Below are 144,179 nucleotides of genomic sequence, written 5' to 3'. Positions count from 1 at the left end.
ATTGAGCTGAGGTGCTGTCTATTTTCTCTTTTGCAAGGTAGTCTTGGAACCATAGCTTCAGAAGGCTCTGATATCTCCTAAGTACTCTGGCCTTGTGTCGATAGACTTTGTCAGGTCGAAAATTTAGTTCAGAGGTAGCTAGTGTTTGCTTCACTTTCGCTGCTGGCGAGACGAAGAAGAGCCAGACAGGTTTCACCCGTTCCACTGTTCCGACATTCACCAGTTAGATTACGTTCATTCAACTATCCCGGGCACCTACCCCTATCGTGGCTCAGCCTCCGACAAACCTGGAGGAATTATTACTCCATTTGCAACAAACAGTTGACTCCCTCCAGGATGACGCGGCCGGTCATTATAACTAGGCTATAGCAACAACAACCGCAGCCAACAGCGGCCTCTGCATCACATGTACCCACCGGAGCTATCCCTATGCCCGGTACCACAGCTAATGCTGCCACTGCTCAAGATCTGCAAACCGAGGGTGTTTCGATTTTCCCAGTCCAAGCAGAACCCATCCCAGCACAAATTTCCAGAGCCCCGGCATATCAAACCGAGACACCTTTCGAATTCGAGGTTGATCCAACAGCGCTTAAAGTCAACAAGCTGGAAAAACTGTTCAAAAAGGCACAGGAGGTCAACTCTATTCCAGACATAGAGGATGGGCACACCGAATCAGCAGTTACTTTACCGAAGCGGTTCAAGATGCTGTATATTGACCGCTTCGATGGCTCTGGAGATCCAATGGTGCATTTGCGTCTGTTTTCTAATATCCTACGACCAATGGGTTTGACCCGTGTACAGAAGTTGTCACTATTCAGCCGAACCATGTCTGGAATAGCTGCCATCTAGTATGCTAAATTGGAGGACTCTAAACAAAGCTGGCAGGAGTTAGCCAAATCCTTCATTGCCCAATATTCCTATAACATGCACATCGAGGTCACAACTAGTGATCTTGAGGCAACGCGTCAGGAACTGAAGGAGGGCTTTTCAAAGTTTGTTATTCGATGGAGGGCAAAGGAGGCTATGATGGCAAGTAGGCCTCCATAGAAAGAGCAAGTTCATATAATTGTTAGAAATCTACACGGAAGGCTATGGCAAAAAATGATAGTCCTCCCACTGTTCAACTTTAACGACCTCCATGAAATTGGGGTTCAAATTGAGGATGCCATCAAGCAAGGGATTATTGTGGAGAGTAATGAGCCTATCATGAAGAATGTTGTTCGCAGTTCCAATGGTAGCACAGCTACGAAATGCTCAGAAGTAAACAATGTCACCAATCCCATCAAAAACCTTTTTCCTGATAATAGCCAAAAACCAACCACTTTAACTCGGCCCCTGTAGCTAGGCTTTTCGTGCTCCTTTCGGAAGATGAATAGCCCTTACAATTCGGACTCCACTTGTGGGTTTTGAATCTAATTTTACAAGTGCAATGTGAAACACAAAAAGAGTCCAAATCTGGCAATTTCTTTTGGAAAAAGGATGTTTTGAATCAAATGCCAAAAATAGACTGCTTTGCCAGATATCAGAGTCGCCATCTAAATATTTTGGGAAATTTAGGAAACCCGTGACTCGTGCCAAAGGCCATTAGTCCATCATCATCAAAGTGTTTTGGTTCAGGAACTTAGGTACGAGAGAGGGGAAGGTCATTTTAATTGAGCACCCCACTCATCCGATCAAAGATCAGCCTCTACCAATCATGATGTGATTTTTATGTACAGTATCTGTTCTTATTCTGATTATTATGCTATCTTTACTATGTGATGCATACAAGTATAGACTAATTTCACGAAAAGTTGGAACGTTTGTTTTGAAAAAGTGTTTTGAATATGTATCACTTGAAAAAGTGATCTCATATATATACATTAATCAAAGTATCCCAATTTCAGTGAATAGCCTTCATCCACAGGCATTCAAACAGGTATATCAAGTAAGCATTTAGCTTCATGGTAGTATGTTTTATATGGAAGCAATCACACTCATGCAATATGCTAAAGCAAAAATGCTTACCTTATGTCTGAAGGCGAGTCAAAAGAAAGCAAATAATTAGAAAAAAAATGCATGATCCTAATTAATGCAACATGACTAATGCAACATATACAACGTGCAGGTAATAAGCTCAGCTACTAACATGGCATGCGAGTCAATTTAAGGCATGTGATAGCGCAGGTATTCAAGTAAGGAGTTTGAATTTGACATTTGAATAATATGATGAGCCGAACTTTTATGCATGCAACACGAATGGATGCAAGTCATGGAAATGCTAATTTGAAAATATGATGTCCCTATGCTAACCATCATAAGCAGATAAATAAAATGGAGAAAGAATGGGGGTTGGAAGACATATAACTTATTACATATTTGTCCTCGCGAAGGAGGGTCCGAATATCCAAGTGTCCGAATAAATAATTATTACAAATTCGAATGAATAATAACTAAAAGGGGCTGTCTAATTTATTACAACAAATATGCAATGATTGCGCGATGCTCCTCAGGAATTACTCTGTCTGCCTTGTTAGGAACTGTTTTGTTTCACTTTATCATTGCTTTCAACCAAAAGTGTATTGTTTGCAACTTATTACAGCCTTGCCGACCTAGAATGTGACTTAGTCGAGCCCTAAATAAATCCAATCATACCTTGTTTTCTTGCGGAAATCTGTTTTTTGTGCCTTAGGTAAAACGGTGCAGACAGGGTATTCCTAGCCATGTGTGTCTCTTATACCCTTCTCTATCATAGAAAATACTCAAGAGAGGAGCGAACTCGATTCCCAAACCATCTATGGTTTCAAGTTGATTTGCAAGATGATTTTGGACACGATAGGACAAAGATTAATAAATGCAATGCATAACAACCATCTCTCCCTCCTATCATGAAGTGAATTCAAGAAGGGAAGTAGAGACGCTTCAAGGTTCATCAAAATATTATGAATTGATGTAAGACAAGTCTTGACACAATAGACTCTAGCATAACGTCTGGCCGTAACGACGCTTCAAGATTTATCAAAACATCATGAATTGATGTAAGACAAGCCTTGACACAATAGACTCGATATAACGTCCGACCGAATCTTAGTTAACCAATTTTATTACCCTTTTTTATTACCTTTCAATTTCTTTATCTTTTCTTCTTTTTGTCCAAAAGTGATATTTACGTCCACTAAGTCCAAAACATAATAAAGAGAAACAAGCATCAACTTAACCCGAGAAACAAACCTTATTTTCTTCGGGAGAAATTACAAAGGAAGAGTCAAACTCATTTATAAGCGATAAGGGATTTCAAGTCAAACCCAAGATGTGCAACAAGGACTAGTCAAACTCAAAAGAGTGATAATGACTTAGGAAAAACCCAAAGTGAGCGATAATGACTTGAAATCTAAACTTGATAATAAGCTATAATGACACTATCCTTGGTGATTTCCAAGGGTTTAACTAGAAAGTTAGTCCCTTAAAAGTAAACACACTGATGATAAAAAGAAATAAAAAATAAAAGATTGGCTTTAGTATAAGAAAGATGTATGCCTTTGGTAATGAACCTCCGAAGAGATAAACCATTAAGCATGAAAAAAGTTTTATGCCGTTGGCAATGAACCTCCGAAAAAGATTAAACCATTAAGCATGGAAAAATTTCTTTCTTATACTTGAAAAACAATCTCAATTTTTCACAACTATTTAATCGAAATAAGCAAAGAATGGAGGGAGGTTGCAGAGATGATTATGCGAAGTTGATTAATTGGTAAATACAACACAAACATAATATTAAAATGATAATTATTGACATAAATTAAACAGCCCCTAATAGCACGATTTAAGCTAGAAAATGTGAATAAATTCAAGCTAGTAAACAAATTTAAGGAAGGGTGGCTAACCCCCCCACACACACTTTCATAACTTCAAATCACATATTTTAGATGTTGAAAAACATCCCCAAATCAGCCCCAAAACAGTGGCAAAAATTAGAGAAAACAAGTGAGAAACACAAGGATAAAAGCTTGGAATAAGGTTCAAGCAAGGGTGATTAACCCCTCCACCTTTGGATAGCTTTTAATCACAAGTTTCAACCCTTAAAACAGTCCCAAAATAGTATGAAAACACAAAAATAAGATGAACAAAGATAGAAATAAAACAAAGGAAGCTTTACCTCTTGTAGAGAAGGTGTTCTTGTTGTAAATCAAACTTGATTCCAAAGCACCCTCAAGTTTGAGTTATGATCTTCAAGTCTCAAATCAAGTTCCAAGTTCAAGCTCTTGTATGGTATGTATGGATGATATGAGAGTTTCAAGCCTGATACAAGAGCTTGTGGAAGGACAAAGATGAATTGTAGCTTTGATATTTTTTTGGATATTTCTAAGATATTTCTAAACTCTTGATATTGTTTCTTTCTCTCTAGCTCTTAATCTTGTTTTCTTAACCTGTCTAACATCAGGATGAGCCCCGTATTTATAGAACTTGAGTTACTGCTCAAAATATCTGCAGAATTGGGCAGCTGGAAGATTACTGTAAAAACTGCCTAAAAAGACAATAGGTCCGGCCAGACCTTGGTGTCTCCGGCCGGAGATCACTGGTGTACGACCGGAGGTCAATGTATGCCCACTGTTCCTCACTTTTAGGTTCAATACAGGTACAAAACTGAGTTTCTGGGGTAGAAATACAGTGGGTATGGCAAGTTAGAATTGTTTAGAGCTGGAACTCGGATTCTTTTATTTAGAATTAAAATCACGTACACAATATAATCATCATCATCGAGTGCTCGGAATAAAGTGCCTAAGTCTTACAAGCGGTTAAAACTGGGGTGTCTACAACCCTAACCCTGAAATTTCCATCCTCTTTACATAAGTCTCTCTCAAGCCTTGAAAACACTGCTAGAAAAAGGGCACCTAGAGCTCCTAGAACCCTGATCCCTTCCAAATCCTCTTCCACCAAGATATGACCAGGCTAAACACTGTGTCTATCATCAACAATCTGGTCATGATACAAACTATTGCATCCACCACCGTCATAGGATTCAGGATCTTATTGACAAAGAGATCAAAACTCCACTTAAAAGACCCCATACTACCATGAACCCATTACCTTTACACCTCAACTTAATCCATACACTACCATCCACCTACAACCCTAGCATATACATCACCCCAGCCTGTTTACCCAAGCCTAAGGTGTTCATTCCAGAAAGCACAGACTTGTGTATGATGGATGCACTTGAACCCCAATCATTTCAAACCCATGAACTCGCTACTTCTAAGCTAATGAGTATTATTGAAGATTTATAGAGAATTGTGGCAGATTTAACCTTTGGGATCTTAGCTCCATCATTGACCATATCACATGCCAGAAATTTCACACCAAAAGGCTCCCCAATCTTAGGACGAGTTGCATTTGAAAAGGGCCAACCTAATGTTATCTCGAGTCTAGGTGATCACATGTCGACAACAAGTGGGCATCATCCCGATATAGTCATCCAATCTCTTGGCAAAACTGAAACAAGTTGCAAGAACAAGGCCAAGGCAAGTATCGATCCTGATGCACATCTTCGATAGGCTATAGAGGCTTTTAAGGTCAAAGGCTGAACAAACAGTAAGTGCTTACAGTTGTTGTAAAGACTGTGGATGACACTTTTGTCACTCAGGCTGAGAGCATTTTGAATCAAGGGGCAAGCCAGGAAAAAGGATGCCTAACCAGAAACACATATTCTCGCTCCAATCCTACACTTGTAGGAGATCTTCGCCAAACCCAATCAATACCTGCCAACCCCTCTGTTAACCCTGTCAGGAGTTGCACCTTCAATCCCCTTTATATGACTTTGTCCAAAGCTCTCCAAATCCTCATAGGACAAGGTCATCTCAAACCTCTTGACCCTCGACCTCTCCCTAATCCCCTTCCAGCCAAATATAATGCTACCATGTACTGCGCCTTCCATCAACAAACCAGCCATGACACTGACTGTTGTTTTCGTCGTCGCCATGAAGTTCAAGATCTGATTAACAATAAGGTCATCATTCCGCCAGGTCCTAGAAAGTTTATCGGCACTGGATCAATGAACTTAGGGGATAATGTGGCTAGTTTTGTGATCGGGGAATGAACCACCTACTGATGGTACTCATTTTACTCAGGGCATGGTAGATGGCATGCACTATTTTGTGGCAAATTGAAAATGTTGTTTTTACTTTCTGACTTGGTTATTGAGTCCGTCTTGTTATATTGAGCCAATCTTGTTGTTTTGAGTCAGTCTTGGGAATTGAGTCAGTCTTGTTATATTGAGTCTGTCTTATTTTTGTGTTTGTCTTTTTCACGATTTCTTTTGCGTCTGTTTCTACTATAGAGCCAGTTGAGCCAGAAATGCTGAATGAAACGACAGTAATTTTCACCCACTTCTCTATGCCTTTAAATCATTGCATTGACCAAAGTTTTTTTTCAAAACTATTTCCAAATTGTGATGAAAACAAAGATGAAGGAATTCCTCAGGATTTGCAAAATTTGATCAACTGAGAGGAAGAAAGGCGTGCTAAGCCCTTAATGAATGAGATCATGCTTGTTAATGTGAATACTAAGAAAGATCCTGGCTTGATTCAGATTGGTTCCACATTGTCTTCAAAGGAGCCCGAGCGACTAGTCGCTTTATTAAAAGATTTCAAAAACATTTTTGCGTGGTCCCACGAAGACATGCCTAGAATTGATCTTGAGATTGTACAATATAGGATCACTCTCGGCCTCGAGATTCGACCCCTTTGCTTTCAAACTTTGAACCTTGATTCAGAATGTTCAACGATCAACCAAAATATGATTCTTGCATGGTCAACCAAAATATGAGGCTTACATGGCCGGATTTGAAGCTGCCTTTGAACTAGGGGCAAGAAGGTCGTATGTCATCAAATGAAGCTTGCATAGCTTGATTAAAAGCAGCCCTTGAACTAGGGACAAAAAACGTCAAATGTGATCGAAGATTCAAAGATGGGTCATTTCTCAAAGCTAATAGAGATTGGCTAGAAAGCCAAAATGTAAATCTGAGAGAAGAAAATTTTTGCTGAAGGCTAATTGAGTTTCTATCCACGACACTAGGGGCAAATTCAGACTCAATTGGATGGGCTCTTACATCATCAAGACTATTTAGTCAGGGGCCGTAGCCATTCTCGTGGATCCAAATGGCTTAAAGATCTTACGACCAATCAGCACAGACAAGTTAAACTTCTCTATCCTTGAGAGGCTCCCTAGGCTGAAAACCCGGAAGAGCGAACCAGGGAAAAGTTAGAGCAAGAGAAAAAGAAAAAGAACAAAATTGAAAAAATGAAAACAAAGAAAAAAGAAAAGAAATAAGAAAAGACAAGAAAAAAAGAGAAAAATGAAAAAAATGAAAAGAAAAGAACAATGGAGCTTGCAAGGTTGAAAACTCGAAAAGGTGGCTTTGGCAAAAGTTAGAGCGCAAAAAGAGTGTTAATACCCGAGTGCACCTTAACTGAACTACGTAAGGCCTGATTCCCATCTTTGGGATACGTAGGCAACTTCATCTTGAAATTCGGCCCTAACCATTCCTAAGCTGTTTGTCTCGTCCATGTTGATTGGCTTGTTCAAACTCGACTATCCTATCCATGTCCAATTGGCTCACATTCGTTCAGATTCGGTTGTCCTGTTTTATTAAAGATTCAGCTGCAAGACAATTCAAGTTCAGATCTGAGGTTGCGTATCTCATGAGTTAATTCCACGTTGGTCGAGCAGTGGCCATTTGCAAAAATAGTTTTGAGGATTTTTAATGAAGTTGACTACTTTTCTCGAAAATTATTCCATTTTTTGCAAACCTAGACCATTTCTTGGACCCAAAAAAAAAAAATTTTCAGTGCTCACAGCATGACTTACATGATTTCAAAACAGAAAATCGAACAAGCATGTTAATCTAACTCTCTTGTGGTCAAAATTTAGTAGAAAGCTAAAAATAAAAAATGGTCAAAGTAATGAACTAGGGGCACAGTGAAGTCAGGTTTTCTGTCTTTTCCCCATTGTCAATGCATTCGCCAGAAATGGCACAACTAAAGCTAGTAGTAGGGGGCCAAAAATTTCTAACCCTCTGAACAGTGAGGTACTGAGCCAAGTGCGAAGCACGAACTGGAAATGGAGAAAGGTATTCCACTCCCTCATCTGGATGGGCCTGCTCACGCCTGGATTGGCGTCTGAACCGGAATGGGAAAGTACCAATCAACTGTATACTCGACTGGCGAGACATGTTGTAACTCATCTCAGCCAAATTAAGCCAGGGGCATTGCCAAGTGATATCAGTTGTAGATCTGCTGCACATCCAGCCACAGCACAACCCCTCTGTGAGAGAAACTTACTAGTTGTGAGCGAAAGGAACTCATAACTTTCAGTTTATCCATCAACCACTCCTGGAAAGGGATAAAAAATAAGAGAGATTAAAGAAGAGAGAGATGTGCGCTGAGAGAAAAAGTGAGAAAAAGGCTTTTCAGAGAAATAGAGATTGAGGGCCAAAGTGATATGAGAACCATAAATAAGAAAGGGAGGGAAACAATACTTGGAAAAGTAGTGGGCTCCCCATGAACTGAGAGGTCTCCCACCGGTGGAAAACACCTGAGTGTTGTGTCTGTTGTTTTTGTTTGTTTGATTCTTGTTTTGAGTCGTTTTGAGTGTAAATAGATGTGTTTAGATTGTTTTACTTTGCTTTGTTCTTTGTTGAGTCGTTTTGACTGTGGTCAGTCGTAGGCTCAATACCCAGTTAAGAATTCATTCTTGGTTTAAATCATTTTGTACTCAAAGTGTCATGCGATTCCCAACATGATGTGCAAAACAGGATTCTTTCTTTCATAAGCTGTAGGGTCCAACCCCGATTAAAAGAGAGAGCAACAAAACAAGGACCGATTTGAAGCTACATAGGTTCCAAACTGCAAAAGCAAAAGAAGAAAAGGGAAAATTGGAACATCTGAGTTTGTTTCAACTTCAGCACTTTTCGAGTTTGCATTCCGGATGCACCTTCTCAGGCCTTGTCATTTCTCCTAAGTATGAGTGTACCTCGGTCTCAAGCTCAAGCCTGCTTCAAGCAAGAATGGCGATAAAAAATGCTCTCCCCGAATACCATTCCCCACCAAAGGCGTCTTGGCTATGTTTGCAATGAGTTCCTAGGAGATCAATTGCGATGGTGGAAACTACAGTTCGAGTGGCCGAGGCCTAGAATGCAAAGGTTTGGAATTTTCGAAACTAAAATCTAGTTTGAATACCCAAGGGTGTATCCTTGGCTTGAAATCTATATGGCAGCCCCATAGGTTGAGGTAACATGTATGCACCTCAATTCTGGATACTGAACCAACCTAGTCTGTCACCCCGTTGTAGAATAGGAAGAGTTGTGAATATGATCAGGAAGAAAAGCAGCATCTGTGGTTTGTACATGCAGATGTTACCCCTTGTCAGCATTTGAGAACCTTTGGACTGTGAGTTGAAGGTAAGAGTTCAAAGAACACAGAAGGGAGATTCCCATCAGAGTAGAGCGGTTCATCGCCACTCATCCCATGAGGTACTTTCTAAAGTGCCACTTTGTTTGTTTACTGCAGTTCCTGAGCATCATCTACTGCATACTTATATCACCTTCGAGCTTCTATTGCACAATCTCATCATACATTATGCATCTATCGCACAAATTTACCATACTCTTTGCATTCATCGTATCATCTCAGGACCTCTTCTCACGATTTATGGGTGGTTAGAGTGTTCCTTTCCTCACACGATTTTAGCGTGTTTGGAATTTATCTCATGATGCGTGGAACGCGACCCTGAGTGGTTTTCTCGAGACCTCTTCTCATAATTTCAGGGTGGTTAGAGTATTCCTTTCCTCACACGATTTTGGCATGTTTGAAATTTATCTCAAGACGCGTGGAACGCGACCTTAAGCAGTGTTCTCAGGACCTCTTCTCAAAATTTTGGAATGGTTAGAGTGCTCATTTCCTCACACAATTTCAGCGTGTTTAGAATTGATCTCAGGACGCGTGGAACGCGACCCTGAGCGGTTTTCTCAGGACCTCTTCTCACGATTTCAGTGTGGTTAGAGTGTTCCTTTCCTCACACGATTTCAGCGTGTTTGGAATTTATCTAAGGATATGTAGAATGTGACCCTGAACGGTTTTCTCAGGACCTCTTCTCATGATTTCAGCATGGTTAGAGTGTTCCTTTCCTCACACGATTTTAGCGTGCTTAGAATTTATCTTAAGACGGGTGCGATACGACCTTGAGCATTTTTTCTCCTCTTCTTACGATTTCAGCATGATTAGAGTATCTGAAGACGCGTGAAACATGACCTTGAGCGGTTTTTATCTCAGGACGTGTGAAACGCGACCCTGAACGGTTTTGTTTCCTCTTCTCACATTTTCGGCGTGGGTAGAGTTCATCTCTGGACTCGTAAAACGCAATCCCGAGCGGTTTTTGTTCCTCAATATCTCAAGACGCATGAAACACGACCCTGAGCGGTGTTTTCTTTTCTCGTCTCATGCTTTAGCGTGCATGTTAGTTCTTTTTGCATGGAGCCTGTTTTGGTTTTAAGCTTGAAGCTCACTCATATGTTGTTATTTTGTTATTGGTTAATGCATCTGTTACCACTTATCGCATCATCTTGCATGATCATGAGTGTTCAAAATAGCTGGCTTCGCGAAGCGTGTAAGTCCAACGTTCAAAGTATCTTTTGTGCATATTATTTGCCTCATACCCTTGAGCTACGCTGGTTTGATTCTTTGCAAAGGGATACATAGGCAGCTTGCGAGCTCAACCAATTTTATTTATGTCTTGATTGTTTTCCAAGTCTTACGGCCTTGTCAAAATGGGTCGTCTTCGGACTTTGACATTCACTCACGTCATTTCATGGCTTCGAGCTCTGTCAAAGAGGGGCAATTGTAGACACTGCATTTTTTACCGCCCTTAAGACTTGGGCGCCACTAATTCATCACTCAATGATGAATTTGTATGCTTGTCAAATGCTTGATTCCCTCAGCAAGAAACCTCAACTTTGAGCCTCAAACCCCTGCAAACCTTGTGCCTTGTTTTGGACCAAAATAGTAGTTGTTCAGTCCTGAGCATCCAGGGACCTGCAAACCCACTTTTTTGAGCTGAAGCCCACTTTTTTGAGCTGAAACCCACTTTTAGTGGCCTGCCGCCCACTATTAGTGGGTTGTCGGCCACTAGTGCAAAAACTCAGATATTTTCTACCAGCTATCCCCCCATGTGCATGCACTATTCCAGCTGTATGTATACATATATTTTCGAGATAGACTTATGGTTTTCTATATATCGATGACTTCCCCTCTTGGTTTAGAGGTTAGAAAAATTGAGGATTGAGAAAATATTTTTGGAAAAGCAAAATTCTCTCTCTCTCTCTCTCTACAATTCTCTCTCTTTTGCAACTTACCTAGCCTTTACTCAAACACTCTAAACCAAACCTAGAGAGTTCCTTGTTGAGGTGATTTGGGCATGAATTTTAGCTTTTGAGGCACTTGAGAGTGAAATTGGTGGTTTGTAACTCAAGGGTTCATTCCTCTTCAAGAGGTATATCTTCTAGTGCTTTTTGTACCATCTTTACACTACTTGTTTTCTATCATTTCTTGCTATTTTTGAGCTATTTATTACCTGTGTTTTTGGGCCAAAACTTGTGGCTTAAGGCCATTAAAGATAGAGGGGTAGATAACCCTTCTTTGAACCTTACTTCTAAGGCCTTTGCCCTTGTGTTTCCCACCTTCTCATCACCTTTTTTTTTTTTGAGATTTTTACCACTGATTTTCAGAGGTTTTTCAGAGACAAAAATCATGTTTTAAAGTCCCAAAAATAGAGGGGTTAGTCTCCCCTCCTTAGCTAGCTTTTTCAAGCTTTTCCATGTTAATTTCAGCACTATTTTTAGGTATTTTAGGACTGTGTTAGTGTGTTTACTTCATTCATGTTTTGTATAGTAGGCTTGTAGTGTAATGGTCCTTATAGGTTTGGTGGTTTAGGTCTTAGCCACCAACCTATTTGAGTTGATAGTGTTTATTTCTTACTTTTCATACTTGTATTCATCTCTAATCACCTCGGCAACTTCCATCATTTCTTGGCTTTTTCTTTGTTTTGAAAGTGGTTTCAAACCAATTTCTTGTTTAAAGCATGAGATTGAGGTATTGTGCTTAATGGTTTAATCCCTTTGAGGGTTCATTACCAACGGCATGGTGTCTCTCTCATGCCCAAAACAACTCTTTGTTTGATGCTTCTTTCCATTACAGGACTTAAAGATCATTATTGGACTTAATGAGCTAAGGAATGGATGGTAATTAAAATGAAGTAATAAAATTGGGACTAAAAATGATGCAAGATAATAATGCAATTTGGTGATCAATCGAACTTTAATTGAACACATGGAAGCATGGGTCATTTCATACTTGCTAGTGATGAAATGGTTCAAGTTTCCAAGGTCAACCACTTCTCTTAATCAATCCATGATAGGAAGAAGGTTTTGTTGGTCTTTTGTTTTGCATTTATTGAAATTATGTCCCTTGATTCATAAGTCATCACGCAATGAAATTGCATCGATTGATGGCTTGCGAATCAAGCCTACCCCTCATTTGATCTGTTTGCTGATAAGGAGAGGCAGGGGGACAAACATTCCCTGAAAATACTCTGGTTTGTGCTCTGTTTGTCCTCTATTACTGCAGGAAAGAGTAAAAAGTGGCCAATAGGCCACTACTTCTAGGTTGTCGGCTACTTTTTCCAGGCAGGCAATGTCTTTTTTCCAGCAGAGCAGAGCAGAAGCTGAGGTGGAAACCATGTGCAATTTTCTAACTAAGCAACAGATGCATTCCAGTAGCAAAATAGAGAGCATTATCGGGTAGAAATCCACATCCATGCATGAACCATCCCTCGATTCTCGAGATCCGTTTAATGCGCTAGACTAGTTATTTAATTTGTTGTTGTGATAATTAATTAGCTAGTTTAGTTAATTTATTTCATTTGGGTTTGTAATAGTTAGTTAATTAGGTAATCAATTAGCTAGTTCATTTATTCGGATCCTCCTGCACTAGGGCCAAGCTTGTAATAATGTGTATTTATTCCAACACCGCATCTTTCTCCCTTTTATTTACTCGCTTATGATGGTTAGTTTAGAACATCATATTTTGTTTAGCATCTCTCATGCCTTGCATCCATTGTCTTGCATGCATTGAACTTGGCGCATCATTCTAATTTGCATTGTTATTATTTACACTTCTTGGAATACGTGTTTTCCCTCATGCTATCAAATCAATTCACATGCCATGTTAGTAGCCGAACCTAGTAATTGCATATTGTATGTGATGCTTTAGTCATAATTGCATTAGTTAGGATCATGCATTTTTCTAACTCTTTCATCTTTTTTGGATTACCTTGGAGTACTAGGTGAGCTTTTATTTGTTTTAGCATATTACATGCTTGTGTTAGTGTTGCCATGTCAAGCATGCTTACCATGAGGCTAAGTGCTTAATTGATATATCTGTTTGGATGCCTGTGGATGAAAGTTAATTGCTTAAATTGGGATAATTTGATTGATGTACATTTGAGCCCACTTTTTTCAAAGTGACACATTCACAAACTCTTTTCAAAAACAAACATGAAATCAAATGTTCCAATTTTTGCAAATTAGTCTATACGTGTGTGCGTCACATAGTAAAGTTAGCCTAATAAATCGGAACAAGAGCATATAATGTAAATAAGAATCACATCATGATTAGTAGAGGTCGATCTTTGATTGGGCGAGTGGGGTGCTCAATTTATGACCTTCCTCTCTCGTACCTAAGTTCCCGAGCCAAGACGACTTTGGTGATGACGGATAAGTGGCCTATGGCACGAGTCCCAGGTGGCGACTCTGTATCTGGCAAAGTAGTCAATTTTTGACATTTTGATTCGAAATCGATTTTTCAAAAGATTTGCCAGATTTGAACTCTTTTGTGTTTATCTATTTCACATTGCACTTGTAGAATCAGATTCAGAACCACGGGAATCCGAATTGTAAGGCTTATCGTTTTTCGAAAGGAGCACAAAAAGTTGAGCTACACTCTTGCAATAGGCACATTCAACGGAACCCACCTTGTGCGCCTCACATGAAGTGGGTCAAGATCACTACCTTTTGCACAATTACCTCTCTAAAGATATTTTGGTGACCAATTTTGCGTTCATTCAAGATGCGCCCAACAAGCGCATTGAATTTTACAAGGGACAAATTTATAAACTACAAGTAAAGCATCCTATCCACAGTTTAATGAGCAAGGTCAAGGTCTAAACTACTCAGTTGATCATTTACCAAAGATAACACTCATCATGCCGAATACGCCCACATAGCATACTTTAGGTTCCCACAAAAAAAAAAAAAAAAAAAAAAGATCAAGGAATATAGGTCATCTATTTCTTCCAAAGACAATCCGAGGATTCACTCAATAGTTAAGGCTTTAGCTTTTACTAATGGGTAAGTCAATGGATTTGCAATTTCGCATCTAGAATCATTCTAGAATATTCCTTATGTAAGTCATTAATGACAAACCAAAAATTTTCCTAGAACAATCTCTAAGGATCTTAGATCCAAACATATAAATTACATCACCCATGTCTATCATGTCTAAAACAGAGGATTGCCAACCCTAGGTGGCAACAACCATATAAATTCTGGGCTCATAATGACTAAGTGAGGAAAAACTTATTTTATCTTGCCTCAGTGGTTTTCATCGATTATCGTTAACCTATCATGGCTCGACGAAATCTAAGAACCACTATTTGGATAATTGTTTTAGGCCGTAAAAGATTTACTGAAACTAGCAATCATTTTGTGCTCATAACTTTTCGCCATAAAAGCAGAAGGTAAATCCTTACGAATCTACTTATCCAATTCTCCAACGAGAAGTTGGGGTCACAATGTCCACAACGTAAAGTTCTGAACTCATGTCAATCATGGCCTAAGTCAAAGTAACCTCACTCTCCAGAAGGAAGTCTTCTCATGATCTACACCTTCCTCAATGGTGTGACTTTTCGGTATCTAGCGAGCCTTATGCCTCAAAAAATAACTATTCAAATCGCGCATAAGTTTAGAACAGTTTCGAGTCATGGCGGAAAGTCAACCAAATCCTAGAAATAGTTAATCCTCAAAAACTTTGTCTTAAAATGCGCAACATTGATCCACTTTCTAAAAACAGGGGACAAGAGCCTTTGGCATTATCCTAGGCTCTTTATCATCTTGCAAAGCAATCTTGAACGTTTCTCTCTCAATCACCCAGTGATGAAGTGAAAAAATTTCACATTCGCTACCACACAACTAAAAATGTAGAGTATTCTTCTTTAATGGAATAATCCACTAGTAGGCACATCGCTCCCACTGTCCCTAGGATATTGAAAATTTCCTTTCATTCTCTACTTGGCTACATAAAGCACTATACTTAGAATTCTCTATCTTATAGAGTTCCAAAACTCTATTCATGTCACATTTACTACGAAAACGTTATGTGACTTAGTTACACTCCCACAAAGCTTCTTACCTATAAGCATATGACCCAGAGGGTTTACATGACTGCATACAATAATGCACCCCATGACCCTAAGCTGTTACAAGACAGCATACAATAATGCGCCATAGAACACTAGGTCTTAACTTCGCAACCTTATGAGAAGTAAAATAAAGATAAGCTACTTAATGGTTACAGATCGCCCATAGATGGCTCCGCTAACCCATTACTCAAATAGAGTGTAAAATCTTATATGGAAGGCACTTAGTTAGGGACATAGGCAGCAAACTGAAGTGCAATTCCCAATTGGGAAACATATTGTGCCATCATCCACCTAACATAACAATACTTAATTCCTTATCTCTACCACACCATTGTGTTGCTAAGTACTAGGAATAATCAATTTTCTAAGCATCCATTGCTCTTCACAGAGCTTTCTAAAAACCAACTCAAATAGATACTCGCCACTTTGGTCAAAACTAAAAGCACGAAAGCTCTTATCTAATTGATCTCGACCTCATCAGTGCAATGTCAAAAGTCATCTCAAAACTTTTGACTTATGAGAGATCAAATAGTCTTGACTAAGATGCGTATCATAATCTATAAATGTGTCGAGATTGGGGCTAGCTATCATACCCTTACATATATCCAGTCACAAAAAACATAGTGGACTAAATGCACCAATATCGATGCCCTTCGGTGGCTTTCCTACTTATTTGTGCGCAACCATTGCGAACAAAGTTACATATTCACATGAGAGCAAGATGTCACAAGCGAGTGGGCCAGAGAGGGCCTACTCAAACCATCCATGTCATCTTCTCATTAATGTGATTAAGTACAATAAGTCACCGGTTCATGAACAATGTCATAAACTAATTCTAATCATCCTAATGTGTGAGTTATCAAAGACAAGTGTAAAGGTTGAGGCCCAACTAGGTAATGACTCATGACTAATTCATGTTTACTAGATCATAAAAGGGTGTTATGGAGATATTAAGTGCGCCTAAGTCACAAATTTAAACTAGTAAGTGTTAATCCTCTGCACTTTCAAGTCAATTTTATTCTCCATACACTTTGCTGCATCTAGTTGAAACATGACGATACTCCTCTTGTCAACTCTAGGCAAAAAATAATAATATGTTGTGTTTAATGTTCAGATTATCTCATAACAGAAAGCACATCACTTCTGAAATTTTTCTGGAATTTTCTAATATTTTTTGAAATTTTAAATAATTAATAAACACACATAAAATCAGAAATAAATATTCCAGAATCTGAAAAAATACAACAATCATACCAGTAAATAGTAAACCATTACAATAGTCTACAGTAAAAATTTCAGCCCCAAAAGCATAGTCATGCAACACCAGCAGCATTTTAAAGTAGAAATAATGAATTATTAACTCAGAAAAAATATTTTTTATTTTCATAAAATTTTGAAAATTTTACAGTAAATAAAAAATTTAATTCTAAATCCAACAGTGCCAACCACGCTTAAAACAAAGCTATAACGAATTACTTATGACCATTTAAACCAATATTGGATTTTTAAAACAAGCAAACAGAGCCTTGCATCCAACATCCAAGCCAGTCAAGCCGGCGCGAAAAACGGCGCAGGGCGGCCCGCGTGCGGGCTGGGGGTGATGCGTGGCACGCGCATAGGCGGCGCTGATAACGTCATCTAGCGTGTGCGGCTCACGCGCCGCCATCTAGGGTGTTTTCTGGTCCAATTTTGGTACTGCCAAACTTCATTTTTTCAAAATAAAAACAATGGTGGTCTCAAAAATGACATTTAACAAACACAAATAATGGGGTGTACCACACACTCTCTCTAATGAGAGTGGAAGTGCAGAAACTCTACACTTTATCTTCTTCCTTAAGCCACCAAAAACTCAAAACGAACCCAAATTAGGGTTTGATTTTCTCATTAATTGTAAGTCCAAATCTAACAAATAATATATGGTTTCGAAGGTCAAACAAGGATTCTAAATATGTAAGATTTGTAGACCAAAATTAAAGCGTGTAAAACCATCATGCAAACAAAGTTTCGACAACACAAAATGCGTCACCATTTTTCTTGAAATCTAACCATTGGATTTTCATGAAACTTTATAGATATGTTTTACATAAAATGTTCTATAACATATGTAAATTTCAGGTTGATCGGAAAAAGTTTGAAAAAAATTAATTTTCACGCATATAACATATATACATATATCAATAATTATATACATATTTTAATGCATAAAAATGAGCATAAAAATACCCCATATAGCTCTTATACCAATGTCAGATACAGATAATGCAGCAGGTAAAAAGATTCAAACCATACCTTATGTGATAGAATCCGAAACAAAGAACCTTGTAGGTAAATCACGCGTTTCACAATCACGAACTAAGAACACCCAACAATGGAGTGATACTACAGTATGAGTATCACCCACTCTAGTTACAATGTAAAGGCTTGATCGTTATTCTAATGGGAGAGAGTTAGAGAGAGAGAGCGTAGAAAAAATACATTCGTTATTCGATTCATCCCCACATCCCATATACCGTATCCGATATATAGACAGACCAATCCATATCTCCTAAGGATAGAATAGAGGTAGATAGATAGTAAGTTATCCTAACAAATAGGATAATTTAGAAATCAAATTCAAATTATATGAATAATTTAAATGGATCATGGGTCATGTCATATGGACACTCAAATCCAGGTTCAGTATCTGACCCAATTTTTAACAGACTTAATTAAAATTATATGAAGACTCTTTAACTATTTTTGAATTGTAAAGAATAAGGTGTCTCACCTCAAATAATTAACCTTTTTTATAATGTGAGACAGATTCATTCTTTGGCCTATTGTGATGCATCAAGCAATCCCCTCTCATTCTTTAGCCTAATTTGGTATGCTGTCATTTATATCCTACAGTAAAGCATGAAACATTAATATACATTTCACTTTCACCATCTGCATCAGTATAATCACCCGGTGGATCTGGCTATGCTCTGTGCCTGAGTCATGTGTCTTACAGCTGTCTGCAGCGAGGATAGAAAATGACAAAGAATTATAGAAAAATTTATGAGGTGGTTTAAAAGAATCCTTAATATAATTGGATAGAATTATAGATGTTACTGTTGCTAGGACAGTGTTTGGTTGCTCCATTGATCAAAATCAGAAAGGACAATAAACGATCACATTAAAGATGGATCAGAAGCTATAGAGATTGGAGCTTTCGATTACTATTTTTGTGGGTTACAATACAGTGGACCACGTGATTACTGTTTACGTGATTCTCTATTGTTTATTGACCCACATCGGGCGGGCTGGTAGAGAATCACCTGGGTTATAGTACAGTAAACTATGTGATTATCTATCAAACAACTCAAAAGCTTGAATACAAAATCAACTCACCGTTTTGCTCAAAACAATGGTTCATTAATACAAAATCAACTCATTAATACAAAATCAACTCAGGTGGGGTATAGTCCTGATCCAAGAGGTTCATTAATATGACTATTTTTGTGGAAGTGGTAATTATAAGACTGTAATATTGATGAGCTTCTTGAATTATAACTATTTTTTTGGAGCGCTTGAACAGTGGTTTCTGCCTTAACAGAGAGTTTTTTTTTTATATTTATTTTAAAGAATAAATTACAAATATACCCCTTTAAATTTGATTAAAATACGAATAATTTTCTATGATTTTAAAAATTACATTTCAACTCCTGAAGTTTTTAATTTCATAACAAATCACCTATTTTATTAATAAATTATCAAGTCAATTAATAATTTTTAATAATATTAAAAATATGTTCTAATTAACAATTTAGATAATTTTATTATTATATAAAAGAACAATCATAAATTTTATTTTTTTAAGTTAATTTTGTTAAATAAAAAATTTCTATAAAAAAATATTTATAATTTTTCAAATTATATAAATAATTTATATTTTAAACAAATCTAATTCACCTTATTTTAAAATGTTCCCATTGTTTTGAGGTAAACGGTGGGCTGGTTTTTGTATTCAATACCACGCTTGGTAGAGAATCACGTGGGGTACAGGTTGTGGGTCCCTTAACTTTAGGACCTGTTTGTCGTAGGCTTTGGGAAAGTAAGAACTAATCAGTTGGGTTGCTACTGCTGTTACAGAGCCCCGTTGGTTTGAAGGATTTCAAATACATCTCCCTAATTTTGTAATTTTAATTAAATTTTAATAATTTGACAGAAAATAAAAAATAAATAAATAAATAAATAAAATCAAAGTTAAAACATTACATTACAATAAGATTCATTTCTATTAAAACTCATTAAAAATTCTTTATTAGAATTCCTATTCATTTTTTAAAAATAATTTATAGTTGGCGCTATATAAGCCCACCAGTTTGTTAGTTTGGGCAGACATTGGGTTTTGAATCACATGGGTGACTATTAACTAGATTTTTGTTAGCAATTTATTTTTTATCATCTATTTTTTTTATATAAAATTAATTTAATCACATAATTATAGATATTTAATCAACGTAATTTTTTTACAGATATATAATTCTTGTTGAGTTCTATACATTATACAGTTTAAATTTTATTGAAATAAAACCTAGGACTAGCTCTTATAGACACAATAGTATCTTTTAATCCCATCATTAACAGGAGGAAAGTCATCCCATGGATTAATGGTGTGCTACAATACAATTGTTAGAGTTTCAACGACTTTGAGCTGATTGATGAACAGTACAGTAACCCCAACTCATGATATGGCCCGCACCAAAAAAGTTATGGAGCTGGTGGGCCACGTATACGGTATGGGAGGTGGGACACATTAATGTCTTTGTTGTATATTGTGAATCTAGTAATCAACTTTTTTTTAAATAACATTTAACTTGATTATTATCTATAAAATAAAATAATAATAAAAAAAACATAGAATATAGTTTGGGAACCACCAAAACGGCTAGGTGTTGCATTTCAATTTTTTTTTTTTTGGAAACTACAAATAAATAGTATAATCTTAAAATGATTATATTGCAACTATAAATTAAAAAAAAAAAAACAAAAACAAAAACAAATAGTGTAGTTTCACACACACAAAATAAAAAATAAAAACACTCACACCACTGAAAAATATTAAGAAAAAATCAATTATCTAACTGAAATTGTAAATGGCGGCGAAAGTATAATATATGATGTGAATGCAATGAGAGTAATGTCTTGGATTAGTAGGTTGGCTCGAGCTTATGCAATTTTTTTGAAGGTTATCTTGGATTCATCAATTAATATTGATGGGTTTAGACTTGATGTATTTATAATTTTATATTTAAATTTTTGATGACTAAATAATTGAAGGGTGAATCCATACTTATATATTATATATGGAAAGAATAATGTTTTAGAGCACTAAATTGAGAGCTCTAGAGCATCACTAATGATGTGGCACAGTGGCCCCCACCAAAGTGATGTGATGTTTTGGCTTGAGTTTATTTATTTATTTATTTTTTAAGCTCATTAGAGCTATTAGTGGTCTAAAAATTAGTGGGATGAATCACCACTCTTATTTTTTTAAAATAAAAAATCAATTGACACAAAAAATTGAAATTTAAAATTATAATCAACAAAGAATCTACTGAATTCATCTATAATTTAAGAATTTAAATTTTAAAAAACATTTGATCTAAGGAATTTTTTTCATAATAAAGATATAATATATTTTACCTAACTAATTAGTGGAAAAGTTACAGAAGTTTCCTTGCAAGTGCCTCAACATTTGACTGTAGAGACATAGATAAACACTTGGTAGAAAGAGAGAATTATTTCCTACCTAAGAGCATTTTTAATGGTGTTTGTTAAAATAGTATTACCATTGTTATTGATAATACAGTGTACTCCAGATGAAATGGGTCGAACTGATCCACGCTTTCCAAACCAGCGTCCGAGGTACCAAGCCCACGGTGGAACCTGCACAAGAGTTCAACAGGGAACGAAGAGTCCCCTAGCGAACCCTCCGACGAGCAAGTTAGAAAGAGAGATGGAATGTACAGATAGATTAAAGATAGAAAACTTAACCTTATTCTTGTCTTCAACATCTGCTTATATCCTCTGGTAATCATTTTGTTGTCTCTTCTGACTTGGCATCTTGGCCGAAAGTCTATGCCCTAGCTAGCCTTGTTCATGGTGAGGCCGTTCTATCTCGACAGGGAGGGGTTATTGTAATAAATGATGTAAGGGGCTTCATTAATGGCTGATGTGCAGTGCAATAACTTTACAGAATCTTTATCTGCTTATGTGACTTGTCCTTCACTTGCCACGTGTCTAAGTGTCATTGGTTTTTGATGCCATGTTGAGCTCCAGCAGCGTTGGGCTTTAGTATTTGAGTTATGCATTGGGCCCTAAGTGGTGGGCTGTACCTTTTATGGGCTTACCCATGTCAGTAGTCCCCCATTCCCAAGTGCAGCTTTAGTCCAACGAATGAAGAAGACGAAGGTTGTGGAAGACCGGGGAGGCGAAGACCGACCGATAGGTGGGTCGACGGCGATGGGTGGTCGAATGGAGGGACTGACCTTGAGGAGGGGCGACCGCGAAGGGTGACCGAGTGTAGGGACCGACCATGAGGAGGGCCGACTGCGAAGGGTGACCAAGTCGAGGGTCCGACCATGAGAAGAGCCGACTGCGAAGGGTGACCGAGTAAAGGGTCCGACCATGAAGAGGGCCGACTACGAAAGGTGACCGAGTGGAGGGACCAACCATGAGGAGGGTCGACCGCGAAGGGTGACCGAGTGAAGGGACCGACCATGAGGAGAGCCGACCGCGAAGGGTGACCGGGTAGAGAGGCAAGTGGCAGTGCATGGGGCTCGAGGAGTGGCAGGGCATGTGGTGATTTGAAGTGGAAAAGACAGAGAATGGGAAAGGGGGCGTGGATCGTGGTCGTACACGTTGCGAAATCCTGTAGTGGGGAAGGTTAGGCGTTGATGAAGAAATGAAACGATAGGTCAATATAGGGTGTTGAAAAGACAGTTTTGGCGGATTTTTGAAAAATTTCAAACTGGCGAAATTTAATTGTGATCCTTGGAATATAGGCAAACCTTGGGCTTTTGGTATTATCTGTTTTACCTATCTTTTGGCAAAGAACCAAAACGTTCTAGAAGTAAACTCTTTCGTGTCGAGTGATACACCTTTGCAACATTTTGTAAACTTTCTTGTGCCCGCGTCCGAAGCCATTCGTAAACACACAGGAGAAATGGCCCAAGAGGGAGTAGCAAACGCAAGGGTTGATCCATTAGGCAACGACGATGCGGTGGATTTGGCGGAACAATACGGAGCGAAGGGAGGGGGAGGTAACGAGTTAGGCAGTGCGGGCTCGTCCGAGGACAATGATTGCAGCCGCGAGGCCTATTAGTCAGGTGGAGCCGAACCACTGGCACACCAAACCGGACAGATCCATACTTACAGTAGAGGATTTTGAGGGAATAAGGAGGAAGTACCAAATTCCCTTGGAGATAGGGCTAAGGCTGCCCACATCCAAGGAGAGGGCGTCAGATGTGCGGCCGGACGAATTCAACCTCTATGAGGAGGCGTTGCGAGGAGGTTTAAGATTACCTCCCCCACAAGTTGTGGTGGCCGTGCTGAATAAGCTGGAAGTGGCGCCAGGGCAGTTGATGTCGAACACCTGGAAAATACTAATGGTGTGTGCGAGTTCCTAGCAGCAGGCAACCGGAGGAACGGCAATGACAGTAAAGGAGTTCTTCTCCTGCTACAAGGCATCCGGTCAGCAGGAGACTTAGGTGACTCTACAAGCAGTGGCGGGGCGAGGTCTGGTGGCGGGTCTTCCATCTTCAGTGAAAGGATGGAGGCCGAGATGGTTTTTTGTGTCTGCAAACGGTGGAAGGGGAGTTCGGACAACGTGAGAGGTCCCCACCAAATCGGTCAAGCCCAAGTTGGACGGGGCGACCGAAGACCGAGTGAATAATAACTTAGTGAATTACGTATTGGTACGCCCGTTCCAAAATATGGTACAGTTCCGTTCCAAAACTATAAATTTAGCAATTTAAAACGACCTCGAAAGTTTTTTCCAATAAATTTCCTTAAATGTTTCAGTAGGAGGAAAAAATCAAATATAATGAATTAAAATTTAAGAAAAGTTAAGTTTTGACAGGACAAAACATAAAAAAATGGGTCATAATACTCAAAAATGTCTTGCTACACATGAAGAAGAAAAAAAATATATTTTTTAGATGCGTAATAATTAAAAGAAAATTACTCTAAAAATACCTTAAATTTGCAAGTATAATATATACAAGTCTACTCTTATCGTACCTCATTTTAGAGTATGTGGTGTACCATGTTCTTGTTCCCATTTTCCGTACCAAAACGATCCATGTTCTAGTTAATATTGGCATGGATACGGACACGGATGTGGACACGGACACAGATGCAGACACAAAATACGGCGATTTAAAAAAAAAAAGAAGGTGATACAGACACGACGGGGACATGATAATAAAATGTGTTTTCATATATTTTTATTTGTTATCTAGATTAATGTAATATCCACAAACAATCAATATTAAAAAAAAAAAAAAACTCTAATTCTATTTTATTTTATTTTATTTTAAAAACATTTATAAATTAAGGGGTTATTTGGGAATAGGTTATTTTATAATTTTTTAACTTTTTTACTAAATATAATAGAGAAAAAATTTAGTATGTTTATGAATAACTTTTTGACTTTTTACCCAAAAAACGTGATATTAAATAATGTAGAAGTGTTAAATTACATATTTGCCATTTGAAGGTGTCACGTCTGTTAGATAATGTCTCAATGGGACCACATAATTAAATGTGGTGTTATCATTTATAAGAAACCTACAATTTAAGTGATTCAATTTAGTTAATAGGCTTAAGGGTATATGTGTTATGGACCTAATGTGTAGATACTAGTTGTATAATTTCTATTTCTATGAGGGGCAGAAATAGAAATTAAAACATATTGGTTAAAGTTGGTTTTCATTCCTTTTGAACTTCCACAACCTTTCAGTTTTGAAAACCAATTACAACCTTTAAAAGGTTATGGTCCCTATTCCTTCCCAAGTGGAAAATAAGAACACTGCCATTTTTTTCTAAATCCTCTCAAGGAAAAACATAAGGCACCAAAGGGGAAAGGATTAGAAGGCAATAACATAATCAATAACAAAGAGTTCATTGATAATCACGCTTCCGTTTAACCGTTCATCAATGGATTCAGGTATGTCATTTTGTCTTGATTTCTTGATAATGCACATGGTAAATGATCCAAAGTGTAAGGTTTATGTTCTGAAATTTATGTTGACAATTGGTATCAGAGCATGCATATCATGTGTCTTATCAGAATTGATATGCTTTATTCATTCTATTTAGTTTCCTGGAATCAGATTCTGAATTTTCTTATGGATGTAAATTTTTTTTTTTTTTCTGTTTTGTTCTATGAAAATGGCAATCTGTTTTCTGGAATTGTAAAATGATTCGGTGGGCAGTTTTTTTTTTTTTCTCAAATGAATGAACATCATGTATTTATATATATATAGATATATCTTGCGATTTGATCGGTTTAATTTTGAACATCATTAAAAAAAAAAAAAACTATTTGTTTTTGGACTCGTCAATTCTATTTATATATGTATATATATAATTGGAATTGCTGCAGATTATATAACATATACGGGGTCACAAATTTAGAAATCTTTAAATTTAATGTAATTTCATACAACGTCTACAGAAATTTAATTTTCTAACATTCTCAATATAAGTCAATTCAAACAAGATGTCACAAAAGTGATCTCTCTTGTCTAGATTGTTTTATATGGAATGTTTTGAAGTTCACGTCTGTGTATCTCATGCGGGTATTTATCGGTCCAAAGACATGATTAAGACTTGGCAGAATTACACACACATTTTGTGGTGATAAACATGTGCCAATTGTCAAGAAAACCTAATGTGAATAATAAATCCATCAAAAGATAGATTTGTTATTTGACATAACTTATTGTCAATGTTTGATCATTACAACAAGAATACCACTTACAGTTAATATCACTACCCAAAGGCTTGGTATTAATGTTGTGCTAGGTATCTTGAGATGTTGTCATTAAATTAATTTATTTAGAGATTATCTATTTGGTAATTGCAACATTTTTTGAGGATGTTGAGTTTGGGGGGAGAAATCCAGTTAGAGACATTGTCTTTGAGGAGGAAGCAGGAGTAATCCCACTTCCTACTACTACTACTACTTTTGACCAATCACAGGTTCCTATACCTGTCATTGCTCGAGAAGTAATTTCGGATCCTCAACCAGACAATGTTGTTCAAGATAATATAGTTCAAACCCCCATTCAAGATGAGGTAATTGTTCCTGAAGAACAAACTCTACAACCTCAACCTCAAGAATCTGTGCCATTAAGGCGATCCACCAGAGAAAGGAGATTTGCATTTTCAGATGATTATATTGTATATCTCCAGGAACATGAGGTAGAAAATGGAATGTCGAAAGATGATCCAATCAACTTTCGTCAAGCCATGGAAAGTTCCAATTCTCATAAGTGGATAGAAGCCATGAATGAAGAATATAAGTCTATGCAAGACAATAAAGTTTGGGAATTTGTCTCATTACCAGTTGGTGCGAAGCCCGTAGGTTGTAAATGGATATTTAAAACCAAAAGGGATTCAAATGGTAATGTGGAGAGGTATAAGGCACGTCTTGTAGCCAAAGGCTTTACTCAAAAAGAAGGAATTGACTTTAAAGAAACTTTCTCTCCAGTTTCTTCGAAAGATTCTTTTAGGACAATTATGGCGCTTGTTGCATATTTTGATCTTGAGTTGCATCAGATGGATGTCAAAACAGTTTTTCTTAATGGTGACATTAAAGAAACAATTTATATGGTGCAGTCCGAAAACTTTGTGTCAGGAGACCCAAAGAATATGGTTTGCAAATTGACTAAATCCATCTATGGACTCAAACAAGCTTCTCGTCAGTGGTACTTCAAATTTCATCAAATTCTCACTTCGTATGGTTTTGAAACTAATGTTGTTGATGAATGTGTGTATCACAAGTTCAGTGGGAGTAAACACATATTTTTGGTTTTATATGTTGACGACATATTGCTTGCCACAAACGATATAAACTTATTGCATGACACCAAGAGATTTCTATCTAAGAATTTTGAAATGAAAGATCTTGGTGATGATTCCTTTGTATTAGGAATCGAAATACTCCGAGATCGTTCTCGGGGTATTCTGGGATTATCACAAAGGAGCTATATCGAAAAAGTACTCAATAGATTTGGCATGCAAAATTGTAAATCAGGTGAAACCCCGGTTGCTAAGGGAGACAAGTTTAGTCTCAGCCAATGCCCGAAGAACAGTCTTGAAATTCAAAAAATGCAGAAGATTCCTTATGCCTCGGCTGTAGGGAGTCTAATGTATGCTCAAGTATGTACGCTTCCGGATATTGCGTTTATAGTTGGCATGTTAGGCAGATATTTAAGTAATCCTGGCATGGATCATTGGAAAGCAGTCAAGCGTGTTATGCGATATTTACAGAGAACAAAGGAATATATGCTCACATATAGGAGATCGGATAAGTTAGAGGTCATTGGATATTCCGACTCCAATTTTGCTGGATGCCAAGACAGTAGGAAATCCACATCAGGCTATATTTATCTGTTAGCTAGCGGAGCAATTTCTTGGAGGTCTGCAAAGCAGACGCTCATAGCTTCATCCACCATGGCTGCAGAATTTGTAGCATGTTATGAGGCATCAAACCAAGGGATATGGCTGCGGAATTTTGTCACTGGGTTGCGTATTTTGGAAGGCACTGCAAGACCACTTAAGTTATATTGTGACAATAAGTCTGCAGTTTTATATTCCAATAACAACAGGAGCTCGACAAAATCAAAGCATATTGATATCAAGTTCCTAGTTGTAAAAGACAGAGTGCAGAGTGGACAGATTTCCATAGAGCACATTGGGACAAACTCCATGATAGCGGATCCACTTACGAAGGGACTACCACCCAAGGTCTTTCATGAGCACACTGCTCAGATGGGTGTTGTTCTATTTGAGAACATTCTGGTTTAGTCGGAGTTTGTATTTATATTACTGCTTTATGTCAGCCTTGAGTTTTATCTATATAATTAGATTAATTTCTGCAGAAATGAAATATTCAGTTTATTACGCTCTGTTACGTATTGTGAAGTATTGATCTCAATAAAGTTAAGTAAGACCAGTTGGAAATAGGCATGTATGGATCACATCACATGTAATTTCCATGCTACGCATCCATGATTGATCTATGTCATTTAGCTGTATTAGTATACATGACCATTGGTGGGTCGAGTTACGATTGATGTAACGAAGACCGCTTTGATCCTATATTAATATAGTTAATGGACAAGATTGTTTGGATACCCTCAAGTTATGATAACAAATTTCTGAGCTCACTAAAGTTAAGCACATTTTTCAGGATACATATGTGGTCCAGTGGGAGATTGTTAGATAATGTCTCAATGGGACCACATAATTAAATGTGGTGTTATCATTTATAAGAAACCTACAATTTAAGTGATTCAATTTAGTTAATAGGCTTAAGGGTATATGTGTTATGAACCTAATGTGTAGATACTAGTTATATAATTTCTATTTCTATGAGGGGCAGAAATAGAAATTAAAACATATTGGTTAAAGTTGGTTTTCATTCCTTTTGAACTTCCACAACCTTTCAGTTTTGAAAACCAATTACAACCTTTAAAAGGTTATGGTCCCTATTCCTTCCCAAGTGAAAAATAAGAACACTGCCATTTTTTTCTAAATCCTCTCAAGGAAAAACATAAGGCACCAAAGGGGAAAGGATTAGAAGGCAATAACATAATCAATAACAAAGAGTTCATTGATAATCACGCTTCCGTTTAACCGTTCATCAATGGATTCAGGTATGTCATTTTGTCTTGATTTCTTGATGATACACATGGTAAATGATCCAAAGTGTAAGGTTTATGTTCTGAAATTTATGTTGACAACGTCAACTTTTTGAGGTGTCATGTCAAAGGTCTAAACAAAGGACAACTTGGTATTTTTGCATATAAAAGTTTTCCAGGCAAGCTTGCAAAAGGTAGGGTAAAAAAAGTAAGCTTTTTTGACTTTTTGACTATTGTAGATCCTACCAAACAAGGCCTAACACTTACAATATATATATATATATATATTTTTTATGGATAATTTATTAAATATTTAAATTTAAGAAAAAAATAATAAACATTCAACATTCAATATTCATCAAAAACACTAAAAAAATGGGAAAAAGACAACTTAACATGTCCCTAGTGTGTCGTCGAAGTGTTCCCAATATATCCCTTGAAAATAAATTAATTAAATAAAAAGACACACATATGACATGTCCCATACAAAACTTTCTAGATTTGTATGGCCACAAAAAAATTAGTTTCACTAGTTGAAGATTTTTTTTTTCCACATCCTCCGGCTATCACCCACTGCTAATCACCACTATTGCCCACCCCCACCTCTGGCCACCATCGTTGGCGACCTTCTTTGACAATCACCTCCGACCACCGATGACAACTACCTTTAGACACTTAACTTTGGCCGAAATTCACTTTTGACCACCATCTTTGACCATCGGCAACCACCGTTGGCCACTATCTCCAGTGGCTGGCAACCATTCCCAACCACTGCCAACCACCTTCGCGGTTTGAAACAAACTTTGATCACCACATACGCATGGTTGTCGATAACCACTTTTGATCACCATCTCTAACTGACCACCTCTTTCTCTTGTTTTCAAAATAAAATTTTAAAATTCATACGTACAAAGTATGCTTTTATTTTTATTTTTGCTAAAAATAAATATAAACATATTTAATTTTTTTTATGAACAAAAACAATAAATCATAAATGTAGTGACAACTTATGTTTTTATTGTCAAACAATTTTATTTTATTTTTTTGGTTCCAAAAAAAAGATGTATGCCCTGTTTCATGTATTTATAGTAAATTGATTTGATTTTTAATTATGATTTTATTCAACTATATAATTGTAAATGATGAAAAAATTATTCTCTTGTAAATAAGGATGACAATTTTCTCCCCTCCCCTCCCGTCCTGTCCTGTCCATGCCTACCTGATTATATTTATTAAATATATATATATGGATATAACATTTATAGCTTTTAATATAATAAGATTAAAACACTAAAACATTACACTTAACATTCATTTTCACTAATTTATTTTTCATTTTACAATTTTTAATTCTTACTAGTTATAAATCATTATCCGCAATACATTATATTATCTCTAATTTTTATTAGTATTTCTTTTTCAAAATTACACTATCCCTGATTGTAAATGATGAGAAAAAGTAAATATGTATATATATATTAAGATAGACCATCTCAACCTCAAGAATACATAGGATTTGCATGAGATTATACTTTTCTCTAATCTCTAAGTGCATGTCCAATCCGTCATTTTCCCTCCCTAACGCCACCTGCCTCTTCCCACAACTCACTTCTCTAAACCCCTATTGAAGCTGAATTTGAATCCATTTGAAACTTAACCTCTCCCCACAACTCACTTCTCTAAACCCCTATTAAAGCTAAATCTGAATCTCTTTGAAACTTATTTTTGGGGTGTTATGGTTTTACCGTTCTCAATGCTATGACAAATGCACTATTCAATGTTTTCCACAAATATTGAATAACATTGGCATTTTGGCATGCGATACAACGCATGTATGTTAATGAAGGTGCCGGTAATCGGTCTTTCCTAAATTCAAAATATATTGATTTTAAAATGGATAATACTAATCTATCACAGATCAAGTTAATGATCTCAATGATATTGCTACTGAATGTGCTGAAGCTGGGGAACCAATTTCAGAGACTTTTCAAGTTTCAACTATTATTGGTCAACTCCCATCTACATGGAAAGATTACCAAGGATTTTAAAACACAAGAAAAAATCTTTGAATTTGGATGAATTGCTTCAACACATTCAGAAGACTGAAAAACTTCATAATGTTGAAGAACCGGCATCTACCTCTAATAAACATATTGTCAATTTTCCTAATAAGAAAAAATCATTTAAAAGGAAGAAAGGCAACTTCACTAAAAAGGAGTTAGTCAAAAAGAAAAGTTTTGGTTCTTGTTTCGTACATTATGCTAAAGATTGTCATCATCGCAAGGGACACAAAAATGAGACCAACATGATGAGCACTAATGAAGACATGCTTACTGAGGTCAACATGGTCAACATGGAAGATGGTTGGTGGATTGATTCCGGTGTAGCCTGTCATGCTAATCCCTATAAGGATGCTTTTCATTCTTACAGTGAAGTTAGTGGTGAGAAAGCCATCTTCATGGGAAATTCTTCTACAAGTGCTATATTAGGCAAATGAGTGGTGAAACTTCCTCTCTTCCTGTAAAGTCCTTACTCTGCAAGATGTGTATCACATTCCAGTACTTAGGAAGAGTCTTGTATCAGTTAAGAGGATTGATGATCATGGTTTTAAAGTCGTATTTGATTCCCAAAAAGTGATCATCTCTAAGAAGGGATCCTTTGTTGGGAAGGGTTATGCTAAAGACAATATGTATTCTATTCGTCTTAATAAAGACGTTTCTATTTCTGCTTATATGCTTTATTCACATGTTAATTTTGTTTGGCATTATAGATTAGGACATATTGGTAGTAATTCTATGACTCACATTTTCTGGTAGCATAGGTCCATTCTTCTTAGGATAGAACCATAACTTGGTAAATGACTACAGGGCAACCCCTTGCATCTGTTGGATCTATATGATGCTTATCTTATTATTTGAGAAAGGAGAAAGGGCTACCAGCTCGACATTGATGTTACAGCAAATAGAAGCAAGGAAACAAAGCTCCCCAGGATCATCCCTCTACTAAAAATCCGTAAGAAGATAGGTGGGTAATTTATGAACTTATACACAAGGGTCTCTCGTTAAAGCATTAGAATCCTTGTTTGTCGTACAATTTTGCAGTAGGAAGGTGTTCATTGCTAAGACCGGTTCAAAGTAGATTGAAGGGAGGAGGAATTTAATACTCTGGGCTTGGATTGAGGTCCCGGGTCATTTGAGCAAGAAAACAATCAATTTTCCGCCTGAAAATTCCCCTTTGTCAAAGAGTAGGGCTAAAGACAGAAAGCGTATCCATAAGCTATGCCCCACATTTGACAGTATAAAAACATGTAAATTATCTTTCTTTATACATTCATGTAACTGTTTTCAACAAATTTCCAGCATTGCACAGGAGTATTAATACAGTTCAAAAATCAAACTGTTGTGACTCAGTAATTACACTGACTGACGCCCGATTACAAACACCATCCCCAGCCAGATACCATTATGCTGTGTTTGGTTGAAAGATTTGGGGAGGGATTTGAAAAGGAAAAAGAAAAAAGTGTGTGAAACTAAGTAAAATTTGGGCATGCTTTATTCACATTTCACCTACTTTTTCCATTTCTCTTTCCAAATCTCTCCTCAAATCCCCCAACCAATCACAACATAGAAGAATTACAATTAGGAAAAAGAATCAGAACACAGTATATATCTATTTTATTATCTATTCTATTACATAAATCCTACAACCAAGTGAAGCATTATCACTGCTTTTTCATTCCCAAATTGTCCTACATTTGCCTCACTTTTTTATTTTAAATTTCAAATTTCAAAATTTTCTAACTTCTTCAGTTTTCTTTTCCTCTTCATCTCACCCATCAGGTGTGCACACATTCTAGTACATATATATATATATAGCTCAATATAGTCGATTTAACCACAAGTATTCTGTGCAAGATTGAACTGAAAGTAGAATCATCTATAAGTGAAATCAATGCGAAGTTGAAGAAGAAGAGAACGAAGTGGGGGCAATGTTACCTAGGGCAGAGACGAGTGGTTGGAGGAGGAGCAATTGGCAAGCGAAGACGAAATGGGGATGAATACCGTGAAAACGAGTCCCCTCCAAACTACCAAATCCATGGCCGATGCAAAACCTAACGGATTCATCTCCTCTCTCTTCCTCGATTTTCAATCAGATTCATAACAAACATATATATATATATATATATATGTGTGTGTGTGTGTGTGCGCGCGCGCGCGCGCGTCTATTTTTGCATAGATTGTGTTGTTTGACTATGATTTTGGGGACAAATGAGAGAGATTGAAGAACTCGATGTTATGTAATTGTAAGGGTTTTTTTGGATAGTTTTTTTAAAAAAAATAAAAATTAATTTGATGAGAAAATAAAAATACTCATAAGTTTTATATGATTTTATTTTTTAAGACCGTAGAAATAATTTTGAAAATATTTTTTAGTATTTATTATCAAATTAATTTTAATTATTTTTAAATTTAAATAATAAATTCAAAAACTAAAACTAAACACGATTTTTATTTTCATAATTTCCCAATGGTTTTGCACTTTTTTGTGTCTTCCCTTTTCACTCTTATGTTTTCCTCCTTTATGATTCCCACAGTTACAAGTCCAACTTCTCTCATTTTTTTCAACCCCTTCCTTATCCTTGTAAATAAATTTATGGTATTTTGTATTTAACAACCTTCATAATTCAAGATTGTGAACTATCATGATCTTCACAAATAATATCATAACTTAAAAAATAAATAACATTTCCAAATCTATTATGCAAGACTTTGGACTGATCTAAAATTGATTGAACATAAACTTAATATCATTATCAGTAGAAAAAAGTTTCTCTCTTGACTAAGGGTGTGTGCGGTGCAGTTCAAGCAGTTTAAGAATAAAATTATAAGCCAAATGACAGATTGGCGGATTGTCAAATTGCGATTTGAGCAGTTTTGGGCAGATTGACAAATTGAAGAATATTCTAACCAATTATCAACCATTTGCATAATATATAACACTAATTTGCATAATATTTTTCATATATATAACACAAACTAATGTTACATTATATTTTTCATATATATAACTACTAATTTGTAATAAATTTCACATATTAAATATCTTTCACACTCATTTTTATTTTGATATTTCGTTATAAGTTAAAAATATATATGTATTAACTATAGCGAAGCGAAGCGGATTCAAAGGCGGGTTATGAATTTTAAAGTTTAAACCGCGATTAGCGGATAGAAAGGTGCGGATTGATGCGGATCGGTGCGGTTTTAGCGGATTGGGCGGTATTTTATACAACCTTACTCTTGACCCTCTTTAGAATAACGTGAATTCAGAATAATTTGATGAGTAATCTGAATGTCTTTTTATAGACAGAGAGAGGACAAGTTTCCTACTTCAATTTTATTCTACTTTTCCATCAAAGTAGGAGACTTGAAAACTACTCTATTTATTAACCAATTAGATAAAACCTTATGGAACCATAATCTTGATAAATCTCTAATTCATATTGTTGTATCATGTGGCTCACCATAATAGCTAAATAATTAATTTAGGAGTGATGTGAGGGACCCCAAATAATCTACCAAATTTTCTATCAAACCTCTCACATGGGTGTAGGACCTACACACATGTGAGTTTGTGTGGGTCCCACACCCATATGAGAGATTTGGTAAAAAATTTGGTAGATTATTTGGGATTTATACCATTTTCCTTAATTTAGTCTTACATTTTCTCACTTGGGCCATATGATAACTTATGTCAAGATTTAATAAGGTTAACATTAGGTGCGCAATAAATCATATCCAATCTTACATTTTGTTTGGTCATCATCATAATACTATAACTAAATAGTTCACTAATACAAGTCATGACAATTCTACACCAATAGTGCGATATAGTCCCTTCCATGTATCACAATACTAGCAACTAGTTTAATATAATCCTTAAGTGAGGAGTGTATTTAAAAAGGTCCAATAATGCATTTTTATCAAAAACTAGTCCAATTATCATTTATTCTTTTTCATACATGTACGCACTCACTTCATAACAGGAAATATATTAGAAATACAGTTGATGAGATCTCAAAGTGTCAAATAACACAATTAATCATAAAGTAGTCTATAAAAACATAAACAACTGTTATAGATTACATTCAAGACCCATTCAATTGGCAGTTTCTTAATTGTCTTTAACAATAATCCTTCATTAATAGATCTGCACTTAAAGGTTGTGTACTTATATATTTTATTGACACATTCTGTTATTAAACTCTTCTTTGACGACAAAGTATTTTAATTCTATGTGTTTAGCATCATTAGAATACTTGTCATTCTAAGAAAGTAAAATAATTGCGAAATTATCACAATAAATTCTTAGCAACTTGACAACAAAATCGACAATTCCAAGTCCAAAGATAAAATTTCGCAATAGCAATTCATGAATTGTGGTCTCAAAACACACCACAAATTCAACTTTCATAGGAGCTACTTATTATAATTCATTTCACACTTTTCATGACATTTATTCTTCACATAATAAGAATAAATAGTCAAAAGTGAACTTTCTACTTTCAATGCATCCTCCAAAGTATAATCTAAGTAGCCAATCAATTCAAGATTATCAAACCTCATAAATGTGAGTAAATAATTTTTTTCTCCTTATGATTACCTTATCACTTCCTTATCTTAGCATTAAGCTTACTACAATAAGTGTATAAAGAACAATTTTCATTCCAATTCATTTAATGAAACTTTACATAAGGCTGGAATTATTTCCTTTCAGAACATGGATAATTTTATGTGAATATGCTTTAATACGAAATCTCCGTACAACTTTTTAATATATACCTTCAGAGACAATCCCAACAACTCATGTGATTCATTTTGAAATATTTGAATTTCTATTACATAAGTTGTCTCAATAATATATTTCATTTCAAAGTTCTTAAAGAGAAATTTCTTAATTCATGCAATAAATCAAGTATAATATTGACAAACAAAATATCATCAATATACAAAATCATGAATATAAACTCATTTCCACTAACCTTTGGATCTGTACACTAATCAAGAATGTGTTCTTTAAATTCAAAGGGAAAAAAATAGTATCATAAGATAAAATTTTTAGAAAGCTTGTTTAAATTCATAAATTGATTTCTTAAGTTTGAAAATAACATTTTCATTTTCCTCAATTGAGAAAAATTTGAATTGATCTACACAAAATTCTTCATCTAAACTCTCTTTTAAAAAATTAATTTTTACATAAATTTAATGCAACTCAATATCATAATGAGTTACTAATGCCACAATGATTCTATATAGCGATCCCGGGTTTACCCTTGTTATACAGTGATCCGGACATGTGTCCGTGGATGTTGGTAGTTGTCTATCATCTTGTTTACATCCTTTCTTACTTTGTATTTGAGTTATAGGATGTGTTGAGCGGGTTTGTTACAGGTTGGTTGAGTTTAGAAACCAAAACTAGTTGCCCAGATTTTTGGCCTGTACGCTCGAGCGAAGGTGTTGGCGCTCGAGCGTAGATTACACCCTTTCAGTATTTTCTTGTGCAGCATTATACGCTCGAGCATAGGGTTGGGAGCTCGAGCGGAGGCCTGGTTCTGCAAAAGTGCTGAGCGAGTGCATTCTGCGCTCGAGCGGGAGGCTGGCCGCTCGAGCGGAAGTCTGTGAGTGGCCGCTCGAGCGGGGTTTTTTACGCTCGAGCGGAGACCTGGGTTAAAGTCCCGAATTTGTGACTTTTCAAATCACTTTTTCACTTTCTCTTCTCTCTCTTACTTTTCCAAAAACACCATTGTTGAGTCTCTCACTCTAGACTCTACCTTCTCTCTAGGTTTTGATCTAGTAGGGGTGATTTACTCACCTTTGGCCTTTACAAAAAAGTTGTTGATCGTCGAGGGCTTCATTTTAATCTGAAAATCTCGGGTTTTGGAGCACGTTGAGTTTTGTCTTCTTCTCCCTTGGAGCTCCGAATTTGAGGTAGGGATAACCTACTCCTCTCTATGGATTTTGTCTTTAAATTTTGGTATTTCGAGATGTTGGGCTTGGTTTGGTAATTTTGTGAAAGTTTGGGGCTTTTGTGTAATTTTTACAAAAGTTGGGGTTTTATTCATAATAAACCTAGATGCATGTTTGGCATAGAAAAGTGGAATGATTGTTGAATCATTGATGAAAATGGGACCTAAGGGTTGAAATGGTAATTATGGAAAATGGCCTAATTACATTGTTTAATTAATTGGGATAATTAATTGGTGAGAAATGAGGAAAAGAAATGTTGATTGAATATCCATTTGTGCATTTATTTTCTGTTTTAGAAATAACTGCTTTGGGCTATCGGTGGAGGATAGTCGAGATTGTTGTAGACAATGCATGATGATTAGGTAAACGGAAACTAATCAATGGAATGTGTCATGGAACTTGACGGTTGATAGAATACATTAATTGTGTGTATTGTGTGATTGTATATAGAACCAATGTGTTTATATACGTTATGTGTAGAGGAGGAGATAGGGGATGTACTCCGCGGTTTAGGGGAAGATAGGGGATGTACCTCTAAACCGGATAGGTATTGGGAGGAGATAGGGGATGAACTCCGTAGACAGAGCTCATATGCTTGTCTAGAGAAGTGAAGATAGAGCTCATATGCTTATCTTTGTGAAGTGTGGATACAGCTTGTATGCTTATCTGTGGATATTGTTGATATACATATCTGTTGTAGAATGTGGATATAGCTTGTATGCTTATCTGTGGATATTGTAGTTATACATATCTGTTGAGAATGTGGATATAGCTTTTATGCTTATCTGAATGTGAGATATAGTTTTTATACATATCTGTGGAAATGATGATAGAGCTAGCATGCTTATCTGTTGAAAAAGGGAAAATGAAAAGTAATTGGGACTTGTAAGTCGTTGACATAAATATGTAATTTATGTGATTGTATCAGTGTTGACCAACTATCAATTGCTAATGTTTTAGTCATTGTCCATGGTTGGTTTAGTGTATTTCTACTGGGTTGTGGCTCACCCTATATGGGAATATCATTTTCAGGTACAGGAAGCATGCCACCTCCAAGGACATAGCTTGGGAGGCTAGAGGCGGACATAGTGTGGTTGTTTAACTTTTGATGTATTACATGTAATTTCAAGCCAAGGGCTTAATGTGTAAACGAGTTAGTACTCTTTTGTTGAAACCAAGTGTTAACTTGGAAAGCTGTAAGCCCGTAGGGCATTTTGTTTTGCTGTTAACATGGAATACTTATGTCTTGGAATTCTAATGAATGAAAGGAATGCGGTTAGTTTAAATGTAAATTCTTGTCTTATCTGATGGGTTTATTGTTATTATTTTGAGGGCGTTACAACTTGGTATCAGAGCATACCGGGTTCGAATACTTTGGGTACGTGGGAAGTGATTACGATCACAATGGGTTTGTCTCGCTTGATAGAGACTTAGATGTAGTACCATATGCTATGTGTTTATTTGATAACATGCTTATGTGACTATGTGGGTATGGGATTTAATTTCTGGGATGTTGATTGGATCCTTGAGTTTCTGGGAGTCTTGTTGGAAAAACACTTGATCAATGCTATTTCTAACCGGAACTCTAGTAACGTCTCGGGACTATTATTATCCGGAAATGAAATTCGTAAGTGCTTATGTGTTTATGTGCTTATGTGGAGTGAATTACAGTTGTCCATGCATTAGGACGTGAGTGTTTAGTTTTGGCACACTTATGAATGTGCTAACGTTCTGTGTTGCCTTTATTAGGATGTCAGGACGAGGAAGAGGTGCTAGGCGTGGTAGACCTGCGAGGCAGGAAGTACCGTTACAGGGTGAGATTCCGGCAGTGTAGGAGGGGGTTGGGCAGGCCACTGTGGCCGAGCCAGTAGGTCAGCAGGCTATGGGTGCCTTGGCTAGAGAGATAGCAGGAGCTTTGGGTATTCTTAGAGCTGGGAATCAAGCAGCTGAGACAGGGCCTTCCTTCTTGAAGAGGGAGTTCTTCCGGTGTAATCCGGACGAGTTTATCGGGGATCCTAAAGAGCCGCTTAAGGCAGATGAATGGCTCGAACAGACAACGAAGACGTTTGAGATGCTTGGCATCGAGGATGGAGCACTGAAAGTGACCTTGGCATCCTTCCAACTGAAGGGAGATGCGGGTCAATGGTGGAAGTACGAGAAAGCTCGTGTTGGTGGTACTTGGGAGGCGTTTGTGAATGCTTTTCAGGAGAGGTTTTTATCAGCAGCAGCTAGGGAGAAGCTGAGGGATCAGTTTAGCCGGCTTAATCAGCAGGGCTTGTCAGTGGCCGAGTTTGAGGCTACTTTTACCAGTCTGTCTAGGTTTGCACCTGAACTGGTGGCGTCTGAGGAACGCCGTTGTTATGAGTTTGAGCGGAAGTTGAGGCGGGGCCTCAAGTTGAGAATTGGTGGGTCTTATATTCGAGAGTATAGACACCTAGTGGACGCTGCAGCTCATATGGAGCTTATGATGCAGGAGGAGGATGAGGGTCAGAGAGGCTCCAAGAGGAGCCAGGATAGTCAGGGTGATGGCAGGAGGCAGAGGGGTTCTAACCCTCAGCAGTCGCAGGGTGGTGTTGCTAGATCGACCTTCCCAGTGCCGAGTGCAGGCTCCGGGAGAGGTGGTCAGGGGGATTTCACCTGTTACAAGTGTGGCCAGCTGGGTCACAAGGTTTCTGTTTGCCCGCAGAAGGGTGGGGGTCAGAAAGCTGCTTCTTCTTCAGCTAGACCGCAGAGTCAAAGTTTGGGCAGGGGGCAGCTCTTGACTTGTTATCAGTGTGGACAACCTGGGCACATGAAGAGGTTTTGCCCACAGTTGAGTGCCACTTCGGGAGCGTCTGGTTCTAGGCAGACGCAGGGTTTTCAGCCAGCTCAGTCTGTGCAGGCCTCGAGGGCCAATCCGGGAGCTTCGTCATCCCAGTCTGTGCAGCAGTCTTTTGCTCCGAGAGGTGAGCAGGTAGACTAGGGGCCTACAGGGCGCGTGTATGCTGTTACCGCGCAGGATTTAGTACCGGCTCCATCAGTAGTGAGAGGTACTTTTCTGTTTTGCAACTCAGTTGCTAATGTGTTGATAGACACGGGTGCATCTCATTCTTTTGTATCTGCTGCATTTGCATCTGTTTTGGAATTGGAATTAGCACAGTTAGCATCTCCTATTTGTGTGGTATCGCCTTTGGGCGGTGAGTTGATTCTGAAACAAGGTGTTAGAGGATGTGATATAGAGGTCGCCGACTATAGGCTTCCTTTTCCATTTGTTGTCATGCCCATGAAGGGTTTTGATGTTATTTTGGGTATGGACTGGCTATCGTCATACCGAGCTGTTATTGATTGCTACCGCCAGAGGGTCACGTTATGTACCTTGAGCGGGGAGTGGTTCCATTTCTTGGGAGACCGGGTTGGTAGTGTTTTGCCACCGGGGTTTGATTCGCGAGGGCGAAGTGAGCTTAGTGGTCTACTTGCTAGCTTTGAGAGTAGTAAGTGTGATGAGACCCAGGTTGTGTTACCGAGGGTGGTTTGTGAGTATTCGGATGTTTTTCCCGAAGATCTTGTTAGTTTGCCACCTCACCGAGAGATAGAGTTTTCTATTGATTTAGTGCTTGGTACGGCGCCGATTTCTATGGCACCTTACCGTTTTGCTCCAGCAGAGTTGGTTGAGTTGAAAGTTCAGCTCCAGGAATTGCTCGATAAGGGCTTTGTTCGCCCTAGTGTTTCACCGTGGGGAGCGCCGGCCCTCTTTGTTAAAAAGAAAGATGGTGCCTTGAGATTGTGTATTGACTACCGGAAGTTGAATCGGGCTACGGTTAAGAATAAGTACCCTATGCCCCGTATAGATGATTTGTTTGACCAGTTGAAGGGTTCCCGTTGTTTCTCTAAGATAGACTTGAGATCGGGTTACCACCAGTTGAGGGTCAGGGAGGAGGATATTCCGAAAACGGCATTCCGTACGCGGTATGGCCATTATGAGTTTTTGGTGATGCCATTCGGGCTTACCAATGCACCGGCAGTCTTTATGGACTTGATGAACCGGATTTTCCGGGAGTTCTTAGACCGATTTGTGGTTGTTTTCGTGGACGACATCCTTATCTATTCGTCTTCTGAGGAGGAGCACGAGGCACACTTGAGAGTGGTGCTTGAGTTACTTAGAGCCCATAGGTTGTATGCCAAGTTTGGAAAGTGTGAATTCTGGCTGAGGGAAGTCAAATTCTTAGGCCACGTGGTATCCGGGGAAGGGGTGTCTGTTGATACATCTAAGGTTGAGGCAGTGCAAGATTGGGCACAGCCTAAGAGTGTGTTTGAGATCCGCAGTTTTCTGGGATTGGCTGGGTATTACCGTCGGTTTGTGAAAGATTTCTCCAGGTTAGCGTCATCGTTGACTAGACTGACTCGGAAGGGAGTCAAGTTTGTGTGGAGTGAGACTTGTGAAAAGTCGTTCCAAGAGCTGAAAGTTAGATTGACCACCGCTCCGGTATTGATTATTCCGGAGAGAGGGTTGGGTTATGCGGTTTATTGTGATGCCTCACGAGAGGGTTTGGGTTGTGTGTTGATGCAAGAGGGGAAAGTGGTAGCTTATGGCTCACGTCAGTTGAAAATACACGAGAAGAATTACCCCACACACGACCTAGAGTTAGCAGCTGTGATCTTTGCCTTGAAAATCTGGAGGCACTACCTTTATGGTGAGAAGTTCGAGGTGTTCTCGGACCACAAGAGTTTGAAGTATCTGTTTACACAGAGGGACTTGAATTTGAGGCAGAGGAGGTGAATGGAGTTCATCGAGGATTATGATTTTGAGTTGCATTATCATCCGGGAAAGGCCAATGTTGTGGCCGATGCCCTTAGTAGGAAATCCATTAGTGATGTAGCTTGTATAGCCATCCGGGAATGGAAGATGTTGGGAGCACTTGGCGAGTTTGATTTGCTACTAGGCGAATCTGTCGAGGCTGCGGCCTTGTTTTCTGTTGTTGCGCAGCCTACACTTGTGATTAGAGTGTTAGAGGCACAGAGAGGTGACCTTGAGATAGAATCCCTCCGAGAGAAGATCTCCAATGGGAAAGTTGAGAAGGGTTTGACGGTATATCCCGACTTGAGTGTGAGATACCGAGACCGTGTGTTTGTACCGGAGACTTGCCGAGAGGAGGTACTCCGAGAGTTTCACCATTCGCGCCTTGCGGTGCATCCGGGAGGTACTAAGATGTATCAGGATTTGGGTCGCCAGTTTTGGTGGCGGGGTATGAAGAAAGATGTGGCTGTTTTCGTATCGAAGTGCCTTACTTGCCAGCAAGTGAAGGCCGAGCATCAGAGGCCAGCGGGTTTGTTGCAACCCTTGCCTATTGCCGAGTGGAAGTGGGAGCATGTCACTATGGACTTCGTTGTAGGTCTTCCGAGGACTCAGCGGGGTAGTGATGCTATTTGGGTGGTTGTAGACCGGTTGACTAAGTCGGCGCACTTTATTCCTATGCGCGTGAGAGATTCGGTAGATCATCTTGCCGATTTGTATATTCGGGACGTAGTGAGATTGCACGGGGTCCCAGTGACGATCGTCTCAGATAGAGATCCTCGTTTTACTGCTAGGTTGTGGCAGAGTTTGCAGAGTGCCTTGGGCACTAAGTTGACCTTTAGTACGGCTTATCATCCTCAGACTGACGGGCAGTCCGAGCGTACTATTCAGATCCTCGAGGATATGCTTCGGGGTTGTGTCCTGGACTTCAGTGGGACGTGGGAGAGGCACTTGCCATTGGTAGAGTTTGCCTACAACAACAGTTTTCAGTCTAGCATCGGTATGGCACCGTTTGAGGCCTTGTATGGTCGACCGTGTAGGTCTCCAGTTTGTTGGGCCGAGGTGGGTGATGCACCTTTGTTGGGTCCGGAATTGGTTAGGGAGACGACGGAGAAAGTTGAGCTTATCCGTAGGAGGCTTGTTACAGCCCAGAGTCGGCAGAAATCTTATGCTGACCGTAGGAGGAGACCTTTGGCGTTTGAGGTAGGTGACCATGTCTTTCTGAAGGTATCACCTAGACGAGGTCTGATGAGGTTTGGGAAGAGTGGGAAGTTATCCCCTCGGTTTATTGGTCCTTTTGAGATCCTTGAGAGGATTGGTGAGGTTGCTTATCGATTAGCCTTACCGCCGCAGTTGTCCGGAGTGCATGACGTGTTTCATGTGAGTATGCTTCGGAAGTATGAGCCAGATCCATCACATGTGCTGGATTGGAGCGATTTAGAGGTAGATGAGGATGCCTCGTATGAGGAGAGACCGGTTCGGGTCTTGGATAGGCGGGATCAGGTCCTGCGTGGTAAGACCATTCCTTTGGTGAAAGTCTTGTGGAAACATCACGGAGTGGAGGAAGCCACTTGGGAACGTGAGTTGGAAGTCCGAGAGAAATATCCGGACTTGTTTGTTGATATGTAATCTTGTATTTACATTTTGAACTATTGTTGAACTTAAGAGTTTTTATATATGTCTTAAGTTGTGAAACATTGCAAATGTTTTGGTTTATTGGAAGTATGTTTTGGAACTTGCCTCATATGGAAGTTGAATGTGACATTGTATATGTTGAATATTGTTGGAATTGGAAAGATAATGCATAATGTTGATGCATGTTGGAAGTACATATGTTGTTTACATATTGTGGAATGTCTCTTGTTAAAGGGATGGGATGACCGGTAATGGGTCGAATTGCTGAATGTTCAAGTGTAACATTGTTTAAAATGGAGAAAAACCTGTTTTCGAAAACTTGTGCTTAATTTCGGGGACGAAATTCTTTAAGGGGGGGAGGTTATAGCGATCCCGGGTTTACCCTTTTTATACAGTGATCCGGACATGTGTCCGTGGATGTTGGTAGTTGTCTATCATCTTGTTTACATCCTTTCTTACTTTGTATTTGAGTTATAGGATGTGTTGAGCGGGTTTGTTACAGGTTGGTTGAGTTTAGAAACCAAAACTAGTTGCCCAGATTTTTGGCCTGTACGCTCGAGCGAAGGTGTTGGCGCTCGAGCGTAGATTACACCCTTTCAGTATTTTCTTGTGCAGCGTTATACGCTCGAGCGTAGGGTTGGGAGCTCGAGCGGAGGCCTGGTTCTGCAAAAGTGCTGAGCGAGTGCATTCTGCGCTCGAGCGGGAGGCTGGCTGCTCGAGCGGAAGTCTATGAGTGGCCGCTCGAGCGGGGTTTTTTACGCTCGAGCGGAGACCTGGGTTAAAGTCCCGAATTTGTGACTTTTCAAATCACTTTTTCACTTTCTCTTCTCTCTCTTACTTTTCCAAAAACACCATTGTTGAGTCTCTCACTCTAGACTCTACCTTCTCTCTAGGTTTTGATCTAGTAGGGGTGATTTACTCACCTTTGGCCTTTACAAAAAAGTTGTTGATCGTCGAGGGCTTCATTTTAATCTGAAAATCTCGGGTTTTGGAGCACGTTGAGTTTTGTCTTCTTCTCCCTTGGAGCTCCGAATTTGAGGTAGGGATAACCTACTCCTCTCTATGGATTTTGTCTTTAAATTTTGGTATTTCGAGATGTTGGGCTTGGTTTGGTAATTTTGTGAAAGTTTGGGGCTTTTGTGTAATTTTTACAAAAGTTGGGGTTTTATTCATAATAAACCTAGATGCATGTTTGGCATAGAAAAGTGGAATGATTGTTGAATCATTGATGAAAATGGGACCTAAGGGTTGAAATGGTAATTATGGAAAATGGCCTAATTACATTGTTTAATTAATTGGGATAATTAATTGGTGAGAAATGAGGAAAAGAAATGTTGATTGAATATCCATTTGTGCATTTATTTTCTGTTTTAGAAATAACTGCTTTGGGCTATCGGTGGAGGATAGTCGAGATTGTTGTAGACAATGCATGATGATTAGGTAAACGGAAACTAATCAATGGAATGTGTCATGGAACTTGACGGTTGATAGAATACATTAATTGTGTGTATTGTGTGATTGTATATAGAACCAATGTATTTATATACGTTATGTGTAGAGGAGGAGATAGGGGATGTACTCCGCGGTTTAGGGGAAGATAGGGGATGTACCTCTAAACCGGATAGGTATTGGGAGGAGATAGGGGATGAACTCCGTAGACAGAGCTCATATGCTTGTCTAGAGAAGTGAAGATAGAGCTCATATGCTTATCTTTGTGAAGTGTGGATACAGCTTGTATGCTTATCTGTGGATATTGTTGATATACATATCTGTTGTAGAATGTGGATATAGCTTGTATGCTTATCTGTGGATATTGTAGTTATACATATCTGTTGAGAATGTGGATATAGCTTTTATGCTTATCTGAATGTGAGATATAGTTTTTATACATATCTGTGGAAATGATGATAGAGCTAGCATGCTTATCTGTTGAAAAAGGGAAAATGAAAAGTAATTGGGACTTGTAAGTCGTTGACATAAATATGTAATTTATGTGATTGTATCAGTGTTGACCAACTATCAATTGCTAATGTTTTAGTCATTGTCCATGGTTGGTTTAGTGTATTTCTACTGGGTTGTGGCTCACCCTATATGGGAATATCATTTTCAGGTACAGGAAGCATGCCACCTCCAAGGACATAGCTTGGGAGGCTAGAGGCGGACATAGTGTGGTTGTTTAACTTTTGATGTATTACATGTAATTTCAAGCCAAGGGCTTAATGTGTAAACGAGTTAGTACTCTTTTGTTGAAACCAAGTGTTAACTTGGAAAGCTGTAAGCCCGTAGGGTATTTTGTTTTGCTGTTAACATGGAATACTGATGTCTTGGAATTCTAATGAATGAAAGGAATGCGGTTAGTTTAAATGTAAATTCTTGTCTTATCTGATGGGTTTATTGTTATTATTTTGAGGGCGTTACATTCTAAATCAATTCTTTAAGATACAAGTGAAAAATATCTCTTTGTAGTCAATGTCTACTTTTTGAGTAAAATCTTTTGTTACATATCTAACATTATATCATTTTATATTGCCCTTAGAACAATAAATATTTTTGTATTCTTAGACAATTCAAGGAGATCTCAGGATTCATTGTGGTCTATTGATTTCAACTCATCATTAATGACAACAATTCATTTAGTATAATGAATACTTTCTATGGCTTGTGACAACAAAACCGAGTCTTTACTTATCCTAATATCATAATAAGATTGTTATAAATATACCACATAATCATCCGAAATGACAAATCTCTTTACCTTATGAGATCTTCTTAATATTATTTCTTGTGGTTCTTCTACAACTTTTTATTGTTGATAATTACATTATGGAGTAATTGATTACTCATTCGTTGTTCTATAGCATCAAAATTGTTTAACAACTATAGGAACAACAATTTTCTTCAAATTTATGGATAAAAATACTTGTATCCAAACTAATTGAATAATCACATTTAATTATTTATCACTCACATTGATTTCATCATTCTTATTAAATGTGATATTATCGATTTATTCAATTCTTGTACTATGGTTAAGATAGTAAAACTAATACGCATTGATTTTTTATTTTTTTTAGGGTAATCAATAAAATAACCACTTATTATTCTAAAATTCAATGTCTTTTTCATGTGGATCAATAATTCTAATAAATGTTAGATAACTCCAAACATGCAGGTATCTTAAGTTCAGTTTCCTTCTTGTTTACAATTCAAAATATGCTTTTGGAATTGCCTTACTAAGAAGTGAGTTGTGGGGAGAGGTTATGTAACGCCCTCAAAATAACGACATTAACCCATCGGATAAGACATGCATTTACATACAAACCATCCACATTCCTTTATTCATTAGAGTTTCATATACATATGTATTACATGTTAACATCAAAAGAAAATGCCCTACGGGCTTACAGCTTTCCAAGTTAACACTTGGTTACAACAAAAGGGTACTAACTCGTTTACACATTAAGCCCTTGGCTTGAAGTTACATGTAATACATCAAAAGTTAAGCGACAAAACATGTCCGCCACTAGCCTCCCAGCTATGTTCTTGGAGGTGGCATGCTTCCTGCACCTGAAAATGATATTCCCATATAGGGTGAGCCACAGCCCAGTAGAAATACACTAAACCAACCATGAACAATGACTAAAAGATTAGCAATTGATAGATGGCCAACACTGATACAATCACATAAATCATCTATTTATGTCATACGACTTATAAGTCCAAGTTTCCTTTCATCTTCCCTTTTTCAACAGATAAGCATGCTAGCTCTATCATCATTTCCACAGATATGTATAAGAACTATATCTCACATTCAGATATGCATATAAGCTATATCCACATTCTACAACAGATATGTATAACAACAATATCCACAGATAAACATATAAGTTATATCCACATTCTACAACAGATATGTATAACAACAATATCCACAGATAAGCATATGAGCTCTATCTTCACTTCTCTAGACAAGCATATGAGCTGTGCCTACGGAGTTCATCCCCTATCTTCTCCCAACACTATCCGGTTTAGAGGTACATCCCCTATCTTCCCCTAAACCGCGGAGTACATCCCCTTTCTCCTCCTCTACACATAATGTATACAAACACATGGGTTCTATATACCATCACTCAATACATATAGTCAATGTATTCAATCAACCGTCAAGTTCCAAGACACACTTCATTGATTAGTTTCAGTTTGCCTAATCAACATGCATTGTCTACAACAATCACGACTATCCTCCACCGATAGCCCAAAGCAGTTATTTCTAAACAGAAAATAAATGCACAATGGATATTCAATCAACATTTCATTTTCTCATTCTTCACAATTAATTATCCCAATTAATTAAACAATGTAATTAGGTCAACTCCCATAATTAACATTTCAACCCTTAGGTCCCATTTTCATCAATGATTTAACATTCATTCCATTTCTCTATGCCAAACATGCATCTAGGTTTATTATGAATAAAACCCCAACTTTTGTAAAATTACACAAAAGCCCCAAACTTTCACAAAATTATCAAACCAACCCCAACATCTCAAAATACCAAAATCTAAAGACAAAATCCATAGAGAGGAGTAGGATATCCCTACCTCAAATACGGAGCCCCAAAGGAGAAGACGACAAAACCCAACGTGCTCCAAAACCCGAGATTTTCAGATTAAAATGTAGCCCTCGACGATCAACAACTTTTTTGTAAAGGCCAAAGGTGAGCAAATCACTCCTACTAGATCAAAACCTAGAGAGAAGGTAGTATCTAGAGTGAGAGGCTCAACAATGGTGATTTTGGAAAAGTAAGAGAGAGAAGAGAAAGTGAAAAAGTGATTTGGAAAGTCACAATTTCGGGACTTTAACCCAGGTCTCCGCTCGAGCGTAAAACATCCCGCTCGAGCGGCCACTCACAGACTTCCGCTCGAGCGGCCAACCTCCCGCTCGAGCGCAGAATGCACTCTCCCAGCATTTCTGCAGAACCAGGCCTCCGCTCAAGCGGCCAACCCCACGCTCGAGCGTACAACGCTGCACAGGAAAAAAGTACTGAATGGGTGTAATCTCCGCTCGAGCGCCAACATCTCCGCTCGAGCGTACAGGCCAAAAATCTGGGCAACTAGTTTTGGTTTCTAAACTCAACCAACCTGAAACAAACCTGCCCAACACATCCTATAACTCAATTATGAAGTAAAAAGGATGCAAACAAAATAATAAACAACTACAAACATCCACGGACACATGTCCGGATCACTGTACAACAAGGGTAAACCCGGGATCGCTATAGGTTAAGTTTCAAAGGGATTCAAATCCAACTTTAATAGGGGCTTCAAGAAGTGAGTTGTGGGAAGAGGCAGGTGGCGTTAGCGAGGGAAAATGAGGAATTGGAGATGCACTTAGAGATTTGACAAAAGTATAATCTCATGCAAATCCTATGCATTCTTGAGGTTGGGATGGTCTGTCTTAATATATATATATATATTTACTTTTTTCATCATTTACAATCAGTGATAGTGTAATTTTCAAAAAGAAACACTAACGAAAATTAGGAATAATATAGTGTATTGTGGATAATGATTTATAACTAGCGAGAATTAAAAATTGTAAAATGAAAATAAAATTAGTGAAAATGAATGTTAAGTGTAATATTTTAGTGTTCTAATCTTATTACATCAAAAATTATATATATATATATCCATATATATTTAATAAATATAATCAGGTTGGCAGGGACAAGACAGGACGGGGGAAAATTGTCATCCTTATTTACAAGAGCATAATTTTTCTCATCATTTACAATTATATAGTTGAGTAAAATCATAATTAAAATCAAATCAATTTACTATAAATACATGAAACAAGGGCATACATCTTTTTTTTTAACCGATTTTTTTTTTTTTTTGACACTAAAAACATAAGTTGTCGTTACATTTACGATTTATTATTTTTATTCATAAAAAAATATTAAATATGTTTATGTTTAATTTTAATAAAAATAAAAACATACTTGTACATGAGTTTTAAAATTTTATTTTGAAAACAAGAGAAAGAGATGGTCAGCTGGAGGTGGTGATCAAAAATGGTTATCGACAACCATGCATATGTGGTGATCAGAGTTTGTTTCCAATTGTGAAGGTGGTCGGTAGTGGCCGGAAATGGTTGTCAGCCCCTAGAAGCGGTGGCTAAAGGTAGTTGTTGATGGTCAAACATGGTGGTCGAAAGTGAATTTTGGCCTAAGGTGAGTGCCTAAAGGTAGTTGTCATCGGTGGTTGGAGGTGATTGTTGAAGGAGGTCGCCAACGATGGTGGGCAGAGGTGGAGGTGGGCAATCATGGTGATTAGGAGTGGGTGATAGCCGGAGGAAGTGAAAAAAAAAAAAAAAATTACTTAAACTAGTGAAACTAATTTTTTTTGTGGTCATACAAATTTAGTAAGTTTTGTAAACTATTTTCAAGTTTTAGCCTTCGTTTTGGATGTCAGCTATTTTAGTGGACTTTTGACTATTTTAGCCAATGAAAAAAAAATTGGAATAATGTTAGAGGCCCCAACATTTCTACCAACTATATATTTTATCAAATGTCTTACACAGATGTGGGGTCTACACCCATGTGAGACATTTGGTAAAATAGTTGGTAAAAATGTTGGGTCCTCTAGTATTTTCCAAAAAATTGTGTTTGAGATGATTTATGAATTTTTTTTTTTTTGTAGCTGAACAAATAGTTGTGGGAGAAAAAAGTGATTGATCGGTGTGTAGGATGTGACATTTTGTCTTATTGACTATTTTAATATTTTTTTGTTGTCTTTATTGGCTATTTTAACCAATTTAACTCATCCCAAACACCAAACAAGATTGGATAACAAACAAGTTGCTATTTGTATGCCCTGTTTGGGAACAAGGGTTGAGGCTAAAATAATTAATAAAGACAAAAAAGATTAAAATAGTCAATAAAATAAAATGCCACATTCTACACATTAATCAATCATTTTTTCTCTCACAACCATCTATTTAACTATAGAAAAAAATCACAAATCATCCCAAACAAATACAATTTTTTTTTTCATCTCATAAAATAACCAAAAAGTCAATTAAAATAGCCGTTTGTTCCAAAACTTTAAGATGTGTTAAGTTCCTAAATTTGGGTAGAGATTTATAAAGAAAAAGTGAAAAGGTGAGTGATCACACACCTTTTATAACTTTTTATCTTTCATTCTTTAAATTAATGAACCAAACACAATCCAAAAGGTCTGATATCCATACCTCCTTTATTTTTTGGAGTACAGACATAATTCCCAACTGACTTTTGCCCCCATTATGCTTCAAATCTATTCCAGACCAAAGCGAATGCTCTAACCGCACTTTCAATGTCTTTAAGCAACTTAGCAAGTAAAATGAATAAAAAGGTCCAATAACATTAAAATTTGAAAACTATTATTATATATATTGTTATAAAATAAGTAAAATACTTTTTGGAGTAGGGTTATTATCTGACAACCTGTTTGGCCAGAAAGCGTTTTATTAGGAAATAGTAGTAGATCATATCATGGTTGGCTTTTCCCAAAAAGTGCTTCTTTGAGGTATTTAGGGATTTTCTTTCTTATTATATCATAACCAACTCTAGAGTTGCATTATGAGCTAAAGCATGATTTCAAAATCAGAAGTTCTCTTGATGGATTTCCATAAAAGTTTGAAGGAAATTAAATCAAGAGCGCTCGGTAGAAAAATCCAATTTTGGATTTTCCTTGTCCATAGATCCATATGCTAATTTATTATGTCCATAAGAACAATCTATCGCACAATGACCAAAATGCCCATACATTACCTCCGCTATCTAGGGGTGCTCGCGGATCGGTTTTGTGCGGTTTGCGGTTCGATTTTGACCCGCCCGAATCTATGCGGTTTGGGAAAAAGTCAACCCGCAACCGCCCGCAGTGCGGTTTGCGGTTTGTGCGGATAGGGTTTGCAAATGTGCAGGCAGTTGTGGGCAGTTTGCGATTTACATTTTTTTCTTTAAAAATTAATTTTTGAGTTTTTTTTTCCCATGGAATTTAGGCATCAGATTCATTTTATATATTTGTGATCATTTGACAACAATTTTCTGATGAGTTTACAAATAAAAATTGAATATCAATGCATTAAATGAAAGTATCCAAAACAAAGAGACCCTACACTAACATTTTTGCCATGAAAAAAATGTATATCAATGCATTAGGAAAAAGTGGATGAGTCACCAATGAAAATCATATAAGAAACCAAGTTTAGGATGTGATAATTCTACGGCATTAAGAAAGTTGAAAAATACTTAAAAATAAGGATCCTAGTATCATAGAGAACATAATGGTACTTTTGTTAAAGTTACAAAGTTGGTATATAAAAATAATAATAATAATAATTAAAGTGCGGGCGGTTTTTGCGGGTTGTGGGTTTAATCTGTGACCCGCCCGCAACCCGCAAATTTGTCATATTTCAAACCGTATCCACCCGCATTATGTTTGCAAAACCGCTCATTTATATGCGGGTTGGGCGGGTTGGGCGATTTGAGCCATTCGGATAAACCGTTGCCCACCCCTACCACTATCTCACACGATTTAGATTTCATGTCCTCTCATCATTCTCTCTATGCTTAAAACATAAAACCCTCTCACCTCTCTCTCTCTCTCTCTCTCTCTCTCTCTCTCTCTCCTGTTTTAGATCTCGCATTCGTCTCTGTCTCCACTCCGACAGTCGGTAACGCCACTGCCAATTCAACGGTGGTTTCCGAATCCTTCATCACAGCCTTCGGAGACCATTGACGCCACCAAAGGCCTGAAGAAGAAAAAGATCTAAAGCTCACCTACAACTCTCCGCACCATCGCCTTCACGTTGTATTCTCGTCGTCGCCGACCTGACACCAACATCTACAAATCTGTAGATTCACCTACCCTAACCCTAGATTTAGACCACCACCGTGGTCTAGCAGCGAATATGAAGACAAAGATGAATAGTCCAATGATGATTTGGTTTTATACGGTCAAAGAGATTGGGTTTGGATTCGGAAATGGTCGAGGAGGAAAGGGAAATCTAGAGATCTAGTTCTATACTATATATATATGTGTGTGTGTGTATGTGTTATTATATTTAAGAAAAGTACATTAAGGAGTTTTTGTATGTTACATTGATTGGAGTGTTACGTTTGGAAAAAGTACATTAAGAAGTTGTTTTGAAATATTACATTGTCACGTTTCAAAAAAAGTACATTAAGTAGTTTTTTTAGTGTGTTACATTAAAGTATTATGTTTGGAAAAAGTACATTAAGCTATAAATGTAAATTAGAAAAAAAAAAAAAATTGGTATATGAATCTACTTTTTAAATAATTTTTCATACTTGATGATGTATAAAAAAGATGAATAGTTGATAATTAGAGAAAAGAAAGACCTAAGAAAGATAGTTTGCCTTAAATATTCTAATAAACTATTATATTATTGAGTTTGAAAAATAAAACTAATTTTTTAATTAAAGTAACACTACTAAAAAAAAACTTTAAAGATGAATATTAAACTTTTAAAGTTTAAATACTTATAAATACTTTTGAACAAGAACATATCACTACTTTTTTCTAATTATTTTAAGATTACTTGCCTAACAAAATCTTCATTTATTATATTTTGTATATATAATTTTAGTCTCATTTTGCAAGAGTTAAATTGACTAAGTTTTCGTCTGGTATTGGCTTTTTTAGTTGGTTTGTTTGTATTGGGACTTTTTTAACCTTGTTTGGTTTGGCTTTTTTTGACTTTTATGAGAGAAAAAGTGTAATAATTATGGTTTAGATGTGATATTTTGTCTTATTGGCTTATGTAGCCGATTTTATCTTTTTGTACTTTTTTAACCAAAAATCAAATGCCAAACGAAGCTTAAATAAACATAAAAAGATAAATAGACTAAATAAGTTAATTAAACAAAATATTACATCCAAATCATAATTATTTCACTTTTTCTCTCACAATCATTATGTCGAAACTGAAAAACACCAAAAGTTATTTCTAAATGGAACTAATTTAGCCAAGCTAAATTGGTCAAAAAACCAGTCTGAATTAGTTTTCCCAAACGGTGATTTAAATGAGTCATTTTTTTGAGTAAGTAATTTAAATGAGTCATACTAATGAAGTAGATAGAATATAAAACATTGACACTTGTGTAGGGATTAAAGTGGGACTTGAGTAAAAATGTAAGGGAGTTGATTGTCACGATTTCATATATAGAGATCAAAGTAAAATTTGACTGAAAGTGCAAATGATTGACTGTCATGATTTCATATGTATGGACCAGAGTGAGATTTGGTACAAAGTGTAATTTAACCATATTAAAAGCACTCAATATCTTTTTATATATTAAACACACTTTTACATGTTCTTACATAAGAAATTGACACACACAATTTAAATTTCATAATTCCATTAATAATAACACGGCTAGTTGTATTATTTTTTATTTTTTTTACAAATTTAATTGAGTAATGTTAGAAATTCCAAATATTCTATCAAAATTTTTTCCAAATGTCTCACATGAGTGTAGGACTCAAACAATGTGGGTCCCATGTGGGTCCCACACCCATGTGAAGCATTTGGTAAAACTTTTGGTAGAATTTTTAGGGCCTCTAGCATTTTTGAATTTAATTATATAAGAGTCAATTCTATTGCCATGTCATTATGGATGAATTGTAAAATTTAAATTATGAATATCTAGAATTTTTTATTTTTAAATATTACAAATATTTTTTATACATAAATTAAGATCAATAATCATTAAGGCCATTAATATGTTTAAGACTTACACTAAAACTTCCTCAACTATTTGCGAATATCACCTTTACTTCATTTATGAATCGGTACATATTAATCCCTCAATTATGACAATCGTACAATGCACATCTTTTGAAGGTGGTATAAAAGGGGTCTGTGTGTAATAAAAGTAGGGGTGGACACCTTAGGTCAAGCTAGGCCGGGTTTGGACTGAGCTTGTACAATTAATATAGTAAAAGGATATGTATCATTCTAATGTTAGCTCGGCCCGACGTCGAGTCTAATTTAGCCATCCTAAACTCAATTCTCAAAACATTTCAAATCTCAAACTCGTCCACTTAACCAAATAGATAGGAGTTATTAATTTTTTATTTTATTTATTTTTTTATTTTTGTCTTGAATGGATATTAAATTATTTAGATTTCATTTATTATTTAAATTTGAAATATTAGCAAAATTCAATAATAAAATAAATATATTTTTTACCAAATGTTTTAAAATAAACCTAGAATATATATACATTTATTAATTTTTTTTTTTACATTTTTTCTACTTTAATTTATAATTAAAATAATATAAAACTATAATTTTTGTATTATAAATTTGCAGATTGAGTTCGATTGGACTATAAACTCTCTATCACAACTGCAAACCATGTATTAAATCAGCACAAAATCTCAATTCAGCCCTAGGCTTTTGGGCAAAACAATTTTTTCATAATCTAAAAATATCAAATTAGGCTAAACTGATAGTCACTCCTTGATATATTTTTGTAATTTAAATAGGTCAAAATATATAAATTTATAAATAAAAATATAAAATACAAAATAAAATTTATTAATAATCAAAAGAATTTTGGTGTAAATAACTAATATTAACAGTTGACGCATGTGATGCGTGTGTAATTCAAATAAATAAAAATAAAATAAAATATTTATTATATATTATATGCTAGTCAAGTGGTAAGAATCTTATTCATTTGACATAAGTCTAAGGTTTAAGTCTCCATCTTTTCTTTTTATTTTAAATAAAAAAATAGATACGTAATAACATAAGAAATTAAGATTTTAAGACATCATAAGAGATATTCACTTTATATAGGAGATATTCACTTTATATATAGTACAAATATTTATGAATATGAATTATACATAACATAATAATTTTGGATTAATGGTGTCTTTATTTATTTAATATGAATTATATTGAGATTTCACCATTTTCTCCTCTGAAATGACTCCTCTCTCTCTCTCTCTCTCTAGATAGAAGATATACAGACGCCTCTCTCCGTATATCGAATTGATCGTTTACGAGTAATCGGCCTCTGCAAAGGTATGATTTTTCAGTAGAAATCTTCAACATCGTCACCGATCATCCTTTCATTATCTGTTACTGTGAAATTTCATGTTTTTTCATATAATTTTCTTATGTGCCTTTTTATTCGATTGTGTTCTTGTTTAATTTGTTCATCGATTGTATGAGCATTATATATTTTCTCATTCTGATTTGCATTTTTGGTTGATCAATGGTTTCTTTTGAGAAACTTCGTTTCTGTGTAGCGTGAGATGTATATATATGTGTGCGTGTGTGTGTGTGTTCGTCCTGTTTTAAGACTAGTTTTTTTTTCCCCTTTGATTGAGTTGATGATAATGATGTTGGTTGTGTCAGTTGTCTATTTTTTTTTAAATATTAATTTTTTTGTTTGTATAATGGAGTTGAATCAGATAACCATTTTGAGTTTGTGATTGTTGACGTGCATATTTGATTCCGCCCTGATTTGCTAGCTCTTGTTTTTGGATTTAAATAGTAGTAGTACTGACTCAAGTTAATATCTTTGCTGGGTTGAATTAAGGGTTGTTTTGAGAATGGACTTTTTAGTGTTTTTTTTTGGCATTTTATTATAAGACGTAAAAAAGTTAAGATGATACTTTTTTTTAGTTTTTTTTTTTTTTTTTTTTTTTTACTTTTTGGCTAAAAGTATTCTTTAGGAGTGGTTTGAGATGATCTAAATAAGTGCATTTTTTGACTTTTTGTGAAATATGGGTTGTGTATGGGGTGGGTTTGCAGTGATGTGACAGAGAGGTGATGTGACTTAAATAAGATGATGCGACTTAAATAAGATAGCAATTTTTTAACTTTTTGACTTTTTAGGGTACCACAAACAATTATTATACTAGAGCAGTAGAACTTACAAATTATAACTTCAGTTCAGGGTTTGAGCAAATTGCTTCATTTCTAGTAAAAGATTGAGGCTGATGGTCTTGGTTTATGGGATTCCAAGTGTTTCTCTTATTTATCTTATCACAATTGTGTTGATGGTTCCATTTTCTATAAATCTGTTTCATTTTGATTGTTTGGTTTGTTGATTACACTGGTCATATGAATTCAAGGAATAATCTTTGAGCCAAAATTAAGATCAGTTTTGGCTGTGCTGCTTTGTGTTTTATCTCTTAAACTGCTTTCTCAGCCAAATTGTACAAAATAGGAGAGCGAATTAGCGTACTAAATGCAGAAATTGTGCCTTTTTTGGTTTAAGTTGATCAAAACAGGTGTAATCATAGATATATGTAATTTGCATAAGCTGTGATTTTCTGAATGAAGTTTTTATAGAATGCTGTAACTTCATACTGAACTGGAAATCAACTGCCTATTTGACTGTGCTGTTTGTTGTTGTACACCACAACTATGATATTAACCGTGGTCTTTAACTTCCCTCACTACCATCATCTGACATGGTTTGGTTTTGTTGTTAATATTGAAAAGTGAAAGTGGTTTTGATTGTGTTAAAGAACATCCTAATCTGACCCTAAGAATTATAATATGGTAATATGCTTTAGCAAGGGATAATTCATTCTTTTAGTTAAAAATTTGTTAAGAAATGGGCAGGAAATGTAAGTAGTGATAAACAACAATTAATCATGGGTGGTGAATAATAAAGGCAGTCTTTTACAGATTTGGGTTTGTCTGATCCAATTTGGTCAAGAGTTCAGTAGCCACTGTCTATCTCAGGCTCTGGCACAATTTGATTGAGGAAATCGATGTATTGCTACCTCCTCTTGAATTGAATGACCTCTAATATGTGCATGCCAAGGGCATAGTAATCCAAATTCCAATCGTGTGGATTTCTGTGTATTGTGACAATGTTGTTAGTTGGGAATACATACTCTTACTGATGAATTATGCTAGAACCATTAAAAAAATATACTATGGCGATTATTCGGTGTATTGGATTGTTACAATCCTTGTTTAAGCTGAAAAAATAATGTGCTTGATTTATCAAGTAATTGAAGGCTGCTATTACAGTCAATAGATAAGCAAAGACGGGTAGAAATATTTAATATACCTAGCACCCAAAATTCAAGTGTTTGATTTATCGAGTAATTCAAGATTGCTATTACAGTCCATAGATAAGCAAAGATGGGTAGAAAATTTTAATATACCTGGCATTTATTTGTACTGATGATGCATTCTTTTATTGAGAAATCTAGTAAACAAATCTTAATGGTAGGATCTCATGCCAACTGGTAAAATTTTGTCATTATCTTGTACCCATAATTTCATTACTTTGCCAAATGCGTATGGCCCTGGAGGCTCAGAGATCATTCATCTGAAAATGAAATTATGGAGTCTTCACTAAGTTCACACTCTTCCCCGAATTTCCAAAGTCATTTGAATGACAATACCACAATCACCTTTGCACTCATGAATTTGAAAATCTTCTACTTATTTTAAGCAATCATCCATCTTTCCATATGACTAGATATCTTGTGGTTACTCTAAAATGGCAAATTGGCAAGTCCAGAAGAGGAAGCCAACCTTTCTTATCACATGTCAATTGGGTTTATGTGCTTTATGCTTTACATTTATGAGCAATACTTGATGTATACAATGAAGTTCCTCAGAAAAAAATTGCCCATAAAGAGCTAAGCCTGCACACGCTATGCTTTTCCCCTAGCTTTCCCTTCAAGAAAAGATTTTGCCACTTCTAATCCAAAGATCAAGAACAAATTTGTGAATTTTCTCCCCAATTTTCCATGGTAACCAAATAAAAAATATGAGCTTTGTTTGGTTTCATTTTCAGAATCTGTTTTCAGAAATTAAAAAAATAATAATAATAAATAGTATGACACTATTAAACACCTGAAGGATATTTTAATTTTTTAAAAAAATTATATCTGCCCCAAAAGATAAAACCATGTGAAGATGATGATTTTTTTTTATTTTTTTTTTTCAAATTTTCTAAACCAAATTAATTTTTAGTTTTTTCAAGATACATGTCTAGGATCAATAAAGCGACCGACCTTTAATTGGTTTCTTCATACCATTAAAAACCTTTTAATTCCTCTTCACCCAAATTATCGAAATCATGCCCAAAGAAGCCAACATCCTCACTGTCTTCCCTTTGTTCTTAGCTCTCCCCTCCCTAATTATGCAAGTGGTCTAATGAGGAATGCGAATGCGCCCATTTTGATATTACAATTATATAACCGTAATTTTATGTATTTAATATTTGTGTTTATTTATTTTTAATTAGGACTTAATAAATATTTAGTTTCTTCTTTTGTTAGGATCTAGTTTTATATTTTAAATTAGGGTGTTGGCCTATAAATTACTGAACCTCATCTTTCCTGGTGACTTTGAACTGGGGCCCCTTTTTGGAATTCCTGTGCTGTATGTTTTTATCATTTACCAAATATGTATGACTTGTCTATGTATTTGACATCTAGATGACATTATGTGATCTGAATGTTCTTTTTAGGAGACTGATGCAGTGTTGGTTTGTATGCATTGAATAACCATGATTAATTCCTCATTATGTGTGGATTTTGAAAACTGATGAAAGTTTATTTAAGTTGTATGTTAAGTGACCAAGATTATAATTTTATGGAAGGAAATAATCTAAATTGTTATTATCATCTTTGTTATGGCACAAGTGCCATTTTATAGCCAAGCATTTGTTGTATTTTTTTGGGTAATATCATCTTGCTGCGGCTTTTTTTTTTTTTTGGTCAATTTTTTTCACCAAGTACATACATTCTCTTGGTGCTAGCACTGCTCTAGATTACATTTCCGGAAACTAGGTTTAGACGGTTATTATTATGCAGGTTTTCAGATGCTGGTATAGTTAAATGGAGGATATGTCTTAGGAGATGTAGTAGGATACATATAACTGGCCCTAATAGCTGTGGTCTAAGGCCTTGTTGAGTTGAGTTGAGTTTTTGAGGTCTGGGGACTCTGATGGTGTATCATTCTTGTTAACATCTCTTGTAATTGTACTGAACGTTAGTTAATATAGAGGCTTTGGAATGAGGGCATAATTTCTTTACATCTGCAGGTGAGAATTCTTGATACTGGGACCTTTTCTCCTCCTCCTCTTCTCTCCTCCTGTTTTTCTATCTGACAAATTTGTGTTTTCAAAAGGAACCCATCTTTTATACTCTGGAAATGCAAGTCTGTTTTGCCCACTTTCTCCATCTCAAAGTGTTTTTTTTATGAGATTTACATACTTTTTCTTGTGTATTTTTGTTGAGCCTTTTTACTGTGTGGTAACATGGGTTTGGTTGCGTACAAAACTTAATTTTCTGCCCTTTCTTATTTTTCTAATGCCATGCTGCAGATTAGTTTTGGAAACTTTGGTTACTTAGTCCCTGACCATATATAGGACACTAAATTTGGTGGTTACAATAGTTAGCATTGCTGCTTTAACAGCATTGAATTGCAAATGGTATTGCAGGGCCCTTTTGGTAATTTGGACAACTGACGAACAGATTTGAGTCTGAAGTTCGGTGTGCTCATCAAGTTTCATTATAGTCATCTGCTCCGGTTGCAGTGTCTTATATTTTGGCGTTTATATTGGGAGAGCAAACTTCAGGGTACTTTGTTAATAAAGCTGCAGAATTATGTTAGGACCTTGTTCTGTGGAATTTAATTGTTTCAGAGAACTCAATTTTGCTGTAAAAACATTGCAGTTTTATATGAGGATTGTGTGAAGCCTTAGAATCTTGAGATTCTTTATTATCGGTGTTAAATTTGTGGCACACTGAGTATAGTTGGTATTTAGTGGCATCTTTAATAAGAAATGACTGGTACAATTTATATCTTATTTTAGTTTCTAATACACTTGGGAGATTCCATGGCTTCCAAAACTTGTGTTTCTCTGCTCTTTGTTCTCCATCTTGGAAGTTTGATTACTTTTGCTTTAATGAGTGGGGGAACTAATTTGGGGCTCACTTATGAATTAACCGATTCAGTGATATTGTGCTGCAAAGAGTTCACCGCAGGATAGTTCTCGGTGATTAGCCCATGGGTGGTTATTATGTACTGTTGGAGCATTATCTAGTGAAGCTGGAGTTTTAAGGAGATATCATGACATGAAAATCCCATTTATACAATAGTCAGATTTGTGGTTGACCCAATAGCATGCTTCAGGTTGGGAATCTTTACTGCAGCATGAGCTTGTGTAAAAGAACTTGGTGTTTCTGATGATTGGCAAGGGTTATGTAGTTCAAATTGACAGAGTGCTAGGTGATGATTCATTGCATTAGTCTATTGATGATTTGATATAGCAATTCTTGAAAGCTTTTGATTAGTGTTATCAGAAAACGCTAATATCTTAGCGAATTACATTTTGAAACACACATTTTGAAGCATAGTACACTCTCGTTTCAAAATGATAAATATAGCGATCTAAAAAGTTTTCAAAAGATTTTCCAATATATTTCCTTACAACTTTTCTTATCAAATATAGTCAACTAAAATTTACAATATTTCTTGTCAAATATAATCAACAAAAACATAAGGTCAGTGAAGTTTTGATTGGACAAAACGTGAAAATGGGTCATAATGTTCATATAGAAATGTGTTGTTAATTGGAAATTATTCTAAAAGTACGTTAAATTATTAAAATGTTGGGGCTTCTAGTATTTTCTACAAATTTGTGTTTGAGATGATTTATGAATTTTTTTTTGTAGCTGAACAGGTACTTGTGAGAGAAAAAAGTAATTGATTGGTGTGTAGGATGTGACATTTTGTCTTATTGACTATTTTAATATATATATATATATATATCTTTATTGACTATTTTATCCAATTTAGCTCATCCCAAACACCAAATAGGATTGGATAACAAACAAGTTGTTATTTATAGGCTTTGTTTGGGAACAAGGGTTGAGGCTAAAATAATTAATAAAGACACAAAAAAAAAATAAAAAATTAAATAGTCAATAAAACAAAATGTCACATCCTATATATTAATTAATTAATTATTAATTTTTTTGGTGTCACAACCATCTATTTAACTATAAAAAAAAATTCACAAATCATTTCAAACAAACACAATTTTTTTTACCTCATAAAATAATCAAAAAGTCAACTAAAATAGCCATTTGTTCCAAAACTTTAAGATATGTTTAGTTCATAAATTTGAGTAGAGATTTATGAAGAAAAAGGAAAAATAAAAAGAAGAGTAATCACACACCTTTTATAACTTTTTTGTCTTTTATTCTTTAAATTAATGAATCAAACACAACTTAAAAGGTCTGATATCCATACCTTCATTTTTTGGAGTACAGACAGAATTCCCAACTGACTTTTGCCCCCTACTATGCCCCAAATTTGTTCCAGACCAGAGCGAAAGCTCTAACCACACTTTCAATGTCTTTAAGCATCTTAGCAAGTAAAATGAATAAAAAGCTCCAGTAACATTAAAATGAATAAATAAATAAAATACTTTTTGGATTAGGGTTGTTATCTGACAACCTATTTGGTCAGAGAGCGTTTTATTAAAAAATAGAACCCAAAAACTAGTAGGAGATCAGATAATGGTTGGCTTTTTTCAAAAAGTGCTTCATTGAGGCATTTAGGGATTTTCTTTCTTATTATATCATAACCAACACTAGAGTTGCATTATGAGCTAAAGCATGATTTTAGAATCAAGAGTCGGTACCGCTATCGTTGATTCAACGGCGATTTTCAACTCATTCGTCACAGCCTTCGAAGACCACCAATGCCGCCAAAGGCTCGAAGAAGAAGAAGATCTAAAGCTCACCTACGACTTTCCGCACCATCGCCTTCACGTCGTATTCTTGCCGTCGCCAATCCAACATCAATAGATACAGATCTGTAGATCCGTCTATCCTAACCCTAGATCTAGACCACCATCGTGGTCTGGCAGCAAATATGAAGACGAAGATGAAGAGTCCGAGCAGTCAAAGAGATTGGGTGTGGATCCAGAATTGGTCGAGAAGGAAAAAGAGATCTGGAGATCTGGTTCTACACTATATATGTATGTGTATATATATATATTCCTCTACCTACATGTGTATCGGTTGCATGTGAATATATATATGCATTTCAAAGTTATGTGTTTGTTGATTGTTGATTTTGATGTTATTTTCTCTTTGGTTCCCAAGAGAATGAGGGAAAAGTTGAGAAATTAATCATTTGAACATCAAAGCAACAATGAGAATAAGACTATATTTGGTTTTCTTGTTATGTTTCTGTGTTTTTTTCAGTAACCAAACACGCAGGGTTATCAATACATGACACTTAGTGTGATTCAAAGTCGATATTCTACTTAGATCATAGTATTTTTCTGTTTTACATATCAGTCTATTTTATTGCTATCATATTGAGGTGTTGGCTAGTTTATATGCCTTTGTACAAGTTTTTATTTATTATTTATATTTTTGTGTTGTTTGATCTTGAGGAGAGGCATGTTGTTGTTGAATTTAAATAGATAGATTTTCAAAACAAAGAGATTTTTTGTTGTTGTTGTGGAATTTGAATTTTATTTGTACAAATAGTGAGAAGAGAGATAAAAGAATTTGAATAGATAGATTGCAATAGATAGATTTTTTCAACAAATAATTTCAACATATAGATTTTTTGAATAAGATAATTTGAACAGGTAGAGAGAAATCTACGTATTTTAAACAGATAGAGAGAAATCCATAGAATTTAAATAGACAGGGAAAAAAAATTAAACAGATAGGATAAAAAAATTGAACAGATAAGAACAAAATTAAACAGATAGGGAAATTTTTTTGAATAGATAGGGAAAAAATTTTAACATATAGAGAAAAAATTTAAACTGATAGTCAACAAAAGTTAATAAATAAATTAAGGAATAAAATTGGAAACAAAATATCTTTTAAAACAAATAAAAGGACTTCTTACTAAATTATTTCACAAATGGTGGATTTCTTACCAATAAAAAATATCCACTGAACCTAATGTCTTATACCCTCCTTAGTTTAGATTTATCACTAATTTACTCTTAAATGAATCAAAGTCAAAAACATAATTTAATTGAATTTCTACTATGGCAAGAGAGAACTAAATAATAACCCATTTCAAACAAGGGTTTGGCTTCTCTTACGTTAAGATGACAACTTTAGAAAACGTTTGGGCTTGGTAGGTTTATTTTTTAATAGATTTTGGTGATCTGAGTTGTTGACTCTTTAAAAGTATTTTTGTAGAATATTCATGCAGAAAATAAAGATAATTGGACATCGGTAACTATATATTTGAATCATATTTGTTTTTAAAAAATAAACAGCAAAATATAATTTCAAAAATAGCTATTCATTTTTTTGTAATACAAATTTGATTCAAATATATAGTTACTGATTTCTGATCATCGTGATTTTTATATGAATATTCTACTTAACAAATCCTAAAAAGTAAATGATTCGAATAATCAAAATCGATGCCAAAACAGACGTACTAAGCCCAAACGTTTTCTCAAGTTAAGATAATCAATATGAAAGAAGTCTAATTTTCCCAACATGTCCTTATCAATAATCATCAAACAAGTTTTTACCCATAATCTAATATCTTATACTCTTTTTGGGATGGACTTTTCACAAATTTCTTCTCTTTGAGTTTGGCTTATCTCAAGTTGGCCATCTCAACTTAAGAGAGCGTTTGAACTTAGTAGACTCATTTTAGGACCGATTTCAATGATCCAAACTATTTATTTTTTAGAACTCGTTGAGTAGAATAATTATGCAAAAAATAAAAATTATCGGATATCAATAGTTACATGTTTGAATCAAATTTGCATTAGAAAAAATGAATGGCTATTCTTGAAGTTATATCTATCATTCATTTTGTAAAACAAATATGATATAAAACTTATAGCTATCGATATCCAATTATTTTGAATTTTTCGAATGAATCTTTTACTCAAGAAGTCTTAAAAAGTCAACAGTTTGAATCACCAAAATTAATCTTAAAATGGGCCTACTAAAACCCAAGCGCTCTCTCAAGTTAAGATGACAACGTGAGAAAAGCCAAACCCTTTTTCTTTATATATATATATATATCAGTTCCACTATGTAGCTCAAAAGTTCTGAGCTTGAAATTGGCTCGAATCCAAAACGATGTTGTTTTGGAATAGATTTTTTTATTTTATTTTATTTTTTTTCCATCCTTTCCAGGCAGAAGAAGAAGAAGAAAGAAGAAGAGCAGAGGAGCAAAGAGAGAGAGAGAGAGAGTGGATAATTTTTTTCATCCTTTCCATAACTGGAAATCAAACCAAAAATCATCATCAACATAGCAAAGAGAGCGAGAGAGTGGAATTTTTTTTTTCATCCTTTCCATAACTGAAAATCAAACCAAAAATCATCATCAACACAGCAAAAATCATCATCATCAACCAAACACATCATCATCACACATAAAGATCAACCAAAAAACAAACCCACCATAGAGATCAACCAAAAAAAAAAATGTAAAAACCCACCCAACACATCAAAATCAAAAATCAAAATAAAAAAAACAAACCAAATCTACACAAATCTACCATCACCATCATCGTCCGTCGCCCATCATCGCACCGTCCCCACATCTCGCACCGTTGCCATCTCCATCTCTTTTTCCTTCCAGCTCTCTCTCTCTCTCTCTCGCCTCGACACCGCATTACATGGGATGTGTCCTATGAAAGCATAAAAGTATTTAACTTTGTCCAATGAATAGATGTAGAGATTAAAATAATGCGTTTGAACATGAAAAGCATCTCAATCCAAAGAGCCGGGGCCTCGTTTGGAATAGGTTTTTTTAGTAATTTTTTGGCTTTTAGGCTAAAATATGATATAAAAAAAACTAGTATGTTTGAGATGACTTTTTGACTTTTTACGAAAAGATGTGCAAAAAGTAGAGAAAAAAGGAAATCTTTGACTTTTTGGTATAGGTTGTTGACTTTTTGACTTTTTTAGTAACTTTTTGACTAAAAAAGCCACTTGCCAAACGAGGCCTTAGTATTTTTATTTTTTCAAGGGTATATTACCCTTACACTTTATGTTTAATATTTATAATTTCTTGACATTTAGAAAATTACATTAACCTTCTAGTTATTATAATTATTTAAATAAAATTAAAATATTAAATTCATATACTTTCTCTTTTCTTATTTTATTTATTTATTTTTTTCCTTTGTTTTATTTTTTTTAATGTTTGTTACTTTTTATATAAGAAAGGGATTTGTGAAATGAGAATATTAAACACATGGGTGGAATGTAATTAGATTAAACCTCAGGAGTGTAGACACCCCATTTTTGACTACCTTTAAGACTTGGACGTGACTGATGGTTTACTAGGTGGAGAAAGGTGTGCAGGGGAAAGGTGCAATTTCTTCGGCAAAGAGAGAGTCAAATCTCAACTTCATACCCCTGTTCTGGACCAAAACAATCTTGATCAAAAGATTTTAGTCTTAAAACCCTCTCTCTCAAAAACGTTTTTGAAATAAAGTTCCTACGTTGTTCTGACGCTCGCATTTTGTTAAAAGTTGCGCTTTTCGGTAAACCGAACAAGGACAAAGTGGAATGAATGAAGGAGAGATGAAATCTTTGAAAAATCTTTCAAAATACCTTACTTAAGGGTTTGAAGTTGAAGAAAAGAGGAGAAGAGGGAAGAAGTCCAGTTGGGGAAGAAAATGGGCATGAATCGTTAAGAGAGAATTGAACAGCCCTCGCCGAATCGGGCCTATTCATTCACATACTTGGAATCAAGCTATGAGGCCACCACCGTTGGAAAGTTTACTCCCGGGGCCTCATTTTTCACTCAAGAATCTCCTAAATCCAATTCCGGATAGGGGAGACATGGTTGATTGAAGTAGGGCATCACTCTGACTGGGACCGAATCTGCGCGGCTTCACGGAAACGGGCATAACTTTTTCCACAGGAAGAATTTTAATGCAAGGTTTGCGGGATTGGAAAGCTAACTTCCGGGGCTTCAATTTGGACACTTGAATGGCCACCATTGGACTTCTCAATCACCCACCGGCCACATTTCTTCCCGGAATCCCATTTTTTTTCCCTAAAAAGTAGCAGGCCGGCCAGAAATGCCAGAAAATGTAGCAGGCCGGCCAGAAAATTCATAAAAAGTAGCTGGCCGGTCACATTTTTCTGGTGGATGATCTTTTTTGCCCATTTAAACTAGCCGGCCATGATCCTTGTCCCAAGTACATTCTAGCCATGTATTTTGTTTTACACTTCACCCATGTCCGAGGGTTTGGCCCTTTTGGGGGGAAACTTGATTCATTTCCCTCCATTTCCCCCCCATTTTTGCCTATATAAACCAGCCTCCAGCTCTGGTTTTAAGGGTTACAACATTTGCCTTAGGCCCCTTCCATTGTATCTTTCTCCCTTTACACTTCCAAGCTTCAAACCTCCCAAACCCTACACCATTTCTTCACCAACCCATAGCCCCACCCTTCCATCCTTCATTCCAGCAGCTTGAGGTTGTTCTCCAAAGCTAAAGAGCCACCAAACTCAAGCCAAGAGTTGCCAAAAGATTGGTCTACAAGGGTAAGCTCCATTTCCCTCCTTTTTGGTCCATATTTTGCATGCTTTCTTAGCCATACTTGCTTGCTGTTTTGGGCTCCGACCCTAACTGGAACTAGGCTTATTTTGAGCTATTTTTCATGTTTGTTTAAGGGTATTTACCTGATTGAGGTCTCCTTGATGCACTTGCTTCATTATCTCCCTTGTATGCCATCTTCTTGTATAGTATTTTTGGCCTATGTATAAACTGTTTTGAGCTCTGTCATGAACTGAAAAGTGGCTTATTTTGAGCCATTCTTCAACATTTTTGAAGGGCTCATTGCTGTTTGAGGCTTTCATTTATCACTTGCCTTTATATCCCTCTTTTGGCCTTATTTTTGCATGATTTGTTAGCCCCTTGTGCTTGTATTTCTGGGCTCTGGTCCGAACTTTAAATGGCCTTGTTTTGACCCCCTCTCCATGTTTCATTAAGGGCCTTTTGCTTTTTGAGGCATCCTTTTTGCTCTTTGTGTTTAAACCTCTTTTTAGGCCTTATTTTGCATAGTATTTTTAGCTTACTTGTACACTGTTTTGGGTTTGATCATAAACTGTAAAATGCCATGTTTTGGGTCCCTATTCAACATTGTTGAAGGGCCCTCTTTTGTTTGAGGCCAGCAACCATGACTTGCTTCTTTATCTCACATTTAGGGCCATTTTTGCATATTGGTTTAGCCCTATTTGTGTTCATTGTTTGGCCTTGCTTAAAACTGTAAATATGCTTGTTTTGGAACTGCCTTGATTCTGTCTTCACACTTAATGTTCAAATAATGCATGCTTTGTATAGGTCTAGGCCTTTGCGTGTGCCTAGTTTTGCATTTCGGGTCTCATTTCATGCATCGGGTGCCATGTTTCCATGATTCGGGGCTGTTTTGTGCCATATTTTAGCGCTGAAATTTGCATGTTTGCATACCATGTTCCATGCCTTGCCATGCTTTGGTAGAGTGGCATTTGTGCCTTAGGATCGGTCCTCGGTTTGCGTGCATGTGTGCACGCATTTCGAGTGTCTCATTTTTCATCTCATGGCCTCTTGTGTGAGTGTGGCTGAGGTCCACTCATGTTGGTGTAAGTCCATTATGCATTGTGTATGCCATTTCATTTCATAGCATTGCGTATGCTAGGTTGTATTTTAGCGCATTGTGTATGCCATGTTATCTCGTGCATCGTGTATGCCATTTCATAGCATTGTGTATTTTAGCTTGTATTTTAGTTGCATTTCATGCATATCATGCATATTGCATTGTGCTTGGGATAGGAATTAGCCCAGGCACGGGAAACGAGGTACGTTTCGTACTTCGAGTGACGGAACGTGTCTCAATTCCCAGTCGCCGACACTCCAGATTATCCATGATGGAGTTTAGGCCCTGTTTTGTTTTCATGTGCATTCATTCTATATTGAGTTGCACAATTCGACTCCTCGGCCATCATGCATCGAGATGCGTGATTGGTGGCACGAGGATCGAGGCATGCATACATTTGTGAAAATACATTGCCATGCCATTTTCCTGCTCTCTGTTGCAGTAAATCAAGAATCAGCAGTCTTTCGGGGCTTGGCGCGCTTTCTAAGAAATCATTGCAAAACAGAGGCTAATTGGGGCATCGCAGTGGATTTCTGTGCAAAGGCAACCCGAGCATGCATCATTCATCATCCGGAGAAGAGTCAAGGCAGTCCCTGGCTTGCATGCCAGTTTTATTGTTTTCTTAGTTAATTTGGTAATTAATTAGGGTTTTGTACATATTTGGACTGTAATATTCATTTGGGACTGTATATTATTTTATTCGGACCCTCCGTGCGAGGGCATAATTGTAATAAGTGTGCGTGTGTGTGATGCATGTCTTCCAACCCCACGTCTTTCTCCCTTTTATTTACCTGCTTACGATGGTTAGATTAGGGCATATTTCAATTAGCATACAGTATGATAGCATGTTTGCATTCATTTATCTGTTTTGCATGCACCGGGCTCGGCGCATCATACTAACTGCATTGTATTTTCAATTCCAAATTGAATACATGTTAGCTGTAGCATTTCATATGCCATGTTTAGAATAGCCGAGCCTGCTATAGTTGCACTTTTGCATGTGTTGCATTAGGCATTTCTGTATAATTAGGGTCATGCATGGATTTCTAATTAGCTTCTATTTTGGCTTGGAGTACTCGGTGAGTTTTATGCTTTAGCATCCTTGCATGCGTGTGAGTGACTGCCATGAATAGCATGCTTACCATGAGGCTATATGCTTATGTGATATATCTGCCTGAATGCCTGTGGGTGAAGGTTGGGTTATTTGGATTGGAACAATTCATCAAATGTGTGTTTTAAGCCCACTAGATAGTGGCAAAATCATGTTTTCTAAGCCCACCCGAGGGTAGCAAATCCACGTCTTAGCCTACTTGCGGGTAGCACCATCAAACCATTTTTCAAATAAACAAACATGAAATGTTTTGTTCCAATTCAGGCGATCCAGTCTATACTTGTATGCTGTGCGCATCACATAGTAAATCTAGGCTAATAACCGGAATAAGAACACACAATGTTTTCAAAACTTGATATCATGGTTAGTAGAGGCCGATCTTTGATCGGGCGAGCGGGGGTGCTCACGAAGTGACCTTCTCCAATCGTACCCAAGTTCCCGAGCCGAGGCAACTTTAGTGATGACGGACACGTGGCCTTAGGCAAACGAGTTAGGGTTTCCTAAATTTCTCCAAAATAAAACATTTAGATGGCGACTCTGTATCTGGAAAAGCAGTCCATGTTTGGCACTTCTTTCAAAATCTGTTTTCTCAAAACGATTTGTCGGATTTGGACTCTTTGGTTCAGATTTAGAACCGTGACAATTTGAGAGTCCGAGCTGTAGTGGGCCCAATATCGAACGGAACAGGAGCTCATCCATCCCAGGGCGTTCGAGGACGTCTATAGTTTCTGGCGACTCTGCTGGGGATTTAGAGAACTTGACTCGAACTCATGATATCTTGTTTTGATTACACGTATGTGTTTCTTTGCATTGCATTTGCATTGGTGCGCCTAGGACACCGTGTTTGCCATCTGCTATTCTTGAACGATTTGCCGGAGGCTTGTCTTGTCAAGGCATGACCATAAGGCTGACCGGTTGTGGGCTCTGCCAGTATGGGAACACAAACCCCGGTTTTACCGGGGCACCCTTTTGACCATTCGACCTAGTGCATATTCGGAATCCATAGTGACCATTCCAAACTAGGACAGGTTGCTTACCCGATATAGGTTGTTTGAAACCGCTGCGTGCGTAGTGAAACCCTAGCTCCTGACAAAATAGGACAGGGAAACCCTACCCCAACATAGGGTTGTTTTGGTTCTCACTTGCTTGTTATGTGCTTTTAGAGTGCGTCTCTACAGGAATGCATGTATCAGTCTACAAGTTTGGGCATCAGGCCTGCGGGCATCAGTATTTGGAAGAATCAGTTTTACCTGAGGGTATCAGTTTTCCGGCAAAATTTTGGGCAGAATTCAATAGAGAGCACACTCATTCAACTATGCTCATATCTGTTCAGGTGAAATCAGGTTGAGATGCTGTCTGTTTTCTCTTTTGCTAGGCAGTCTTGGAACCATAGCTTCAGAAGGCCCTAATATTCCCCGGGTACACCGAACTTGTGTTGATAGACTTTGTTGGGTTAGAGATTCAGTTCAAGGGCAATCAGTGTTCCTTTACCAGAGGCAGGGTGAAAAGGTCGGTCAGGCACAGACCACCAGTACAGCAGCTACTAGCTTAGTGGTCTTTGAACAGCCAGGTTGAGATTTCTAAGCCTACTGCAGACACAGGTATACCAGTTGCTCAGTTAGATCAGGGCAATATGTCGGGTCTGGAAGAGATGGTGCGCCAACTCCAGGATAGTATGAAAGCCATGCAGCAAGATACTGTCCGTCAAGCGAAATTCACCAAGCAACAGGCTGTGGTCATAGCCCAACAGGCAGAGACAATTGCCAGGTTAGAGCAGTAAACTGGAGTATCTACTTCACACTAGGCTCCTCTCCCACCAAGAGTTCCCATACTCAGGGAGGCAACCCACGTCCAGGATGATACGGACATTCCAGGCGGGCCAGCTCCACCCCCGGTGCTACCCCAACTGTCTAAAACACCCACCAACCTGCCAGACTCCCCCTTTGAGTTCAAGACGGACCCCACAGCATTGAAAGTGAGCAGGCTTGAGAAATTGTTCAAAAAGTCTCAGGGGGCCCACTCTATTTCTAATATAGAGGATGGTTATACCGACTCAGTGGTGACATTACCGGATCGGTTCAAGATGCCACATATCGATCGATTCGATGGCTCTGAAGACCCAATGGTGCACCTCCAACTGTTTTCTGATATTTTGAGGCCAATGGGTTTGACCACAGCCCAGAAATTGTCACTATTCGGTCGAACCCTGTCTGGGATAGCCGCAATCTGGTATGCAAAATTGGAGAACTCTGTGAAACAGAACTGGGAAGGGCTGGCTGAGGCCTTTATTGCTCAATACTCCTATAACACACAGATCGAGGTCACAACTCGTGATTTCGAAGTCACCCGCCAAGAGCCAAAGGAGGGTTTCTCAGAGTTCGTGACAAGATGGAGAGCAAAGGCCTTAATGATGACTACAAGGCCTTCCGACAAAGATCAGATCAGGATGATTGCTCGGAATATGCATGGCAAGTTGCTGCAAAAGATGGTCGTTCTACCTCTGTTTACCTTTCCAGCCCTTCATGAAATGGGGGTTCAAATCGAGGATGCCATCAGACAAGGGATCTTTGCAGAAGATAATGAGCCTTCAAAGAGAAATGTTGCTCGCAGTTCCAATGCTACTACTGATGGTAGCACAGCTGCGAAATGCTCAGAAGTAGACACTATCATCACTTCCCTCAATGACCAAGAACTAACCACTTCAACTCGGCCCCAAGCCCGAAAATTTCATCCTTTTTACATGAGTCTCTCCCAAGCTTTGAAAAAGCTGCAAGAAGAAGGGCACCTAGAACTCCTAGAACCCCAACCCCTTCCAAATCCTCTTCCACCAAGATATGACCCAGCTAAATACTGTGCTTATCATCAACAACACGGTCATGATACGAACCGTTGCATCCGCCTCCGTCATAAGATTCAGGATCTTATTGACGAAGAGACCCTAGCTCCACTAAAAGGACCTCAGGTTAGTACTGATTCATCACCTCCCCATCTCAACCTTATCCATACACTACCATCCACCTTCGACCCCAGCATATACATCACCCCAGCCCATCTACCCAAGCCTGAGGTGTTCATTCCAGAAAGCATGGACTTATGCATGATGGATGCACCTGGACCCCAATCATCTCAAACCCGTGAGCCCACTACTTCTGAGCTGAAGAGGATGATCGAAGATCTTCAAAGAACTGTGATAGATTTGGCCTCCGGGACATCGGCTCCATCATCAACCACATCACATACCAGGGAGTTCATGTCAAAAGGCTCCCCAGTCTTGGAACGAGCTGTATTTGAGGAATGCCAATCCCTTGGCAAAGTGGAGGCAGACGGTAAGAACAAGGTAGGGGTAGGCATTGGTCCCCATGAACATCTTCTGTTGGCTGTTGAGGCTTTGAAGGCCGAAGGACTAAACAAACAGCAAGTGCTTACAGTGGTTGCAAAAACTGTGGATGATATTTTTGCCACTCAAGTTGGGGGCAGTTTGAATCAAGGGGCAAGTCGGGAGAAGGGTCATTGTATCAGAAACGTTCCTTTCAGCTATAATCTTGCACTCAGAAGAGATCAACAAACCAGGCCAGCACCTGCCAAGCCCTTTGCTGGTGCGTCCAGCAAAAATCCACAAACTTTGAAGTACCAACCCCGAGGTCAAAGGGTCTTCCATGCCCTCCACATGCCTTTGTCCAAAGCTTTCCAAATCCTTATAAGACAAGGCCATCTCAAACCCCTTGAGCCTCGGCCTCTCCCGAATCCTCTTCCGGCTATGCATGATGCTGCCCAATACTGTGCCTTCCATCAACAAACCGGTCATGGTACTGACAATTGCTCTCGTCTTCACCACGAAGTGCAAGATCTGATTGACAACGGGGTCATCCTCCCACTAGCTCAGCAAAGTCTATCGCCACTAGATCAGTGAACTTGGGGAATAGTGCAAATATGTGATTAGGGGATGAACCACCTGCGGGCGGCACTCAGTTTACTCTAGATGTGGCGTGGGGCACGCACTGTTTTGAGCATTTGCGAATGATGGTTTTTGTAGCTTTTGACTTAGGTGTTGAGTTAGTTCTGTGGTTTTGTTTTGAGTCTGTCTCTTTGTTTTGAGTCAGTCTTTTTTGATTAAGGGTCTGTCTTGTTGTATCGAGTCAGTCCTGTTGTAATAGAAGTCGGGTGATTCCGGGGGGTGTTACCTTGGGCGTCACCATTTTGTTTTGCGTTTGTCTTTTCGTTTTGTTTTGAGTCTGTTTCTGCCAGGGAGCCAGTTGTACCAACAGATTTTTTTGAATAAAATAGCAGTGATCTTCATGCTCTCGCATTTACTTCTGCCTTGTGCAGTTATGCCGGAAGTTCTGAATGAGACGACAGTATTTGACTAAAGAACTCTGTCTTTTCTGTGCCTTGAAATCATTGTATCGACCTAAGTTTTTCAAAACTTTTTTTTAAACACTGCGGTGAAAACGAAGAGGAAGGAATTCCTCAGGATTTGTAAAACTTTGATCATTTGAGAGAAAGAGAGGCGTGCCAAGCCCTTAATGAATGAAATCATGCTTGTTAGGGTGAGTACTGAGAAGGACCCTGGCTTGATCCAGACTGGTTTCACACTATCTTCAGCGCGAGCGATTTGTCGCTTTCTTAAAAACTTTCGAAAACAAAATGTTTTGCGCGGTCCTGCAAAGACCTGTGTGGAATCGCTCCTGAGATTGTGCAACCTAGGATCGCTCTCAGCCTCGAGACTCAACCCCTTCGCTTCCAAACCTTGAACTTGAATTCAGAAGGTTCAACGGTCAACTACGATGTGAGGCCTGTGTGGCCAGATTTGAAGCAGCCCTCGAACAAGAGGCCAGGAAAGTCAGATCAAAAGATCAGAAGATCAGAAGAAGCTTGCAAAGCTAGAACAGAAGTACCCCTCGAACTAGGGGCAAAGATATCAGACATGCTCGAAGAGCTGAAGATGAGTCCTCTTGCAAAACAGCAGCCATTCTCCTGGATTCAGATGACTTCAGGATCTCAAAACCATTTGACGTGGATAAAGCTACACTTTTACCCTTGAGAGGCTCGCTGGGTCGAAAACCCGGAAGGGCGACCCAGGCAAAAGTTAGAGTAAGAAAAAGAACAAAAAAGAACAAAAGAAAAGAAAAATGCAAAAAAAAAAAAAAAAAGAAGAAGAAGAAAAAGAAGAAAATGAAAAGAAAAGATGAAAAGGAAAAAAGAAGAAAAGAAATGAAAAGAATTGAAAAGAAAAGAAAAACAAAGCTCGCAAGGTTGAAAACCCAGAAAGGGCGGCCTTAGCAAAAGTTAGAGCGTAAAAGGAGAGGTTAATACCCGAGTGTACCTTTACCCCGAACTACGTAAGGCTTGATTCCCATGTTTGGGATACGTAGGCAACTTCATTATGAAGTCCAGCCGTAAACACTTCCAAATCGACTGTGTCCATGCGATGGTTCTGGTCATCTTTGTCTTCTCTGTATCTGAGAGTCTGGTTGTGTTCGTCGCTCTGAGGACTGACTACAATGCGCTGCGGTGCTATCCAAACAAGGGGCAACTTTCCGTTGCCATTCAAAACGCCGCAGTGTCATTTCAAACAAGGGGCAACTTTCTGTTGCCATGCAGTGTCCTTCAGACAAGGGGCAATTTTCCATTGCTATGGATCCGAGGTTGTGCATCTCAAGAGTAGGTTCCGTGCTTGTTGAGCAGTGGTCGTTTGCAAAAATAGTTTTTGAGAATTTTTACTGAGGTTGACTAATCTTCTCGAAAAGTACTCCATTTTTTCAAAACTGGACCATTTCTTGGATGTAAAAAAGGAAAACTCTCAGTGCTCATAGCCCAACTTGCATGATTTTAAATCAGAAAATCGAACAAGCGCGTTAATCTAACTTTCATGTTGGTCAAAACTGTTTTAGTAGAGAGTAAAAACAAAAAATGGTCAAAATGATGAACTAGGGGCACAATTGAGTCAGGTGTTCTGTCTTTTCCCCTTTGTCGAAATACTTGCCAGAAAGGGCACTCTACTTGTCGGAAAGGGCACCGTATTCGCCAGAAAAGGGCACAACAAAGGGCAGAAAGCTCTCACATCCTCCAAGCAACGAGGTATCAAGCAAAGTGCGAAGCACGAACTAGAATGGGGCAAGATATTCCACTCCATCATCTGGACAGATCTTATTACGTCCAAACTCCCCAGCAAAGCATCATCAACTGATGTTAGCTGCAGATTTGCTACACACCCAGTTGTAGTGCAACCTTTCCGTGGGAGGAATTCACTAGCTGTGAGCGGAAAAAAGAGAATCTAGCAGAATGCTAGGGGCACGAGCCCACAATATGCTGTTTATCCATCAACCACCCAGGGGAGGGATGAAAAATGAGAGATTGATGAATAGAGAGATGTGCGATGAGAGGAAAAATGAGAAGAGGGCATTTTCAGAAAAACAGAGCTTGAGGGCCGAGTGATGTGAGAACCACAAATGAGAAAGGGTGGGAAACATTACCCGGTGAAACAGGCTCCCTGTGCACGTCTGAGTGTCGTGTCTTTTTGTTTTATCTCGATTCTTGTTTTGAGTCGTTTTGAGTGTTACTCGACGTGTCTAGGTTGTGTGCCTTTTATTTCCTTGTTGATTCGTTTTGCTGTGTTCAGTCGTAGGCTCAATACCTGGTCGAAAACTCATCTCTCAATTTCAAAAATAAAACCGTTTTGTGCTTCGAGTGCCGTGCCGTTCTCCACATTTGTGCAAAACAGAATTAGTTCTTTCATAAAGTTGCGGGGTTCAACCTAGGTCACGTGAGAACAGTAAAACCAGGACCTATCTGAAGCTACATGGGTTCCGGACTGTAAAGCAAAAGAAAAGAGGGAAAATGGAAGCATCTGAGTGTGTTTCACCTTCAGCAAATTTCGTGATTGTATTCCGGATGTACCTTTTCAAAGCCTTGTCAATACTCCGAAGTATGAGTGTGCCTCTACCTCAAGCGCAAGATCAAGCCTGCTTCAAAGTTATGCACCCTTCCACTTGCATTGTTATGCACTTTTCCACTTGTATTGTCATACACACCATACTTCCATTTATTTGCATCTTGTGTTATCTTCTACCTTTTATCCTTTTACGCTGAGCAGCGTTTGGGATCGTTGTCCTCCGGGACTTTCTCAGGTTGCGTTGTGTACGGACCTGGGCGGTTGTTTTTGGGCCTCCTCTCACGATTTCAGCGTGGTTTGAGTGTCTCGTTCCTTACGCGATTTCAGCGTGTTTGGAATTTTTCTCAGGTTGCGTTGTGTACGCACCTGGGCGGTTGTTTTTGGGTCTCCTCTCACGATTTCAGCATGGTTTGAGTGTCCCGTTCCTTACGCGATTTCAGCGTGTTTGGAATTTATCTCAGGTTGCGTTGTGTACGCACCTGGGCGGTTGTTTTTGGGCCTCCTCTCACGATTTTAGCGTGGTTTGAGTGTCCCGTTCCTTACGCGATTTCAGCGTGTTTGGAATTTATCTCAGGTTGCGTTGTGTACGCACCTGGGCAGTTGTTTTTGGGCCTCCTCTCACGATTTCGGCGTGGTTTGAGTGTCCCGTTCCTTACGCGATTTCAGCGTGTTTGGAATTTATCTCAGGTTGCGTTGTGTACGCACCTGGGCGGTTATTTTTGGGTCTCCTCTCACGATTTCGGCGTGGTTTGAGTGTCCCGTTCCTTACGCGATTTCAGCGTGTTTGGAATTTATCTCAGGTTGCGTTGTGTACGCACCTGGGCGGTTGTTTTTGGGCCTCCTCTCACGATTTCAACGTGGTTTGAGTGTCCCGTTCCTTACGCGATTTCAGCGTGTTTGGAATTTTTCTCAGATTGCGTTGTCTACGCACCTGGGCGGTTGTTTTTGGGCCTCCTCTCACGATTTCAGCGTGATTTGAGTGTCCCGTTCCTTACGCGATTTCAGCGTGTTTGGAATTTATCTCAGGTTGCGTTGTGTACGCACCTGGGCGGTTGTTTTTGGGCCTCCTCTCACGATTTCAGCGTGGTTTGAGTGTCCCGTTCCTTACGCGATTTCGGCGTGTTTGGAATTTATCTCAGGTTGCGTTGTGTACACACCTGGGCGGTTGTTTTTGGGCCTCCTCTCACGATTTCAACGTGATTTGAGTGTCTCGTTCCTTACGCGATTTCGGCGTGTTTGGAATTTATCTCAGGTTGCGTTGTGTACGCACCTGGGCGGTTGTTTTTGGGCCTCCTCTCACGATTTCAGCGTGGTTTGAGTGTCCCGTTCCTTACGCGATTTCGGCGTGTTTGGAATTTATCTCAGGTTGCGTTGTGTACGCACCTGGGCGGTTGTTTTTGGGCCTCCTCTCACGATTTCAGCGTGATTTGAGTGTCCCGTTCCTTACGCGATTTCGGCGTGTTTGGAATTTATCTCAGGTTGCGTTGTGTACGCACCTGGGCGGTTGTTTTTGGGCCTCCTCTCACGATTTCAGCGTGGTTTGAGTGTTCCATTCCTTACGCGTTTTCAGCGTGTTTGGAATTCATCTCAGGTTGTGTTGTGTATACACCTGGGCGGTTGTTTTCGGACCTCTTCTCACGATTTCAGCGTGGTTTGAGTGTCCCCTTCCTCACACGTTTTCAGCGTGTTTGGATTTTATCTCAGGTTGCGTTGTGCGCGCACCTAGACGGTTGTTTTCGGACCTCTTCTCACGATTTCAGCGTGGTTGGAGTGTTCTTTTCCTCACACGATTTCAGCGTGTTTGGATTTTATCCCAGGTTGCGTTGTAGACACGCTAGGCGGGTTATTTTTGGACCTCCTCTCACGATTTCAGCGTGATTGGAGCCTTCCCTTCCCCACACGATTTCAGCGTGTTTGGAATTTATCTTAGGTTGCATGGAGCGCGCTCCTGATTGATTTTCTTTGTTCTTCCTCCACTCGCGAGTCCAGCGTGGTTGGCGTGTGCTCACCCTTTGCATCTATTGCATCACATCTATTACATCGTATCTATTTTACTGTCTGGTCTAGGAGACCTTAAATCCTCCAGTCTAAGGAGACCTTGAATCCTGCATCTTTATTCGCACTGTCTTGTGCACTCCCCGGTCTAGGAGACCTTAAATCCTCTAAAGGTGCAATTCCTTTGGTGTTTGTCGTGCCCGAACGGCTTCTGGTGGTCTGGTATAGCCACCTGCCTGTGTTTGCGGTGAGTTCCTAGGAGACCAACTGAGACGGTGGAAACTAGAGTTCGAATGGCTTATGCCTAGAACGCAAAGGTTCGGGATTTTTGAGACTAAAGTCTGGTTTAAATACCCAGGGGTGTATCCTTGGCTTGAAATCTGTATGGCAGCCCCATAGATTGAGATAGCATCTGTATGCACCTCAATTTTGGATACTGATCCAACCTAGTCTGTCACCCTGTTGGAGAATAGGGAAAGCTGCGACCATAGTCAGGGAGAAAAGTAGTACCTGCAGTTCAACTAAGAAGAAGCGAAAGATCCCCAGCAGCATGAGGTAAGTCATTGCCAATTGCCCCTGTAAGATACCTTTACCTCTTAGCTATTACATTGCATTTTAGCTACTACATTACAGTGCATTGCATGAATCCTCAATTATCAAACCGGCTTCGCGTAGCGTATAAGTCCAATTATCAAACCGGTTTCGCGTAGCGTATAAGTCCAATTATCAAACCGGCTTCGCGTAGCGTGTAAGTCCAATTTTCAAACCGGCTTCGCGTAGTGTATAAGTCCAATCTTCAAACCGGCTTCGCGTAGCGTATAAGTCCAATCTTCAAACCGGCTTCGCTTAGCGTATAAGTCCAATTTCCAAACCGGCTTCGCGTAGCGTATAAGTCCAATCTTCAAACCGGCTTCGCGTAGCGTATAAATTCAATCTTCAAACCGGCTTCGCGTAGCGTATAAGTCCAATTTTCAAACCGGCTTCGCGTAGCGCATAAGTCCAATCTTTAAACCGGCTTCGCGTAGCGTATAAGTCCAATCTTCAAACCGGCTCCGCGTAGCGTATAAGTCCAATCTTCAAACCGGCTTCGCTTAGCGTATAAGTCCAATTTCCAAACCAGCTTCGCGTAGCGTATAAGTCCAATCTTCAAACCGGCTTCGCGTAGCGTATAAGTCCAATCTTCAAACCGGCTTCGCGTAGCGTATAAGTCTAATTATCAAATCGGATTCGCATAGCGTATAAGTCCAATTATCAACCCGGCTTCGCGTAGCGTATAAGTCCAATTATCAAACCGGCTTCGCGTAGTGTATAAGCCCAATTATCAAACCGGCTTCGCGTAGCGTGTAAGTCCAATTTTCAAACCGGCTTCGCGTGGCGTATAAGTCCAATTATCAAAATATTTTTGCATATCATTTTGCATCCTGCCCCTGAACTACGCTGGCTTGATTCCTTGCAAAGGGATACATATGCAGCCTGCGGGCGCAACCATTTATTTATCTGTATTTTGTTTGTTTGTCCAAGTTTTCGGCCTTGTCAAAAATGGGTCGTCTCTGGGCTTTGACATTCACTCTCGTCACTTCTTGACTTCCGAGTTCTGTCAAAGAGGGGCAACTGTAGACACCCCATTTTTGACTACCTTTAAGACTTGGACGTGACTGATGGTTTACTAGGTGGAGAAAGGTGTGCAGGGGAAATGTGCAATTTCTTCAGCAAAGAGAGAGTCAAATCTCAACTTCATACCCCTGTTCTGGACCAAAACAATCTTGATCAAAATATTTTAGTCTTAAAACCCTCTCTCTCAAAAACGTTTTTGAAATAAAGTTCCTACGTTGTTCTGACGCTCGCATTTTATTAAAAGTTGCGCTTTTCGGTAAACCGAGCAAGGACAAAGTGGAAATGAATGAAGGAGAGATGAAATCTTTGAAAAATCTTTCAAAATACCTTACTTAGGGGTTTGAAGTTGAAGAAAAGAGGAGAAGAGGGAAGAAGTCCAGTTGGGGAAGAAAATGGGCATGAATCGTTAAGAGAGAATTGAACAGCCCTCGCCGAATCGGGCCTATTCATTCACATACGTGGAATCAAGCTATGAGGCCACCACCGTTGTAAAGCTTACTCCCGGGGCCTCATTTTTCACTCAAGAATCTCCTAAATCCAATTCCGGATAGAGGAGACATGGTTGATTGAAGTAGGGCATCACTTCGACTGGGACCGAATCTGCGCGGCTTCACGGAAACGGGCATAACTTTTTCCACAGGAAGAATTTTAATGCAAGGTTTGTGCCATTGGAAAGCTAACTTCCGGGGTTTCAATTTGGACACTTGAATGGCTACCATTGGACTTCCCAATCACCCACCGGCCACATTTCTTCCCGGAAGCCCATTTTTTTTCCCTGAAAAGTAGCAGGCCGGCCAGAAATGCCAGAAAATGTAGCAGGCCGGCCAGAAAAGTCAGAAAAAGTAGCTGGCCGGCCACATTTTTCTGGTGGATGATCTTTTTTGCCCATTTAAACTAGCCAGCCATGATCCTTGTCCCAAGTACATTCTAGCCATGTATTTTGTTTTACACTTCACCCATGTCCGAGGGTTTGGCCCTTTTGGGGGGAAACTTGATTCATTTCCCTCCATTTTTTCCCCCCATTTTTGCCTATATAAACCAGCCTCCAGCTCTGGTTTTAAGGGTTACAACATTTGCCTTAGGCCCCTTCCATTGTATCTCTCTCCCTTTACACTTCCAAGCTTCAAACCTCTCAAACCCTGCACCATTTCTTCACCAACCCATAGCCCCACTGTTCCATCCTTCATTCCAGTAGCTTGAGGTTGTTCTCCAAAGCTAAAGAGCCACCAAACTCAAGCTAAGAGTTGCCAAAAGATTGGTCTACAAGGGTAAGCTCCATTTCCCCCCTTTTTGGTCCATATTTTGCATGCTTTCTTAGCCATACTTGCTTGCTGTTTTGGGCTCTGACCATAACTGGAACTAGGATTATTTTGAGCTATTTTTGATGTTTTTTTAAGGGTATTTACCTGATTGAGGTCTCCTTGATGCACTTGCTTCATTATCTCCCTTGTATGCCATCTTCTTGTATAGTATTTTTGGCCTATGTATAAACTGTTTTGAGCTCTGTCATGAACTGAAAAGTGGCTTATTTTGAGCCCTTATTCAACATTGTTGAAGGGCTCATTGCTGTTTGAGGCTTTCATTTATTACTTGCCTTTATATCCCTCTTTTGGCCTTATTTTTGTATGATTTGTTAGCCCCTTTTGCTTGTATTTTTGGGCTCTGGTCCGAACTGCAAATGGCCTTTTTTTGATCCCCTCTCCATGTTTCATTAAGGGTCTTTTGCTTTTTGAGGCATCCTTTTTGCTCTTTGTGTTTAAACCTCTTTTTAGGCTTTATTTTGCATAGTATTTTTAGCTTACTTGTACACTGTTTTGGGTTTGATCATAAACTGTAAAATGCCATGTTTTGGGTCCCTATTCAACATTGTTGAAGGGCCCTCTTTTGTTTGAGGCCAGCAACCATGACTTGCTTCTTTATCTCACATTTAGGGCCATTTTTGCATATTGGTTTAGCCCTATTTGTGTTCATTGTTTGGCCTTGCTTAAAACTGTAAATATGCTTGTTTTGGAACTGACTTGATTCTGTCTTCACACTTAATGTTCAAATAATGCATGCTTTGTATAGGTCTAGGCCTTTGCGTGTGCCTAGTTTTGCATTTCGGGTCTCATTTCATGCATCGGGTGCCATGTTTCCATGATTCGGGGTTGTTTTGTGCCATATTTTAGCGCTGAAATTTGCATGTTTGCATACCATGTTCCATGTCTTTCCATGCTTTGGTAGAGTGGCATTTGTGCCTTAGGATCGGTCCTCGGTTTGCGTGCATGTGTGCACGCATTTCGAGTGTCTCATTTTTCATCTCATGGCCTCTTGTGTGAGTGTGGCTGAGGTCCACTCATGTTGGTGTAAGTCCATTATGCATTGTGTATGCCATTTCATTTCATAGCATTGCGTATGCTAGGTTGTATTTTAGCGCATTGTGTATGCCATGTTATCTCGTGCATCGTGTATGCCATTTCATAGCATTGTGTATTTTAGGTTGTATTTTAGTTGCATTTCATGCATATCATGCATATTGCATTGTGCTTGGGATAGAAATTAGCCCAGGCACGGGAAACGAGGTACGTTTCGTACTTCGAGTGACGGAACGTGTCTCAATTCCCAGTCGCCGACACTCCAGATTATCCATAATAGAGTTTAGGCCCTGTTTTGTTTTCATGTGCATTCATTCTATATTGAGTTGCACAATTCGACTCCTCGGCCATCATGCATCGAGATGCGTGATTGGTGGCACGAGGATCGAGGCATGCATACATTTGTGAAAATACATTGCCATGCCATTTTCCTGCTCTCTGTTGCAGTAAATCAAGAATCAGCAGTCTTTCGGGGCTTGGCGTGCTTTCTAAGAAATCATTGCAAAACAGAGGCTAATTGGGGCATCGCAGTGGATTTCCGTGCAAAGGCAACCCGAGCATGCATCATTCATCATCCGGAGAAGAGTCAAGGCAGTCCCTGGCTTGCATGCCAGTTTTATTGTTTTCTTAGTTAATTTGGTAATTAACTAGGGTTTTGTACATATTTGGACTGTAATATTCATTTGGGACTGTATATTATTTTATTCGGACCCTCCGTGCGAGGGCATAATTGTAATAAGTGTGCGTGTGTGTGATGCATGTCTTCCAACCCCACGTCTTTCTCCCTTTTATTTACCTGCTTACGATGGTTAGATTAGGGCATATTTCAATTAGCATACAGTATGATAGCATGTTTGCATTCATTTATCTGTTTTGCATGCACCGGGCTCGGCGCATCATACTAACTGCATTGTATTTTCAATTCCAAATTGAATACATGTTAGCTGTAGCATTTCATATGCCATGTTTAGAATAGCCGAGCCTGCTATAGTTGCACTTTTGCATGTGTTGCATTAGGCATTTCTGTATAATTAGGGTCATGCATGGATTTCTAATTAGCTTCTATTTTGGCTTGGAGTACTCGGTGAGTTTTATGCTTTAGCATCCTTGCATGCGTGTGAGTGACTGCCATGAATAGCATGCTTACCATGAGGCTATATGCTTATGTGATATATCTGCCTGAATGCCTGTAGGTGAAGGTTGGGTTATTTGGATTGGAACAATTCATCAAATGTGTGTTTTAAGCCCACTAGATAGTGGCAAAATCATGTTTTCTAAGCCCACCCGAGGGTGGCAAATCCACGTCTTAGCCTACTTGCGGGTAGCACCATCAAACCATTTTTCAAATAAACAAACATGAAATGTTTTGTTCCAATTCAGGCGATCCAGTCTATACTTGTATGCTGTGCGCATCACATTGTAAATCTAGGCTAATAACCGGAATAAGAACACACAATGTTTTCAAAACTTGATATCATGGTTAGTAGAGGCCGATCTTTGATCGGGCGAGCGGGGGTGCTCACGAAGTGACCTTCCCCAATCGTACCCAAGTTCCCGAGCCGAGGCAACTTTAGTGATGACGGACACGTGGCCTTAGGCAAACGAGTCAGGGTTTCCTAAATTTCCCCAAAATAAAACATTTAGGTGGCGACTCTGTATCTGGCAAAGCAGTCCATGTTTGGTACTTCTTTCAAAATCTGTTTTCTCAAAACGATTTGTCGGATTTGGACTCTTTGGTTCAGATTTAGAACCGTGACAATTTGAGAGTCCGAGCTGTAGTGGGCCCAATATCGAACGGAACGGGAGCTCATCCATCCCGGGGCGTTCGGGGACGTCTACAAGGAGGTGTCAGTGTAATTTATCCTTTTTTTAAATCTCAAATAGGTCAATGTAATTTATCATAATATTTTGAATTTATTTTTTATTTTATTTTATAATATATTTAATATAATAAAAATTATATCATACGTAGGGATCATAAATATTTTAACACTATGATTTTTATTGATGGCATTCCATGAGTAATTTTTATTTATTTATTTTTTCTTCTTCTTCTTCCTCTTTTCAGACAAGATAGCCCAAGTGGTAAGGACCCCCTTTATGACCCTAGGTTTAGGTTTCGAGTCTCACTTCCAGTGGCGGACAAAGAAATCTTATTAAGAGGAGGCCAAATTCTCTACAATTAAAAATTAACTATACATTAATTTTTGTACATTTTTAGCAAAGTTTCATACGTATGTTAATTCACTTTATAAACATAAAAATTGAACATTATCATTGAATTTGCAAATAAATTTTTTAATCAATATCTAATACTCATTAATAAAAACAAAAAAGTATCAAAATTGGATTATAAAGTATTTTTTACACTTGTACAAACTACAAAAATTTAAAAATAATAACATACAAATATGGATCATAACTAACACTAATTTGAGTCATAATTAATGATTATTTTAGTAGTAATCAAAAATCACAATGAATCGTAACTAGTAACTAATACTATTTGTAGATATAATCAAACATCATAATAACATGTAACTGATTTGATTTGATATGATAATTTATTGGTCTCCTAGACAGAATGATTTGAAACTAACATCCATTTGGACCATGATTTACATACTATATACAGTATTGTAAGATGTCTCTAATTGAATAATAGAAATAATTTGAGGCTTTGAAGAAGGATTTTTATTTTTATTTATTTATTTTTTTTTTCCAGGGGCTAACCCTTCACAAATTGTAAAATAAGGCCATGTTTGGTTTACAAGACTAATAGTGAAGGCATTAATAATTCCATTAAATTAATGTATTATTTATTATCCAATTGGATTAGTAGGATAAATTATCCCCTTGTCCGTTGCTTGATTTGCATTAGATTAATAGGTAAAAGAGTCTTTTTATTTCATTTCCTAGATCAGAATATATAGGGAGCTTCTATTTACACACACCCATTCCCCTCTTTACACATCTTTTTCAATAAATAATTGGTTCGGAAGTAGATTTCCGAAAATAAGCAATTGGTTCGGAAGTAGCTTTCCGAAAATAAACAATTGGTTCGGAAGTAGACTTCCGAATTTTTATTATTTTTTCGACAATCAACTTCCGAATGGGTTTATTTGATGTCTATAATAGTAATTTCACCTGAAAAAAAAAATTATAATAAAAATAATTTTTATGAAGTGTGTGCAAAGAGGGGAAGGTGGATGTGTAAATAGAAGCTCCCGAATATATAATCCCACCCCTACCCTATTATTAATAATCTTACAAATTTATTAAATTAATTATTCATTAGATTAATAATTCTGAAACAAAATTTCATAACAAATACAAAATTACTAGGGTCACATATTAATAATTCTAATCTCACGTTTTAATCCTGACAATCAAACATGTTTTAAAAGGGCAAATGCATAACATTACCTAAAATTTTGAAATAGTTTGCAAGGGGCAGTGCCTGCCCCCTTGGTCCGCCGTTGCTTTCCTCCCCTTCACTAAATTAGATTACAGTGTGGTAAATAACCAAAAAAAAAAAACTTTTTTTAAAAAATATCACAAAGCAAATTTTGAAAGGATCGAATCAAAAGACCAAGTGGGTGTTTAGAAAGTGATTTTTTTTAGATTTTTTTTAGTTATAGGATATTATTAAAATTTTTTTTGAGTGTTTAGGAAGATAGTTGAGTTTTTTTGTGGTTGGACGTGATGTTTGTGAGAGAAAAAATGAAATAATTACGGAATTTGATGTGATATTTTATTTAGATTTATTTTTTTTAATTTTGTAATTAATTTGTCTTTTAGTAAAAAAAAAACAAAAAACAAAAAAAAACAAAAAAAAACTCCTTCAGCGCCCAGACCAAGACACAAGCAAGGAAGCAACGAAGAAAGTTCCCCCTCCAAAAAAATAATAAGAGCATTGATCTCCAAAAAATAATAATAAATAAATAAATAATTTTAGATGTAAGAGCATAGATCTCCAAAAAAATAATAAGTGCATAGATCTCCAAAAAAATAATAAATAAATAATTTTAGATGTAAGAGCATAGATCTCAAAATGTTCTCTCCTCCTCAAACTCTCCTTCAAAACCTCTGTGAATCTGATTGTTTCTCTTTGATGGATGTTAATGGTCTTGTTTGTCTCTGGTGAAAAGCTTTTCTCTTTACCGTCGACTGAGTTGTTAAGGCTGTGCATGTTTCATCTCTTAGACACTCTGGAAAGTTTCCAAGGTTTTTCTTTCTTCACTTCCACTTCCACTTCCACTTCCACTTCAATTCTATTATTTCTCTCTGTTTAAATCTCTACGTACTTTCTGTCTTCAGTTTTATTATAAATCTCTGTGTTCCACTGTTGTTTACCAGAAAAAAAAAAAAAAAATTCCTGTATTCTCTTTTGATTTTAGGAAACTTTGTAATTTTCTCCTCTGCAACTCTATTTTATTTACTCTGTGTTGAACAATTACCAAATCAGTATTCTATTCTCTGCATTCTGTTGTTATTTTACTAAGCTCACTTTCTTCTTTGCAATTTCTGTTTTACAACACAAGTTCTCTTTGTCCAATTATATTGTAATTCTCTATAGTCAACCTTGCTTGTCAAAAAAAAAAAAAAAAAACTTTAGATCCCCTCTTGCAAAGTGTTACTCCGATATCTTCATGTCCTCTTCAAAATTGTATTTCTCTTTGTTCAACTGTTACTTACCAGGATAAAGAAATCTCTGTATATCTTCTTTTGTTCTAGAAATCTTTGTAATCTCTTCCTCTGCCACTCTATTTTAACTCTGTGTTCAACAATTACTATTCTGTTTTCAATAGTTGTTTGTTTCTTCTAGTTTTACATATTGCATTCCAGAAAAAGGGAAAAAAAAAAAAAGAAAAAGAAAAGAAACAGGGAGAGAGGTACATAACTGAAATAGAAGTGAGAAATGGCTCCTGGTTTGGTTGGTTTTGTTGGTCCAATTGTAGGCAAGATTGGAGAATTTCTAATGGCTCCAGTTGGCCGTCATTTCGGTTATCTATTTTCCTATAAAAGCAAGGTCAAGAATCTGAAAGATGAAGTCAAGAAGTTGGATGAGAAAAGAGGTGCAATGCAGCAAGCAGTTGATGAAGCAAAAAGAAATGTAAAAGGTATCGGACTTGATGTTGAGGGGTGGCTGGAAAGGGTTGATAAATGCCGCGAAGAGGCCAGAGAAATTCTAAAAGATGAAGTTGAAGCAAACAAAGGGTGTCTATATGGGTGGTGTCCAAACCTGCCGTTACGTTACTCGCTCGGTAAGAAAGCAACCAACAAGGCAAAAGAGGTGGCTCAGTTGCACGAAGAGAGGAAACTGACGGAAGTGGCCTACAATGAGCCTCTACCTGGGATAGAATCCACATCCACTGAAGGTATTAAGGTTTTTGAATCTAGAAGATTGATTACGAAAGATGTCATGGAGGCACTGAAGGATGATGGATTCCACATGATTGCAATATGTGGGATGGGTGGTGTTGGTAAGACAACAATGGTGAAAGAAGTTGCCAAAAGAGCAAAAGAATTGAAATTGTTTGATGAGGTTGTGATGGCTGTAGTGTCCCAAAGTCCAAATGAAAGGAAGATTCAAGGTGAAATTGGAGATAATTTGGGTTTGAAATTTGAGGAGGAGACTGAACGTGGAAGAGCAAATCGATTGTGTGAAAGACTAAGGGGCACCAAGAGAATTCTTGTCATATTGGATGATGTTTGGAAGCGCCTCGAACTGAATGACATAGGAATTCCATTTGGAGATGGTCATAGAGGTTGCAAAATTTTGCTGACTTCTAGATTTGATAATGTATGCAACGATATGAATGCTCAAAAGAAATTTACAGTTGAAGTCTTAACTGAAGAAGAAGCATGGAATCTCTTTCAGGAGATGGCTGGAATTTCCAACCACACAAGTCACACAAGTACTGATTTGTATATCACACAGACGAAAGTTGCGGATGAATGTGGATGTTTGCCGATTGCTATTGTTACAGTTGCGAGGGCACTCAAAGGTAAAGATGAGCAGTCATGGAATTCAGCCCTTCTACAGTTACGTAAGTCTATGGTAAAAAACATCAGGGGAGTAGAAGAAATTGTGTTTAAATCTCTGGAGTTGAGTTACAACTTCTTAGGAAGTAGAGAAATTAAGGAATGCTTTTTGCTCTGCACCTTATATGCTGAAGATTTTAATATTCCAATTGAAGATCTCGTTAGATATGGAGTTGGGATAGAGATGTTTGAGGCCATTGATAGTGTCAACGAAGCAAGAGACAGAGTACATGCCTATGTTGATGACTTAAAAAAAGGCTATCTCTTGATGGATGGTGAACAAGAAGGTTGTGTTAAAATCCATGATGTAGTTCGTGATGTTGCTATATCAATAGCATCTAGGGAGGAGCATTCATTTATGGTAAGATGTGACGAAGCATTGAAAGAATGGCCGGAGAAAGAGCGACACAAAAATTACGCTGTAATTTCATTGCGATGCACTGGTATGAGCAAGCTGCCTGATAATCTAGAATTTCCAAAACTCCATCTTTTACGGCTAGAGGACAATTATTGGTACAATTATGCATCGAAACTACCAAATCTCCCAGATAGTTTCTACGGAGGGATGAAGGAACTCAAAGCTTTAAGCATGTTGAATGTGTACATAAAAGGATCACTGCCGACATCCCTGCGATGGTTGACCAACCTTCGAAGCTTGTCACTATACAAATGCGTACTGATCAATGATGTATCTGTAATAGGAGCGTTAGAGAATCTAGAAATTTTGAGTTTCAAGGGCACTGAAATCAAGGAGTTGCCAAAAGAAATAGGTCGGCTTAGTCACTTGAAGCTACTGGATTTGTTGCAATGTGGTGTGGAGAGGATTTGCCCAGGTGTTTTGTCGAGCTTATCAAAGCTAGAAGAGTTGTATCTTGGGTCTAGCTTTAATGATGAAAACAGGATAGAAGAAGCTAAAGCGACTTTCACTGAGCTGTGTGGGTTGTCTAATTTTACAACTTTGGTCATTCACCTAAAACATTTTGCATACTGGCCAAGAGACTTGGTCCTTACGAATCTAAAAGCATTCGCTATAACCACTGGGTTCCTTCATAGAGATTGTCGTGATTATCAGTTACAAAACCAGTTGAGTCTCGAGGATCTTCACGAGAGCGATCTTATGGAGAGTGAGTTCAAGAATCTTCTCAAGATCACTAAAATTGTAGAAATAACACGAGCAGTAGGTGTGAAGAATGTTGGCTATGATTTAGACAAAGATGGTTTCAAAAAATTAACAGAATTGTCCTTGGAAGATTGTCAGGATCTGGAATATGTCATTGACACAACAGATGGGGTTCCAATTCCACAAATAGCCTTCCCTGTGTTGCAGTCGCTATGTCTCTATAATTTAGATAAATTGAAAGAGATTTGTCATGGCCAACTACCAGAGGAGGCCTTCAGTGCCTTGAAAAGGCTGAAACTAAGGGCCTTGCCCGCATTGACACAGTTGTGGAAGGGTCCTACTCAACTTGTACGGCTCCGCCACCTGACTTCTCTAGAACTGACGAGCTGTCATAAATTGGAAAGGATGTTCTCATTATCCATAGCCAGAGATCTGATGCAACTACAGATACTTAAAGTAGATGATTGTGGTAAGATGGAAGTACTTATTTCAAGTGAAGAAGGAGATCAAAATGAGATAGCTTCAACAACAACAGAAGCAACAGATAAAATTGTGTTTCCTAAACTTGAGGACTTGTATCTCCATGACCTGCCAAGTTTTACTGCAATCTGCGAGGCTATGAATGGAATTGAGTTGCTGCAATTGAAGGGGCTGGTACTCCGCCAGATACCAAAGCTCAATAGTTTTTGCAATACTTCGGATAGCAATTACAATACTGTTCAACCTCTCTTCAGTAAGGTATGCTTCTTTGACTTCAGATTGTGATGAGTTGAATCTAAACTCAATTTGTTTTTTTATCGGTACTTGTTTAATAATTTTTTTAGTGTGTTTTTGAGTCCGGGTATTATTTAGAGTTGGATTGATATGAATTTTTAAATTGCTTAATTATGTTTGTTGTGTGGTTACCATTCTATTTAAATTGATAAAAATAAATTATATTACTTTTTTATTTCAACTTCGTGAGGCCTGCTCGACAGTTTTTTTTTTTAGTTTTAATTATTCTTGAGTCTTGAGTATTAAATCTCCGTTCAAAAAGGATACTAGATTTGAATAAAAATTTAATTTTTGAGTTTTATTTGATTAATCCACACTTAATTATTTTGGCTCATATTTAATTATATGAACAATGGGATCACCTTGAGTCCTTTTAAAATTATTTCATACCCTAGTCTCACTTAATAAATTATTTTAAATTATTAAATTTTATTTATTTTTGAACTTAATTGATTGAGTCATAACTCATTTATAATTACTAGTTGTACTTATTATTGTCAATAAGTCTAGGAGCTTCTCAGATTTATCGGAAAATTTATCATAATCCACATGACAGCCGCCTTAACGTGGGGATTCTTTTATTTGAAAGCAAACAAATAAATAAACAAAAACAAAGGCAAAAAAAAGAAAAAAAATAGTGCACCGTAAAGGATTATTTATTTATTATTATTTAAACGTTTTTTTTGTTTTGTTTTTGTTTTTGTTTTTGTTTAGTAGGAATAATTCTTTTTCTTGTACAAAAATTAATTATAGAAATGAAAATATATATATATATATATTTTCAGTAATGTTAGGTATCATGAAAAATCTTTCATAAAAATAATCATGAAAGTTTTGTGACTCTTGGATTACACTTAGAATAAAGTACCACACACTAATCAAGTAATTCAAGGATCATAAATATTTCATGATTATTTTTATAAATTTTTTTTAATGATTCCTAACTTTTATCGTATATTTTATGTAAGTACGAAATTTACAAAAGATGTGACCCATCACCGGAGAGGATTGTATCAGATGTAATTTATGTGTTTTTAAACTTTTTTTGGAACTTGTGCTACAACCCAACTTTGCAAAGAACAATATGCAAAAGAATAAATTTATTTTTAAATATCAACATTTTTTTTGCGTTTTCTTACCGTTAAAAATTTCATAAACCCCTTATTCAATTTTCATAATTTTTTTTTCTGAAAAAAATCAAAAATTAGTTTGGTGAAAAAAAAAAAAGAAAAAAAACTCATTATTTTGATATGGTTCTCTTTTTGGGTGAAAAATAGTTTTGGAAATTTTAAAATTTTAATTTTGGTAATTATTTTTATCAAACTAATTTTTAATTTTTGAAAAAAATTAATTAAAAAAAAGTTTAAAATAACGCAACCAAATAAAGTTTATCTAATAATGTATCCCATGCGCAGACGAAGACATCTAAGTTTATTTATACTAAACGAAAGAAAAAAAAAAAAAAAAGGTTAAATAAAAAAAAATCTTATGGAGCACTTTATTTGTTTGTTTGTTTTCTTTTTAAATAAAATAGCGCCCAAGGTTGTGACAAGTGGATTATGATAAATTTTAGAATAAAATTAGGAGGCTCTCTAGATTATTATTATTATTATTTATTTACTACTATGAGAGAGTTATGGATATTTATAATGTGTACCATCAAACAAAATATATTTTATAATGAAAAAACAATTATACCATTTTATTATTTATGTCACAATATTATAGTGTTACTAAAATTGTATTTGTTATTTTATATATATATATATAGATACATATAGATATATATATATATATATATGAGATAGATATTATAAAAAATAATAATAATTAATAAATAAATAAAGTTTAGATGGAAAAGCAGAGACCACGTGGGGTGCTCCCATTTTTTTGGCTAAATTATACTGATACTCTTGAGATTTTTATTTAATATAAATTCTTTTATATTTGAAAAATTATATTCACTTTCTTATCAAATTAAAATAACATAATTGTTTTTTGACTTTTATATATATAAACTAATAAAATAATATAGATATTTTGTTCATGTTATTTCAAAGAAAATAACAATCATCTTTTTAGATTTAACTCACATAAAAAATTAAGTTTGTTTATTTTTACTGAATTTTTTTAACATTTTAACCAATTTTTTTTTAAAATTTTTTAGATACACCTAATTTAGATATACTTCAAAAGTATAATATTTTGTGATTTTTTTTTTAAATTCACCAAATACAAAAAAATAAAATAAAAAAACAAAAATTCAATACATTATCTTATTTTGTTGTATTCAATGATTTTTTTTTTTGATTTTCTTATATAAATTTTATACTTTTAAATATATGTAGATTAAATTGATCTAATCTAAGTATAGTGGTGGAAATAAAAATAAAAAAATATATTTATATATAAAAATTTATACAAAAAAATCATAAAAATGTTATGATAATGATGTTATAAATATAAACGACAATGCTACGTAGCTCAAATTTTGTAGCTCAAAAGTGGCTCAGCCACAAAATTTGAGTTACGAGACATTTTCCAAATATAAATCATGTTTATGAGTGTTTTGTTTTAACGTGAAAGCTAAGCTATCATTGTGTTTGAAAATTCTATATAAAATTTATGTTTGTATATTATTATTGAATAAGAATAGGTTCACGTAGAATTTAATGATGAAAAGTTGTAGAATGTAGTCATGATGATAAGAAGAAAAAAATAGTAAGAAAAAGGACAAGATGGTCATTTAGAAAGTTTTAGAACATGATAGCAACAATTTAAGAGGTAATTTGTTATGAGATTATAAATCTCAGGAAGAAGAACATATAATTTTTCAAATATGAGGAAGAGATTTCTATTAAACATAAATCTTAGGGGTGTTAGTGTAATTTACTTATTTATTTATTTTTGTGGTAAGATAGGGCCCAAGCCAAGAAAACAAAAGCTTTGACCTCGTTTGGGAACAGGCTAATTTAGTAACTTTTTAGTTATTTGGCTAAAATATGAGCTAAAAAAAATTAGTATATTTGGTATGACTTTTTGACATTTTACGAAAAGATGTGCAAAAAGTAGAGAGAAAAAAGAATTTTTGACTTTTTGGTATGGACTGTTAACTTTTTGACTTTTTTAGTAACTTTTTGACTTTTTAACTAAACCGGCTTGTTGTCAAACAAGGCCTTAGTTCAAAAAACGAAAAAAGATAAAAAAGAAAACAAAAGCTAACAATTAACTACTAGGGAGATCAAGCAAACAAACTTGCTTATCCTTCTGCAATCAAACTAGACAAAGCTAATTACTGTGTTTGATTTTAATTTTTTAAAAATAGAATATTTTATTTTTCATATTTTTTAATTTTGAATGAATATTTTTTAAATTTTAAATAATTTTTTTTATACATTTTTAGATGTACCTTACTTAGATGTATTTAAAAAATAAAATATTTTTAAAAAATCAATAAATACACAAGAATATAAAAATATACTGAATTTTCGTATTTTTTTAAAAATATTTTTGGTATTTAGTGATTTTTTTTAAAGATTTTTTTCACAAATATTTTACTTTTTAAGTGTATTTATGTTAGGTGTATTTAAAAATTAAAAAATTACTTAAAATATTAAAAAAATTCAGTGAAAATAAAAATAATAAAAAACAAAAAATTTTAATTTTTTAAAAAATAAAAAAAAATTAATTTCAGTGGAACCAAACAAGCTGAATGGTGCTGAAGAAAGAAACTCTTGCTGTGTAGATCAATGATGGGCATTTTTTTGCCCAATAATGTGAAGTTCACAAATCCAATCATTTCTTTCTTTCCTTCCATTTTTTTCTTCTCCGTCCGTCTCTTTTTCTCTTCCTTTCTTCTGTCTCTCCCTTTTTTAAATAATTTTTTTATTATCACACAAAAAATTCGATCCACCATATCTAGAGTTAGAATCTCACCTTGCTATTTTGATACGGAATATAGAGTGTGTTGAGGTTTGACCCGAGCCGATCGCGTTTTTGATGCATTTGATTTTGAGACTTTTCTTCTCCTCTTTGTATATTTGTTTTACCTTGATGGTGTGGTATTTTTTGTTAGTTATGACTTTGAAGAAATTGAGGTTTTTTATAATTGAGGTTTTTATTATATATATATATATATATTGTATAAAACTAAGGATTTGCTCATATTTTATCAAATGTTTAAAATTCTCTACCCAAAATGATATATGGTATATAAATTTCAAAGTGTCATATTCAAGATTTTAAAAAGCAACCGCAATCATTACTAACGTTGTTATGTAATGATTATAGTGGTTATCGCTATCGTTATGACCACTATAGTGATGCGACAAAAATTCATGACCGCAACGGCCACCACCGTTACGTAAAGGCCGTAGCGGCCGTTACATTGCTGTTACAGTACTGTTATAGCCGTTAAACATATATATATATATATATATTATTTTTTATATAAATTTAGCGTATATTGCTATTTTCTCTTTTTATTTTCTAGTTACGTGGAATTTAAGTAAAAATCTTATCTATATATATATTTTGAATGTCCAATCTTCAAGTTCTACAGGGTTTAATTACTTTTTTACTTAATTATATTTGAATATGAACTTAATATATTTCTCGTGTTAAATTTATTGAACAAAATTTAGATTTCATGTTACGTACTTTTACATTATTATGTTTGACATTTTGTATTTTGAATTTCTATTTGCGAGACTATTGTTTTTAATATTCATTTTTTTTAACAAATCGGAAAAATTATCCATAATTATAATTAGTAAAGTAACAAAAATTAAATAAATTCAACAATAGGGAAATTTTTCAGAGCAACTTAAAACTAATATAAAAATGGGGGATGCACCAATAAATCCCAAATTAATAACTTATGCACTGTTTAGTCCTAAAAGTTTTCTTATAAACTGAAAGGTCCCATTACAATGTTAATAACATCAGATACAATGTTAATAACATCAGAGTCATGTTACAAACATTGGATTTCAAACATCTAATGTTCATCAAATTTCAATAATGTTTGAAAATATAGGATGAAAAACATCTAATATTCATCAGATTTCAATAAATTTTGAAATTATAGAATGAAACATCAGATCATTTACATCATTCACATCATGCTGATGTAAAAATGGGACTAAATGGAGCATAAGAAAACTTTTAGGACTAAATGGTTCAACATTTCAAAAACTAGGACTTATGGGTAAATTTTCCTATAAAAATTAGTATATATATTGGATCATTTTTTAAAACTAAACAAAAATATTAAAAATCATTTTGAGCCTTACTAAATGTGATTCTGAAATAAAAACATGCATATCGATATGCTTTCTTAAAGTTGTGCGAAGAATTAAAAAATTCACGGCTCTAGTTACCGCCACCGTTACACAATGGTAGTTACACCCCGCAACCACGTCTGCATTACCGCTACCATTTCAGTAACCGCCACCGTTATTTAAAACTTTGGTTATATTTAAATTGAGAAAACTCTAAATTTTTTTCAAACCGTAGAAAATTTGAGAAATGATAAATGTGATTTTTGAATAGGATTAAATTGTTGGAATAATGTGAGAATTGGTGATTTATTATGGAGATTGTGAATTTCCTTGGAGATATTAGTTATCTTGAATTTATTGGATTTATTGGAAATAATAGAAATTATGAAATATGGGATATATGTTGAGAGTAACTGATGAGTTTATTGAAATCTCATACTATTTTGGAATTATTGAGAATGTTGAGTTATACTCTAAATATATTTTCTTATTGGAATATTTTGTTACAGATTACTGTTTCATGCATCAATTGCACTTCCATGGCCTTACATTGAGATTGTGCTATTATTTTGAAAATATTGGAAATGTTGATAACGTGGTAAATCTAAATAGGGGATGTAATTGTGGATTTGAGAATTAAGTTGGTTTAAGAGTCATGGTAAAAGTTCTAAAACACGAGCGAAATAGGTATCAATTTCCTTTTGGTTAGTTGCCGTTAAAGTGGTATTTGGTAGTGCTTGAGAGCCTACTTGCAGACACATACTAGGAAATTCCAATGTCTTATTTAGACCTTGTTTGGGAAGTTGACTATTTTAGTAGGTTAAAATTTTTGTGTTTAGAAAGATGGTTGGATTTTTTTGTAGTTAGATGTGATATTTGTGAGAGAAAAAATAAAATGATTATGGGTTTAATGTGACATTTTGTCTTCTTGGCTATTTTAGCCTTTTGTCTTTTTGTGAATTTTAACCTAAAAAGCCAAATTTTAGCCTTTGCCAAACAAGGCCTTACTGGCCCGATGTTTTGAAATGAAAATGTTGAAATGAATATTATTTTGAAAGTTGTGCATTAAGCATCCTATTTAAAAAAAAAAAAAAAAAGCTTATATTTTAAGCATAGCACACATCATTGCATTCATGATCATAATCTTGTTAATCTCATATACATTGTTAATATTATATCTATTGGGCATTAGTGTTCATCCCTTCGCGGAAAATCATTTGTAGTTGTTGGTGATTTGCCTCCGCCTCATTGAAGGTTCGTGATGTGATTTTTGGAGCATGAATGCTCATTCATTTTGTTTGCTTATTTTTGTAAAGCATTGGTTTATATGTTTGGGTAGAGACCCATTCTTTTTGTACCAGGGTTCTAACCATTGTAACTTGCAATCCATTAGGACATTTAAATTTTGAATATTTATGTAGTATTATATCACATGTTATAGAGCCATGCCTTGGAAATTGTGAATGTGTAATCGTATGTAATCTCTTTTGAAAATCTCAAACTATAGTGAAATGAAGTATAACAAGAAAAGAGAATTATTTTGTATATGATTATTGTTGAATCTTGATTAGATTTTTGGCTTCCGCATGTTAATTTGATTTGATTTGAACATAAATAAGGAATATGAGTTTGATTTGTTTCATCGGATTTTATGAAAATTGGAGCATTACAGGTGGCCTTCAGTGCGTTGAAAACGCTACAACTATGGAAAATGCCCGCATTGACACATTTGTGGAAGGGTCCTACTCAACTTGTACGGCTCCGCAACCTCACTTTTCTAAAATTGGAGAGATGTGATAAACTGGAAAGCATGTTCTCATTATCCATAGCCAGAGATCTGATGCAACTAGAGATACTTCATGTATCTGAATGTAGTAAGTTGGAAGTACTTATTTCGAGTGAAGAAGAAGAAGATCAAAATGAGATAGCTTCAACAACAACAGAAACAACAGATAAAATTGTGTTTCCCAAACTAAAGGAATTGTATCTTGAAAGCCTGCCAAGTTTTACTGCTATCTGCGAGGCTATGAACGGAATTGAGTTGTTGCAATTGATCATGCTGGAACTCCGCGAGATACCAAATCTCAGTAGTTTTTGCAATACTTTGGATAGCAATTACGATACTGTTCAACCTCTCTTCAATAAGGTATGCTTCTTTGACTTCAGATTGTGATGAGTTGAATCTACACTCAATTTATTTTTTTATCGGTACTTGCTTAATAATTTTTTTAAGTGTGTTTTTGAGTCCGGGTATTATTTAGAGTTGGATTGATATGAATTTCTAAATTGCTTAATTATGTTTGTTGTGTGGTTACCATTCTATTTAAATTGATAAAAATAAATTATATTACTTTTTTATTTCAACTTCATGAGGCCCACTTGACAATTTTTTTTTTTAGTTTTAATTATTCTTGAGTCTTGAGTATTAAATCTCCGTTCAAAAAAGATACTAGATTTGAATATAAATTTAATTTTTGAGTTTTATTTGATTAGTCCACACTTAATTATTTTGGCTCATATTTAATTATATAAACAATGGGATCACCTTGAGTCCTTTTAAAATTATTTCATACTCTAGTCTCACTTAATAAATTATTTTAAATTATTAAATTTTATATATTTTTGAGCTTAATTGATTGAGTCATAACTCATTTATAATTACTAGTTGTACTTATTATTGTCAATAAGTTGTACTTAGCCTTCGTTTGGGAAGTGAGTTGGCTTTTTAGCTTTTTGGCTTTTTTGGCTATTTTAGCTTGGGCTAAAAAGCTTGGTTTGGGAAGGGCTTTTTGGCTTTTTGACTTTTTTGACTTTTTTTGTGAGATAAGAGTGTAATGATTATGGGTTAGATGTGATGTTTTGTTTTTTGTAGTTAAAATAACTTATTTTGTCTTTTGTGGCTAAAATAGCCAAAAAAAATCCGGAAAAACCCTTTCCAAACGGACCTTGTCAATAAGTCTAGAGAGCTTCTCAGATTTATCCGAAAATTTATCATAATCCACATGACAGCCACCTTAACGTGGGGATTCTTTTATTTGAAAGCAAACAAATAAATAAAGAAAAAACACAGAAAAAAAAAAAGTGCACTGTAAAGCCTTTTTTTTTTATTATTTTTTTTTGTTTAGTAGGAATAATTCTTTTTCTTGTACAAAAATCAATTATAGAACTGAAAATATAATTTTTTTAGGGTAAACTACTAATAGGTCTTAATAGTTGGACTTAATTTTCATCAAGTCTTATTGAAAATAAGTCTTGGTAAAATTGTTATTAAAAATAATTTTTTTGGTGATAATTTTTTATATATGTCATTAAAAAATGATAATTAGTGATTTTTTTGGTCATTATTGTTATAAATTGTCGCTAAAACTTATAATTAGTGACATTTTTTTATGACAAATTTTTATCATAAGACCTATTAGACAATTAGTTCACTTATTAAAACCTACAAATAAGTACTCAATTTTTTTATTTATTTATGCAAGTATGAAATTTACAAAAGATGTGACCTATCACTTGAGAGGATTGTATCAAATGGCAATGTGTTTTTAAACTTTTTTTGGAACTTGTGCTATAACCCTACTTTGCAAAGAGCAATATGCAAAAGAATAAATTTATTTTTAATATCAACATTTTTTTTTTGCCTTTTCTTACAATTAAAAATTTAATAAACCCCTTATTCAATTTTCATAATTTTTTTCTGAAAAAAATAAAAAATTAGTTTGGTGAAAAAAAAAAAAATCATTATTTTGATATGGTTCTCTTTTTGGGTGAAAAATAGTTTTGGAAATTTTAAAATTTTAATTTTGGTAATTATTTTTAACAAACTAATTTTTAATTTTTGAAAAAAATTAATTAAAAATAAGTTGAAAATAACGCAACCAAATAAAGTTTATCTAATACTATATCCCATGCGCAGACGAAGAGATCTAAGTTTATTTATACTAAAAACGAAAGAAAAAAAAAAGTTAAATAAAAAAAAATCTCATGGAGCACTTGGTTTGTTTGTTTATTTGTTTTCTTTTTAAATAAAGTAGCGCCCAAGGTTGTGTCGAGTGATTATGATAAATTTTCGAATAAAATTAGGAGGCTCTCTAGATTATTTAGTTATTATTATTAATATTTATTTTACTATTATGAGAGAGTTATGAATATTTATAATGTGTACCGTCAAACAAAATATATTTTGTAATGAAGAAACAATTATACCATTTTATTATTTATGTCACAATGTTATAGTGTTACTAAAATTCTATTTGTTATTTTATACACATATATATATATATATATATAGAGAGAGAGAGAGAGAGAGAGAGAGAGAGAGAGAGATAGATAGATATAGATATATATATATTGTTAAAAAAAAGAAAAGAAATTGAGATAGATATTATAAATAATAATAATAATTAATAAATAAATAAAGTTTTGATGGGAGGGAGAGCAGAGACCACGTGGGGTACTCTTTATTTATTTTTTATTTTTGGCTAAATTACACTGACATCTTTGAGATCTCTGTTTAATATAGAGCCATTTATATTTGAAAAATTATACTCACTTTTTTGTTAAATTAAAATAACATATTTGCCTTTTAACCTTTATACATATAAAATAATACAGATATTTTGTTCATGTTATTTCAAAGAAAATAACAATCATCTTTTTTGATTTAACTCACATAAAAAATTAAGTTTGTTTATTTTTACTGAATTTTATTAACATTTTAAGCAATTTTTTTTTTAAATTTTTTTTAGATACACCTAATTTAGATATACTTAAGAATTATAATATTTTGTGATTTTTTTTTTAAAAATTCACCAAATACAAAAAATAATAATAATAATAAATAAATAAAAAACAAAAATTCAATGCATTATCTTATTTTGTTGTATTCAATGATTTTTTTTTATAATTTTCTTATATAAGTTTTATACTTTTTAAATATATCTAGATTAAATTTTGATCTAATCTAAGTATAATGGTGGAAATAAAAATAAAAAATTATATTCATATATAAAAATTTATACAAAAAAATCATAAAAATGTTATGATAATGATGTTATTATAAATATAAATCATGTTTATGAGTGTTTTGTTTTAAAGTGAAATGTGAGCTATTATTGTGTTTGAAAATTCTATATAAAATTTATGTTTGTATATTATCACTGAATAAGAATATGTTTACATAGAATTTAATGATAAATAGTTGTAGAATGTAGTCATGATGATAAGAAGAAAAAAATAGTAAGAAAAAGGACAAGATGGTCATTTAGAAAATTTTAGAGCATGACAGCAACAATTTAAGAGGTAATTTGTTATGAGATTACAAATCTCGGGAAAAAGAATATAATTTTTCAAATGTGAAGAAGGGATTTGTATTAAACATAAATCCTAGTGGTCTTAGTGTAATTTATTTATTTATTTATTTTTTGTGGTAAGATAGGGCCCAAGCCAAGAAAACAAAAGGTTAGTTCAAAAAAACGAAAAAAGAAAACAAAAGAAAACAAAAGCTAACAATTAACTACTACAGAGATTAAGCAAACAAATTTGCTTATCCTCCGCAATCAAACTAGCCAAAGCTAATCACTGTGTTTGATTTTAACTTCTAAATTTAATTTTTTAAAAATAGAGTTTTTTATTATTCATATTTTTTAATTTTTAGTGAATATTTTTTAAAATTTTAAATAATTTTTTTCATACATTTTTAGATGTACCTTACTTAGATATATTTAAAAAATAAAATATTTTAAAAAAATCAATAAATACACAAGAATATAAAAATATACTGAATTTTCTTATTTTTTAAAAAATATTTTTGGTATTTAGTGATTTTTTTTAAAGATTTTTTTCACAAATATTTTACTTTTTAAGTGTATTTATGTTAGGTGCATCTAAAAATTAAAAAATTACTTAAAATATTTAAAAAAATCAGTGAAAATAAAAATAATAAAAAAATAAAAAATTTTAATTTTTTAAAAAACTAAAGAAAATGAATTTCAGTGGAACTAAACAAGCTGAATGGTACTGAAGAAAGAAACTCTTGCTGTGTAGATCAATGAGGGGCATTTTTTTGCCCAATAATGTGAAGTTCACAAATCCAATCATTTCTTTCTTTCCTTCCCTCTTTTTCTTCTCCGTCCGTCTCTCTTTCTCTTCCTTTTTTTTATCTCTCCCTTTTTTAAATAATTTTTTTATTATCACGCAAAACATTCGATCCACCATATCTAGAGTTAGAATCTGACCTTGCTATTTTGATACGGAATATAGAGTGTGTGGTGGGTTTCGTTTGACCTGAGCCGATCGCGCTTTTGATGCATTCGATTTTGAGACTTTTCTTCTCCTCTTTGTATATTTGTTTTACCTTGATTGTGTGGTATTTTTTGTTAGTTATGATTTTGAAGAAATTGTGGTCTTTTATTATATATATATATATTGTATAAAAATTAGGATTTGCTCATATTTTATCAAATGTTTAAAATTCTCTACCCAAAATGATATATGGTATATAAATTTCAAAGTGTCACATTTAAGATTTTAAAAAGCAACCACAACCATTACGAACGTCGTTATGTAACGATTGTAGTGGTTATCATCGCTACCTGTTATGACCGCTATAGTGGTGTGACAGAAATTCATGACCGCAACGGCCGCCATTGTTACATAAAGGCCGTAGCGGCCGTTACGTTGCTACTACAGTACTATTACAGCCGTTAAACATATATATATATATATATTATTTTTATATAAATTTTTCGTATATTGCTATTTTCTCTTTTTATTTTCTAGTTACATAAAATTTAAGTAAAAATCTTATCTATATATATTTTGAATGTCTAATTTTCAAGTTCTACAGGGTTTAATTACTTTTTTAGTTAATTATATTTGAATATGAACTTAATATATTTCACTTATGTTTAATTTATTGAACAAAATTTAGATTTCATGTTACGTACTTTTACATTATTATGTTTGTCATTTTGTATTTTGAATTTCTATTTATGAGACTATTTTGTTTTTAATATTCATTTTTTTTAACAGATCGGAAAAGTTATCCATAATTATAATTAGTAAAGTAATAAAAATTAAATAAATTCAACAATAAGAAAATTTTTCAGAGCAACTTAAAACTAATATAAAAATTAGTATATATATTGGATCATTTTTTAAAACTAAACAAAAATACTAAAAATCATTTTGAGCCTCACTAAATGTGATTCTGAAATAAAAACATGCATATCGGTATGCTTTCTTAAAATTGTGTGAAGAATTAAAAAATTCATGGCCCCAGTTGCTGCCTCAGTTACACAACGGCAGTTACACCTCGCAACCGCGTCTGTATTACCGCTACCATTTCAGTAACCGCCACCGTTATTTAAAAATTTGGTTATATTTAAATTAAGAGAACTCTAAATTTTTTTCAAACCCTAGAAAATTTGAGAAATGAAAAATGTGATTTTGAATAGGATTAAATTGTTGGAATAATGTGAAAATTGGTGATTTATTACGGAGATTGTGAATTTCCTTGGAGATATTAGTTATCTTGAATTTATTGGATTTATTGGAAATAATAGAGATTATGAAATATGGGATATATGTTTGAGAGTAACTGATGAGTTTACAGGAATCTCATACTATTTTGGATTTTGTCAGAATGTTGAGTTATGCTCTAAATATATTTTCTTATTGGAATATTTTGTTACAGATTACTGTTTCATGCATCCATTGCACTTCCATGGCCTTACAGTGCTATTATTTTGAAAATATTGGAAATGTTGATAACGTGGTAAATCTGAATAGGGGATGTAATTGTGGATTTGAGAATTAAGTTGGTTTGAGAGCCATGGTAAAAGTCCCAAAACACGAGCGGAATGTGTATCAATTTCCTTTTGGTTAGTAGCCGTTAAAGTAGTATTTGGTAGTGCTTGAGAGCCTACTTGCAGACACGTACTAGGAAATTCCAATGTCTTATTTAGGCCTTGTTTGGGAAGTTGGCTATTTTAGTAGGCTATTTTAGTTTTTGACTATTTTAGTAGGGTAAAATTTGTGTGTTTGGGAAGATGGTTGGATTTTTTTGTAGTTAGATGTAATATTTGTGAGAAAAAAAGTGAAATGATTATGGGTTTAATATGACATTTTGTCTTATTGGCAATTTGGCCTTTTGTCTTTTTGTGAATTTTAGCCTAAAAGCCCAATTTTAGCCTTTGCCAAACAACGCCTTACTGGCCCGATGTTTTGAAATGAAAATGTTGAAATGAATATTATTTTGAAAGTTGTGCATTGAGCATCCTATTGAGAAAAAAAAAGAAAGAAAAAAACTTATATTTTAAGCATAGCACACATCATTGCATTCATGATCATAATCTTGTTAATCTCGTATACATTGTTAATATTATATCTATTGGGCATCAGTGTTCATCCCTTCGTGGAAAATCATTTTTAGTTGTTGGTGATTTGCCTCCGCCTCGTTGAAGGCTCGTGATGTTATTTTTGGAGCATGAATGCTCCTTCATTTTGTTTGCTTATTTTTGTAAAGCATTGGTTTATATGTTTGGGTAGAGATCCATTCTTTTTGTAATAGAGTTCTAACCATTGTAACTTGTAATCCATTAGGCATTTAAATTTTGAATATTTATGTAGTATTATATCACATGTTATCGATCCATACTTTGGAAATTGTGAATGTGTAATTGTATGTAACCTCTTTTGTAAATCTCAAACTATAATGAAATGAAGTATAACAAGAAAAGAGAATTATTTTGTATATGATTATTGTTGAATCTTGATAAGATTTTTGGCTTCCGCATGTTAACTTGATTTGATCTGAACATAAATAAGGAATATGAGTTTGATTTGTTTCATCGGATTTTATGAAAATTGGAGCATTACAGGTGGCCTTCAGTGCGTTGAAAACGCTGGAACGATGGAACATGCCTGCATTGACACATTTGTGGAAGGGTCCTACTCAACTTGTACGGCTCCACAACCTCACTTTTCTAAAACTGGAGAGATGTGATAAATTGGAAAGCATGTTCTCATTATCCATAGCCAGAGATCTGATGCAACTAAAGATACTTTGTGTATCTATATGTAGTAAGTTGGAAGTACTTATTTCAAGTGAAGAAGAAGGAGATCAAAATGAGATAGCTTCAACAACAACAGAAACAACAGATAAAATTGTGTTTCCCAAACTAAAGGAATTGTATCTTGAAAGCCTGCCAAGTTTTACTGCTATCTGTAAGGCTACGAATGGAATTGAGCTACTGCAATTAAACCAGCTAACACTCAGCCATATGCCAAAGCTCAGTAGTTTTTGTAATACTTCGGATAGCAATTACAATACTATTGAACCTCTCTTCAATAAGGTATGCTTCTTTGACTTAAGCTTATTTATTTATTTAAGCTTCATTGTTTTGGGGCATTTATAAATTTAGTTATTATTTTGCTATTTTCATTTGACCTTTTGGGCTATAATGAGAACACAACATATTTTGGATTGAATATGTTGTTGGATGAAAAAATAAGAACGTCAAACTACACTTGAAATTAATTAGTATTTAGGAACAAATTTCTCTTTTTATGAGTCGTATTTCTTTTAGACAAAATACATTTAATTCTTCTAGTTTGTTTATATCAATTTGGTTCTTGTAATTTTAATGTATCAATCTTACTTTTCGATTTTGCACATGGTATCAATTTAGTCTAATTGATAATATTTTATTTAGAAATTGGACTAAAATTAAGAGACAAAATGCTTTTTTTAATTCCCTTCAAAGTTATTGAAGGATTCACATCCAATTGGAAATGATTCATTCTCCTTTTAATAGTTCATTTTGCCTTTGATTTTTATTCAATTTTTTAACGGCTATTATCGCTTAGACTAGATTGACACAATTTGAAAATTTAAAGGGAAAAATTAATATTACAGAAACCAAATTGACATGAGAGGCAAGTATAGAGACTATAGGTATAATACTATAGGTATAATTTGCCCTGTTTCTTTTGACTAAAAATTTAGCTAAACTAGTATGAATTGGGCTGTGATTTTGCGAACTTTGAGCAAATTATTTAAAGGGTAAAATACCAATTAGTCATAATAGTTGGCCTTAATTCTTATCAAGTAGTATTGAAAATAAGTTCTAGTAAAATTATCACTAAAAATAATTTTTTATGACTATTTTTTGCATATGTTGCTAAAAATTAACAATTAGTGACTTTTTTTTGGTTACGTTTTTTTTATAAATTGTTGCTAAAACTTACAATTAGTGACATTTTTATGTGATAAGTTTTTCAAACTGTCACTGAAAGTTAAAAATTAGTGACTTTTTTTGTGATGATTTTTTTAACAAATTTTTCAAACTGTCGCTGAAAATTAACAATTAGTATTTTTTTTTTAACAGTGTTTGATGAAAAATGCTATTAATTCTCACAGGACATATTAGACAATAAGTCTACATGTTAAGACTTACGCGCAAGTTTCTTATTTAAAAATACTAAGATTGTATTTTGGATGGAAGAATTTAGGGGAAATTACACGCATACACACACACACACACACACAAAAAGCCCTCATAGCAAAATAAACCATGAATTTTAATTTTGTCAATTTAAAACCTGAATTTTTAATTTGTTTTTAATTTGAATCATTTGTCTATTTTTGTTAAGTACAATCGATAGAAAAATAGATATATTAGTCATTAAACTCAATGAAAATGGGTATTTTGGACATTTTATGTACCTACATTGAGTTTCATAACTAAAATACTATTTTGTTCTGATCATTTTTAGTTAACAAAAGTAGACAAATGATTTAGATTAAAAACAAATTAAAAGATTATGGTTTAAATTGATAAAATTGAAAACTCAGAGTTTATATTGTTGCAAGGGTCAAACATTGGAAATTTTTTTTTTTTTTTTTGTGTGTGTGTGTGGTAATTATCCCTAGAATTTAAAATAAAGAGTTTTGAGGTTAAGGAACAACCATTAGTCCATATAGTTTAAATGAAATGTCAGTTTAGTCAATGCAATTTCAATTTAAACCCAATATTTTCAATTTTGTTGCAATGTGGTCTCGTTGTCATTCACCATTAGAATTTTGCACGGATAAATGCCACATGCAAAACTAAACTTACGTCACTTGCAACAAAACGCAAGAGCAAAGCATAGAAGCACGAGAGAGAAGACCTATAGGCAAGAGAGAGAGAGAGAGAGAGAGAGAGGTTCTTGACCGATACTACCCCTCCACTATCTAACAACCTTACTACCCCCGCTAACACCAGTACTGGCGAGATCGAAATAAAGATAGAGATAGAGAGAGCTTGCGGTGGCAATGGTGGCCAAGCAGGGGCGGGTGGGGGTAGATACGGGTTAGAGAGGCTCGTCAAAGTTAAGATGGAGAAAGGATTGGTAGAGGTGGGTCTACAGTGGGAAGATGAGGTGGATCTCGCAAGCGTGGGGTCGCCAGAGATGTTAATAGCAGATTTTGGGAAAAGAGAGGGAAGGGAGAGAATGGGAAATGAGAGGTGATTGCCAGAGGTGGTCATGGTAGTCGATTGTGAGAAAGGAATGTGAAAAAGTGCTCTATTTGCACTGTGGGTCTTCTTCTCTCTGGCTTTTTTTTCTCTTTTACATTTCGTTTCATTTCATTTTTTTGGTATGCGCACCAAAACGATGTCATTTTGGTGCACTACACAAACACTACAAGGAAAAACACTACAGAAGATCTTTACTCGTGTGAGTAGCAATTCCAAAGAGATTTTTATAACTTACAAGGTTTTTGTTTTACTTAGAATTCTTGGGAAGAACTTTTGAAATGATTAGTTTTATAGTGTTATTCTGTAGGGTTAATTATCTAAAAGTCCTATTGATAAAGGTTGATATTCCATTAAGTCTTTCTTTTTTTTGTTTTAGGGTGATTCTATTTAAACACCACAAATCCTTTTAGTACACATCACCTGCTCAGTTCACACCGCACACAAATGAAAGCTTTTAATTTTGTCTCAAGACACACCACTAATTTTTAAATAATACCAAATTATTCTCATCGTCTCCGACCCTAACCCTAACCCAAAACCTTGTCCATCGCTAGCTGTCAGCCACCGACCTCCACCCTTCTCCCCTCCTCATTGCAACCCTCGTTTTCGCCCCTACCGCCATTGCCCTACCACCATTGCAACCCTCATTGTGATCTCTCTACGAACTGCACATGGTTGGTCATCAGATGTAGGCAAGTTGCGATGGTGGTGGTCTCTACGTGATGAGAGACATGATGGTGATAGGTCATTGTAATGGTGGTGATTACGAGATGGTGGCGGTAGCGATGGACTCGGAAGGCGAAGCGGCAATAGTAGCGACGGCAAAGCAATGGAGAAAAGTTGCAAAGGAGGGTGGTGATGGCTGCAACGACGGAATGAAAGAAGAAGAAGGTGAGCGATGACAACAACTGTAAAGATGACTTTCTGATGGTGGTGGTTGGCCAATCGGTGATGGTTGGTCGGTGGTGGTGACTGTTGATAGGTTAGGTTAGGGTTTGTTGATGAAGGGATGAAATAGAGATGATGGCAATTTGGATATTTGATTAAAGGATAAAATTGTAATTAAAATATTATAAATAATGTTGTGAATTGAGAGTAATTGAGGTGTAAATAGAATTTTTTTTTTTTTTACACGTAAAGTCCTATTTTCAAAATATTTATGTATATAAAAATTAGTTTGGTGAAAAAAAAAAAAAACTCATTATTTTGTTATGGTTCTCTTTTTGGGGTGAAAAATAGTTTTGGAAATTTTAAAATTTTAATTTTGGTAATTTTTTTATCAAACTAATTTTTAATTTTTGAAAAAAAATTAATTAAAAATCAGTTAAAAATAACGCAACCAAATAAAGTTTATCTAATAATGTATCCCATGCGCAGACGAAGAGATCTAAGTTTATTTATACTAAACGAAGAAAATAGCACTTTGTATGTTTGTTTATTTGTTTTCTTTTTAAATAAAATAGCGCCCAAGGTTATGTCAAGTGGATTATGATAAATTTTCGAATAAAATTAGGAGGCTCTCTAGATTTATTATTATTATTATTTATTTTACTACTATGATAGAGTTATGGATATTTATAATGTGTACCATTAAACAAAATATATTTTGTAATGAGGAAACAATTATACCATTTTATTATTTATGTCTAATATTATAGTGTTACTAAAATTGTATTTGTTACTAATGTGTTTGGGAAGTGAATTTTTTTTTAAGTTTTTTTAGTTGTAGGATATTATTAGAGAATTTTTTTTTTTTTTTGTGTTTGGAAAGATAATTGAGTTTTTTTATGGTTGGACATGATGTTTGTGAGATAAAAAGTAAAATGATTATGGAGTTTGATGTGATATTTTGTTTGGATTGATTTTTTTTTTTGATTTTGCAACCAATTTGTCTTTTAGTGGAAAAAAAAAAAAAAAAAAAACCAAAAACCAAACTTCCCAAACAACGCCTATATATATATATATATAGGTACATATAGATATAGATATAGATATTGAGATAGATATTATAAAAAATAATAATAATTAATAAATAAATAAAGTTTTGATGGGAGAGCAGAGACCACGTCGGGTGCTCCCCTTTTTTTTGGCTAAATCACACTGACATTTTTGAAATTTCTGTTTAATGTAGATCCTTTTATATTTGACAAATTACACTCACTTTCTTGTCAAATTAAAATGACATAATTGTCCTTTAACCTTTATATATATAAAACAATAAAATAATACAAATATTTTATTCATGCTATTTCAAAAAAAATAACAATCTTCTTTGATTTAACTCACATAAAAAATTAAGTTTGTTTATTTTTACTAATTTTTTTTAAATTTTTTTTTTTAGATACAGCTAATTTAGATATACCTAAGAATTATAATATTTTTTGATTTTTTTTTAAAATTCACCAAATACAAAAAAATAAAATAAAAAAACAAAATTCAATACATTATCTTATTTTGTTGTATTTAATGATTTTTTTTTTTTTTGAGTTATATAAATTTTATACTTTTGTTATGATAATGATGTTGTTATAAATATAAATCATGTTTATGAGTGTTTTGTTTTAAAGTGAAATGTGAGCTATCATTGTGTTTGAAAATTCTATATAAAATTTATGTTTGTATATTATTACTGAATAATAATATGTTCAAGTAGAATTTAATGATGAAAAGTTGTAGAATGTAGTCATAATGATAAGAAGAAAAAATGGTAAGAGAAAGGACAAGATGGTCATTTAGAAAATTTTAGGGCATGATAGCAGCAATTTAAGGGGTAATTTGTTATTGAGATTACAAATCTCAGAAAGAAGAATATACTTCTTCAAATCTGAGGAATGAATTTGTACTAAACATAAATCTTAAGGGTGTTAGTGTAATTTATTTATTTATTTATTTTTGTGGTAAGATAGGGCCCAAGCCAAGAAAACAAAAGCTTAGTTCAAAAAAAGAAAAAAGAAAAAAACGAAAACAAAAGCTAACAATTAACTACTAGAGAGGTCAAGCAAACAAACTTGCTTATCCTCCCGCAATCAAACTAGACAAAGCTAATCACGGTGTTTGATTTTAATTTCTAAATTTTATTTTTTGAAAATAGAGATTTTTATTTTTCGTATTTTTTAATTTTCAGTGAATATTTTTAAAATTTTAAATAATTTTTTTTTATATTTTTAGATGTACCTTACTTAAATGTATCTAAAAAATAAAATATTTGAAAAAAAATCAATAAATACACAAGAATATAAAAATGTACTGAATTTTCGTATATTTTTTAAAATATTTTTGGTATTTAAAGATTTTTTTCACAAGTATTTTACTTTTTAAGTGTATTTATGTTAGGTGTATCTAAAAATTAAAAAATTTCTTAAAATATTAAAAAATTTCAGTAAAAATAAAAATAATAAAAAAAAAATTTAATTTTTAAAAAAATAGGAAATAATTAATTTCAGTGGAACCAAACAAGCTGAATGGTGCTGAAGAAAGAAACTCTTGCTGTGTAGATCAATGAGGGGCATTTTTTTGCCCAATAATGTGAAGTTCACAAATCCAATCATTTCTTTCTTTCCTTCCATCTTTTTCTTCTCCGTCCGTCTCTCTTTCTCTTCCTTTCTTCTGTCTCTCCCTTTTTTAAATAATTTTTTTATTATCACGCAAAGCATTCGATCCACCATATCTAGAGTTAGAATCTCACCTTGCTATTTTGATACGGAATATAGAGTGTGTGGTGGGTTTCGTTTGACCTGAGCCGATCGCGCTTTTGATGCATTTGATTTTGAGACTTTTCTTCTCCTCTTTGTATATTTGTTTTACCTTGATTGTGTGGTATTTTTTGTTAGTTATGATTTTGAAGAAATTGTGGTCTTTTATTTTTTATATATATATATATATATATTGTATAAAAATTAGGATTTGCTCATATTTTATCAAATGTTTAAAATTCTCTACCCAAAATGATATATGGTATATAAATTTCAAAGTGTCACATTCAAGATTTTAAAAAGCAACCGCAACCATTACGAACGTCGTTATGTAACGATTGTAGTGGTTATCGCTGCCCATTATGACCGCTATAGTGGTGTGGCAAAAATTCATGACCGCAACGGCCGCCACCGTTACGTAAAGGCCGTAGCGGCCGTTACATTGCCGCTACAGTACTGTTATAGCCGTTAAACATATATATATATTATTTTTATATAAATTTAGCGTATATTGCTATTTTCTCTTTTTATTTTCTAGTTACGTAGAATTTAAGTAAAAATCTTATCTATATATATATTTTGAATGTCCAATCTTCAAGTTCGACAGGGTTTAATTACTTTTTTACTTAATTATATTTGAATAAGAACTTAATATATTTCTCGTGTTAAATTTATTGAACAAAATTTAGATTTCATGTTACGTACTTTTACATTATTATGTTTGACATTTTGTATTTTGAATTTCTATTTGCGAGACTATTGTTTTTAATATTCATTTTTTTTAACAAATCGGAAAAGTTATCCATAATTATAATTAGTAAAGTAACAAAAATTAAATAAATTCAACAATAGGAAAATTTTTCAGAGGAACTTAAAACTAATATAAAAATTAGTATATATATTGGATCATTTTTTAAAACTAAACAAAAATACTAAAAATCATTTTGAGCTTCACTAAATGTGATTATGAAATAAAAACATGCATATCGGTATGCTTTCTTAAAGTTGTGCGAAGAATTAAAGAATTGACGGCTCCAGTTGCCGCCACTATTAAACAATGGTAGTTACACCCCGCGACCGCGTTTGCATTACCGCTATCATTTCAGTAACCGCCACCGTTATTTAAAACTTCGGTTATATTTAAATTGAGAAAACTCTAAATTTTTTTCAAACTCTACAAAATTTGAGAAATGAAAAATGTGATTTTTGAATAGGATTAAATTGTTGGAATAATGTGAAAATTGGTGATTTATTATGGAGATTGTGAATTTCCTTGGAGATATTAGTTATCTTGAATTTATTGGATTTATTGGAAATAATAGAAATTATGAAATATGGGATATATGTTGAGAGTAACTGATGAGTTTATTGGAATCTCATACTATTTTGGAATTATTGAGAATGTTGAGTTATACTCTAAATATATTTTCTTATTGGAATATTTTGTTACAGATTACTGTTTCATGCATCCATTGCACTTCCATGGCCTTACATTGAGATTGTGCTATTATTTTGAAAATATTGGAAATGTTGATAACGTGGTAAATCTGAATAGGGGATGTAATTGTGGATCTGAGAATTAAGTTGGTTTAAGAGTCATGGTGAAAGTCCTAAAATACGAGTGGAATAGGTATCAATTTCTTTCTAGTTAGTAGCCGTTAAAGTGGTATTTGGTATTGCTTGAGAGCCTACTTGCAGACACGTACTAGGAAATTCCAATGTCTTATTTAGGCCTTGTTTGAGAAGTTGGTTATTTTAGTAGGCTCAAATTTTTGTGTTTGGGAAGATGGTTGGATTTTTTTTGTAGTTAGATGTAATGTTTGTGAGAGAAAAAGTGAAATGATTATGGGTTTGATGTGACATTTTGTCTTATTGGCTATTTTAGCATTTTGTCATTTTGTGAATTTTAGCCTAAAAGGCCCAATTTTAACCTTTGCCAAACAAGGCCATACTGGCCCGATGTTTTGAAATGAAAATGTTGAAATGAATATTATTTTGAAAGTCGTGCATTGAGCATCCTAATGAAAAAAAAAAAAGCTTATATTTTAAGCATAGCACACATCATTGCATTCATGATCATAATCTTGTTAATCTCATATACATTGTTAATATTATATCTATTGGGCATTAGTGTTCATCTCTTCGTGGAAAATCATTTTTAGTTGTTGGTGATTTGCCTCCGCCTCGTTGATGGCTCGTGATGTGATTTTTGGAGCATGAATGCTCCTTCATTTTGTTTGCTTATTTTTGTAAATCATTGGTTTATATGTTTGGGTAGACACCCATTCTTTTTGTAATAGGGTTCTAACCATTGTAGCTTGTAACATTTAAATTTTGAATATATATGTGGTATTATATCACATGCTATAGATCCATGCTTTGGAAATTGTGAATGTGTAATCGTATGTAATCTCTTTTGTAAGTCTCAAATTATAATGAAATGAAATATAACAAGAAAAGAGAATTATTTTGTATATGATTATTGTTGAATCTTGATAAGATTTTTGGCTTCCGCATGTTAATTTGATTTGATTTGAAAATAAATAAGAAATATTAGTTTGATTTGTTTCATCGGATTTTTTGAAAATTGGAGCATTACAGGTGGCCTTCAGTGCGTTGAAAGAGCTGATATTACGGGAAATGCCCGCATTGACACATTTGTGGAACGGTCTTACTCAACTTGTACGGCTTTGTAACCTCACTTTTCTTGAACTGTGGAGATGTGATAAACTGGAAAGCATGTTCTCATTATCCATAGCCAGAGATCTAATGCAACTAAAGATACTTCGTGTATCTGAATGTCGTAAGTTGGAAGTACTTATTTCAAGTGAAGAAGAAGGAGATGAAAATGAGATAACATCAACAACAACAGAAGCAACAGATAAAATTGTGTTTCCTAAACTAGAGAACTTGTATCTCCATGACCTGCCAAGTTTTACTGCTATCTGTAAGGCTACGAATGGAATTGAGCTACTGCAATTGAACAAGCTAACACTCAGCCAGATGCCAAAGCTCAATAGTTTTTGTAATACTTCGGATAGCAATTACAATACTATTGAGCCTCTCTTCAATAAGGTATGCTTCTTTGACTTAAGCTTATTTATTTATTTAAGATTCATTGCTGTGGGGCGTTTATAAATTTAGTTATTATTTTGCTATTTTCATTACCTTTTGGGCTATAATGAGAACACAACATATTTTGGATTGAATATGTTGTTGGATGCAAAAATAAGAACGTCAAACTACACTTGAAATTAATTAGTATTTAGGAACAAATTTCTCTTTTTATGAGTCGTATTTCTTTAGACAAATTACATTTAATTCTTCCAGTTTGTTTATATCAATTTAGTTCTTGTAATTTTAATGCATCAATTTTACCTTTCGATTTTGCACATGGTATCAATTTAGTCTAATTGATAATATTTCATTTAGAAATTGGACTAAAATTAAGAGACAAAATGCTTTTTTTAATTCCCTTCAAAGTTATTGAAGGATTTGCATCCAATTTGAAATGATTCATTCTCTTTTTAATAGTTCATTTTGCCTTTCATTTTTATTCAGTTTTTTAACGGCTATTATCGCTTAGACTAGATTGACACAATTTGAAAAATTAAAAGGCAAAATTAATATTATAGAAACCAAATTGACATAGGAGGCAAGTATAGAGACTATAGGTATAATACTATAGGTATAATTTGCCCTATTTCTTTTGACTAAAAATTTAGCTAAACTAATATGAATTGGGCTGTGATTTTGGAAACTTTGACCAAATTATTTAAAGGGTAAAATACCAATTGATCTTAATAGTTGACCTTAATTCCTATCAAGTACTATTGAAAATAAGTTCTAGTAAAATCGTCGCTAAAAATAATTTTTTATGATTATTTCTTGCATATGTTGCTAAAAATTAACAATTAGTGACTTTTTTTTGGTTACGTTTTTTTTTATAAATTGTTCCTAAATCTTACAATTAGTGACATTTTTATGTGACGAATTTTTCAAACTGTCACTGAAAGTTAAAAGTTAGTGACTTTTTTTGTGATGATTTTTTTAAACCGTCGTTAAAACTTATAATTATGACAATTTTTTGTGACAATTTTCTAACTGTCATTAAAAATTAACAATTTGTGATTTTTTTTTAAACAGTGTTTGATGAAAAACGCTATTAATTCTCACAGGACATATTGGACAATAAGTCTACATATTAAGACTTACGCGTAAATTTCTTATTTAAAAATACTAAGATTGTATTTTGGATGGAAGAATTTAGGGGAAATTACACACACACACACAACCCAAAAAAAAAAAAAAAAATGACCCTATAAACCATGACTTTTAATTTTGTCAATTTAAAACTTGAATTTTTAATTTGTTTTCAATCTGAATCATTTGTTTATTTTTGTTAAGTACAATTGATAGAAAAATGGATATATTAGTCATTAAACTCAATGAAAATGGGTATTTTGGACATTTTATGTACCAACATTGAGTTTAATAACTAAAATACTATTTTGTTTTGATCATTTTTAGTTAACAAAAGTAGACAAATGATTTAGATTAAAAACAAATTAAAAGATTATGGTTTAAATTGATAAAATTGAAAACCCAGAGTTTATGTTGTTGCAAGGGTCAAACATTAGGATATATATATATATATATATTTTGTGGTAATTATCCCTAGAATTTAAAATAAAGAGTTTTGAGGTTAAGGAACAACCATTAGTCCATATAGTTTAAATGAAATGTTAGTTTAGTCACTGTAGTTTTAATTTAAACCCTATATTTTTAATTTTGTTGCAATGTGGTCTCGTTGTCATTCACCATTAGAATTTATCACGGATAAATGCCACATGCAAAACTAAACTAACGTCATTTTGTTGCACACCCCCAAAAAAATAATTTTGCAACAAAACGCAAGAGCAAAGCATAGAAGCAAGAGAGAGAAGACCTATAGGTGAGACACACAGAGAGAGAGAGAGAGAGAGAGAGAGAGAGAGAGAGAGAGAGAGAGAGAGGTGCTTGACAGATACTACCCCTCCACTATCTAACCACCCTACTACCCCTACTAACACCAGCACTGGCGAGATCGAAATAGAGATAGAGATAGAGAGAGCTTACGGTGGCAATGGTGGCCAAGCAAGGGCGAGTGGGGGTAGAAACGAGTTAGAAAGGCTTGTCGGAGTTGAGTTGGTGAAAGGATTGGTAGGGGTGGGTCTACAATGGGAAGATGAGGTGGATCTCGCAGGCGGGGGGTCCCCAGAGATGTTAATAGTAGATTTTGGGAAAGGAGAGGGAGAGGAGAGAATGGGAAAGGAGGGGTGATTGCCAGAGGTGGTCATGGTAGTCGATTGTGAGAAAGGAAGGTGAAAATGTGCTCTGTTTGCACTGTGGGTCTTCTTCTCTCTGGGTTTTTTTTTTCACTTTTTCGTTTCGTTTCGTTTCATTTTTTTGGTATGCGCACCAAAACGACGTCATTTTGGTGCACTACACAAACCCTGCAAGGAAAAACACTACATAAGATCTTTACTGGTTTGAGTAGCGGTCCCGAAGAGATTTTTATAACTTATAAGGTTTTTGTTTTACTTAGAATTCTTGGGAAGAACTTTTGAAATGATTAGTTTTATAGTGTTGTTTTGTACGGTTAATCATCTAAAAGTCCTATTGATAAAGGTTGATGTTCCATTAAGTTTTTCTTCTTTTTGTTTTAGGGTGATTCTAGTTACACACCACAAATCCTTTTAGTACACATCACCTGCTCAGTTCACACCACACACAAATGAAAGCTTTTAATTTTGCCTCAAGACACACCACTAATTTTTAAATAATACCAAATTATTCTCATCGTCTCCGACCCTAACCCTAACCCAAAACCTTGTCCATCGCTGGCCGTCAGCCACCGAGCTCCACCCCTCTCTCTTTCTCGTCGCAACCCTCATCTTCGCCCTTACTACCACTGCCCTACCACTGTAACGCCCCAATTTTCATACCCAAATGATAATACAATAATCATGGTTATTTAAAGTAAAACTGAAAGTACACCTTCACGCTTGCAATACATGATACAAATAGTCCTCATGTGATAATACATTCACCTCAAACCAAGATGACATAAGCAAATAAATACCCTCATGGGTTTACAAGTTTCCAAGGCTTAGGCCCGGTTACACAAATCGGTTATTCAAACCATACAAACATAGCCCTTGGCTTACAAAACAGAGTCACACAAAGTGAGAGCATTGTACTCCCAACACACACATTTCCACACCCTCAGTTAGGCGGAATCACCACGTCTTTTCCTGCACAATAATCCCGTAGGGTGAGCATAAAGCCCAATAGGAAATCATTAACAAAGTATATACATTTTATACAAGTCTTAAAAGATGAATTCACATGCCATGCCACGCGTTTTTGAAAATAAAACTCATCTTCATCTTTTGAAAATCATCATGCTCAATGATGTTATGCAACTTTAACTGTTCAACATTTATCAATTTAATTCAAGAGACAGTAAATACAACTCTGGTAATCCCTAGGTCGGTGTCTGCAAGTAGACTATACAAGTACTACCAATTTGTCATTTTTACCGGCATCAACCGGAAGGCTCGACACCTCTAGTTTGTCATTTTTACCAGTGTTAGCTGGAAGGCTCGACACCTATAATCTACACCACCTTTCAAGACTTACCACCGTATTTACCCCAAAACCATTTCATAAAAACTTGTTTGTCAACATTCTTTTCTAAATGCAAAGTTTTCAAATCAACGTTCAAAGCTCAACATAATCAAATGAATTGATTTGCCCATGAAATGATTAAATGCAATACAACATTTCTTCAATTCTTAATATTTCAGCACAATAATTCCATTGTGAACAAATCTCCCATTTCTCTTTTCAAAGTAATAATATCACAAGATGAATATATAAACTTTGATTTCCAATTCCCACAAGGAACAACACATTTCCCACATTTCGAGCATTCTTTACAAATTAGCCATTTCAAGACTAAAACAACATTTTGAATAACAATTTCCAAAATGAACTACAATTCTCAAATTTTACAAACTTCGTCACTTATATATATAAATAAACAATTTTCAAAACCTCCACTTATTTTGACTCCCAAAATAAATATGCCAACATCATCCAAGGATTTTCAACATCCTTCAAAAAACCCCTATTTCTAGGTTTTCTCACCAAAAACCACTCACCCCCAAAATATTTAGAAGGATCTCACCAAAATCATCTTTTTTCAATCAATATAATTCAAAACCCTCAATTTCCATTTTAAAAGGAAAAGAAAGTAAACTCACTTTCAAAATTACTCTTCTTCTTGAATCAACAATTAATTTTTCAAAAAACTAATCAAAGGATGATTTCAAAAATCATCTAGATCTTGCAAAAACATATATATAACTCAAAGGAAATCCCTACCTCAACTTTGAAGAAGAAACGAGTTGAAAACCCCAAAATCAACGACGATGAAATTCAATCTCCACCGCACACAACGTAGCCCTCGTCTAGATAATCGACTTTGATGAGGAACTTGGATCTAAATCCCAATGGATTTGGAGGAATCAAGGATCTTGTGAGGTTTTTGATAGGAAATGTAGAGAGAAGGAAGAGGAAATGTTTTTAGAGAGAGAGAGAGATATGCAAAAAGTGATACACAATCAGCCCAAAGAGAGGAGAAGAAGGAAAATTCAGATCTCACCTAACTTCCCGCACGTGCGGAGCCTCTTCCCACACGTGCGGCGCGTGCGGTCCTTAGTCCTGCACGTGCGGCCTCCTTCCCCAGCACCTGTCTTTTTAGCAAAATGTTACACCCTCTGCCCCTGTTTCCCATACGTACAGCCCAAGGCCCTGCACGTGCGGCCCTGGTCCTCAGCCCAAAATTCTCTCGGTTCAACTTTCGACACTCCAGACCGACCAAGCAGACAAGCAACTTCGAATGCATTTTACATTTTTGTTTTGAGGGGCGCTGCCCCTCATTCTGCCAAGGGGGACTGCCCCCTAAACCCCACCAAGGGGCGCTGCCCCTTGGACCCCTGCGAGCTGACCGGGCAACTCAACCCCCGACCGGCCCAGTCGAAATGCCAAAACATGAAAGAAGGATCGAAACTGGAATCGCTACAACCACCATCTTAACCCTCGTTAAGTGATGCACAGTCGTCGCAATCCCACAAATCTCTCTCTACGGACTACACATGGTTGGTCATCAGATGTAGGCGAGTTGCGATGGTGGTGGTCTCTACGTGATGAGAGGCATGATGGTGATAGGTCATTGTAATGGTGGTGATTACGGGATGGTGGCAGTAGCGATGGACTGGGAAGGTGAAGCGGCAATGGCAGCGACGACGGAGCAATGGAGAAAAGCTGCAAAGGAGGGTGGTGATGGCTGCAATGACGGAATGAAAGAAGAAGAGGGAGGGCGACGACAACAACGGTAAATATGACTTTCTAATGGTGGTGGTTGGCCAATCGGTGATGGTTGGTCGGTGGTGGTGGCTGTCAATAGGTTAGGTTAGGGTTTGTTGATGAAGGGATGAAATAGAGATAAGGGCAATTGGATATTTGATTAAAGGATAAAATTGTAATTAAAATATTATGAATAATGGTGTAAACTGAGAGTAATTGAGGTGTAAATGGAATTTTCTTTTTTTTAACACACAGTCCTATTTTCAAAATATTTATGTATATATGATTGTTTTACCCTTATTAAAAGGTGGAAGGCATTGAGAAGCAACAATTCATTAAGTGCTAATAAAAAATTATAAGGTGTTATAAGTGTAATACATGACAATATTATCCACCAATCACCCGTCATTATGTTTCATGCTCCAATATAAATTGGGCCCCACCCTCTCCACATACACAAAACTTTTGGTAATCACCTAACTGTGCCTCAAAAGTACCATATATTTTCTCTTATTCAAATGGTATTGTTTGTAATGCCCCACTTTTTATTACTCAGAATCCATTACCAAAATCATTAAATTAATTCAATTTCAGAGATAACATGCGGAAACTCTTTACATCAATGAGCAAGAATAAATAAAGATTCCCTCATCCGAATACAAAATGAATGCAACAGGAGTATAACTAAATAAATTGCCCATAGGCTTACATCTTTAAAAGTAAAAGAAATGGTTTAACCCTTTTACAATAACGGCATTCCGCCCACAAATAAAAAGGCGCCGTGGCTGACAACTAAGGATGATCCTCGATCTCGAGCACTTCTTAACATCAACTGAAAAGAATTAGTAACGTGGGATGAACATAAAGTCCAGTAGAGATCCCAACATGATCCTAAACAATAACAACATACAGATAGCTATGATCATAAATGCTTCACATCATATCATATATATATTGTGACGGTTTATTGCCAATGTATACATACATAGATACTTTTCTCAAAATCATCCGATTTATTCAACAACACAACTAGTTCACATTTACTTCTTATTTTCCCATCTTTAACAAAGTATTACATAATAATCGCCTTGCCTTTGAAACAAATCAAAAAGATCCAATTTTCTTTTCCTTGTTTCTTACAACCTCAATGCATAAATACATTCATCACATTTCCATGATGTAAACCCAATGTTAAGGAAAATACTATCAACAATCAATTTGATACACTCACGTGTATACATAACCATTTAGCTCAAGAGGTGAAAACAACACACACTCAACCACTACACACTCAACTTTTAAGACAACTTGGTCTCCCAGAACCACAATCATCATAACACATGACATATCATAGTCACACTGTAACAATAATCATAAACAACTCTGCTTTATCTGCCTTAAGCACGGTAAGCCAACGGTACATCTTTTCTCAACAAAATGCCAATTTTCCAGACACCAATTGGAAGGTAATGGTACCTCTGTCAAGTTCTCCAGGCACTAGTTGGAAGGTATTGGTACCTCTTATTCTCAGTGCGGCCAAGTTCTCTAAGCGCTAGCTGAAAGGTACTGGTACCTCATATTCTCAGCGCATGCACATTTTCCAACCATCACTTTGTACAACAAGCATAAATAACTCGAGTGTACTACAAATGCATAATCATTTCAATATCACAATGTCATCCGCCATTGATGACCAAGGACAAAACCTCTAAACAATATGTATTAAATATACATAATACAATTATCCAATTCTTATGAGGCATTAAGTCCAACAACAATAATAATATTCAAAGGTTTTCAACTTCTACCTAAAGTTCTTTCTCAATTTGCAAAAGAGTTATAATTACCTCTTCTTTCCAAAATCAATTTCCACAATTCCCAATTCACAATACATTAACTAGATTTTTTTTTTAAAAAAAAAAATCTCATTTCCTTCATTAACCAAAAACCCAATCCATGGATAACAAAGTCATAATCCATTCAATTTCAACTCAACAAAGTGTAACCCAATGATTCAAATCTCATGGTTAATCCCCTGTTTAGCAATTAACAAACTACCAATTCGTTATACTCAACTATAATCAACCCAATACAAAGTTAATGCTAAAATCATGAGACCTGATTTAATATTAAATTAATTACCAAATCATTAATCAAATTCCTTAATTCATAACATGATTATTTCACAATTTCAACCCTTTGTACCTATTAGGCATTATTATTAAAATTAGTGCTTTACCTCTTTCTCAACATGAACATGTTAAACCACTCCCCAATTAGCCTAAACAACAATCAATTTCACAAATCTCAATCTCAAATATCCCCTTTCATGATTTTCAAAAAATCCATAACAAACATGGTTTTTATGTAATAAAACTACCACATGTCTGTCTATAGATGAGGTATTGAAAAAAATCAAAGAAAATCCCTACCTCAAGTTTTAGAGAAGAAAAGAGAAGAAACCCCCAAATTTGACGGCGTTGAAATCCAATCTCCACAGCACAAAATGAAGCCCTCGGTTAGCTCTCCAAAATTAATGAAGGGTGTTGGGTCAAAACTCCAATGGATTGGAAGAAATCAAGGGTTTATGGTGTTGGGTGGATGTTTTTAGAGAGAAGGGAGAGGAAAAGATATTTTTAGAGAGAGAGGGAGGTGTGTAAAAAGTGAGATGCACTTAGCCCAAGAAGAAGAAAAAAGGCAGATTTTTGGACTCAGCATACTTCTGCAAGTGTGCCGCACGTGCGGTTTATCCCTCCACACCTGACCTCCGCTCGTGCAATAAAAGCAGTCCTGCACCATCGACACTCCCTTTTCACCGCACGTGCGGCCTTGTCTCCCGCATGTGCGGCCCCCTTTCCGCACGTGTGGCCTAAGCCCCGCATGTGCGGTTCTGCCTCCCGGCAAAAAATTTCACTAGTTGACCCAAGACACCTTGGATCCAACCTCGTGCCTTCCAAAACAAGCAAAACTCGACTCTAGAATAAAATAAAGACAAGAACCTGAAGAAGGTTTCAAGAATAGTGAACCCAAACGGTAGACAATGCCTCAAGTTAATCCCCAACACTCTAACATGAGTAAGCTCAACACAATCAAAAGAAAAACGAGGCAAGCTACGCACCCGGTCATCACATTGTTGATGTGGCATTTTACTTTTATTTTCTTGTTTCAAAACTTAAAAACTTCATAATTAATAAAATTTATGTTTTTGGAGTATACACAACGAGACTTATCAAATAAGACCAATATTGAATATAAAAGTTTATAAAAATAAAATATTATTTTTTAGCCATACAAAACTAATCATATCTTAGTTTGCAAAATTGTCCAGTAAAACTGAGAAATTTCTTTGCTTTTATCAGTATTAATTGAGAATATTCTCAGTTTTTGAGAAATTTCTCAAAATTTTCTTGTTTTAAAACTTAGTTTTTCTAATTTTAAATTGAGAATATTCTCAGTTTCAAACTAGCAAAAAAATTGAAAAAATTAGACCAAAAAAATATAATTAGTTAAGTAAGTTAAAACTTACTATTAAAAATGGTTTAAATTGTAAATTTGTAATAAAAAACATATTTTAATTTTTATATAATTTTGTATTTAATATTAATCTGGTTTGATAGATTTCGTTTTGTTGATTCTAAAAATATAAATTTTATCAAAAATAAATATACATTGTAAAAATTATGATGATTTGAAATTTTGAAAATCAAAATAAATGTTATATCACCATACTTTCTTTTTTTTTTTAATAAACAATTACAAATGATTAACATCCATTGTTTGAAGGATAATTTTTATCTACTAAAAATTAATGGGACTTGAAGGAACAAAAATCATGAGGGCTGCTATTAGCACCTACTTGATTTCTTTGGACACCCCATTTCTTTGGAATAAGATTTTTTTTTAACACTCCACTTAATACCAATTTTACCCATATTCATAATATCATTACACCCAAGTGCACACCCATCTAATTTTGCACACCTTCTATCTTCTTCTCTCATTAAACGATGAGCAATTGAGAAACGATTGAGAGCAACAAATGATTGAGAGACGAATTGACTGTCTCTCTCTCTTCTCCTTCTCTCATAAACGATGGTCTCTTTCTCCTTGTCACCGTGAATAATAGTATCTTAGTCGGAAATCTCTTTGACGGTCTCTTTCTTTTTCTCTTACGTAACCTCCAACTCCCCATCACATTTTATTTTATTTTGTTTTGTTTTTTTCAAGGTAAAACCCTCGGTGCAGGGGGTTTTAGAGGGAAAAACCCTTAGAAAAAATAGAAATAGTGAGAAAATTCTACAAAATGGAACCGTTAAGTATTCCAGTGCCGAACAAATTGTTTATGTTCAACACTGTATTGCTAAACTAAATGTTTCTATTCAGTATTGTATTACTGAACAGAACCTTAATAGTCGGCAAACAGTACCAAAACGAAAACAACCTAGAATCATAAATGCAAGATAGATAAACTTACCAATGCAATGCCAACCTCATCAGAGTTGTTGTCATCATCCTCTATTACTCTATAAGTAACAATGAATGGTGACAACAACCACAAATGTATAAACTTGGAGTCTGTAATAGGATTGTTTACAACATTAACTGATTTGGAATACCGAACACATTTGAAACCACTGAACAAAACGTTAATTGATTAGGTAGTTTCAAATGTTTTTCATTAAAGATGAATATGTGGGTTTAGGATGGTGATGAAAAAGAATACGATTAGGGTTTAGATTGGTAAGGAATATGTATAGATGGGGATGCAGGTGGGTGTCCAATATTATAGAGTGTCATTCTAATTGTTTTCATTTGGTGGGTGGGTGTTCCATTAAAAGTTGTCCTTTAATGTAATTTTACTTCAAGGTACAATCGTAATTGAAAAAAAAAAGGTGAGAATTGGAGGGTCCAAAAAAATTAGGTAGGTGCTAATAGCTACACTCAAAATCTTATTTAAGACTTAATAAAGTATAAGTTCACAAAAGGGAACTTGTTTGTAATGCAACTTTTATATTCATTCTTATCAACCTTCGAAATTGTTAAGTTAGATGAAGGGTATTTTTGTTTTTATGTACTTATTGCTCCTAGTATAAATACATAGTGTTATAGAGGGAAACCCTAAGATGAGGTTTTGTGCTTCTTCCCAGTTATCTCTCTCTCTCTCTCTCTCTCTCTCTCTCTTATTTTCCTCTTCTCTTCTCTCACTCTTAAACTTGTTTTTATAATTTCAACTTGGTATTAGAGCTGTGTAGAGGTAATCTTCTATTTTTCTCTGTTCCTGTTCGTTCTTCTTCTTCTTTTATTTATTTATTTAATAATAATAATAAGGTATTAGAGCTGTGTAGAGGTAATCTTCTATTTTTCTCTGTTCCTGTTCGTTCTTCTTCTTCTTTTATTTATTTATTTAATAATAATAATAATAATAATATTATTATTATTATTATTATTATTCAAAAATGTAAAAAAAGAAAAAAAATATTTCTACGATGCTCGCCTAGGGCTTCGGATTTCCCAAAAAAAGTTTCATATTTTTCTTGATGGTTGTTGCCTATTTTTTGAAATTTTTTTTTCTATTTTTTAGAAAAATTGACCCTATTTTTTGATCTGTTTGTTCTGTGAGTTTTTTGCTGGATTCGTGGCTTGGGTCTTAATCCCTAGGAGCCGACTAGACCCTCTCTTGCCCTCATTGGCTTTAGTTGTTGCTCTGGGCTTGTTTTTTGGACTCCACGTCCAATTATGGGTATTTTTTCAATCTACTTTACTGTTTTGCCATTTTTTGGACTGTTTTTGGCTCTTGTGGGACTGGTTTTGAGGTTTGTTAGGGCTGTTCCACCCTCCTCTATATTGTTTTCATATAGTTGTGTTCTTAGTCCATGGTTGATGATAACAAGAACCTTATGACCAGTGAGGCCAAAGGGTCTGGTCTTATTATATCTCTGGGTGATATCTCTTCTCTTCAACTGACTTTTATCAAGTTAGATGGTAGCAACTATCTGGTTTGGTCACATTCCTTTCAGTTGGCCATTACTGCTCGTGGTATGTTGGGTTACTAGAGTTACTAAGGTTCCTAGTAAGGATTGACCAGCACATGACAAATGGTATAAGGAGAACGCACTTGTTATGACTTGGCTAATCAATTCCATCCACCCTACCATTAGCCGATCCTTTGTGTTGATGGATATTATTTATAAGATTTGGACTGCAGCCTCTCAAATTGTATTCTTAACGAGGTAATGATGCTCAAACATATAAACTACGAAAAAAGATTCGAGGATTTAATCAGAAGGATAGGTCTCTTGCTGAGTGCTATACTGAGTTGAGCAATTTGTGGCAAGAACTTGATTATTATTACAACTTCCAAGCTGCCTGTTCTCAAGATGTTGCTACCTTTCAGCAGATGGTGTCCAAGGAATGAGTCTATGACTTTCTTGCCGGTCTCAACTTGGAATATGACCAGATTCGTGTTCAGGTTCTCGGTCGCTAGCTATTTCCTACTATCCGTGAGGACTATGCTTATGTTCTCCAAGAAGAGAGCCGATGGAGTGCTATGGTTCATCAGCCGCTTCAAAACCAGTCTGCTCTACTCCTAAGGATAGGAAATTTGGTCTCTCTCTGTCAGGGGGTAAAGGTCCTTCTAGTGCTCATAATCAAATTATCTATGATTATTGTGGGAAAGAAAGGCATGATCGGGAGCATTGTTGAAAGTTACATGGTAGACCTAATCGTGGGAGAGGTAGTGGCTGGGGTGGTACTGTCCACTCTCATGCACACCTATCAGAATCCTCTAGTAGTACTTTAGGTGATTCTGTAGCTCTCTCTTATAACACCCCAAAATAATTACAATAATCCATCCACAATGTCCACTTATGACAACAATAATAATAGAAGTATCTTCCATTAAGTCTAATGTGATTTACAAAAGAGAAACATATACAGTATACATTCATAATACCTAGCCCTAAATCTATAGCATATGTTGCAAGTTAAAAGAAAGAATGGAAGATAAACAGATAAGAATGCCCTAAGGGCTTATATATTTCCAAGACGATGCTTGGCTACAACAAAAGTGAACTTAAGTTCAATACAGTTCAAGCCTATGGCTTGTACAAAATAAATACAATAAATACACACACACAGAGAAAAAAAAGAAGCTTTCACTCCAAGTCCTCCCAAGCTATTGCCTTGGCGGAGGCATATCATCAGCACCTGAAATGTTTTTCCCACCTAGGGTGAGCTAAAGCCCAGTAGAAATAATCTAACACAGTATATAAATCTTAACAAAGCTATAAGGTGGATGCATATGCAATACTCGTGCCAAAACATTTTTATATACCTCTTTTCAAAACTATGCAATGCGAAGTTGATGTCTCGATTCATAAAATCATATCTATCACAATAGAAAAAAGGGTAGTGAATCTGGGAATTTCAAAACAAATGCAACCTTTTTCGAAAATTTCGTCTAGAGGAAACCGTAAGTCGGGACCCATGTAAACGTAGGCTATGAAAGCACTACTATTGCCATTTCACGAAAATTTCATTCGCGGGATTGGCACCCATGTACACATGCGATTTTTAGGACTTTCACTGTCACGACCCAAACCCACCCCTATGGGTTTAGCACTGTAATCGGCTAGTAATCCGAGATTACCGAAGGCCTGCTTAACAGTAATAACAGTAATACAGAGTACAGGGGCATGGCGGAAGCCAAAACAGTAAATAAACAATGTCCAATGAGCTGTGACAGTCTGTATGCAAAAAGACTTTTCATACATATTTACATTCATAACAGAAACAGTATATACAGGCATACGTCATACAAGCATACGTCAAAAGGTTAGGGACCGAATCCCTACCATAACGGTGCAGTACAGTGCTAACAGTCTATACAGTAATACAAAACAGATACAGAGACAGATGGGGGAATTAAAACACCCCAAAGCCATAGCTTGATAGGCTCGGAACCTCGCAGTGAGGCACAGTGGTTGGCTTTGACAAAAGGGAGTCTAACCCACGCTCCTAGCTCCGGTCTGGTGCCTGAACACCTACATATATATATAAATAGTGAGCCAAAGCCCAGTGAATAACATAATGCGTAAAGGGGTTAAGAATGAATGTCTTTTCAGTATTGAAAACAGTCGATTGATTCAGTATATCAGTCATTCAGTCATAACAGTCATATGTGGTATATCTAATAGCAGAACAACACAGTAAACAGTAGGTCTTGAAAGACCGAACAGTCAATGATGGCCATCATAACAGTAAACAGTAGTGGTTCCAACATGGGAACCGACAGAGATCTCTGTAACAGTAGCAGTAACAGTAACAGTGGTTGCTAAGGATGCCACAATATAGTTTAGAATAGAGAACAAACATTCATTCAGTTAACAGTAACCAGTTCAGTTGATCATTCAGAAATAATTCATTTTCGAACATATTTTTACGACATTGTTACTCACAGAGTTCTAGGCTATAAGCAGCTAGAGCGCGTCTCCGAGTGCCAACCCTACACAGTTTACAGGATGAACACACACTAAGTTCACATTCGGGAATCAAAGACTTACTCCCTACTTAGACTCAGTGTGGTTCTACATCAAGGTCCTCATTAAGATGCCTTAAACTAAGCCTAAGAATGCCTAGGATGAAATGAGGATGCAAAGATGCACTTTAAAAGCATTTTCAGAATTTTTAGGAAACAGGGGTCCTGCTCGAACGTAGGTTACTCCGCTCGAGCGGAAGCGGACATGCAGACAAAGGTTTTCGCTCGAGCGTAGACTTACCCGCTCGAGCGTACTTCAAAACAGTCAAAAGTGCTGGATGTGTGAAAATCACGCTCGATTGGGCGCTCGACACCCGCTCGAGCGCAATGCACAATGTCCCGCTCGAGCGTAAATTACCCCGCTCGAGCGGACTGCAAAACACAAGAAAATTCTGGGAGCACGATTTTCACGCTCGAGCGCCAGTCACCCCACTCGAGCATGAGTTCAAAATCTGGAATTTCCATATTCGAACCTCAAGCTCAAAATCAAGTTTCAATGTACCAAATTCGATCCTTTTGGGCCAATTTTCTGGAAAATACTTCAAAACTCATAATATAACATGTTTCAAAGATCAATTTGTAAAATCAAAGCCCAAGGGTAGTTCAATTAAATCCAATTTCAAACCAAACTTTCAAGGACATGGTAAACATGTACATGCATGGATTTAAACAACTCCAAGGCTTCAATACTTGCTCCAAAGAGCCAATTCTTACAAAGACATGATGATTTCATGAACCTTAGCTAGAACTTGGACATGCAAGTAACAATTCCATGAGAACAACTTTAAATTCAACAATGTATACATGCATGCATGGATTAAGCTTCAAATCAACATTTTTAGACCAAAGCTTGACTCTACTCTACAATAAACCATGAACCATGCAAGAACTAGCTTAATTTAACAATCAAGAAGGTGATCTTCCTACCTTAAGTCTTGAATTAAAGGTCTAGAAGCTCAATTAGCCAATTATCTTCCAAAATCTCTAAGCCTCCAAGCAAATCAAGAAGAAATCAAGCTATCTCCCTATTCTCTCTCTCTCCAGTCGGTTGAGTCCAAGAAATGGCTGATGAAATGTTGCTAACAATGTATTAAGGCTTCAACATGTATTGCCTAAATGGTCCACTAACATGGCAATATGGTAATTAAGGCAACCATTGCAATTTATCACCATTTAATCTAATCTAATCATACCATATCACATTCCAGATAAATATGCCATAAAATCACATAATTATGATTACCACATATCACTAATCGATTTCAGATTCGGCCGCCGATAAGGCCGTTAATTTGCAGTTTAAACATAAAACATGGACAGATAATTAAACAGTCAAACAGATAGACATGTATTTAAACTAGTACATTCAATCAGTCAGTTCAGAAATTTCAGTCAATTATCATGATCAGTCTCAGTTTAACAGTAATCAGTGGTTATCAGTAATCAGTGGTGAGGGTTATTACATTCACCCAGGACACTCAAGCCAACTTAGTTCAACAATACAATTCATGTTTCCCAATTTCACCCTTTTTCTCAAAAATGATAAACATTTTCAATGTATAAATGTGAAATAATGCTCAATACAAATAAATGAGAAAATAGTTTCAATTCTCCTAATTCACGTGCGATTTCTATAACACTTATAGCTATCCTCCACCGATAGCCAAAACAAATATTTCTAAATAGATAATTTATATTTCATAAAGATACACTTTCCAAATTTCCAAGAGGTGAGTGATAAGACATATCCAACTCTACCATCCTTATCAATGTCAATCCAATTTCATAATTTCAACATCAACTTCATTACTTGTACAAAACCAACATTTGAGGTATTTAGTGTAAAATTCTTACTCTTTTCAAAATCAACCCCAAGTATCAAAATTAACCATTTCTACCCAACTCAACATTATTTCCAACATCAAAACTGTAACGCCCTCAAAATAATAACATTAAACCCAACAAATAAGACATGCATTGATATCCAAAAGCTCCACATTCTTTCATTTATCAGAATTTCATTACAAAAAGTATTACATGTTAACAACAAAAGCAAATGCCCTACGGGCTTACAGCTTTCCAAGTTAACACTTGGTTACAACCAAAGAGTACTAACTCATACACATTAAGCCCTTGGCTTGTATTTACATGTAATACATCAAAAAGGTAAAACGACAACATTATGTCCGCCTCTAGCCTCCCAAGCTATGTCCTTGGAGGTGGCATGCTTCCTGCACCTGAAAATGATATTCCCATATAGGGTGAGCCACAGCCCAGTAGAAATATACTAAACCAACCATGAACAATGACTAAAATATTAGCAATTGATAGATGGCCAACACTGATACAATCACATAAATCACATATTTATGTCATACGACTTATGAGTCCAAGTTTCCTTTCATTTTCCCTTTTTCAACGGATAGACATATAAGCACTACCCACATTCTCAACAGATATGCATAACAACAATATCCACAGATAAGCATAGAAGCTATATCCACATTCTACAACAGATATGTATAACCACAATATCCACAGATAAGCATGTAAGCTATATCCACACTTCACAAAGATAAGCATATAAGCTCTATCTTCACTTCTCTAGACAAACATATGAGCTGTATCTACGGAGTTCATCCCCTATCTTCTCCCAACACTATCCGGTTTAGAGGTACATCCCCTATCTTCCCCTAAACCGCGGAGTACATCCCCCATCTCCTCCTCTACACACAACGTATACAAACACATGGGTTCTATATACAATCACTCAATACATATAGTTAATGTATTCTATCAACCGTCAAGTTCCATGACACACTTCATTGATTAGTTTCAGTTTGCCTAATCATCATGCATTGTCTACAACAATCACGACTATCCTCCACCGATAGCCCAAAGCAGTTATTTCTAAACAGAAAATAAATGCACAATGGATATTCAATCAACATTTCATTTCCTCATTCTTCTCAATTAATTATCCCAATTAATTAATCAATGTAATTAGGTCAATTCCCATAATTAACATTTCAACCCTTAGGTCCCATTTTCATCAATAATTCAACATTCATTCCATTTCTCTATGCCAAACATGCATCTAGGTTTATTATAAATAAAACCCCAACTTTTGTAAAATAGCACAAAAGCCCCAAACTTTCACAAAATAACCGAACCAACCCCAACATCTCAAAATACCAAAATTTAAAGACAAAATCCATAGAGAGGAGTAGGATATCCCTACCTCGAAGTTTGAGCCAAAAAGGAGATGAAACCAACGTGCTCCAAATCCAAACTTTTTCAGATTAAAACAAAGCTCTCAATGCCCTCTATCTTTTTAACAAAGGCCCTAGGCTAGATTCACACTCTAGGGTGATCAATTCTTAGAGAGAATATAAGTTTAGAGAGAGAGGGTCTCGGATCTAGGGTTTGATCAACAAAAGAGAGTGAAAAAGTGATGTTTAAAACGCTACTGTCCGCTGATATAAAACACGCTCGCTCGAGCGAAGCCTTTGTCGCTCGAGCGACCAGACACAGAAAACTCTCGCTCGAGCCAAGAAGTCCTCGCTCGAGCCAAAAACTCAAAAGTGCGCTCGAGCGAAAGAATGCTCGCTCGAGCCAACAACTCAAACCCTCAGGTCTGTAACCAGAAGCACGCTCGAGCGACAGACCCCTCGCTCGAGCGAAGAACAAACCAGACCACTCGAGCCAAGAAAAGCTTGCTCGAGCCAAGAAACGCAACTCTCAGGTCCAGAACCAGACGCCATCGCCCGCTCGAGCGAAGCCACTCTGGCTCGACCCACCAGACACAAACTCAACTCTCGCTCGAGCGACAAACTTCTCGCTCGAGCGAATGGCCAAAAATCTGGGCAGCAACACTAGGCTCCCAAACACAACCAACCTGAACAAACCTGCCCAACACATCCTATAACTCAAATATGAAGTAAAGAGGATGCAAACAAGATAATAAACAACAACCAACATCCACGGACACATGTCCGGATCACTATACAACAAGGGTAAACCCGGGATCGCTATAACCTCCCCCCCTTAAAGAATTTCGTCCTCGAAATTAAGCACAAATTTTCAAAAACAGGTTCTCCTCCATTTTAAACAATGTTACATTTTAACATCCAACAATCCGACCCATTACCGGTCACCCCCTCCCTATAACAAGAGGCATTTCACAATATGTAAACAACATATGTACTTTCAACATGCATTAACATTACGCATTATCTTTCCAATTTCTACAATACATTCAACACATATAGTGTCACATTCAACTTCCATATGAGGCAAGTTCCAAACATACTTCCAATAAACCAAAACATTTTCAATGTTTCACAACTTAAAACATATGTAAAAGCTTTTAAGTTCAACAATAGTTCAAAATCTAAATACAAGATTACATATCAACAAACAAGTCCGGATATTTCTCTCGGACTTCCAACTCACGTTCCCAAGTGGCTTCCTTCACTCCGTGATGTTTCCACAAGACTTTCACCAAAGGAATAGTCTTGCCACGCAGGGCCTGATCCCGCCTATCCAAGACCCGAACCGGTCTCTCCTCATACGAGGCATCCTCATCTACCTCTAAATCGGTCCAATCCAACACATGTGATGGATCTGGCTCATACTTCCGAAGCATACTCACATGAAACACGTCATGCACTCCGGACAACTGCGGCGGTAAGGCTAACCGATAAGCAACCTCACCAATCCTTTCAAGGATCTCAAAAGGACCAATAAATCGAGGGGGATAACTTCCCACTCTTCCCAAACCTCATCAAGCCTCGCCTAGGTGATATCTTCAGAAAGACATGATCACCCACCTCAAACGCCAAAGGTCTCCTCCTACGGTCGGCATAACTCTTTTGTTGACTCTGGGCCGTAACAAGCCTCCTACGGATAAGCTCAACTTTCTCCGTCGTCTCCCTAACCAACTCCGGACCCAACAAAGGTGCATCACCCACCTCGGCCCAACAAACTGGAGACCTACACGGTCGGCCATACAAGGCCTCAAACGGTGCCATACCGATACTAGACTGAAAACTGTTATTGTAGGCAAACTCTACCAAGGGTAAGTGCCTCTCCCACGTCCCACTGAAGTCCAGGACACATCCCCGAAGCATATCCTCGAGGATCTGGATAGTACGCTCGGACTGCCCGTCAGTTTGAGGATGATAAGCCGTACTAAAGGTCAACTTAGTGCCCAAGGCACTCTGCAAACTCTGCCACAATCTAGCAGTAAAACGAGGATCTCTATCTGAGACGATCGTCACTGGGACCCCGTGCAATCTCACTACGTCCCGAACATACAAGTCGGCAAGATGATCTACCGAATCTCTCACGCGCATAGGAATAAAGTGCGCCGACTTAGTCAACCGGTCTACAACCACCCAAATAGCATCACTACCCCGCTGCGTCCTCGGAAGACCTACAACGAAGTCCATAGTGATATTCTCCCACTTCCACTCAGCAATAGGCAAGGGTTGCAACAAACCCGCTGGCCTCTGATGCTCGGCCTTCACTTGCTGGCAAGTAAGGCACTTCGATACGAAAACCGCCACATCTCTTTTCATACCCCGCCACCAGAACCCAAATCCTGATACATTTTAGTACCTCCCGGATGCACCGCAAGGCACGAATGGTGAAACTCTCGGAGTACTTCCTCTCGGCAAGACTCCGGTACAAACAAACGGTCTCGGTATCTCACACTCTGGTCGGGATACACCGTTAAACCCTTCTCCACTTTCCCACTGGAGATCTTCTCTCGGAGGGATTCTACCTCAAGGTCACCTCTCTGTGCCTCTAACACTCTAGTCACAAGTGTAGGCTGCGCAACAACAGAAAACAAGGCCGCAGCCTCAACAGATTCGCCCAGTAGCAAATCAAACTCGCCAAGTGCTCCCAACATCTCCCATTCTCGGATGGCTATACTAGCTACATCACTAATGGATTTCCTACTAAGGGCATCGGCCACAACATTGGCCTTTCCCGGATGATAGTGCAACTCAAAATCATAATCCTCAATGAACTCCATCCACCTCCTCTGCCTCAGATTCAAGTCTCTCTGTGTAAACAGATACTTCAAACTCTTGTGGTCCGAGAACACCTTGAACCTCTCACCATAAAGGTAGTGCCTCCAGATTTTTAAGGCAAAGATCACAGCCGCTAACTCTAGGTCGTGTGTGGGGTAATTCTTCTCGTGTATTTTCAACTGACGTGAGCCATAAGCTACCACTTTCCCTTCCTGCATCAACACACAACCCAAACCCTCTCGTGAGGCATCACAATAAACCGCATAACTCAACCCTCTCTCCGGAATAATCAACACCGGAGTGGTGGTCAATCTAACTTTCAGCTCTTGGAACGACTTTTCACAAGTCTCACTCCACACAAACTTGACTCCCTTCCGAGTCAGTTTAGTCAACGGTGACGCTAACCTAGAGAAATCTTTCACAAATCGACGATAATACCTAGCTAATCCCAGAAAACTGCGGATCTCAAACACACTCTTAGGCTGTGCCCAATCTTGCACTGCCTCAACCTTGGATGTATCAACAGACACCCCTTCCCCGGATACCACGTGGCCTAAGAATTTGACTTCCCTCAGCCAGAACTCACACTTCCCAAACTTGGCATACAGCCCATGGGCTCTAAGCAACTCAAGCACCACTCTCAAGTGTTCCTCGTGCTCCTCCTCTGAAGGCGAATAGATAAGGATGTCGTCCACGAAGACGACCACAAATCGGTCTAAGAACTCCCGGAAAATCTGGTTCATCAAGTCCATAAAGACTGCCGGTGCATTGGTAAGCCCAAATGGCATCACCAAAAACTCATAATGGCCATACCGCGTACGGAATGCCGTTTTCGGAATATCCTCCTCCCTGACCCTCAACTGGTGGTAACCCGATCTCAAGTCTATCTTAGAGAAACAACGGGAACCCTTCAACTGGTCAAACAAATCATCTATACGGGGCATAGGATACTTATTCTTAACCGTAGCCCGATTCAACTTCCGGTAGTCAATACACAATCTCAAGGCGCCATCTTTCTTTTTAACAAAGAGGGCCGGCGCTCCCCACGGCGAAACACTAGGGCGAACAAAGCCCTTATCGAGCAATTCCTGGAGCTAAACTTTCAACTCAACCAACTCTGCTGGAGCAAAACGGTAAGGTGCCATAGAAATCGGCGCCGTGCCGGGCACTAAATCAATAGAGAACTCTATCTCATGGTAAGGTGGCAAACTAACAAGATCTTCGGGAAAGACATCCGAATACTCACAAACCACCCTCGGCAATACAATCTGTGTCTCATCACACTCACTACTCTCCAAGCTAGCAAGTAGACTACTAAGCTCACTTCGCCCTCGCGAATCATACCCCGGTGGCAAAACACTACCAACCCGGTCTCCCAAGAAATGGAACCACTCCCCGCTCAAGGTACATAACGTGACCCTCTGGCGGTAGCAATCAATAACAGCCCGGTATGACGATAGCCAGTCCATACCCAAAATAACATCAAAACCCTTCATAGGCATGACAACAAACGGAAAAGGAAGCCTATAGTCGGCGACCTCTATATCACATCCTCTAACAACTATATAAGGAAAAGAAACCTAAATCCATAAGTCAAATGGGTCAGTTTTAAACCAGAAACGCTATATGATGAGTTACATACTCTTCGGCGTCTGATGGCTCTGCTTGATTCTTCTCCTGCTTCTGCTTTTGCTTTTACTTCTACTTCTGATCATCTTTCCTCTAACTTTGCTTCTACTTTCCTTGTTATAGCAAGGATAAAGTAAGAGTGGCTGATGGGTCTTTATCCTTTGTGTCTGGGACCGGTTCTATTCATTATTCTCCCTCTATTTCTCTCTCATCTGTTCCTCTCTCCTCTGTTCTTCATGTTCCCAAATTTTCTTCTAATTAGTCTATTAGTCGTATTACTAATTCCTTAAATTGTTCTGTAACCTTTTCCCCCTGTCATTGTGTTTTTCAGGAATTGGGTACGGGGAGAACAATTGGTAGTGGTAAAGTACATGGGGGATTGTATTTTCTAGAGGGTGGATCTTTTATTACCAGCCAAACTCTTCAGACAACCAACACTTTATCTCTTTTTCTATTACATCAGTGGCATCAGTGTTTAGGCCATCCCTCTATTTCAGTTTTGTAGAAATTTTGTCATAGTTTAGTGAAGGATTGTGATAGGAATCATTTTCATTGTGATGTTTGTAATTTTGCTAAACATAAACAAACTTGTTAGCCTTCAATTAATAAAAGAAGTTTGTTTCCATTTATGGTTATTCATTCTGATTTATGGGGTCTCTTTCGTATTATGTCTGTGTTTGGTTATCATTGGTTTGTTACTTTTATTGACTGTCATTCTCGTGTCACTTAGGTTTACTTACTACTTCGCGCCAAAAGTGAGGTCTTTTCTTGCTTTCAAACATTTCATAAGATGGTCCGTACTCAGTTTGTAACCGAAATTAAAGTCATTCGGAGTGATAATGGTACTGAGTACATTGATGGTGAATTTCATACATATCTTGAGGGGCATGGTATTCTTTATCAAACCAGTTGTGTTGGCACTCCCGAATAGAAGGGTTTTGCTGAACGCAAAAACAATCATCTTCTTAAGGTAGCTCGTGCCCTTATGTTCACAATGCGGGTACCTAAACCATTCTGGGGTGATGCTGTTCTCACCTCCGTGTATCTCATTAACCGTGCCTTCTAGTGTCCTTTAGTTTCAGCACTCCCTTACCTTCCTCATTCCCATGTCTGTACCTCCTCATTCTTTTCCTCCTAAGGTGTTTGGTTGTGTTTTCTTTGTTCACATTTCTCGTTTTACTCGGAGCAAACTGGACCCCAAGGCTCTTCAGTATGTCTTTATTGGTTACTCCTCCACCAAGAAAGGTTACAAGTGCTATGATTCTCTCTCTCACAAAACTTATGTTACCATGGACGTCACTTTTGTGAGTTTGAGCCATTCTTTGAGGCCTAACCTCTTCAAGTGGAGGTTCCTTCAATGGAAGAGACTGTTTTTTCTTATCCATTGTTTTCTACTATTTGTTATGAGGGGGAGGAGGCGCTGCCGTATTGTAAGAAGGATCTAAGTAAGTGTGTTTAGGGGGAGTCTAGTAGGTTGGATAAACTAGATTGTGTTCAGGAGGAGTCTAGTAGGTTGGATAGACCTGATCTTTAGACCTACTCTCGGAGACAAAGAGAACAGCCGACCTATGTGCCGCCGTGTCAATCATTACCTCCAACCCCAATTCCTAATTCTTTATGGAATCCTCAGGTAATGAGTCGTTGGTTTCTTCTCATACTATTCCTATTGATGATTCAAATCTTCCTATTGCTATTAGAAAAGGTGTTAGAACTTGTACTCAACATTCTATTTCTAAATTTGTGTCATATGATTCCTTGTTTACATCATATCATGTTTTTGTTTCGTCTTTGCGTTTTGTCTCCATTCTTCAGAATTAGAATGAAGCATTCACTGATCCTAAGTGGAAAGAAGCTATGGCAGAGGAGATGAGAGCTCTAAGTAAGAATGGCACTTTAGAGTCAGTTTCTCTACCATCGGGTAAAAGACCTGTGGGTCAAATGGGTGTTTACAATCAAGCAGAGGACCTATGGGACTATTGACAGATATAAGGTGAGACTAGTTATTAAAGGGTTTACTCATACATATGGCATTGATTATTAGGAAACTTTTGCTCCAGTGGCTAAAATGAATTCTATTCATGTCCTTCTTTCTGCCACCATGCCACCACTCAATCACTTAGTCATATTTAGACACACTTTCATCAGTGATAATAGATTTTTTAAAAATTACAAATAAATTTGAATCATTCACTCTTAATCATGTTCACTCACTTATTTACAATAATCCACACACACACACACACACACACAATAAACAATAGAGACTAATAAATTTATCATCGAAAAAATAATGAATCCATCATAGATCAATACAAAATCAACAAAAATTAATGATACATTCAGTGATAAATTTGTCATTGAACATAGCTAGATACTGATAAATTTATTACTAAATTTTTTTATAGCAAATCTGTTTTTAAAAATAGAGAGAGAGAGAGAGAGAGAGAGAGAAGATGAGGATGAGGAAGAGAAGAAGTAAGCTATGAAAAAATAGTGTTGTTTGGAGTCATTTGGAGTCGATTTCACCATTGAAACAACTAGATCAATGTAGATCTATAGCTAAATCAATGGATCGGCGACAATAGAGTGAAGATCAGAGATGCAGAGTGTAGATCGGTGATGGTTGATGTAGTTGGTGAACAAGGTGGTGGATTCGTGACGCTGGAGTGTAGATTGATAGTGGTTGCGAATGGACGACGATGGTGGTGATATTTTAACGACGACTGTAGTGGTTGTCATGGTAACGTTGATGGCAACGGAGAAAAACAATAGAGATGGTTAGTGAACAATGGTGGTGGCAGTGGTTGATGACGGTGGCCATAGTGGGTGAACAACCAATGCGACGGTGGCGGTGCGGTGATGAAACTCTTTATAGAAATGGTAGAAAGAGATGAGTCTTCTCTGTGTGAAAGAGAGAGAGGGTCTGCACAAATGGTGGAGGAAGAGAGAGAACAAAAGATTGTTTAGGGCAACACAAAACACTCAAGGATAAAAAAGGAAAAATAATAGATGGGCCAGGATTTATGTGTACATAAGATTCTAAGTCAACATCTAATGGGTAATAAAATCCAAAAACAGGACCGGCTGGTAGATAACCCAATGCATTAGTACCTTATACTATATTATTCAAATAGACCTAATAAACATTGGGGCCCATTTGTTTTTATTAAGTGAAATATTTTATTTAACAAAATTAATTGAAAAAATTAAAATTCTTAACTACTCTCTCATACAATACTAAAATTATATGAATTAACTAATAAAATAAAATTGAGAATACTTATAATTTTCCAATCACAAGGGAAATTTGTATTTTAAGAAAATTTTAAAAGATGTATTTGTAATTTACAATTTTTTTTTTTATTATTGAGGCCTAGTCTAAAGGGCCCCTAAAAAAATTCTTGTACCAGCAACAAACAATTTTTTATTTTTTCATATATGTGTTGTTGGGCCAAATTGAATATATATATTGAATAAATCTTTTCTTTGATCAACAATGTTACAAGAATTATTGAATGGATTAGTTATATTATCTATTGAAAAAGATTTGGTAAATAATTAGATTATGCAAATTTAATTAGTGATTTTGCCACTAAAATGTGATAGTTGAGTCAATTGTCGGCCTCGTTTGGGAACAGGTTTTTTTAGTAACTTTTTGACATTTTGGCTAAAATATAATGTAAAAAAAAAACTAGTATGTTTGGGATGAATTTTTGACTTTTTACGAAAAGATGTGCAAAAAGTAGAGAGAAAATGAAATCTTTGACTTTTTGGTATAGATTGTTAGCTTTTTGACTTTTTTAGTAACTTTTTGACTTTTTAGCTAAAAAAGTCAATTGCCAAATAACAGCATCAAACCTTTTTTCTTTTTGACTCTTTGCAATGATTTCTTTTTATCTTAATATATGGAAGTAAATTTTAATTTATAATTTTAACGATTATTTGTGCAAGTAATTTTTTTTTTTTTTTTTTTTTGTGACTACTAACAAATTAAAAAATTATTAGTACTTAGCATTTTATCTATAAAAATTTTACAAAAAAAGTAGGGTAAAATATAAATGCCTCTTGAGATTTGCTTAAAATATAGATTGCCCATGTGGTTTAGAAAATTACAAATATTCCATTGCCAAAAAATTTTATTTAACATAATTAATTGAAAAAATGAAATTTGTAACTGCTCTCTTATTCAATAATAGAATTACCTGAATTATTAATTGAAATAAATTTATGATATCATTAGATCCTGTTAATTGGCTTGATGATTTATTAATAAAATGCGCAATTTGTTATGAAATTAGAAACTTCAAGAGACAGCCTGTAATTTTATAAACCACAAGAGGCAATTTATATTTTAAGCAAACTTCATGGAATATATTAGTAATTTACCCAAAAAAGTATATGTAAGAGGGCCTCATTTCATAGTTTGCCTAAGATCTCATAAATCTCAAGGCTGGCCCTACTTCTACCTCCCCAAGCCACCCTGATCTCTCTCTCTCTCTCTCTCTCTCTCTCTCTCTCTCTCCCTCTGTGTGTGTGTGTATATGATAAACCTATTTTGTTTTTAGGTGAGCTTTCTCCAGATAAAGTAGAGGAAATTTATAAGTTCGCCTCTAATCTGTCATTTCCCGATTTTCAAAATATTAATAAAGCAAAAATTAATTAATTTAAGTTTGATATTTTAATAGAAAGCATTCTTGTTAACCTTATTCTTTCTCAATGTTAACAGTATTGAAGAAATAGGAAAGTGTATTCAATAAAATGTATCTTTACAATACAATGAGATGCCTATATATAGGCGAGGAAGAGTGGTCACCAAGAAAGCTAACAATAGAAATATCCTAATATGGTAAAACCTAATTACAGTATCTAATATATATAGTGAATATAATATATATATATATACAATTTCACTAACAGTCTCCCTCAAACTTAAGGTGGTTGCAAAGAGACCAATTAGAGTTTGGAAAGAGAAAATAAAATAAAATAAAACTAATAATGCTTGAAGACAATTTATGGTTGTGCATGACCATTGTAGGAGCAGCCGAAACTAATGTCGGAAGATAGTTTATGGTCATACTGGACCGTTGTAGGAGCAACTGGAGCTAATGTCAGAAGACAGTTTATGGTTGTATCGGACCATTGTAGGAATTGAGTGTGCCAGGGGCAACTTAAGACAGAATGTGCTAGGGGCTGACTTCGGAAGTGTGCCAAGGGGCAGCTTAGGTGGTGGTGCGCTAAGGAGGTGACTTGGGTGGTGCACCAAGTGATAGCTTGGGTGGTTCGCATAGTGTATCACTTTGCTCACCATGATAAAAGTATATTACCCCAACACCCCCCCCCCCCCCCCAAAACTCAAATAGGTTTGAAGATATAAACTTATTTGAGGTCGAAATAGAGGGAAAGACAGAGTGGAGCGGAAAGGAGAGATCATATTCTAAAAAACAATTATAGAAAAGAATTTTTATTTTAATAGTGGGACAAGCCCATGTGATAGAGTTGAAAAACATATTTTGTTTGAATAGAAAGAGTGTACCCCGAGATATATATATATATATATATATATATGTAGAGAGAGAGAGAGAATTTTGGATGGATTTAATTAAAAAATTGTGTGTTTGGGAGAGTGTGTAGGATGGGTTTGATTAAAAAAATGAGAGTGCAGAATAGGGAGGGGTAAATCCGAGAGAGGGAAAGGAAAGATCTTGAATGTGGGCTGGTGGTTGAGCAACGACGAAGGAGGGCGACGATGGGTTGGAACTGTCGGCATGATGGCCGAAGCTGTGGCTGGCGTGATGGAATAGACCTCTGAGGTGGAGGCAATGGCTGAAGTTGCGTTGAGTAATGGTGGTGATGGTCAGAGAAAGAGACAAATGTGTGGCTGTGAGATACTCATGTTCAAGGACTGAGATCCGACGAGCGGCCAAGGAAAGGTTGTCACCCACCGGTAAGGAGAAGAACACCAAGAACTTAACCTATAGTTCTAATACCATGTTAACTGTATTGAAGAAATAGAAAAGTGTATTAAATGATGTCTCTGTTTACAATAAGAGTGGTCACCAAGAAAACTATCAATAAAAATATTCTAATATGGTAAAATTTAATTATAGTATCTAATATATTTTTTTTGATCAGTAAAGAAAAGACTTTGTTGATGAAGAAGTAAAATTACAAGCATAACTTATATCAACAAAGGACAGAAGTGCACAAAGTATCATAGTTAGAGTCGACAATCCCAATTAGATTGACACTGAAAAGCAAGTACAATCTTATACTAACACTTGACCCAAGAATTGGAGAGGGACTAATCAAAGGAAAAACAAAACACAAACAAACAACAACAAACATAGATCCCACTAAATCATTTTACTTGCTCATATTTACTTAAATTGTCAAAATTCTAATTTACATTGTAAAACGTGTTTGGAGGCCAATATTTTATTAAAGTCAAAAATATATTCTATTTTTTTCTTGTTAACCTTATCTTGCTATGAAATGACAAAATCAATGATTTTCAATTATAGTGAGCTTGCATTAGAAAACGTTTATAATTTTATAAAAAAATGATATATAAGTTCACTTTAGACTTATTTTTTAGATCCAATGATATATAAGTAATATAATTGATTGATAATTAGAGAAGATATGAGAAAGAATGTTACCTAAGATGTCTTAATTGATTGTCACATAATTGAACTTAAAAAATGGGTCTAATTTTTGAACTTGTATAATAATGCTCTAATTTTATAGTTTTTGAAGAAAATAATTTTAATTTAAAAAACAATGAAATTCACTCAAAATCATGATTAAGTGGTTAGCGACTTCATTATCTAAACCACACTCGACACAAATAGAATCGAAAATTCTGCTATGTTATTTTCTCATTAAATGAATGATATTTAATGGATTTTTTTTAATGGAAATAAAATATGTTGTGTTTAACTATATTTGTAACCCTGCGAATGGACTTTGTAGGTTAAATTAATTACCATTGAGGAATTGGTGATCTTTGGAATGGATAACGTGATAGAAATATGGCCTAGGAAACTTCAACCTAAAGTGGAAGTGATGTTAATTTCGCATTGTCGTAAGCTATTGAATATTCTTAAGGGCATGCAGAGTATTGAACGACTTATAGTGGGGTACTGTCAATCTGTGGAAGTAGCATTTGATCTTGAAGGAATAATTGTTAGAGAAGGCTATCCAGATATCGTGCTCCCTTCATTAACAGAATTGACCCTACTTTATCTACCAAAGTTGACACATGTTTGGAAGAACAACTTACTAAGAATTCCAAGCGTTCAGAACCTGACATCCTTAACAGTAGTGGGTTGCAGCAGTTTGAGATATATATTCTCATCTTCTCAAGCCAAACTTCTTGTTAAACTACAAGAAATAAGTGTAGCTGAATGTGGTGTGCTGGAAGCGATTGTTAATGAGGAACCAAAAGTAGATGATGAAGTCGCAACAAATATAATCATGTTCCCTCAACTAAATAGTCTCAAACTCTGTCATCTGCCAAACCTCAAGAGTTTATGTCCCCAAGCTTACACATTTGAAGGATCATTCATCCGCATAGAAGTAATCAACTGTCCCAACATGAGGGCAATCCCTTCAGCATCGCAGCGCAATGTTCGAGAAGTGGAATTTTTTAACTCAGCTCAACACCATCTCTTGGATACAAAGGTAAGTGAGTTGTATTAAAATTATAGTATTCAACATTAACAACCCATTCTTTCAAAGAAAATATTTCCAATATCCATTAAACTAAGGATAAACCTCTAAATGTTTGAAGAGGAAAGAATTGTTGGGTACAAAAAGTCAAGGAGAATAAACTCTTTAGCATTGATGCAGTCAAAGATTTTGTCAAGAAAATTAATCCATTCTTTAAAAAAAAAAATAAAAAATTAGACATAATTTTTTGGGATTATTACATCCAGTGGATGTCAGAAGGAAAAAAGAAAAAGAAAAAAAAGGTACATGAAAAAGTATTTTATAATTTTGATTATTAATATTTATAAAGTTTCTCACTAATTTGTAATTATTTTTTCAAAACTCTTATGATATGATATTTTTCCTAATTTTTGTTTTCTAGAATGATGTAATGGTGGTATTTTTTGTAATTAAATGTCATTTTAATGGGCACATGATTTTTAAAGGATAAGTCTTGGTGCAACCACATCATTCTATATACAAATGTTATATGTTTTTTCTGTTTGTATATCATTATTCTTTTGTCAATTGTTCCCAGCTCTCAAATAAATGGTGTTAACATCAAGGGAGTGTTTGTTTGGAAGGACTAGATAGGGGCGGATTACAATAAAATAAATTGTTAGTCCTAAATAATTAGTCCCTTAACTATTTTGTTCAAAATGATGTGTATTTGACTATTAATCCGATCTTCATTTTTTAACCAAACAAGGGATTAGTAAATATGTCACTAACACAATTGAAGTGATAACAATTGCAGTTTGGTTTAAGCACCAAGGGAATGCTTGATGTCACAGGAATAGATGAGCCAACTGAGATATTGCGCAATCAACTTGAAGTCGGATGCCTTGACAAAGTAAGATTCATGCGGGTCCAGTGTTGTGGAAAATTATCAAGTGTTGTCTCGTCCAAGTTAATGCAAAGGCTGCACAATATACAACGGCTAATGGTATGGTGGTGTGATTCACTGGAAATGATATTTGATCTCCAAGAGGGGGTATGTGCTGATGTTGCTGAGAAAGAAACATTAATCACTCAGTTAAGAAAATTGAAATTGAAGTATTTGCCCAAGTTGACACACATATGGAAGAATATTTCCCAACCAACTCATTGTTTCGAAAATCTAAGATTTCTAACAGTGCAGCACTGTGACAACCTGAGATATATATTCACAATTTCCATGGCCAACGTTCTTGTGAATCTACAAAATCTAAGAGTTGCACATTGCGAGAAGGTAGAAAAGATTGTCACCAGGGAAAACAAAGAAATCTTTTCGCAAAGAATTTACTCTGTCGAACTTATAAATCTTCCAAGTCTCGTGTGTTTTGGCCCAGATGTAAATAATACTGAAATTCCAGCAGAAGAAACCTCTGTAAGACTCTGCCCCAAATTTCCAGGTAAAACTCCAATTATATATTTGCAAGTTTTCGATGGACTCAAGAAGGCAACTTCACTACTCAATTTTTTAGCTATACATCTTACAGCTAAGAAAAAAGTAGTTATGATAAGGTAGTATTTGATTTACTGAAATAAAATATTGAAACTAAATAATCATTTCTTAACCTATTTATGAAATGATCATTCTTTTACCATTGTAAATAATAATTCTATTTATAATATATTTTATATTATATTTTTAGTACACCAAATATGAAAATATATGTTCTAATGGAATGACCATTCTATTTCATTTAATTCCAAAGAATAATTACAATTAGGTGCTTATAATATTCTACACAATATCTCACATTACTAATGAATATGGTTAAACTTTAGGGAAAATTACAATTAGGTGCCTATAAGTTTGCAAAACGATAATATTTATTTATTTTTTAATTATTATTTTTATTTTATTTTATTTTTGATAAAGTTAGGAAATTAGCAAGTTAGTAATTAGATTAGGGTTAATTGCACTTTTGACTCTTGTAGTTT

General features: G+C 35.8%; 1 protein-coding gene and 1 long non-coding RNA gene across 2 annotated transcripts; both read left to right on the top strand.

Moving 5' to 3' along the window:
* Positions 1-54,812: 54,812 nt before the first annotated feature.
* On the top strand, positions 54,813-59,768 carry LOC114277655 (uncharacterized). The gene is made up of 2 exons (XR_014332320.1): positions 54,813-54,944; positions 59,347-59,768. It is a non-coding gene; the product is annotated as an uncharacterized LOC114277655 (long non-coding RNA).
* A 25,761-nt stretch (positions 59,769-85,529) lies between these two features.
* Positions 85,530-143,794, top strand: LOC114305457 (uncharacterized). Its single transcript, XM_082873752.1, has 6 exons — positions 85,530-89,384; positions 96,375-96,848; positions 103,585-104,058; positions 112,521-112,994; positions 141,513-142,223; positions 143,008-143,794. The coding sequence occupies exons 1-6, from the start codon at positions 86,400-86,402 to the stop codon at positions 143,758-143,760; spliced, it is 5,871 nt and encodes a 1,956-aa protein (XP_082729878.1). The 5' UTR covers positions 85,530-86,399; the 3' UTR covers positions 143,761-143,794.
* Positions 143,795-144,179: the final 385 nt, after the last annotated feature.

This window comes from Camellia sinensis, chromosome 6, assembly GCF_055761805.1.
Source record: "Camellia sinensis isolate YWXY chromosome 6, ASM5576180v1, whole genome shotgun sequence".
NCBI classification, from domain to species: Eukaryota; Viridiplantae; Streptophyta; class Magnoliopsida; order Ericales; family Theaceae; genus Camellia; species Camellia sinensis.
Note: the sequence above shows the minus strand (reverse complement) of the source record. Positions and strands in the feature narration are given on the sequence as shown.

Bases quoted from the DNA above. Each gene is read 5' to 3' on its own strand.
- LOC114305457 (XM_082873752.1), top strand. From the start codon at position 86,400: ATGGCTCCTGGTTTGGTTGGTTTTGTTGGTCCAATTGTAGGCAAGATT. The intron at 104,059-112,520 runs GTATGCTTCTTT...GGAGCATTACAG, and splicing joins TTGAACCTCTCTTCAATAAG to GTGGCCTTCAGTGCGTTGAA. The intron at 142,224-143,007 runs GTAAGTGAGTTG...TAACAATTGCAG, and splicing joins ACCATCTCTTGGATACAAAG to TTTGGTTTAAGCACCAAGGG.